The sequence below is a fragment of the Psammomys obesus genome, unplaced genomic scaffold (genome assembly GCF_907164565.1).
Source record: "Psammomys obesus unplaced genomic scaffold, mPsaObe1.curated_primary_1811, whole genome shotgun sequence".
Lineage (NCBI taxonomy): Eukaryota > Metazoa > Chordata > Mammalia > Rodentia > Muridae > Psammomys > Psammomys obesus.
Genome location: NW_026596040.1, coordinates 23,473,360 through 23,584,759, shown reverse-complemented (window position 1 = coordinate 23,584,759; position 111,400 = coordinate 23,473,360). Strand labels below are relative to the sequence as shown.

Below are 111,400 nucleotides of genomic sequence, written 5' to 3'. Positions count from 1 at the left end.
TTTCTTTCTTTCTTTCTTTCTTTCTTTCTTTCTTTCTTTCTTTCTTTTTCCTATGGCTTGCAACACCATTTTGGAATTCTCATTTATAACTGGAAAGTAAAGTTGTAAGATTTTAAAGATACACAAATAAAATAACATAAAGTGAACCCAAACATAGTCCCATTCCGTTTTTCAGGACTGAAGTTGACTCAAATTCTAACACATCTCACCCTGCTTAATTTTTACTAAATTGTCCATATTTTTCGTAAAGCAGACATTACTTCACCCAATAATCCAGTCTTTCTGAAGCAAGTATGTTCTGTCTCTGCCAGAGAGCATGTTGCTGAAGTAATAACTTTGCGATGCTCTTTAACAATAAGCATTCAGATCGAGGCTATAGAAGCTAGCATGATAATGTCCTTAAATTAAACACACAGTCAAGTATGCATCCTAAAAACTCATGCACCCAAAGTCATGAGCCAACACAGAATTAAGCTTTTGAAGAACTCTCTACATAAACAAAATAAAAACTCTGTAAAAGTGCTCCCGGAGGCTCAGATCACTTACAGTCATTGACCCGTCTCCAGAACACGAGGCATTTGATACTCATAAGCATGCTCAGGGCCAAAATAAACAAAGCTATCTGGACACACTCTGGGAGTTCCTCAAAGAACAAGCGTGGTTTTGGGACATGGTTCCATTCTTACAACCACGCTGCTCCTCATTCACAGTTTTGTTTGCCTGTGTGTGAGTACTCTGCCCTGAGGGATGGCCACACCTCACCTGAGCCCCATCCTTTGTGACTTTCAGCACCCTAATCTTTGTTCTGAGCCTCTGGACTGTGTTCGCTTTCTCTGCCACCTTACTCCTTCTAGAAATGAAGCCTAATGTCGCGCACTCAAAACCACCAAGGATTAGAGTCCATTGTGCTCTCTGCCTCTGTTTTACCTGTCAATTTGGGCTCCACTTCCTTATTTACCTTAAGTCCCACAGATTACCTCAACCTTTTTTTTTTTTTCATGACACCCAATAGGTAGAAACATGTCCTCCCTATCATATGAATTATTTGTAATGTTTCTATGATGCAATGGTTAACCTCCGGGAGACTGCAAAGGTAGAAAGCCCTCAGGTCAAGTGAGGTCAGCCATTTCTGAGTAACATCGGGTAAATGCTTTGTCTTTTGACTTTCAGTGCCCAGTTTTCCAAACAAGTATATACATTTTTTACAGATTGGCTTCAACTAATACATATAGAATATATACTTCTGTGCCTGATATATAGTTAGCCAACAAATGGTGGGTTTAAGAAACAACAATAAAAACCTGTGATTGTCATAGATTTTCTGCTAACTGCATAGGTGATTTTGAACATATATGTTTTTTTCCCACCTCTATCCTAACTACCATCTATCTCCGCTTGCTCTAACTTGAGCTACCACAGTCAACCACCTGTCATAGCAGAAGTCAGCCAAGTGGCTTGACTGTAACCAAATAGAAATATACACCCACCCATCAGAGACTTGGAAGAGCTATGCCGTTTTATGATTTCAGTCAAAAACTCCAATATACCTCTTCTGGCTTTGGGATTCCTTATATCAGGGTTTTAGTTTTGATCATCTTGTGTCTACACTAGACATTTGATTATTTTTCTGCTACCAGTGCTATGGTTAATGGTCCCTCACATGAATATGTAATTTTTAACCTTTCAGAGGAAAAAACAAACAAACAAACAAACAAACATAAGGACAAATCCAAACTTGGATGTATTTAAAGCTATATACTCACTATTTAAATGTTTCAACAACCCCCCCCCCCAAATCTATATTGCCTGAAAATAACAAACAGGACAATTATTAATCAGCAAGTGCAAAGACCAGAAGAGCTACTTTGCTGCCTCCACATATGAAAAACAAACGTTCCCTAAGGGTTTTTAGTGTAAGGAAGGAAGCAGCGTGGAAGCGGGTGGCAGCTCATGGCCAGAGGAACAGTAAGGAATGGGTGTTAGGGAACAAACTTATGAAACATTTTTAAGAAATAGTTCATGTATCTGGCTGATGGATACTGGAACATTTGTGTTATTATTAAACCACATGTCTGCCATACACGTTCTTTTATTACTTGTGACTTATAATTAAATAAGAAAAACATAAGGAGGACAAGGCAATAAAAGCAGGTGATTCTAAGTATCACCTCTGAGTTTGAGGTTTGTTAAAAACATTAATACGCTTAATTTTAAGAAAAGTGTGCTTCTTTCTTAAATATTAAAGGGTTCTTTGACTACAAGAACAGTGTGTTTCAAGGGGCTCATTATTTTGCTAAAATAGTTCCAGTGTGTCCATGAAAGCAACCTAAAGGGACCAAATGTACAGAGAAAAAACAGGATGTGGCTGGTCTGTATCGTCCTGGCTGCCTTTCCTTTTTCTCTAAAAATTTCATGATGAAAAAAATTCAGGGCTCTTTCTGAATGAAATTTTTAATAAAAGGAAAATTCTGGAACTTTGCCCATATTCACTGCTCATTACCTTTTTTTGTTCTGTTTTTTTTTCTCTTTTGCTTGTTCCCTTCCTACTCCTAAATTGTCCACCTTCTGCTTTCATGTCATGAATAAATATTTTAATTATATATACATATGCCTGTATTTAAACATATAGATTCTGTCTATGAGTGGAAAAGATGTCAAAATAATCTTTCTGAGTGTGGTTTAATTTGATTATTATGGTGACCTCCAGATCTATCCATTTTCAATGAATGTCATAATTTTATTTTTCTTTATGACTGAATAAAATTCTATATATATTGCACATTTTCCTTATCCAACAGATTCAGGAAAATCACAATCTTTAAGATGACTCTTGTCATTTTAGTTTTCACATGTGTACACAATTTTTACATACTGACACTGATATCAAAAATATGATTTTATTTATATATAAACCGTAAGAATATTTGGTTTTCTCTGGCCTCTTTTCTTGCCATATCAAACAGTAACTTTCTAAGATGTTCAGGACAGACAATAGCATTAAAAATATAACTATAAGAATAACAATGTAACATTTTTATGTAAGCATATAAATAAAAGTGGCATTTTATTTTATAATTATTTCATGAAGTAAATATATTAAATATATAGCTAGACATGAAATAATAGCTAGAATTTTCATGTGATTAAATGCTTTGATTTTTTTTTTCAGGAAAACATCTGCTTCAAAAACTGTCATTTAAGAATTCATGAAAACCAGTGGTCCTCAAATAGCAGTCTGAGGACACCTAGAAGACCCTGTAATCACAGTAACAGCAGAAGAAGAATAAAAAGTGGCCCAACCAACTACCCTGCTTGTCCCCTGTTGGGCTTCAGAAATGCTTCTCTTCACCACTGTCTAGCTGTGTAAATTTGAACAAGCTTTAATCTCCTTGGCTCAGCTTTGTTCCTCTTCAGTTATGTACGGATTCTCTTTGTATCTGCTCCAGAAGACCTGGATACATTTAAACAAGATCATAGTTTAGACTATCCTTGAGCATTGTGGGAACTCAGTAAGTACCGTAAGCAGTACCCACAAGTCCATTGAGGATCACATCCTCACACCCAGGGCAGCCATCACTTTCCTGCGGTTTCTGTTGTGTGCAGATGGGGCTTCTTCTTGGTTCCTGAGGCTAAGCCGGTGCTCACCATCTGAAGCATGCACAGATTACCAGAGCTCTTATTTTTGTCAAGGTCAATCAACATCATTTGCTTTTGAGATCACAGAGGAAAACTAAGTGACACATTCCTTGCTGTTTCGGAGATATTTGTTGTGTACCTCCTGAGTTTACAAACACTAGTTGCAGAAAATCTAGGAACAGCGCTTGCTATCATGATGTCATTGAATTAAAAATGAAAACGTTTACACACACACACACACACACACACAAGCCTATGAATACAGGCTTTTTATTATGTTTAGATGACAAAGTCCCTCACAGCAATATCTATACCATCCACCATAGTATATCTAAAACCTAATTTTGTTATAAAGCATAATGTATAAAACTTGAAAACAAAAGCCAAATAATTACAGGCATTTCCTTTTCCTCACTTGAGAAGAGTGAGATATAAGGACAGATATGTTCATCAAGATAAATAGGAAATGGTGGAAATTTGATTGACAACAGTGTTTTTTGACTTTGGAATTAAGCTCTTAAACACATCTTATGTTTTGCTTCCTAGTAGCATCCTAATCCCAATTCTCATAACAACACATTGAGACAAATTTCTAGTTGTCATTTTTATTGACAAAATAATAATAATTATTATAATAATAATAATGATGATGTGAGCTCTGACACCTCAGGTCATAGTCACTATGCCACATTTAATGTTACTGACCATGACTTTTGGCCTGTAAACCATAAAGGTGAGAGAAAGGGCCAGCAGATTCTCATAGAACTATGGATGTGTTTTTAAAATAGAATTTATTTTTTAATGTTTTAATTGATATAGATTTACATCACTCTATGTACATACGTACATATATACATACATACTTCTATGCATTATGTATAATTTTAGGTAAATATAAAGTAAGTAAAAATAATGTGATATTTTTGACACTGTCTTAAACAACTTGGTGCTATTGTTCCCTCATCCCTCATTTTCCTTCTGAGAGAGAGAGAGAGAGAGAGAGAGAGAGAACTCCCTTTCTCCTTGCCAGCTGGAGCTCCCTTCCTGTTGTTTCCTATGCTTTTCTAGTTTCTGTGGTTCTATTGCATATTCATGGCTGAGGATCGGAGCTACGAATCTCAGTTGAGAGAGGTTTTTCTGGCTCTGGGTTACCTCACTCAATAAAAACTTTCTAGGTCATCCATTACCTGTACCAAATAGACATGTAGAACAATAGAACAAAACAGAAGACCCAAGCATGAATACTCATAACTACAATAATCTGATATTTGACAAAGAAGCAAATCTTTCTCCCCTTTTCCCCACCCTCTCCATGTACAGTGTCTTGAATAGCTCATTCTGTATATTATGTCAATAATATTTTGTAATAGTTTGCATCAGGGTTAAGTTGTTTCCTCTTGGGCAGAGTGAGAAGCGCAAATGCTCTTCTGTTTTCTAAAAGCAGCATTGATAATTACTAAGTATGACCTTTGGGACTGTACATAGACATTTCTATGTCTGTAGAAAAGGAAATTTTATTTATTTTTATTTTATGTATAAGTATTTTGCCTATGTGTCTGTCTGTCCAGCATGTACTTGCAGTGCTCTAGTGTCCAGGGGAGGGTGTTGAATTCCCAGAAGCTGGATTTAAAGACAGTTCTGAGCCACTACATGTGAGCTGGGAATCAGATCTGGTCCTCAACCACCAAGTGATATCTGCAGCCAAAATTTCTAGTTCTGATCCAGACACACACACTAGAACTTTTAGTAAGGTTTGGAAATAAGACAATCGTCATTGAACAGCCGGGAACCACACAGTTTGCACACCAGTGGATCTTTAACATATCCATGCAGGTCATAATCCGAATTCCTCAAGAATGCCACACGGTTTCCTACAGGAAACAGGGAGATTCATGGGTGTTAGGTACCACCGTATTTACACAGTTCATTTCCTATTGAAGAGTGTGTGTCACGGCTCAAACCATGGCAACTAGGATCAATGAATGCACTTAGAAGCTTAGGGTCCATGCTGTATCCTGGCCTAAAAGAGAACATGTAAATAAAGGAACCCAATAGCTGGGGATAACAACCATATTTATCACTGCACCAAACCCACATGAAAACGAAACTATTGCGTGAAAGTGAAAACCAAACCCAAGGACCTGTTCCTAAAGCTTTGCCCTGTAGTTCTTTGGCAGGTTAACCTCTCTAAAGCCCAGTCTCTGTCTCTATAAAATGAGCAAATGGCAGTACCTACCTCAAGCTTAAACATTAGTCAACTGACTCAGAAGATGTGAACACACTAAGTAATGTTACTATGCCAGCCACGTGTAAACTAGCATTAATTTAGGTCATGTTTCGTAATCATCTTTCACAAAGAATTCTTTCTCTCAATGACTCACTAAGTCTTTTTCAATTTGTTTAGGGTTCTCTCCGTGGAAATAGACATTTCTTAAGAGAGATGACACATCTGTCCAGGATGTAACACAGAACTTAAATGGTCTCAAGTGACTCATAGCAGCTCATTTCTTTCGCTTCAATATTACTACTGCCTTTAACCACTTTCAGTGCTTCAAGAATAATAAATCCCATTACTTTCATTCATCTTCTTAACTGAAGTCCAGAAAATTGTGGACTTTTCTCATGACAAATATAAATTAGTCTGATTTACAGTTTCATTTGTTTTTCTTTCTGACAAGTAAGTCTCTGATTGTATAATCTCAGGATTGAAGTCAACCATCCACCCTAATTCCTTTCTTTCTAAGGAAGTTTCCTAAGAGGTGCCTGGAAGTTGACTGACCTTCAACTAATCCTCGCTGTAGACAGAAGCTCTCTTGTCAGAAATAATCAGTCAGGCATGCTCATGACAAGTTTGTGTCAGTTGGGTATTCTTACTTTATTGAGTAGAAATCAACATCAGTTAAAGACTATTTTGAAATGCTCCCACAGACCCACTTAGAGGCATGTCACCTAGAGTCATTCTTCATCCAGCAAAGTTGACAATCAAGATTAATCATCACAGGTTTATTTTCCCAGCTTTAACAAAAGTTCTCCTTTATACTCTGTACTGTGTATAAGATATGATTTAGAATATAATTTAGATGTAAATTATTTGTTTCTATCAAAGCTGGTTTTATGGGAGTTATTTTGGATTCAGATGATTATTAAGTGATGCCAATAGAGGTCAAATGGACTGAAGTTAAAGACATGATTCTTTTGGCCCCCAGTCTTGTCATAATATGTAACTGGACAAATGACTTTGACTTTTAGTGCCTCGCATTCTACATTTTTACAAAGGGAAACAATGCATGTCCAGTGCTTTATGGTAAATGCAAATATTCTCATGATGAGTTCAATGCAGCCATTTGCTTTTGGTTATAGAACGGCTGGCTGTTATTACTATAGAATAATTATGTAAGGACTTACTCTTCGAGAGTATGATTTAAACATTTTATTCTGATTCAGTAACGTATTTCATATTAATATATTCCTGAAGAACTTTCGACGCAGTAATAAATCTTTCAAGTAATGTGCAAGCAACTTAAGCCGCAGCATGGCTCTCTTTGAATCTGTACCTCATAAAGGAACAATAAATTAACATGAAAGTTGGGAATATGAACTTTGAAATTCATGGCCTTGGGTTACAGTAATAATATATTGTCAATTACTAGCTATGATCGTGGACTATATATTTAGGGAGGGGAGTGAAACAGTCTCACTCTATAGTCCAGGTTTTGTGGGGTAGGGGTTGACTAGGAAGCAAGATACCCAAACTGCTATGAGCCAGGAAGTAGCTTTATTGGGCAGGGCTGTCACACACAGGCTCAGCAGACGTCCATCCAGAAGCCAAACCCCAAGCTCATCCAATCATCATTTTCTACATCCTCTCTGTCCCCTTGCATTCACACACAAGAAGAGTAGTACATAGTAATTTATGATTTTCTTGGTTCTTCTAAACCTGAAAGATGGCTCTGTACTGATCGAGGCCAAATGAACAGAAACAGATAGCTGCAACACATCCTGTGTAAGAGAGCTCAAAGAGTTTGTGAAATGTCAGCTGAAATTTCCCAGCAGCTGCAAATTTTACTGTAAGTTCAGAAGTGAAAAAGAGTCAGCCAGACAGGGAGAGGAGGATTGTGAGGGTCAGAGCTATGCTGAGGCTTATAGAAAGTCCTAGCAATGAGCTAGACTGGGTCCAAGCTGGCAAGCAGTCCTAAAGCTCAAGAGAACTCACTAGAGACTAATGCATCCCACTTGGGCAGCGCCATGCCTCATCCCTCCCTTTATGCTCATATTTCTTTTAGAGGTAGAGAGCATCAGCTTGGCCCCCAGATTTGTATTTCTAGAGCCACATGAAATGAGCTGCAGTTTTTCTCCCAACTATGTTTTTGTTTTGTTTTGTTTTGTTTTTGTTTTTGTTTTTGTTTTTGAGAGTGAAAATGAAGCCTCTAAGGAAGCAGGCAAGGCACGATCAGACAGCCTCCCAGGCTGGAATTCCCAAGGGCTGGAAACCATGCTCCATTCAAGTCATCGGTGTCCCTGCCCTCCCTTGACAGCTACAGGAGATGCAGTTAATTAGGACCCAGGAGACTCTTTGACCTGTTCATGTCTTTCATGGGGAAGAATTAATTGCAAGATGGATCTGTGCCCATAAGGGCCAGGTGAACAGAAACAGATAAATATCATGTGTAAGAAAGCCAAACAAGCACTAAAAAAAAAATCTTTTTGCCAGTTTGCTGGGGCCATGGCAGTCAGACCTATTCCAAGGACCTGAGCAACTATTGTAACAATAAAATCAAATAGGGTCAGTGCATAAGGAACGAAAGCAGGAACAATTTACTTATTTCTTTAGGTAGTCTAATCCTCAAACTCCCACCATGAGTAGGCTGGTTATCTACTGGAGTGACCAGGGCAGGGCTATAGTTCTCAGGAGTCAGAGCTTGTCCTCTCCAGGCAGGCAGTTTACATGACAGCGGTAAACTGTCAGAAAGACAATTCCTGGTTGTGAGGAGCTGCCTTCCTTCTGTGGTGGCAGATCCAAGACATGCCCACTGCCACGTGTTACAGTGGGAGTGGATAAAGTAAGATGAGCAAGCATGTCCACCACGGTTCCAACTGTGTGTTTGTTTTTCTTTAAGATTTTGCAAAGGGATTCTGTGCCTAACTCCTAGTCCTTAGAGCTTGACCTTGTATTTTTGTATGGTTAGCTATTACTTTTATTTTTGAAATTAAAATATAATTATTCCATCTCTTCACCCCTTCCTTTTCCTTCCTTCAACCCTTCTCATGTAGCTCCCCTTGTTCTCTCTCAAAGTCATGGCCTCTATTTCATTAATTGTTGATATGTATGTATATATATATATATATAGAGAGAGAGAGAGAGAGAGACAGAGACAGAGAGAGAGAGACAAAGAGAGAGAGAGACAGAGACAGAGAGAGAGACAGAGAGACAGAGAGAGCACATATACCTTTCTCAGGCCACATCATTTAATGTGTGAAAACAGTGCAGCTCAAGTGTAAAGTGCAGCTTTAGAGGGCAGGATGCATTCTTATTTCACTAGTGCTGACGCCTGTGGAATTTGCATTTCTGCCAAGGGTTTTTTTTTTTTATCTCTCTTATTTTTTAAAAAAATGAAGTTTGTCTTATTTAACCCTTTAGCCCATGAAGAACCTTGAATTTGTCCTCTCTGGCACAATAGTATGGGGAATAAAGTGTATCTTTCACCAAGCACATAAATATCTCCTTTTTGTTGTTGTAAACATCTTTTCAAGTGGGTTTCTGTTTTGTTTTGTTTTGTTTTTTTTCTAGCTGTTTAGCTAGTGGCATCTAGCTGGCTAGATACTCCTTTAAAGGCATCCCAGATATAATTCACCATTTTTTTATTATTTAATGGTTGTATTAATTATTGACCAATAGAATATAGCTATTTGACTCTTGTAACTATTTGGCTTTTAGCCTGCTAATAAGCTTCCCTTGCTCTTGTAAATTACCTTCCAGAATGGGGAAAGAAGTTTATATTAAAGTAGTTCATCACCTCCAAAAAGAAAAAGGCAAGAGGGAGGGGGACTTGTGGGCTCCAGCAGAAAAGGGAGGTGGGTGGATGTATGAAAATATCAAAGAATAATAAATATAAAAAATTTTAAACAGCTAAATCCTTGATTATTAAATCCTAATAATCAAGGTAACTGATAACAGTTGATAAATCTTGTAAGATATAAAATATTTACTCATAATAAGATGCCACTAGAAGAATGGCTATTTTTTAATGATTCTGAGTCTACCAGAAAAATGTAGCCCCAAAATTCACATTTTTCCAAGTTAAAAGTATGGACATCTTTTTTATGTGTAAGTTGATTTTTTTTTTCTTTTTAGAATTTAATGTGTTGTGTATTTGCTCTCAGGAGCAAGTATCACCTGCTGATACACAGAATTTTCAGATGAGCAATGTTTCTCTTCTCAAACCATAAGCTGGTTGCAATGCTCCATCTTTCAACTAGTCGTCTATTTTATTTTAATTTTTGACTCATGAAACCCATCAAGCTGTGTGCTGTGCCACAGTGAGTAGCTGTAGTCTCGGGGACCCACTTCCTTCAGTTTGCATAGCATCCTCCAAAACCTGGCAGCTGGAAACAGGTATGATTTTGTTTGTTTGTTTGTTCTGTATGTTTAAAATCTACAGATGACTCAAGTGCTGGACCTAACAGTTTGCTGTGCTAGAGGTCCCACAGACTGAGACAGCATGTTCTGAAGAAGCCATCTTACAGGACATGACAACGCCATACCAAGAAACAGCACAATTAAACCAAATCTTCAGAAACACATAACTATTAGTTCTTTTATTTTAAAACTTATTATATTTGAAGGGCAACTTGTATGTAGTATCCTTGACATTTCATTCGGCTTCTTCCACCCTGTATTATCTCCAAAATTATAATCATCTAGAATAAAAAATAAGCTTTAATTGATTTAATTGATTCTGTTGAAAATAAAGCAGAATTGAAACTTCAAGGGATATGAGTTGAATATGGTAGATTAAAAGGTATTTTCTTTTTCTTGCATGTTACATCAGCCAGTATGACAGTTACTCCCTTTGGACACACTGACAGCTAGAGATAAATTTCCTGGATTATAATGGTGAAGCATGAGGCTGAGAAAATGCCTATGGATTTAGTAATTGTCATTTGCCTTTACTTTCTTTTCATGAATCAAATGTTAGCTAATTTAAATGTTTACCCTTGGGGAAGTGAAATGTTTCTGAATATATGAAAGGCAATTGTGTCTCAGGAAAAGAATGCCTCTTATATATTTAATTACCACTTAAATAAAATGGACCTGAAGGAAAGTATTTCTGTTATTTCAGTATGAAATTTGGGTGCATAGTTTAATGACCAATAAACCATTAGACATTACTTTTGTTAGAAAATTCTCTGTTGGCTGAAAGTAAAAATTAGTAGCTCAAGTAGCCTAAACCATGGTTTTTGTTCTAGACCACGTCAGGGAGGTAAACTCTGGCTTGTAGAGTCAGAGATTCATTGCTAAAATGTGGGAAAAAAATAAGAAAAGTTTTCACATAGAAGACAGAAACTTATGTTGATATCCTTGGCCCATGTTGCCACCAAAGGCCATGGGGGATGGCTCATGGTTGGTGGTTTATGTTCTGGCCTGTGGTTGGTGTTTCACGGTATGTTACCCATGGTTGGTGGTTCATGTTAGGTGGCCCATGGTGCATGCTCTAGCCAGAAACCATGTGGAACTCCGTAAGCTGTGCTGCTGCTGACTCTAAAGGCCTAGGAGGCTTCTTTTGCAGTGGTGTCTAATGACTGCAGACTCACATGGAAGGTTCCTGTGACAAATTTTCTACCCACTCCACCACCACCACCCACTCCCTCCCCCCAAAAAAACCCAATCTAGACAGGAAGCCGTTGAACAGAACTCTTTAAAATTCTGACAGGGATGCTGAAGTGTAGCTCTTCACAAATGATGGCTTCTTCTGGGGTGGGGGCAGGGCAGGGGGTAAGGATGGGAGTGGGGAAGAACTCAGTTTTCTTCAAGGGGCTGGGCACTGGGAGTTTGACCATGCTCCAGTGAGTATCTGTATTGGTATTTTATTTTCTCCTTTTTACTTTCTCTTCTTTTATTTTGGGAGCAGTCACGGGGTGGGGTGGGAGTGGGGGGTCGACCTACGAGGATTGTGAAGTAAATGTGATGGGGTGCACTATGTAAAATTTCCAAATAATCAATTAAAATATTATGGTTTTTTTACCTTTAGTTCTGGTACTAAAAAATTCATTTTTCACCAGAATCTTCTGACATCCCTGAAGTATTGCATTCAGTGTTCTGGATTAAGACTCCCTATTTCTACCCTCCATCAAGTGGATTAGTTTGAAGTACCTAGGAAGAGAAGCAAAATATTGGTGTACAAATTCCAACAGATCAAATTCTATCTTTTTGTTGTTTTCAAAAAGTTGATCCCTAATACCAGGACTGTCTTGTTTCATGCTCCTGCTTGAGCACATAGTTTTTTATATACTCTGATCAGTCTTGAAACTCTTGAACATATCATCCATCCAATAAAAACATAGTCTCTGTCAGCTACTTATGATGCAGGGAAAGGCTTCCCTGCCATGGACTCTACATTTTGTGAACTTTATAACTCCTCAAAAGTGGCCAAACCTCTGCTGGAGAAAGCTCCAGCAGCCCAGCTCCTCCCCCAGACCTCTGTAATTGTCCAACCCTCAGTAGAACTCATCCCAGATTATGCTAAACTGAGGTGAAAAGTCTGGACAAAACCCCACCAATCCCTGAGCTTTCCAATAAAACCCACCAATCCCTGAACAGGAAGGCCCATCAGTCCCTGAGTGTTCCCAAGTTCAGGACTTGAAATCCCACCAGTTCTCACTCTGGAAATACCTGCCCTAGAAAGCTCTAAGAAATCCTATATAAAGGCAAGGTTTGCCCAGTTCCCTGCTGCCTTCTCCAGGAAGCAGAGGCAGCCACTCCTGGATTTGTCCCTTCTCTCCTGGATTTGTCCTTCAATCTCTTTTAAGAAAATTACTAAATTTAGTCATTAAGAAATTACTCTATAATGGGAAGAAGCAAAGGAAAAGAAGAAGAGAAAGAAGAAGCAAAATAGGAGTGGGGCTCAGAGCTGGGATACTTTCCCAGCCCTCAGAGTTGTGAGTTTTGTGGACACCCTTCCATCTGAGTACCAGGAAGGCAGATCACGGCCAACAACAACAACATTGAATATTCAAAGAAACAATTTTTTCAGATAATCTATTCAGCAACACTAACTGATTTACAAAGTACCAGGCACAGGGCTGTAAGTATAAGATGCAATAAAGAATAAGATGTTCTCTGACCTCTCTGTACTTTTGAATGTTAATTCAACAGAATATTATATTAGTGGATTCTTCAAGTAGCTCTAGATTTAAATACAGCTGCTATTAACCACTGAGGCAGGAACCTGGAGGGAATTCCTTGCTCGTTTTTTTTTTTTGTACTAGTTTTATCAGTTGTAGGATGGAGATACTTGCAGTTATTGTGAAAAATAATGTGCATGTCAGCTACCATTCCCTATGTCTGTAACTACCAAACTAGAAAATGAACATGACATTCTACTTGAAAGCCCAAAGCATTCAAAGATCTTCTAACATCTTTCTGAATCTTTCTCATAGCAAATAGCCCCAGTCCTTCCACTATTCATAAGATACTTAGTATATTATGGATACTTAGCATACAGATATTCGCCATATAGGCAGCCCACAGTCTCACTCTAAGTGGAGAATCCAGAACTTACCATGGTACCCCAAATATGGTCTGAAGGGAATATATGACCTATATATGTCATGTAATGTATGTACATTATGCCTTACAATCTAGAAATTACTTGCAAAGTCCATGAGACTGGTGGCTTATTTCACAGGTAGAAAACTGAGGTCTGAAAAAAGGTGGAATTTACCCTGTTAAAACTGTTAGGCATGGAATGAACAGCTAAGCTGCTTGGCTTTGGTTTTCTTCTTACTCTATTGCTCTGTAGAAAGAACCATCTGTTCCAAGATAGTTCCCTTTGGCCAAACAGGCCATAGTACTTGTAACTTCATGTTCCCAGGAAATCTGAGAACAGATCTTAGGTTTTTAAAAACTTACTTTCGTAAAAGGTAGGCTTAATTTTCTCATGACATCATTTTGGTGAAAGGCTGAGCTAAGCCTTGTTGAATCTGTCAGGTTAGACCCTTCACATGGAAATAGAACACTTGCAGAGTGACTTCGTAATAGGTCTGAGCTTCTCATAATGGGGGCCATCACCATTAGTTCCATAGCAGAATTCAGCGTTGAGGACCATGATAAGAAACTCTGGGCTGAAGAAATCCAGGTAGAGGAATCACATTGCTTCACATGGAAAAGCCAAAAGCATTCCTCCTGGCTTTTTTGGTTACTAGCTATTTCTCACGTAAGAATCTTGTCAAAGATCCCCAGGGAAGGAATGAGCATTTAATATTCCAGGGTGGGAGAACAAATGAATAATTACTACTATTTAGACATAAGAATGTTTGGAAATCCCCAGAGATGAAGAACTTAATATCTTAGCCAGATTGAATTTGAGTGGTTGACTCAGCTTTTTTAATATTCCAAGAAATCTATCATTAGATTTGGTTTACCATTTAGGTTTGGGTTTTTAGGTAGTCTGTGAGGACTACAATCAGTATATGAAAAATAATTTGGACCTCTGTGTTGTCTAACAGTGTTTGTTTTACTTCTTATTCTGAATTTTTCCCCTCAACTCTTAAACACACTAGATGTGTGTGGGTGTGTGGGTGTGTGTGCGTGCACATGTGTGTGTGTGTGTGTGTGTGTGTGCGTGCACATGTGTGTGTACCTGGTGTGCATACACAAAGCATTGTAAACAAAGAAGGAGCTTTGGAAAAGCTTGCTATTAAAGGAACATTCCATGTCAAATCTCAGGATGTCTCAGCATGAACCTGCTGCAATAGAAGCAGATGGTGTCATTGCCATGTCTATGGTAGTGTATAGAAACAAGTGAAGCCAGGGCAGTGCTTAAAAGAAACCAAGGCTTCAAAGCTAAATACAAAACTATGAGAAGCTGTTAATAATTTGAGTAACTATTGACCTAGAACTTCCACAAAAAGAAGCTTCCTTCTCAGCTCATAGAAATATAGGTAGAGAAAGGTTTTATTAGAGACAGAAATAATCATCAGTGAAGGTGTGTATCTACAGTGTCTGTCAACAAATAGCTAGGATAACTATGAAGAATTAGGTATTTCCCTGAAACTAACCTACTCAATACCTATGGATCCTAAGAGTTTATGACATTGCTGAATCCTTGACAAAGAAGCTTGGGATTATGGCCATCCTGCTTAAGGCCAGCATTAAATCTAGGAATAGGTCAAGGTTGAGTTTCCAGACAAGATATTAATGGTCTTTTAAAAGACCTATTATTTTATATGTCTGGGTGTTTGGCCTGCAGGTATGTCTGTGTGTACTGCCTAGGAAGGCCAGATGAGGGCATCAGGTCCCCTGGAACTGGAGTGACAGGCAGTTATGAGTCTCTATAGAAACTGGAAACTGAATCCAAGTGTTCTGTAAAAACAGCAAATGCTCTTAACTGTTGAACCATCCCTCTGGCTCGAGAGGGTCTTGAACAAGAAGAAAGAGAACAAATTTTGGGATCAGACATGTTTCAGAAGAACTGTGTATAAAGGAGGCAATTTTCTGTGACTTGCAAGGTCAATGTTTATGTGACTGACTTAATGAGCTCCACATTTCAACACCTTGTTGTTTTATTGGATACTTTAATATTTTCATTGCAGATATTATTGGTGACACTTCATTTAAGGTAAGTCTGATTCTGCATAAAAAGTTTTCCACACTCTAGAGAGTCTACTGTTTTAAGCCATATGAAACAGCATCTGGCCATTTTCCATATTCTTGATATCAGTTTCATATGGTTCAGACTCAGTACCACTGTCAAAATCAATCCTACAGAGTGATCACACCCTCTCATACTTGGTTTACCACTGGCAAAACCAGTTCCCAATTGTTTCCTCTTTAACGTTGTGTTTACCCTCTCATCTCTACCGACTCCCTTACAGTTAACCTGCTCCAAGCACTGGTCCAGCAGGGGAGCCTCTTTGGGAAGATAGATAGAACTTTCTTGGAACCAAAGTGTGCTCCTTCCTACTGCTCATTCTGTTGCTGTGGCTGGTTTCAGGTCACTACATAGCTGGGCAGTTACCCCCGAAGCCAAATGTCTGACAAATCATGAAATATTTACCACCTGGCTCTGAAGAGAAGATGTTTGCCAGCCTCTGCTTTAATCTTGAGAATGGAATCTACACAACACAAACCTAAGTGAAACATCTTTTTACTTAAAACAGTGACACCTAGTGCTGTCAAGATGAAGCCCTTCATGCTTCCAGTGTCTTTTCTTTTCCCTGAAGGCCTCCTCCTCTTTTTCTAGATTCTAGTTAATAGAAAGTGTTTGGGGACACATGCTATTTTAATTTGTGTTATTGAGAATATATTTTATCTAACTTTTAAATTTTGGAAGAATTGCATACATGAGTAATGTATTTATATCATTCTCCCCCTCTTTGAAGCCATGGGGAAACATAGATTTATAAGCTTATTTTAAAATACATATACTTTTCTCTAATTAAATATTCTTGTGGAATCTGGAGAGATGGCTCCGGAGTTAAGAGCACTGGCTGCTCCTCCAGAGGACCAGGTTCAGTTCATAGAGCCCATATGGTGACTAACAACCATTCTTTACTCTAGTCCTTGGGGATCCAGCACACTTTTCTGGCCTCCAAGGTTATCAAACATACACACAGTACACATATATACATGCAGGCAAAACACTCATATGCATAGAATAAAAATACATCCTTTAAAATATTTTATGCCCGTATTCAACTTTAGAAGGTACTTTTGCATATTTGAATGTCCTACTAAAGCATCAATTCTTGGTAGAATCTACTAGACATACCATGCTGACCTAGTTACTAAGAAAGGCGATAGCAGCAGTATTTTCCTCAGAGAACTTGAATAGTGTCATTATTTTGCGTAACATGACAATAAACCTCTTATTTCAAATATTACTGTATTTAATGTTTTGGAAATTTTTCATTGTAACTTCAAATTTATTGTTGACAATTATACTTAAGATAAATATTATCGTTGCTAGCAAAGTTCAAAAATTGCCAATTTAAGGAAAAAGAGCATGTGAGCTTGGGAGGAATCATAAATGAAGTGACTGGAGTTTTGGAAAGAGCTCTGTCATGGGAGTTACTGGAGGCTCCCTGAGCACAGAAAGCCCAGTGCGCTGTGGACTGCACGTGCATGTCTGTGATTTGCTGGTGTTAAGACACTGTGGCAGCCCCTGCTGCATGAGAGAGCTATTCATGGTCCAACTTTCCAGCCTCCCTTCCTTCTGTAGATATCGTGTTCTAATATTCACAATGCTCTGAGGAAAGCTTATTCCATTTCTATGCTGCTGAGAAAAACAAAATAATTTAGCCATCGCAACTCCTTCCCTTTCTTTCAAGAAACCTAGTTCTCAGAGGCCCAAATTATGGCCAGTTTTGGGACGGGAACACATACTGCATTCTGTTCCAGACATCACAGTTAGAATGTGGATTTAAGAAATAAAATCATTGCCACAACTCTAAAGGGCTCAGTCCTTCTTATCACTTGTTCCAAATGGTTCTCTTCCCTTCTAACAAAGTCCCAGTGCAGCCAAGGGTCTGAGCTACCTAGCCTTGGTTACCTTACAAAATGCTAATCCCAAAGGCCTGATTGGTGTAATTATCAAAATACAGTTTTTATATTTGAGGTTTAAAAGGGAGACATTTTACATTGTTTTCCTTTGCATCGAAAAAAATACCCAAACACTTGATGTTAGAAGCTGTTAACTGATCACCGGAAGCAAGTTTAACCTGTGAGCTTTGTTTTAGGTCATCTCGTGTAGTCATTATCAAAAGAGGCTTGTACAGAGGAGACACATATGCACCATAAGAGTCAGCCCACTGTGTGCTTCTAATAACGTCACATATCCTAATTCCTGCGTGTACTGTTTCGCCAACATGTAAGTTAACTGCACACCCAAATCAGACACCCCTCGGAGAGCCTAATATGAACCTGACCATAAGAGCAGATTGGTATTTGCTGCTTTGAAAAGTGTATATGAGTTACTCAAGATATAATACTGTAAATTAAGAATTGGTAAGTCCCTTGGTTATAGTGATAACTTGGTTAATGCATGAACATGTAAAGATTCATTGTGGTTTATAAGATATAGAACAGTCATACATCAACAATGTTCCAAAACACTTTTCCTCAGCTCTACAACTTTTCTTCTGATATCGAGTTCATTGTAAGTGAATGTTCTGAAGTCAAAATAGGCATGAGAGGGTCTTGAGCAAATGGAAAGTGGTAAGGGTGGAAGAGACAAAAGGGCAAAAAGGAAACAGTGTAATTATATTTTATTTAAATATATATATTTAAAAATTCTCAAAAAATATGATAAGCCACTTGGCTGCATTTGAGCTCTGTGAGGCGATGGAGAGAAGTGGGGTACTGATCCCCCACCACTGTGTTCATAAAAGAAGTCTTTTTGCATATGCTTTGAACACTCGTTTTACTAAGAGAGTAGATGTGAAAAAAAAAAATTATCTTCTGAAAAGGTTTGAAAAGTTACCCTTGACAAGATCAGACCAAAGCAAGAAGTCTCAGTATTCAAGGTCAGAAGGCTTTGAACTGAGTTCTGCCCCTGTGATAATAGAGATTGAGAAGTCTCATAACCCCTCAATGCTCATGTTCTACCTCCAAATCTAACGTTCTATTTTTAGTTCACTCACTCCTTATGCCCCAAGCACACTAACTCTTCTTTCTGGTTATTTTTTGAATGTATAAAACCTGTTTCTGATTCTAAAGCTTTGGAAGAAGCTTCCTCCTCTCCAACAGTATTTTCCTGGGCTTTTTCAAGGGCTACTGCTTCTTCAGTGTTTGCACTTCATTCTAAATAGATGTCTTTTTTTTTTTAACGGTAAATCTAGCTTCTCAGAGAAAAACACAGAGGTACAATTTACTCCCAATGTTTTCCACATTAAATTTTACCTTTCTTTTATAATGCATGTAGTCCCCAAATATTGCGATTTTCTGTTTTTCATTTCTAATCTTTTGCCATACAGAAGCTGAATTAATGAAGGGTTGAAAGGGTATCTATTGTTCGATTTTATACAATGCTTACATCAATTATGCCACTAACAGGTGCTTATCTAACAAATTAAGAAACTAGATCCTTCTCAAGACTGACTAATGGTGGGCATAAAGTTCACTTCAAAATTTAAAGCACCCTTTCAGCATTAAAAAAAAAAAAAAGGAGTTGTCACTTGATATTTTGGTTCAATGTTTCAAGACACATCATTAAAAGTAAAGACTCTAATATGATAGACATGGGTTGTGATCTCAGTTTATGTTTAAACAATGTGGTTTAGGACATCTTAATCTCATTATTTGGGTATGAGATTGGCTATGCTAAATGAAAAAAAGATAATATCTAAAGTAGGCTCAGCATCATGGATGTTAGTAAATAATAGCCTACATGACTTGCTAGTTGCTACCAACTGGAGAAACAGGCACCCCAATTTTCCTGAGACTGGGGATTTTTTTTGGGAGGGAGGGAATATAATGCTTTGACAAGGAGCAATGATGAAAGCCCAGAATGGCTGATCACTTGCTGTCAGTTTGTCTTCACTATCATTGCGCCTATTGCTGTTTCCATATTTACTGGCTCTTTCATTCAGACCAGTTAATCTGTTACATAATTTCCCCCAACAGTACAATACCATCTTCTGGATGATTGCAAGGCATCATCTCCTAGGTTTTCAGATTGTGACCATGATAATCCCATGACTTGTCTAGGAATTCCTCTGAATAAACTAAACACATTACTATTCTCTTTCTAAGCTTATTATCTACCCTCCACTTTCCATCCTTTGTTCAGACTTACTGTCTAACCCTTTCTCCTGAAGCTCAAGATCTGGGGCAAATAAAAACCTCTCAGGCATAAGAACTTATCATTATGTTTTAAATTTTAACACACTGGTAAATAATAAGTTCCATTTCTTAAAGGCTGCTACTACTTGATTCCAGGATTGTTTGTTTGTTTGTTTTCCTTTTATTGAAAAATAAATTAATTCTTTTCTAATACAACATATCATGATTATAGTTTTCCCTCTCACTACTACTTCTGGTTCCTCCCAACCTTCCCTCCTTCCCTTCCACTCTGGATCTACTCCCTTTCTGTCTCTCATTAGAAAAGAACAGGCTTCTGTGAGATAACAATAAAATGTAACAAAATAAAATATAAGATGAAGCAACAGTAATCATATTGAAGTTGGACACAGGAACCCAACAAGAGGAAAAGAGCCCCAAGAGCAGGCACAAGTGTCAGAGAACCACTCATTTTCACAGTCAGGAGTCTGATAAAAATGCTAAGCTAAACACTGTAATACAGACACAGACGACCTGGTGCAGACCTGTGTGGGCCCTGTTTGTGCTGTGTCAGTCTCTGTGAGCTCATATCCACCTTAGTTGATTCAGTGGGCCATGTTCTCCTGGTGTCCCCCATGTCCTCTGGCTCTTACAATCTCCAGAGAATTCCTTGAGCTCTGAGGGGAGGGACTTGATTGAGACCTCCCATTGATAGTCTTTCTCTTTATAGTGTTTGACCTTGGGCCTCTGCATCTGCTCCCATCTGCTGCTGGAGGAAGCCTCTTTGGTGATGAATGAATAAGGCCCTGATCTATGAGTCTAGCAGAATAACATTAGGAATCATTTTATTGATTTTTTTGACAAGTCATGTCTTCTTTTACCCTAGGTCTCCAGGCTTTCTGGCCTCACATTTTTGTTACCTAGCAATGTTAGGTATGGGTTTCTTCTTGTGCACTGGTCTTTACATTAAATCTTATGACTCCTGCACCATGCCAGAAGGAGTTCACTCATAACAACCCTCTGACCCACAACTTTCATAGTTAGCTTCTTTTTTAAGCCTTCAGTTTTTCTCTTCTCAGATTTTCAATAAGTTAAAAATGTGAACCCAGGTCAGGTCATGTCTGTGATAAAGTGAAAGGGCAAAAACACCTTTCCTCTAACTGTGTGCGTGCCTCCCTCCTTGCTCAAGCCCCAGAAATGCTTCTGCATAACACTGTACCAAAGTCTTTGACTTGATGTTTTGCTTAAAGATTCATTACTTGTTTGTATTTACTTAACATGTTTATTGTAGTCTTTTATGTGAAGAAGCAAGTAAAGCCGACTGACAATTAGTGTGAAATATAGTAGCTAGGTTTCTCTTGTTTTCCATGCCTCTTTTTTTTTTTTTGACCATTCATTTATGTTAATTTTCTCATGACATGTGATTTTCTTGTTTATAGCTTATTCTGAGTATTCACACTGAGCACTTCAAAATATGTATCTTAGTAGGTTACAAAGCTGCCATAATTTTATAGATATGATCACTATAATTCAGATAAATTTGTGAAAATTTCCCCAGGATACTAAAACTTATTGATTCCTCATCCTTCTATCTATTAGGGTACAGGTTTCTATCTCTGTTAAAAACTCATAATTATTTACTATGTTTACAAAACAAAGGGATCTCCAGTGCAGAAGGGCATGGTAGAAATATTTAGTGAGATGAGGAGCAAATCTCTGTAGCTAAGGTCTATGTGTAACTCAGTAGTTCACAAATCAAGGCCTCTGTCCTTTATAATTATTATACAATTGTAATAGGAAGAAGAAAAATTCATACAAATTGTTTATAAATATTTATATCACTTTTTCTTAGTGCTTTGCATTTCACTCTTCGAGTCCAATACAATGGAAAATGCCTGAAGTCTACTTCTTGATTATTCCTTGCTCAGCATAAGTGAGACATTTAAAGCAAACATCACTGTTTCTTCATAAGGCAAAATTTACTATTATTACCTTGTTTAGAAATTAATAAATGTTGTCTTTTGGAAAGCTTCTCTTTGGCTTGAGATATAATTAATGAGACACATGGGAACTGTGTTTGATTCCAGAAATAAAAAAAATTACATTGAAAATTGTCCTTGACTAAAATAATACAGTTTAAAGAACTAACTGAGCAACTGGTCACTTGCCGAGAAATATTATTTTTCATGAGAATCAGAAATTTGGCCAGACTCTTTGTTGTCAGCTGTAACCAAAAACTGCATATACTTTTGCAGTGTACTCTCCGGGGAAAAAAAAATTAGAAAGCACATAATTATCTAACAATATGATACAATGTGAGAAAGAGGAAACACATTGTGTCTGAGCTTTGCTATAAGATGAACAATTTCACAGAACATTCACATCTGACTAAGTCATTTTGTGCCTATGATGAATCACAACAAAAGCTGCATAACTAGCTCATCATGTCTGAACACTGGCAAAATGTCTATGTTCTCTAAGCCACAATATCACATAGGCCCTTTTATTAAGTCTAATAAAATGACTGATGTTTCACCAATTGCGACTTTCTCCTTCATTCTGATTAAAGTTTCTGAAGACACTCAATTGAAATATTGTATCTGATTTATTAGAGTATCCAATCCAAAGCAAAGCCTCCCTTCTTTAAAACTTCCTTAGAATGAACTCAACAATACAACATCATACAGTAGGTATTATGATGCCTTCTAATAGGCATGCTCTGTGGATGCCTGATTCAAGGGCATGATGCACAATAACAAACCAAATTTGTTCAACTGTTGGTCTTTGGATGAAGCAGTAACAACTGTAACACCTGATCTTTGATGTTCCAATAGTTTCTTTTCTTCTTCCCCCCCCCCTCCTCCTCCTCTTCTTAGTTCACTTCTGCAAGGACATTTACAGAGTAACAAAAGACTGTGAAAAAAGATCATCAACTCACACACCACCTTGTCCTCCAAATAACCTAAGTGTTCCATGTCATTAATGCAGTCAGGCACACCAGAGAAAGCTGCTTAGAACTGCTAACAAAGACAGCAACCTGGCCAAAGAGTATGTGTGGCCCTCGGGTACTAAGGTGGAGTAAGAAAGCCTAATATCACCAATATTTAAGTGATATTCCTTTCCACACAGTGAGTCTCCACTTCCCGTTTGTTAACTGGAGGTGGCATATCAACCACCTGCTGTCAGATTCTACCTCTCTTTCACCATGAGCATCTACTCTGCTGGTCACCCACTCTCATCTCCACTCTCAGTATCTGTCTTCTGACTACTAAGCTCAGCCTAGTCCTAAAATCTAGACATTACTCATTTACTTCCTTAGTCTTGAAGACTTTGAGACTCTAGTTGTATCCTCACACAAATCCATATTGAATCATTGTTTGTATAGCACAATAATGTTTGAGTGAAGTGATAGACTGATAAGCATTTAAAGCATATGGGGTTCCTTTCTATTGAAAAAAAGTGATACAATATATTCTAATCATGCTTTTATCCTCCTTCAACCATCCCCCAACTCATCTGAGATCCTCACCACCTCTCCACTCACCCAACTCCATGTCCTTTTCTCTTTCTCATGCTCTCCCTTGATTTTTATTTATGTCAAGAGTGAGACTAGTAGGACTTAGTGGCTAAAGCCCTATGATGTCCTGTCCTGAATGGAAAAAAGAGAGAGAGAGAGAGCGCCAAAATGCCAACACTGTTCCTCTGAGAAACACATACCTTCCCACTCTCCAGATAACAAATGTCTATTATATCCATCCCTTCTGCTTCTCATGCCCACATAAGATGCCAGTAGTCAATAACGCCACACTCCCCTGACCTGGGTGTCAGCTCAAAATCTCTCTCAATAGAGTAACTATGCATGCTTTGCCATCAGAGCCCAAGGAAGAGAAACATTTGCCATCTGTTTTTACCACTTTCTTTTTTAAAACTAAGTGACTGCCACGAATCTTTAAAACCCTACTCTACTATTCCCTTCCTAGACTTTTAGCCATCTGAATCCTTCGAAGGCAAAGGCTCTTAGGAAAAGCTCTGCAGTTATGAGTTATATAGTAGTCCTTCACAGCTGGTGTTCTTTTTATTAACATTCAAAGTTAGTGTAGAAAGTAACGCATTTTATTACGCAGCCAGCAGTTGCTTTTATTAGTAAATGTGTAAGAGCATTTACTGCCATTGCTTGCCTCAAGTTCAATAAGTGAACTACACCATCTAGTGGAGAACCCAGAGGTCATCTCTTAAACTTATTTGACAATAAAACATCCTCCGTCTATCATCTTCTGTCCTGGCTGGCTCCCTAGTTAAAAAAAAAAAAAAAAAAGACAAAAAGAATGAAGACAAAAAATATGGGTGAGGTGCATGGAGTTGGAGTTGCAGGAATGCATGGAAACAGGATTCTATAATAACCTATACACTTTTTTAAAAAATTGAAATCCTAAGAATAATAGGAATAGAGGAAAAAGAAGAGTCCCTGCACCAAGGCCCAGAAAATATATTTAACAAAATCATTGAAGAAAATATCCCCAACTTAAAGGAGAGGCCAATAAGAATACAAGAGGCCTATAGAACACCCAATAAATTAGACCAGAAAAGAAAATCCTCCTGCCACATAATAATCAAAACCGTAAGTATACAGAACAAAGAAAAAATACTAAAAGCTGCAAGAGAAAAAGGCCAAGTAACATATAATGGCAAACCCATTAGAATCACACCTGACTTTTCAACAGAGACTATGAAAGCCAGAAGGGCCTGGACGGATATCATGAAAGCCAGAAGGGCCTGGACGGATATCATGCAGACCCTAAGAGAACACAGATGTCAGCCCAGGCTACTATACCCAGCAAAACTCTCAGTCCTCATAGACGGAGAAAACAAGATATTCAATGACAAAAACAAATTTCAAAAATACCTACACACAAATCCAGCATTACAGAAGACACTAGAAGGGAAAATACAACCTAAGAGAACTAGCTACATTCAAGAAAACACAGGAAATAAATAACCCCACTACAGTAAAACAAAAAGCAACCAAGCACACAACCATATGACCACAGCCAACATCAAATTCAAAGGATCTAACAGCCACTGGTCATTAATCTCTCTCAATATTAATGGACTTAATTCTCCAATAAAAAGACACAGACTAACAGAATGGATGCGTAACAAAACCCAGCAATCTGTTGTATACAAGAAACACACCTAAGTCACAAAGATAGACATTACCTGAGGGTAAAGGGATGGAAGACGGCTTTCCAAGCAAGTGGATCCAAGAAGCAAGCAGGAGTAGCCATTCTAATATCTGATAAAATAGACTTTCAACCAAAATTAATAAAAAGAGATGGGGAAGGACACTTCATACTCATCAAGGGAAAATTCCACCAAGAAGGCATCACAATCCAGAACATCTATGCCCCAAATACAAGGGCACCCACATTTGTGAAAGAAACAGTGATAAAACTTAAACCACACATAGATCCCCACACACTAATAGTGGGAGACTTCAACACCCCACTCTCAACAAAGGACAGGTCAACTAAACAGAAATTTAAACAAAGAAACAATATCTCTAACAGAGGTCATGAATCAAATGGATCTAACAGACATTTACAGAACTTTAAAACCAAACAAAAAAGAATTTACCACCTTCTCAGCACCTCATGGAACCTTCTCCAAAATAGACCACATAGTTGGTCACAAAGCAAGCCTCAACAGATACAAGAAGATTGAAATAATCCCTTGTATCCTGTCTGATCACTATGGAATAAAGCTGGACCTCAATAACAACAGAAATAGCAAAAATCCTACACGTACACGGAAACTGAAGAACTTGCTACTAAAAGACAGCTGGGTCAGGGAAGAAATAAAGAAAGAAAATAAGTCTTCCTAGAACTCAATGAAAACGAAGACACAGCATACCCAAACTTGTGGGACACAATGAAGGCAGTGCTAAGAGGAAAGTTCATAGCACTAAGTGCCTTCAAGAAGAAATTCGAGACAGCACATTCAAGCAACTTAATGGCTCACTTAAAAACCCTAGAAAAAGAAGAAGCAGACACACCAAAAAGGAGTAGACAGCTGGAAATAATCAAACTCAGGGCTGAAATCAATCAATTAGAAACAAAATAAACAATTCAAAGAATCAATGAAACCAAGAGCTGGTTCTTTGAGAAAATCAAAAAGATCGACAAACTCTTAGCCAAACTAACTAAAAGGCAGAGAGACACCACCCAAATCAACAAAATCAGAAATGAAAAGGGGAACATAACTACAGACACTGAGGAAATCTAAGCAATCATTAGGACTTACTTCAAAAGTCTATATGCCACTAAATTTGAAAACCTAAATGAAATGGACAATTTTCTTGATTGATTTGACTTACCAAAGCTGAATCAGGACCAGGTAAATCAATTACATAGTCCTATATCCCCCAAAGAAATAGAAGCGGTCATCAAAAGTCTCCCAACCAAAAAGAGCCCAGGACCAGATGGCTTCAGTGCAGAATTCTACCAAACCTCCAAAGAAGAGCTAACATCAATTCTCTTCAAACTATTCCACAAAATAGAAACAGAAGGAACATTACCAAACTCATTCTATGAAGCCACAGTCACCTTGGTACCTAAACCTCACAAAGACTCAACAAAGAAAGAGAATTTCAGGCCAATCTCCCTTATGAACATTGATGCAAAAATATTCAACAAAATACTCGCAAACCGAATACAAGAACACATCAAAGATATCATCCACCATGACCAAGTAGGCTTCATCCAGGTATGCAGGGGTAGTTCAATATACAGAAATCCATCAATGTGATCCACCATATTAACAAACTGAAAGAAAAAAAAACACATGATAATCTCCCTAGATGCTGAAAAAGCATTTGACAAAAATCTAACATCCATTCATGTTTAAAGTATTGGAGAGATCAGGGATACAGGGCACATATCTAAACATAGTAAAGGCGATATACAGCAAGCCTATAGCCAACATCAAACTGAACGGAGAGAATCTTAAAGCAATCCCACTGAAATCAGGGACAAGACAAGGCTGCCCACTCTCTCCATATCTCTTCAACATAATGCTGGAAGTCCTTGCTAGAGCAATAAGACAGTTGATGGAGATCAAGGGGATACAAATTGGAAAGGAAGAAGTCAAATTATCACTATTTGCAGATGATATGATAGTATATGTGAGTGACCCCAAAAACTCTACCAGGGAACTCCTACAGCTGATAAACACCTTCAGCAAATTGGCTGGATACAAAATTAACTCAAAAAAAAAAAATCAGTAGCCCTCCTGTATACAAAAGACAAAAGGGCTGAGAAAGAAATTAGGGAAACAACACCCTTCACAATAGCCACAAATGACATAAGGTACCTCCGAGTAACCCTAACCAAGCAAGTCAAAGACTTGTATGAAAAAAATTTCAAGTCTCTGAAGAAAGAATTAGAAGAAGATATCAGAAGATGGAAAGATCTCCCGTGCTCACGGATTGATAGGATTAACATTGTGAAAATGGCCATCCTGCCAAAAGCAATCTACAGATTCAATGCAATACCCATCAAAATACCAACTCAATTCTTTACAGACCTTGAAAAAAAGATTCTCAGCTTCATATGGAGAAACAAAAAACCCAGAATCTCCAAAACGATCCTGTACAACAACAGATCATCTGGAGGTATCTCCATCCCTGATCTCAAGCTGTACTACAGGGCAACAGTAATAAAAACTGCATGGTATTGGCATAGAAACAGAAAGGAGGATCAATGGAACCGCATAGAAGACCCAGAAATAAACCCACACACCTATGAATACTCGGTATTTGACAAAGAAGCCAAATCCATTCAATGGAAAAAAGACAGTATATTCAACAAATGGTGCTGGTCCAACTGGATGTCTACATGCAGAAAAATGAAAATAGATCCATATTTATCACCCTGCACAAAACTAAAGTCCAAGTGGATCAAGGACCTCAACATAAAACCAGATACTCTAAATCAGTTGGAAAAAAAAGTGGGGAACAGCCTAGAACTCATTGGCACAGGAGACAACTTCCTGAACAGAACACCAACAGCACAGGCTCTAAGAGCAACAATCAATAAATGGGACCTCATGAAACTGAAAAGCTTCTGCAAAGCAAAGGACACCGTCATCAAAACAAAGCGACTGCCTACAGATGGGGAAAGAATCTTCACCAACCCTTTATCTGACAGAGGACTCACATCCAGTATATATAAAGAACTAAAGAAGCTGAAAAGCAGCAAACCAAGTAATCCACTTAAAAAATGGGGAACAGAGCTAGAGAATTCTCTGTAGAGGAATATCGAATGGCAGAGAAACACTTAAAGAAATGCTCAACCTCATTAGCCATTAGGGAAATGCAAATCAAAACAACCCTGAGATTTCACCTTACACCCATGAGAATGGCCAAGATCAAAAACTCAAGTGACAACACATGCTGGAGAGGTTGTGGAGAAAGGGGAACCCTTCTCCACTGCTGGTGGGAATGTAAACTTGTACAACCACTCTGGAAATCAATCTGGCGCTTTCTCAGACAGCTAGGAATATTGCTTCCCCCAGATCCAGCCATACCACTCCTAGGCATATATCCAAAAGAGGCTCAAGTACACAAAAAGGACATTTGCTCAACCATGTTTGTAGCTGCTTTATTTGTAATAGCCAGAAGCTGGAAACAGCCCAGATGCCCCTCAACTGAAGAATGGATGCAGAAATTGTGGTACATCTATACAATGGAATATTACTCAGCAATGAAAAATAAGGATATAATGAAATTTGCAGGTAAATGGTGGGACCTGGAAAGGATCATCCTCAGTGAGTTGTCCCAGAAGCAAAAAGACACACACGGTATATACTCATTCATATAAACATACAGCATAGGATAAACCCACTAAAATCTGTACATCTGAACAAACTAAGCAAAAGAGAGGACCCTAACTAAAATGCTCAATCCCCATCCTGAAAGGCAAAGAGGATGGACATCAGAAGAAGAAGAAAACAGGAAACAACCTAGGAACCTGCTACAGAGAGCCTCTGAAAGCCAGAAGAAGAAAACAGGAAACAACCTAGGAACCTGCCACAGAGGGCCTCTGAAAGCCTCTGCCCTGCAGACTATCAAAGCAGAGGCTGAGTCTGATGGCCAACTGTTGGGCAGAGTGAATGGAATTTTATATAAGAAGTGGGAAATAGTAAGAGCTGGAGAGGACAGGGTCTCCACAAGGAGAGCAACAGAACAAGAAAATTTGAACAGAGGGAACTTCCCAGAGACTCACACTCTAACCAAGGACTATTCATGGAGATAACCTAGAACCCCTGCACAGATGTAGCCCATGGCAGGTCAGTGTCCAAGTGGGTTACCTAGTAATGGGAAGAGGGACTGCCTCTGACATAATCTGATTGGCCTGCTCTTTGATCACCTCCTCCTGAGGGGGGAACAGCCTTACCAGGCCACAGTAGAGGACAATGCAGCCACTTTTGATGAGAACTGATAGACTAAGACCAGAAAGGAGAGGAGAACCTCCCCTATCAGTGGACTTGGGGAGTGGCATGCATGCAGAAAGCGGAGGTAGGATGGGATCGGGAGGGGAGGAGGGAGGGGCTTATGGGGGGATACAAAATGAATAAAGTGTAATTAATAAAAAATTAAAAAAAGAAAGCGGAAAAAATTGAAATTCAGACATGATTGTTCGAAAAATCTCCACCTATTGTGCCATAAATCTCTCTCCACCAGTTGGTTATATCCATGCTTTCATTTATTTTATAATTTTTTTGAAAATTTTCTATATGAATTCTGAGTCTATGCTATTCTCCCATCCTTCCAACTCCTCCCTTGCACTCTTAAATCCATGCTCTCTTTTCATTATTATATAATGTGTATATAGACACACATATATACATGCCACCTGCTGCATCCATTTGGTGTTATATATGTATTTGGGTCTGACCACTTGATGTTAGATAGCTAATTAGGGGTTTCTTTTCTAGACAATATTGATTTTCCCTTTCCCAGCAGTAGTAACTTGTCTGAAGCTCTTCATTGAGAAATAGGAGCTTTGTAAGATTTCTCCCATCCGCATTGGCATTATGGTTGTGTCATTGTTCAGGTCTTTTATAAGCAACGAAAATTTTTGATATTTCATAAGTATAGCTTCCCTGTCATATATTGATGATACAATCTTGCAGCAGATATTCTAGTCCTCTAGCTCTTAAAGTTGTTCTGCCCCATTTTCCAATTATTTTCTCGGAGCCTTAGGCATAGGAGTTATGTTGCAAATGTATCAGGTGCGGCTGGGCACCTCATGGTCAGTTGTTCTCTGAAATTTTACCAGTTGTAGATTTTTGTGATGGCCCCTGTCTGCTTCTTTGATGTTGCGAGAGAGCTATACTTTTATGGGTAGAAGGGTAAATATTTAGAATGAAGTCAGAAATTATGCTGGCTTGGGAAAGTGGTAGTAGTAGGCTTTCTCCTAGGTTTTATGACTCCATCAGCAATGAGTAATTTGCTATGTTTTCAGTAACAGGCATGAATTCCCTCCTGTTCAGCAAGCCTTAAATCCAATTAGACAACTGTTGGTTACCACAAAGCGCTAAGTGCCGCTAATGCATGGTTGGGGACCTCTCACTGTGCTGGTTGTTGTCACAGTTTATAGGTGTGACATCTAGGTAACACTATTGATTGCTTCTCTTTCTTTGGCAGTTTACGTAGCACCTTCTGTGCTGTGAAAAGTAGTTCTCAGGGAGGAGGTTTTCAGGTAGGATCCAACTTGATTCCTCCAAGTCCTGCATCCAAAGTGTAAAAAAAAATATGTCCAAAAATGTCCCTAGTAATTACAGAAATGTAAATCCAAATGAATTTTGATATTTTAAATTTACCAACTCAAAATGGCAAAGATCAATAAAAAAAACAAAAAACAAGCAAACAAACAAACAAACAAACAAACAAAAAAACACCTGAAAACAAGTGCCAGAGTGGGCATGTGGGCATGAGGAAAAAATCATTCACTGGTCCAGCCCCTCTGGGAAATGGTTAACTCACCCCATGTGGTGGTTTGAAGAAAAATGGCCCTCCAAGGTCCATAGGGGTACTTCAGTTAGGAGGTGTGGCTTTGTTGGAGGAAGTGTGTTTCAGCTCTCTTCCTGCTGCCTGCAGATCCAGATGTAGAACTCTTAGCTTCCCCTCCAGCATGCCACCCTATTTCCCAGAATGAAGACAATGGACTAAACTTTCCTCTGAACTGTAATCTAGCCTCATTTAAATGTTTTCCTCTAAAAGAGTTGCTGTGGTCACGCTGTGTCTTCACAACAATAAAACCTTAACAAAGACATCCCAGATAGAGGACCAACAATAGACTGAAGAAATGATTCCACCTGACTCTAGCTTGATGGGCTAACACATTTAGTGTTACTTAAAAGAACATGGGCAGGTTATAAACAGATGGACCATTGAGGAAAATCTCTTCCTACTGCATGATCGAATGTTCTTGGAGAGACACAAAACACACATATTCTAAGCCCAGAAAAGGAGCCTGCAACAACCCAAAGTAACAACTGTACCAATGTCCAATTTGGTAAACGAATGAGATTTTTATTAGGTTGCTAATAAGAGGATGGGTGAGAGGTTACTTACAAGGAGCAGGGAGGAGTCAAAAGCAGCTGCATCAACAGAAAGCCCACCCCAATATAGGTAAGGACTCATGAAAACTGCATCCCTCGAGCTCTCTACCAAGAGTTTGCAGGCTGCTCAACAATCAGAAAGATTTTCTCTTTGGGGGTGGGTGGGTGGGAGGAAGGTGGGTAGGGGGTTCTAGACAGGGTTTCTCTGTGTAGCCCTGGTTGTCCTAGAATTCACTCAGTAGACCAGACTGTCCTCGAACTCACAGAGATCTGCATGCCTTCTGGGATTAAAGGTATGTACCAACACCACCACCAGGGTCAAATTATTTTTCATTCTGCAGTTTATCTGGTTAGAGGTTCCATCCTGAGCAATTGTTTACTTCTTTTCATACTACTGAGTACAGTTCCTTAAGAACTGTCCAAGTTTCTATTGTTCTGGATACGGGACCTTTTGTTTCTAAGGGTTATAAGCCTCCCTTTCCTTCCTGGAGCAGATGTTTCAATTTGGAGGAAAGGGGGAATATACAATATCACCTTCTCAACACCCTTTGACTTGTTTATAAGCCCTTAGGGAAGGGCAAGGTCTTTCCAGCCCCTGCACTCTAGCAACCTTCACTTGCTGATATTTTCTTTGGAAGAGGTGGGGCCTCATCATGTCCTCTTATCTTCACCACAAAACAAAGCCCAATATCTTATGGTTAACTACTAAGTTCAGGAGGTAGCAGCCTTTGTCATGCCTGAAGACTGTTTCATGGCACTTATGCTTACTAGTTTTAGGTTAGTTTGACACAAGGTATCATAAAAAAAGGAAGGGACCTCAATTGAGAAAATGGCTCAAGATCCAGCTGTGGTCCATTGTCTTAATTAGTGATTGATGCCCAGTTTATTGTGGGTAGTGCCATCCCTGGGCTGGTAATCCTGGGTTCTATAACAAAGCAGGCTAAGCAGGCCATGGGGAGCAAGCTAGTAATCAGCACCCCTCCATGGCCTCTTTATTAGCTTCTGTCCTGTTTTCAGTTCCTGTCCTGGCTTCCTTCAGTGGTTGATGGAACAAGCCTTAAGTAATTTGGGACATGATGGAGAGAGTGGGGACTGAGAAATTACAGATTAAAAGAAAGAGACAGAAAACTTGGGATAGTTTTGGGAGAACTATCAGTCAATACTGAAGGCGCCAAGTTTATTCTACAGCTCCTTTTTAAAGCCAGAAAAACAGTTCACATCAGTACAAGGATGGAGTTCATGGAAAAGTTAAACTTGTTTTCAAAGACAACATTCCTGTATGGCAGACAAGGTCTGAGGTCTCACAGACAAGTTAAAGAACCTTGGCAAAACCTCCTGCTTATCTCTGTTTCAAGGTAAAGACTAGGGCAAAAACATGCCCCTTGCTGAACACCCAAAGCAACCAGCCAGGCAAGCAGCTCTCCACACACACAGCTTGAGAATGAACTTTGGCTTCCTCTTTTCTTTTTTCTTTTCTTTTCTTTTCCTTTTCTTTTCTTTTCTTTTTCCTCGCCTTTTCTTTCTTTATTTTTTTAAAGACCATAGCTTAAAAGCTATGGAGGAGAAGCTATGGTGCCTGTCTTAGGTTGTTTTTCTTGAAAGACATATTCTTACTGGTCTTCAGTACATGAATTCTATCATTTATGCCCTGTCTTAGGTTGAATATTCCTCAGAGATATCTTACCCATCCTTGGCTATCCAATCCTGCTTTAAGGGGAATGAACGGAAAGCTGAAGCCATAACTTATGGACTTCTGTCTTCACAAACCAAAGGTTGCATATGAAAAACTTCAAAGCACAGGGAAAAAGCAATGTCATGAGTAAAAGTCTAACTCCAAAGCAAAACATTCCTCCTATCATAGAAATAAAAGGATGCCAAGATAACAAAATTGCTCCAGAAGAAAAATTAGCTGCTTTAGCAACACCAAAATTCAAAGGTTTAGCCCCTTGCATGGATGCTACTTCCAGACCAAGTCTAGAGACAAGTTGGTGTGGTGCCATACTTTCAACAAGTGTTTCTTAACTTTATACCAAGTGAAATCACTTTCATTATAGCATAAAGGTATAATAACAATCCATTGATAATTAGCATGACCATTTAAACTTGATTTAATATTTAATTCTTACAATTCATCTCCTAAAACTTGCAGCGTTTCATATAGAGCATCTATTCTCAGTTCTAATCTTTCATAGGATATTTTGCAGTGCTAAAATTACAGTAACATTATGAGATAAATCATTAACTTGCTGTTTGTATTTCTTGTGTCAAAGCAATAGCAGCTGTCATAGCTGTAGTTATCAAAGCAATCAAAACAAAAAATTCCTGCTATAATCAAGCCTGCTATGCATTTAGTTCTACTCAGAGCTCTCTGATTCTTCCAACACCTTCAAACATTTATCTGAATACCAAGTGGCTGATATATTTACAGGAACCATAATGAATGGTGATTGGTATAAAATCAGAAATGAAGTTCCTTCAGCAACGATAAGCAATTGGAAAGGTAACAATTCAAGCAAGAAACTTTAAAGTGTACAGACATATTTTCAATTTTAGTATTACCTGACAAAAATACATAAGGGTAGGTCAAGCAAAAAAAAGGTATTTTATTGAAACCATGCCCATAACTAGTGTTATTAACCTTTGTATCAATATAAGCATGAGGATACATTACTGCATCCACTTTCCATAAATGCCTTTGAATATAATTCTTAGGAATAATCCAAATTCCTGAAGCAAGCTCTTTATTGCCTAAATTCATTTGATTCCCTGATCAGCTAATTATCTTGGTGACATTACTAACAGAGAATTGAACAAGTATGTTGTGATAACATTTCCAATTAATAGACTTATTATATGTAGAATCTAATAAACCACCTGATTTTAATGAACATGGTCTGACAGTTTGTGGATATAAAACTTGAGAAATATTCGTCACTTCAAACTGGAGCATACCCATCATGACATTTTGTTGAGTATTCTTTGTGACATTGGCAGTCCATGTTTGTGATGTAAGGATGACACATCCCTCTTGAGTAGCATTCTTTGCAAAACATCTAGGAACAGCCTTTCTGATGACAGCTGTGAAGTCACTTGTTGCTCAATCCAAGAAAAGCCTAGTAATGAGTGTCATGAGTGGATATAAGTACTTCTGAACCATCCCAAGGAACAGGATTGCAGCAGAGGACGATCAGGAACATATGAACCCAGTATGGCTCTCCTGTTGCACTCATCAACAGAATCAGTATGATCAGAAGCAGTGGCAGCCTCTGCAAACCACACCAGTCACTCAGGTAATCAACAAGCATTTTCAGCACCCTGTGGAAAAACACAAACATGGGCCTGTCCCCTTATCAAAACCAGGTCAGCACCATTCCATTGGGATCTTGCCATTTCACCACAGTAAATTTAGTTTTTGGATGCCAAAAATGTTCTGCAGCTGACAGTTTGTCCAACTTTTAAAAAATTAAACAAAACATGATTTAAAGATTTTGTTGGAGTCTGTAGATATAGCTCCTCCTTTTTATTTATTTATTTTTTTGTAATTGTTGCTTTAATGCATCATGTACTCTTGGAATAATACCTTGTCCTCGTGGGTTATAAGGAATTCCAGTTTCCTGGGTGATATTAAATTGCACACAGAATTTTGAAATGCCTTACCAATATATCCAGACCTGTTGTCTGTTTTAATGACTTTTGGTATACCGATAATAGTGAAGCATAATAAACAAGGAGCCATAATGTATTTAGCAGCTTCTTCAGTTTGTGCAGAAGCAGAATTAAAGCCAGAAAAAGTGTTCACTACTATATGAACAAGTTTCTTTTGTCCAAACTCTGATGTGAGTAATATCCATCTGCCAAAGTTGATTAGAAACAAGCCCCCATGGATTAACACCTACATGTGGAACAGTTGTAAATTGTGGACACTGGGCATTGTTTTAGAATTTGATGAGCAGCTTCACGGGTGATATTTTCTTAGGCTATTGCTATCTTGATGATGCAAAGCATGAGATTGTTGTGTTAATTCAATTTGAGAGAGGGCAATAAACTTGGACTGAGTTAGTTCATCAACTTTAGCATTACCTTCTGATAATGGACTGGGAAGACCAGTTTGAGCTCTTATACAACCAACATAATAAGCATGCTTCATGGTTCTCATGCAAAGTTGTATCTGCTGAAATAACTAATATTTGCTTATTGCTCGTTTCTAAATAAGGAACATTTTCTAAAAGAATTAAGGCTCTAGCAATATGTTGACTATCTGTAAAAAGGTTAAAAGGTAAATTGGTAAGAGTTTAAAAAATAGCAGTGACAGTTTTTAGTTCAATAACTTGAGCATAAGCAGGTTTAAAATTAAGTACTGTCTTTTTTTTCTTGAACAATAAATGCTGCATTATCATTAGAAAAACCATTAGTGAACCCTAGTACAGCTTGAGGTAAAGGTGATCTTAAATTAATAGGAAATATAAATTCATGCATACTTAACAAATTACAACTTATGTTCTTTATGATTATCAATGTGTCCCATAAAATGTGAAAAATCAATAGGCCGTAAATCAGTATTTTGAAATAACCAATCAATTTGTATTTTAGTATAAGACACTATACCAGTGTCAGAATCTTTACCAAAGTATTTACTGGACTCCATTCTAGAGTTCTGAGCTAACTTTGCCACTGCTTCATAATTAGGAGTACTTGCACGGACAGATGATACAGGTAAATGTATCCAAGTAGAGCAGTGGGTTTTGAGATGTAGGTAGTATGTATGGCCCTAAAGGCAGGTCATAATCAATATATGACATTGTTTGATTACTAATTGTCATTTCCACCTTTTCTCATGCTAGTCTGCCTTCCTCCGTGATTGTCCTGACAAAGAATTCGAATCTCTCTTTAAAATGTCAAACAAAGGTTTCAATTCTCTAGTGGATAACTTTAATAGGGCTGTTTCCAATTAATAACACCCAATAATTTTATTTAAGGTCTTCAAATCACACTTTCTTAATTGTATCTTTTGTGACAAAATACTCTTGGGATATAATTGCTGTCCTAGGTATTTATTTTTTTAATTTATTTATTTTTTATATTAATCACAGGTTATTTACTTTGTATCCCAGCCGTAGCCCCCGCCCTCTTTCCCTACCAATCTGACCCTCCCTCCCTCATCTTCTCCCTGCCCCTTTCCAAGTCCACTAATAGGGGTGGACCTCCTCCCCTTCTATCTGACCCTAAGCTTATCAAGTCTCTTCAGGCCTGGCTGCAATGTCTTCTTCTGTGGCCTAGCAAGGCTGCTCCTCCCTTGGAAGAGGGGGGATCGAAATGCTCGCCGTTGAGTTCATGTCAAGAATAGTCCCTGTTCCCCTTATTAGAGAACACTTTTGGACACTGAGCTACCGTGGGCTATATGGAGGCTCTCATTGCACACTTTTCAGGAGCAATTATCAATCCATACCTTTGCAATGCTTCTTGCAAAGCAGTAAAAACATGTAATATTTTTCTTTCTTCTTTATTGGCTAACAGTATATCATCTATATAATGTTCAATATATATTTGAGAATACCTTATTCTTACTGATTTTATAGCATGAGCTAGAAATTTTTGACATAAGGTGGGACTGTTAGCCTTACCTTAGGACAAGACTTTCCAATGGAAACATTGCATAGGTTCTCTAAAGTTTATAGAAGGAACACTAAAAGCAAATCTTTTACAATCTTTAGGATATAAAGGTATAGTATGAAAACAATCCTTTAAATCAATAATAATCTTAAATGTATTTGCAGTTATGGCTGAGGGGTAAGGGAGACCTGGTTGTAATGCTCCCATCAACTCCATAGTCTCATTCTCTTTCCTGAGATCTTATAACAATCTTATTTCTCTTCTTTTTAATTACAAAAAACGGGGAGTTAGAAGGCTTATGACCACTGTCAAGATGCTCCTGTACTAGCTACTGTGCAGCAGATATGTTTTCAGCTGTCAGAGGGAACTGATCAACCCATACATGTGAATCACTTTTCCAAGTGATTGCATCCGCATGAAGTACAGAAGCGTCAATGACCTCAACCAAAAATATCCTAACCCTTTTCTAAATTGACAAGGTTTAGGAGCAATAGGTTCTATTTCACCTTGTTGTCCATTGATTCCTAATCCTTGAGTTGGAATACATCCTGGATCTAGTATAAGATTTGTAACTTTTTCATTGGGACTATAGAGAAGTACTCCCATTTCTGACCTAATATCCCTTCCCCATAAATTTACAGGTAAACCTGCCACTTGATATGGTTGTAATTTTCTACTATAACATTCTTCATCTTCCCAAGTCAGAAGAGCACTACTTTGTTCAGGACTCTGACACTGACCTATGCCCTGTAATTGGATCATGGTCACTGTTATATCAGCTCGTTATCTAAAAGTCTCCCAAAATATTTTCCATTATTTTTTTTAAATTTTAATTCCGGTCTATGAGATTTAATAGCTTGTACTCAATAAGCATCTGATGATCCAAATCCAGTTTGACCTCGAGATTCTCTTTTACATCTATGATTAGTCTTTACATGTGACAATAAAATTAATTGTGCTATTCTTTGTCCAGGTTGTCCAGTTATGCCTGTTGGAGATGAGGTCATAATTTTTTTTTCTCCAGTATAATCACAATCAGTTACACCTGGAGCCACAGATATTCCTTTCATTGCTGCACTGCTCCTAACCAGAATCAATCCCAGTGTACCTTTTGGAATTGGTCCATAAACATTAGTAGGAAGAACTTGAATTCCCATCTCAGGGGTTAATACTGTGTAGGTGGAAGGACTGAGAGTCAATCCTGAGGTGACTCTGCAGAGGTCCTGAATGGATTTCCTTGCTGGGAAATAAACTGCATTGCTCCATAACATTGTTTCAGGGCCAGGGGCTGTCCCCTCATCCCATTTCCCTGGGGTAAAACATTCCCCTGATTATCAGTTTTAGATTTGTATTCATTCACCCAATGTTTTTCTCTTTTGCATCTGGGACATAACCCGGAATTCCTCACAGCAGAACTAGGATAGGACTTCATCTGATGTCCCATTTGTCCACATCCAAAGCAGCAACCTCGAGGACCAGCCACAATTTTTTTTTTTTTTTTTGGCCTCCTTTGCTTTTGGAACATTAACTGCTTTATTGTTTTGCCCTGTAAAACAGCAGCCATAGTCAGACCTTGAGTATATGAGGGACCAATGTCTGCACAATCAATGTATAAATTCAGCAATATCTCCTCTTTTTCTATAAGGCCTATTTGCCATTTGATGGGCAGGATTAGCATGTTTTACCAAAAGAAGTCCTGCTGTAGAATCACCAAAATCTCATGCAGCTGCTTTCAAAACTCTATCCACAAATTTTTGAAAAGGCTTATCATATCCTTGTTTGATCTTAGATATTTCCTCATATAATAAGCCTTTTGCTGGCAAATAACTCCATGCTTGCAGAGCAATGGCACTTACTTGAGCATGTACTCCAGGATTATATTGTAATTGATTTGAATTCCAAAATAAGGGCCTTCGCCTGCTAACATTTGATAATTTATGCCAGGATTTCCTGCTCTTAAGTTTGTTTCTGCAGTTCTATGACACTGTTCTGCATATTCAGATTTCCATAACAAATTGTCTCCCCATGAAAGACAAGCACGAGCTGTTTCCAATCCTCAGGAGGTAGAGCTTCAGTGGTCATTGACTCTAAAACAGACATCGTAAAAGGTGCAGTTGGTCCATATTGAGCACAGGCAGTTTTTAGTTCTTTGAGAGTCTTAAACGGAATGGGATGCCAGTTTCTTACTATTGTCTGTGTGCATCTCTTTCCTCAAGCACTGGACACTGCAAATAGAAGCCAGTAATATCTTCCTCAGCCTCTATGGCTTTGCTTTATACCTGCTTGCAAAGGGGAGCTAGATTAAGAATACTGTGTTAACTTTAACTCTAAAGGATTCCCCTATTTTTGCTCATCATAGCAACCAAAGGATCTTTCACCCTGACAGGAGATGTGCTGTGAGAACTGCAGCAGGAGCTGCCTTTACTCCTAGACTTTTTATTTTCATCCCTCACTTTCCCAAAAGTGGCTTTCAAAGTCTCTTCTAATTTAAAAAATAAAAAAATCTTTTTTCAACTGTTCACAATCCTTAGTAATATCCTGATTTTTAGTTACAGCAAATACTTGTGGAGGTCAACAATCATTTTGATACTTAGCTGCCTCTTCCTCTAAATTGGCCTCTTCTTCAGGAGTTATATTCAGGATTATCATCCTTAAAGTACCTTTTTTTAAACTTTCATATCATCTTTATTCTTTTTTAGTTTTATTATTTATTACAATTTATTCACTTTGTATCCCGGCAATGACCCCCTCCCTCTTCTCCTCCCATGCCCCTCTCCTAGTCCACTGATACGGAACGTCCTCCTCCCTTTCTCTGATTCTAGTTTACCAGGTCTCACCAAGGCTTTTTTTTTAATTATTTTTAAATTTATTACAATTTGTTCACTTTCCTTTTTAAATGCCTCAGCATCCTCATAAAGCAGTGGAGCAGCAGGCTCCTTTACTTTCACTTTTAACTCCTCTTCAACTGTGCTGTTACCTTCTCCTGCTCATGCGGAAGGTCTAAGCCGTCATGAATTAGTCCATAAACTGAAAGCATCTGTGGGGATCTTCTCAGGACCACGAGCAGTGTAGTCATCTTTCACATGTTCACCCACCTTATTCCATGTACTTATATTTACAATGCCTTCCTCTGAAAAACACAGATTTCCTCAACAAATGATAAAAACTAACACCTTGGCTCTTCTAGCTCTAAGTATAACTTTCAAGCATATGTGCAAAAAGCAACAGCTATTGCTCTGACCCATGTCTCCTGAAGATTACTCACCCCCCTACCTTTTTTTCTTGTACCGAGTGCTCTCTCTTCAGCAGTGTCCTTCACTTTGATCTCTCATAGTCATGCGCCACGTTGGGTGCCACCCAATGGAACCAGCTATAGGTAATTTGGGACACAATGGAAAGAGTAGGGATTGAGAAATTACAGGTTAAAAGAAAGACAGAAAACTTAGGATAGTTTCTGGGGGCCTATCAGTCAATACTGAAAGCACCAAGTTTATTCTACAGCTCCTTTTTAAAGACAAAGCAAAACAGTTCACATCAGTACAAGGATGGAGTTCATGGAAAAGTTAAACTTGTTTTCAAAGATTACATTCCTGTATGGCAGACATGGTCTGAGGTCTCACAGACATGTTAAAGAAACTTGGCAAAACCTCTGGCTTATTTCTGTTTCAAGGTAAAGGCTAGGGCAAAAACGTGCACCTTGCTGAACACTTAAAGCAGCCTGCCAAGCAAGCAGCTCTCCACGCACACAGCTTGAGAATGAACTTTGGCTTCCCACAGTGGATAAACAGCATTTTGGAAGCAGAAGCCAAATAGACCCTTTCCTCCCCAGCTGGCTTTTGTTCCTGGTGTTTTTATCACAGCAATAGTAACCATTACTAAGATCTATTTTTTTTCTTCTGACTCATACACTCATTTCAACCTCTCTTCTGGGATGTTCCCTGAACCTTGGAGGAGGTGATACGGATGTTCCATTTATGGATGAACATTCAATAGTTATTTATTCTCACTACTTTGAGTGGTTATAAGTCCTTCAGTGACTACTGCCCACTTTAAAAATTAGTTTCTCTAATCAAAGATGACAGAAGCAATTTTCTATAGGCATAAACATACAATTAGGAGACAATTTAGCAGGTATGTTACATCATTTCACACTCAACAGCCGTAACTTCACCACAATAAGAACCCCTACCCACTGGCTTTTGACTGAGTTTAAAGTAACAAATATAAACTCTGTCCAGTGGAACAGGCCTTAGTCCAGGCAGAAACCAGTTGTTTATACCCCAAGAGTACTGGCACTATTACACCAGTGGGAAATATTGCCTGGCATATTAGTAGATAGTGGAAAATATTGCCGGCATATTAGTATTGTAGTCCAAAGGGTTAACAGATGACTAAGACTTTTTATCACAATTCTCTCCCAGCACAGTGACTTTCATCACTGGCCAACAGGAAAAAAAGCTTCCAACTCAGTCCCAGATTTATTTTTCCATGTCCTATCTATTACTACAATGAAACACCATGACCAAAAGCAAAGGGGAGGAATGGGTTTCTTTGGCTTACACTTCTAGATCATAATCCATCATTAGAGGAAGTCAGGGCGGGAACTCAAACAGGGCTGGAACCTGGAGGCAGGAGCTGATGCAGAGGCCGTGGAGAGGTGCTGCTTATTGGCTTGCTTCTCATGGCTTTCTCAGCCTGCTTTCTTATAGAACCCAGGACCACCAGCCCAGGGAGGGCCCCACCTACAATGGGCTGGGCCATCCCACACTGATCACTAATTGAGAAAATGCCTTACAGCTGGATCTCATGGAGATATTTTCTCAACTGAGGCTCCTTCCTCTCTGATGACTCTAATTTGTGACAAGTTGATACACAAAAACAGGCAGTATATAGCTGACCCCTTGTCAACTTGACACAAACATATCACTCTTAAGCTACAACCTTTCCTTTCTCATTCATCTCCAAAAAATCTCACATTCAAAACATAACTTTAAAAATCATTACAAATTCAAACACATTAAAATTTCAGTCTCTTTAAAATATCCATTCTGTCTACAAATCCAAAATCTCTTTTAAACATTCAAGGTCTTTCAGCTGTGGGCACCTGTAAAAATCAAAATTAAATTCAATACCTTCTTCAAGAGGAAAGAACCAGGGCACAGTCAAAATATGAACAGAGCAAATCTAAACTCCGTATAGTTTAGATTTATAGTATAAAATAACAATGTCTTCTGTCTGGGATTCACACATGGTCTTCTGGGCTCCTCTGAAGGGCTTGGGTCCCTTCTCCAGCTCTGCCCTCTGCAGCATACACAACTTATCCTCTAGCCTCCAGCGGCCCCACTTCATTGCTGCTGCTGTTCTTGGTGACCATATGTTTCATGATACTGGCATCTCCCAAACTGCTAGGGTCCCTTGCTGCACCTGTGATGCACTTTCACCAATAGCCTAGCAGGGGCTCTCTTCCTTGTGCCAACTCTCAACTTCTTTGCATGGCCCCTTCCGTCCTGGGCCTTCAACTGCCACTGAGGCTGCACCTTCACCAATGGCCTTTCCTGGCCTCTCACTGTGCCAGGTGTCGGCTGTCCTCTACAACCCCTTAGTGCCTTCAAGACCAGTACCGCCTGGGTGACTCTTACACATCACCAAGTCTAGCTGCCAGCACAAAGTGCAACCTTGGTTGCCTCTGGAACACAGCTTCTCTGTGCTCTCAGAAAACGCTTCCCAGAAGATGCTGGTTTCCTTGTAACACTGCTAATTTCTTACCTGCAGCAAACCAGTATCAACTGTCACAGTAAAGCAAAGGTTTTGCTTTAAGTAGTTCTGGTATCTTGTTAATCACAGCTGATTCTTCAGCTCTAACTAACCAGAACCACAGAATCTTAAATCACAATAGCAAACGGCTCTCTGTATTGTCTCAAGCCAGGCCTCCATCCTCTGCACTGCTTATCTTCCAGACTCCTATAGAACATCTCCCTGAACTATTAACACCCAATAGCTCTCTTAGCCCAAAGTTCCAAAGTCCTTCCACAATCTTCCTCCAAAACATGGCCAGGCCTATCACGGCAACACCCCACTCTTGGTAGCATCTTATTTTAGTAAGGGTTTCTATTACTACAACGAAACACCATGACCAAATAGCAAGTTTGGGAGAAAAGAGTTTCTTTGGCTTACACTTCTAGCTCATAATCCATTATTAGAGGAAGTCAGGACAGTAACTTAAGCAGGGCTGGAACTTGGAGGCAGGAGCTGATGCAGAGGCCATGGAGAGAAATACTACTTACTGGCTTGTTTGCCATGGCTTATTTCAGTCTGCTTTCTTATAGAACCCAGGACTACCAGCCCAGGGACCACACCACCACCAACCATAGGCTGGACCTCCCCCATTGATCACTAATTGAGAAAATGATCTACAGCTGGATCTCATGGAGGCCTTTCCTCAACTGAGGCTCCTTCCTCTACAGTGACTCTAACTCGGGCTATTTAACTATTATTTTAACATCCACAGGCACAAGATGTTAAGAGTTTTCTCAGTCACCTTATTTGGTGTCAAATATACTTCCCTGAAAGGTCCTAAGAGTTTCATAGCTGTGTTTGGCCCTTTTACCCTGTGTGAATTGATTTCTCACCCTCACTCCTTTAGCTGTCCTTGTGTGTCTTTCAAAGGCTTTGCTAAATCTGCAAAACACTTGAGACTAGCATTACATTATCCATAAAACGAAACATTTTTTTTTTCAAAGAGGGGCAGAATCACTGAATGCCTACCACATATTTTCAAGCAAATGTCAGTTGATCTAACATTTGTGACTAAACAGATACTAAGAAAAAAAAATATTAGCAAGGCCCAACACAGCTTGAAACATTTCCATTGTTTGTGTCAATTATTTTCTTAAAAGACCAATGTAGAAACCAGTCGTGGTGGTGGAGGCCTCCACCTCCCAGAACTATGAGAGGCAAAGGCAGGCGATCTCTGTGAATTCGAGGCCAGCCTGGTCTACAAAGCGAATCCAGGACAGCCAAGGATACATAGAAAAACCCTGTCTTGAAAAACAAACACAAAACAAAAAACAAAATCAATGTTGAATACAGTAGTGCAGTGTGAGGCATCATCTTAGGCCTCCCAATTGCCACTCAGCCTCCTTGAGGCTACCACACATCTCCCACGTCAGTTGATGGGCCCAGGGTTGGCTCTCATTGATCTGAGAAAGAACGTGTGTGGCTGTGCTCTCTTCTCTAGGTCTTCATCTTCAGGATTGCCTGAGACTGTGTTTTCTTTATTGCTACTAATTCCGTTTTTTGGTCTTGAAAAGTTTTATTCATTTTCTTCTCCTGCTTGATTGTATTTTCCCATGTTTCCATAAAAGTTTTACTCAATTCTTTCACCTGTTTGATTGTATTTTCCTGTTTTTCTTTGAGAGCTTTATTTTCCTCCTTTAAGGCCTTTATCATCTTTATAACCTCAGATTTAAAATCTTTTTATTGCACTTTGGGTGTGATAGTATCTTCAGGGCTTGCTGTGGTCGGACCACAGTGGTGTCATACGCCCTGAGTTTTGTTGCTTGTGTTCTTACACTGGCCTGTAGGCATATGGTTGTCTCTGGTGGTAGGCCTGGTGGTCCCTCTGCTGGGTTGATTGTCTGTGTCCTAGGTAGGGTAGGCAGCTGTAGAGCAGGCGGGAAGATCTCCCAGCTGCACAATGTTCTGGTGCCCCACAGGCCTCCTCAGGATGGAGGACAATAGGTTCTGAGAACTGAAGCTGGGTCATCTCCACTGGGTTCACTGTGTCTGTGGTTGTGCTGTCATCTGGTATGTCCACACAGGCTTCCTGAATATGACAGTCTCTGAGCTAAAGCAGCCTTTGACAACATCTGGCTGCCAAGTGGACTCTGCACTATCTACTTCAGCTAATTTCCTGCAGGAGAGAAATGTACACAGATTGATCTTAGTAACTTAGCATCTTTGGGAAAGTTTCTCGAATACATTATTAGGAGTGTGGAGACCCACCAATTGTATGTGGCTCTAATCCCTGGCCAAGATCCTGGACAGTGTGAGTAGAGAAATGGGGGTTGAGCAGACAGCGTCTCCTCCTGTCTGAGTATGGATGTGATGGAATCAGTTTCTTACACCCAAGCTGCCCTCATCATGATGGTCTATACACCAAAACAAACCATTTTTCCCTTGTTGGTTTTGTTGTAGGTTTTTACATTATTTATTTGTGTGTGTGTGTGTGTGTGTGTGTGTGTGTGTGTGTGTGTCATAGGCATGCATGCCACCGCCTGCATGTGAAGCTCGAAATGAAGCTCCTTCACCTTGAAGGAGTCAGATCTTTCCTTCCATCATGCGGGTCCTGGAGACTGAACCTGGGTCATCAGGCTTGGAAGCAAGTGCTTTCACCCACCGAGCAATCTTGCCAGCCCTTGTCACAATAATTTGTCATGGCAATATGAAAAGGAACCATGACAAAATTTGCATTTCTATTTTTTCCTTAGAAATTCCAGCTTGATATAGGTCTTGCCACATTTGCTTTCAAGTAATCCAGACATATCCCAATGACCCGTTGTCTGTTTGCCTCTCATCTTTGGTGGTTGCTTTAGCACTTTATGGACATGATTTACACGCCAGTCTAAATCATTCAGATCTTCTAGGGCTTCTGTAAACATGTCCCAACCACTAAAGCCCCACACCAGCTCTAAGATCCCCTCCTCCACTGAATCAGTCCTTTAACTCTCCTGTGAAAATAGTCTTATCTGGCCTAGAGAACTGGACCTCATGGCTGAGGTCCAAACAAGTATCAGGAACTTGTGGAGGACAGTGAAGGAAGGACAGTTGTTGGGACATCAGCCAATGATAACCAAGTGTAGCTAATGACTTACTTAAATCAGCCCATCAGGGAATAATTCTTGTGTTTACTCAGATTATGCAACTTTGGTCTCCAGGGATCTGGCCATTTAGTTTCTCTGCTTCCACAGTACGCAGACTGACCTCGTGTGCCTCAGCCTCATAAATCAAGTTGTGTCATTTCTTGTTTAAAGGTAGAATACTCTATCAGTTTCCTGTATCAGACCATTACTAAGATCCCCATCTGCATTCTGTACTAGGGATTTTCCCTTCTTTTTTATTAAACTTCAGAACTGATGGTTGTTTTCTATCATTTGTACCTCATGATCTTTCCTTTACAGCCTAAATCTCCCCATGTGTTCCACATTTCAGATCCCAGGAAGGGCTATTTAGCAGATAACAATTCATATGTTCTTTCTCTTATCCTGACCCTCTGCCTTCATCATAAGAAAGGGAAAACTAGAGTTTGAGTGCAGCACTGTTCACGCTGTGGAGCCACTGAGGTTATTAGGCTTACTTACACACTGTGGGTAAAGGATTATGGGCAGCAATATGAGTGACCTATGGCAATGAAAGTCAACATCCAACATGGATGATCACTCCTCCACGGATGCCGAGATAAAGCCCTCTTTCGACCCCTAAGGCCAGGTGGAAGAATGGCATGCAATAGGGTCTGGATACCCAGGTGAGGGTTCAATGTCCTTTCCCACACCTGTCTTTGAGACGGAATATCAGCAGTAAACAAGGCTGCCTGTGATGAATATTTTCAAGCAGAAACAGCTGGTCGTAGGAGGGCGGCATCTATTTTGCTAAGGGGATAATACAGTGCAATTCAGAAACTAGTGCAGAGAATAGCATCTACATGTTTTTCGTGTAACTTCTGTGAATAAGAGTTCCTGGAAATAAGCTATGTCTGCAAAGGCGGGTTGACTGATTTAAAACTTCAGTGATGTGGAGAAGCTGGAATGTTGCAATTCTTACACCATAGTTACAGCTTATCTTCGGCTATTTTTTAATGCTACATTTTTTTTTCTTGCTCCTTTCTGTGTCAGACACAACATTTTAACAGACAAAACCTTCTGAAATATATTAACAAAACCCTAGTTTTTCACCAATCAAAGGGTTAACAGTGTTGCCAGATAGCATAGAAGACCTATAGCGTACCAATGTATTTGAAAGGTGCCTTGATTTATGATTTATCTTTTTCTTTTTTTGTTACTGCAAAAAGTTCATAAAGTTTCTACCTATTAGAACATAGAATTTGGGGCAACCAAAATCTGTCTTCTCTGGGGCAGCCATCACTACTCATATTTGGCTACAGAATAAATTCCTGCTTCTCTTTATCCTCTTTGAGGCGAGGACTGTTTTGTATTGATAGTTATAAGTCCCACTGTGGGGCTCCAAGAAGGATACAGTTCAGAGGAGTCACCTGAAGTAACGTACTTGCATAGACCCACTGCATCCAAGCCATTAGCCTTCCTTTCCTCAGGCAGTGGGTGCTCTCGGAGGGAACTTCTCGGCTCTCTTGGTTTGGTCTTAATAGTTCATTCTGGTGTTTGGCCTGCACTGAGCTCTCTAATGCTTAGGGGAACTCCTAGGCTGCTAATGGTGGCTACATCTTAGGCATTTATGCTGAGTTCTATCTTCAAGCATCGTTGGTGAGTTTGTCAATTGCCTGACTAATCTACCCTGCTAAGCATGGCTTGCATGTTAGCTTGTGAATCTTTGCTTCTGTTTTTCTGACTAACCATGAAATAAAAACCAACATCTGAATAAAAATAAAATTCTGATTTCTAACATGTCTGATGTAATTTCTATCAGTGTTATCAATAGTTGGTACATTAAAAAAAAACACTCATTAAAATAAAGTTTTTAACAATACTGCATTGTTATCTATTTTCTTCTATAATTATGTGGCTTTCCATTTGCCATTTTCAAGCTAAATCAGGTGTAATACCAATATAATGAAACATATGAAGACAGTGTCCACAATGAGAAATATTAAAGATCTTTTCTAGCGATAGAACTAGCCATTCTACAGGAGTTAACAGCTATAGCATCAAATCACTTTGGAATGTACAGACCACTGTCTTCCATAGGATATCTGTGAGGAGTCCCAGTGAGGTTCCAATGTTGATAAAGTAGCAGAAGCCAGAAGCCTCATACCACACCGAGTCACTGCAATAAACATTTGCAAGCAAGGAAGAGTGGACAAAAGAGTGTGCTATGGAAACACTGTGACACACAACAGCTTCCACGATGAAAACTATATTGACAGAAATAATTAACATGAGTACACATATTTCTTCACTTGCAAGAAGCACATAGTATGAACCTTACCATGAACATATGTGTGTGTGTGTGTGTGTGTGTGTGTGTTCGTGTGTATAAAGTTTTGTTTTTTTTTTTCACCAGAGCTCCAAACTGGGATACGTGGAACCCCTGAGTGTGAAAGAGAAGCTCCTGCCCAGGGTGCTAATTCTTTAGTACGGGAATGGGTAGAGCTACTAAGTTTGGTATAAATTCTGACTACATTACGATATGGTGCATGGTGATCCTAGTTAGTTGTATCAGCAGTTACTCCATCACCCACCCAGCTCTGTATCTTGTCAAACTGAGTTTTAAATGTCCCTGTATACATCAACTCTATTCCCTTGGAGTGCCTACAGAGCGCTAGGTACCAATTCATGTTAGCTGCAGGCCTGCAAGCGCATCTGTACGTTAAAAATCTGGATTTCGGTCCAGTTTTGTGACATAGTCACAGTTATCCTCACTGAAGACAATTTAGCCATAAAAACAACAAAACAAACAACAAACAAAACTGATCAAGCTAACTTTTAAGTAAAAAAGCTGTGTCTCATTTATTATTGAAACATTAATGTGAAACCTTGACGTTCAAGAGACTACAAACCATCTAGATGTAAAGACAAAGCTCGCAAATCACATAAGGAATGATTTAATAGTACCTTGGAGGCCTTCCACTTACCCACACCCCCTCGAAAACAAGAGTCCTATTTTTAGTTGAATAAATTCTGGCGGAAAGTATCTTTTTTGCACCTAGGGAAGCACAGCATATCCTAGCAAGGCTCAAGCACGGAACGAGATCTGGTACCTAAGTACACCGGCGTTTCCGGCCGGACACTTCCATGGTCCCCGGAAGAAGGGATGGTTGATAAGCGACAAGCAATGCCACATTTAACATGGCCGCCTCGCCTGGACGTAGCCACACCCAATATGACGCAGTCAGGCCCGCCCAGGCCCAGCCCCCGATGACACTCTTTCGGGAGGCTCTAGAGGCGGCGGAAGCGGAAGCGCTGCGGAGGTGGGGGCCGCAGGAAGAGTCTGTCGAGGTTCTCGGTCCCTCTCAACCACAAAAACAGGCGGAGGGCCGGTGTAAGTGAGCCGCGGCCTGGGAGGCTGTCGTGAAGGTGGAGGTGCGCGGTTTTGGGCAGATGAACGGGTTCGGGGCTCCCACCCCCCCAAACCCTCGCTCTTGGGCTCTGGAACTCCTACGCGTAGAGAAAGGAGTGTCTGACTATTTAGTTCTGGCCTTGTAGGCCTTGCTTGTTAGGCACCCAGCCCTCTATTCCGCCATGCAGAGTCTTCTCTGGGTCTCGGTTTTCATCAAGGAAATGGGAGGTTTGGCTGGACTTTGCGCCCCTCCCCCAGCTCACAGTTTGGGCGTCAGCAATGCAACGATGTTAACGTTGAGTCGTTTAGGCCAGTAAAATTGAGGAACTCCTGATTAGCTCTAGTATGATGCGGTCAACTCAACTTGTGAAAAAAAAAATTGGGAGACCTTGGTTTCCGTCCCAGGGTTACTGTTCACTTAGTGGTTATTTTTGAGCAGATCCTTTCATTGTTTTGAACATGGAATTTCCCATGTTTCAGAGCAAAGTGTTGGAGTAAAACACTGGCTGTATCTCCTTTCCCACTCCCACCCCATCACAAATGGAAGATACACTGGGTTCCTGTAAAGTTGTTATTTTTAGCTGGGAGAAATTGAAACATGGAAAGCACATACCATGTAGTTATAGACTGAGAATATCTATTTTGTAGTTTTAACTTTTGTTTGAGAATCACCATTTTTAGGTGACTGGAAACACTCCATCCCTCTTGTCATTAGTTTGTGATGTTGCAGTAGTACTGTATTTGGGAGAAGGGTGTTGAGTGTATGTGCGTGTTGTAGAACACCTTCCTTCAAGCTTAACAGCCATCAGTCTTTGTCAGAGCATGCAATGACTTCCCACAAAAGTCCCTACTGTTTGTTGACATCCCTTCATAGAAGGGCGGAGGAGCTGTTCATTTGCCCCTCACCTCCCATAACTCTTGGCCAGTTGTATATAATTCTGCCCTAATTGTAGATGGCCTCTTGGTAGGGAGGTACCAAAGTATATGTAGTCTGGGAAGGTTAACTGTAGGGGGAAGAACTGTTTGGGTGCAGCCGTGGGGATGCCCTCATCCATACCAGGCGAAGCCTTGGCAGTCTGGCTGCTTCCCAGTATACCAGACTCCTGTAAGGAGGCCCTCAGCCATGCTGTGTAAGTAGTACACACATTAGTTCCCCAGGGTAAACTTTGATGGAATTGTACTTTAGTTTGTCATTTGGGGCCTCATAAGGGAGATTTATTTCTCCCTAGGGAAGTAATTGAGACAAGTGTGTGTGTGTGTGTGTGTGTGTGTGTGTTGCTGTATGCTAGAGGTACACATTTTATTTTTAGTCAAAATGACATAACAGAAGAGAAAGGGAAAATAGCATTTCACTAAAGTTAGGTGGTGTAAAAATTGGTCTTGAACTGGAATTGAAGGGCCAGATCCTTATTTCAGAAATGGTACGTCCTGCCTCAGTGACAGATGTGTATCATTTTGGTACTCGTTTTCATTATTTGTAAAATAGTTGAACTAGATTCCTTGTCCTTTTCATCAGTAAAGGTTTGGCCCCCACTCCCCTTTTCAGTCAAAGTAATATGGATGATTGACACTTTTGGAGCAAGAGGATACATCTTTGATAGTAGGTACATAAAAAGTTCTCTGAATATTAAGTGATTTGCAAGATTACTTTGGTATAACAAACTGAAGCCAACAGAAAATACAGAGGCATTAGAAACCTTGGTGGTATAAGACCATTGGGGTGATTTGAGGAGATTTTGTTTTGCATTTATGTTTGTTTTTTTAGGGTAATGAGATGTCATTTGATTATACTAAGTTGAAATGATTGAAGAGAAATGTGGTAGAATCTTTCTAAGAGGAGAAGCCATGTGAGAAGGCTTTGCTGCCACCTTGTACTTACCAAACAATAAATGAATGAGTGAGGGGATGGAGGAATGATTAGATATAGTAATCAAAACTGGAAGGGATCTTTTGAAGAGAATTGCCGTTGATTAGATACAGATTGAGACATTTATTCAGAATTGTGAAAAAAAAAAAAATCTTAACAGATCCCTGCAGATGCCCAGATGAGGAGAGGGGTAGTTACTCCTTTCTAATTAGTAGCCAGTGATAAAGGTACTAACGAGATATGTCAGGTAGAAGAAGATTGTCACTTGAAAGGGGTTTAAGGAGTCCAGGAGGTAACGTTTGTAGGCACAGGTGATTTCAAATTTATGCATGGTGTTAAGTAAATACATCTATGATAGAAGTACACAATTAAAAGAACTTAATTGCAAGCAAGGGCATGTTGAAGCATTAAAGCTTAAGACAGGCACAATTTGAGGAGCAACCCAAATGATTTTGTTGGGTTATATTGTCCTTTTAGCTCTGGGATATGGAATGATAAGGGACTATCCAGGTGGCTGTGGGCTGCTGTGTGAAGCCTGACTTTGTGAAGGAGAGTATGGTCAGAATTCTAATTGGAGCGTCCTGAAGTCCATCCCTAGGCTCTGGGGTGCAGCTCTGGAATGTGGAGAGACAGCTGTGGTGGCTGAGGACTGACAGTCTTAGGGGACATTCCATAGGCTAGGAAGTCTGAGTCTTTACACTATTTGACCCAAGGCAAGTGACTTTATGATTTACACCCTCTGGTTCTTTGTTCATGTAAAAGAGTCTCTGAATTTTTATTTGTAATTCTGTTTGCAAGAGAGTAGGAGAGAGAAGCGACACTGTCATAGTCTCAGATGAGTTTGTAGCCCACAGAAAGTCAGCCGTGTAACTAGGTAGTCTCAGAGGGTGCCTTCAGTATTTGATATTCAGGGACTGTCATTTCTGTCAGAGTATCATTTATTGGAGGTTCAGAGCCTCCAAACATTGTTAACTTTAGGAATGATGCTTGGTATTTTAAAATACCATCTTTCTACATTTACATTTATGTGTTGTTTATAGTTGCCTGTCCCTTATCCTCCAGGCTTATCTTTCATCTGCTGCGCGTAACTAGAATTGTCTTCAGCCTGTCTTTTAATCTTCAACTCTCTTACACCTTTGCATTTCTCCAGGGAAGCAGAATGGTTTACTGGTGTGGGGATGTAAGAGGTGGGAAGAAAGGAACATGAAGGCTCGTCATGGCAGTGGCCTTCATCTTTACTTGCTTTTTAATCCCCCTTATCAGGAAGGATAGTCTCTTTCCCGGAGAGATGCTATCCTACTTTGTCATGAATTGGTGTCTTCTTCACATGCAGGAGCACAGGGCCCTGTTCCTCAGTGCTTGAACTAACATAGCTTAGCTCAACATAGCTTAGCTTGGTATGTGATGTAAATGAGATGATGCCCACTTGAGTTGAACAGTTCTGTTGTCTTTTGTCAGTATGCACTGGGGCTAAGGAAAAATAAAAGAGGCCTCATGAGGAAGATTTTTTTCTCCTGTATGTTTCCAGAGGATCTGCTTGTGCTTGAGAGGGCTTCGCCTTGGCTTTATGCCATTCCCTATCAACCTCCTGCTGTAAAGGGCTGTCTCTTACCCAGTGTCATCTCAAGTCCTCCCTTCCCCAAAGACTTACAGCCTCTTTTACCAGACAGGTATGTACTTAAAAGAACACACGTTTAATTATAGGCTTAATGTCGGAGCTACGAGTACACTGTGAACCCTGATAATTTAGTTATTTTTTTTTGTCTCTAGTTTTTTATTTTAGATGCAGAATGTAGGCTAAGTAGACTTCCATGAGCTTGTTAGATACATAGCTTCTATATGATTTATTTCTGTAGTTTTTGAGTCCTAAACAAGTGAATTTTGTAAACTTAATTATATTAAGGCTAGTTAATATGGAATTTTAAGTGTATGAGGGACACTGGGGGTTACTAAATACAGCTTAGAAAGCACTGCAAAATAATAACACATAATCAGAGATACAGTTGTCAGAGCAAGGTGCTTTACATGGGTTGGATTTGGTAGGGTGAAAAGGAACAAGGGCTAAGGGAAAGCAGTAGCCTGTCATTTGAAGGGCTGTCAAAATTCTTCAACCTGAAGCATGTGTTCAGTACCTGGAGGACTGTTCTAAACATCGGGGCAGTTCCCAGGTAGGTTGAGCTCTGGGAGTTAATTATGCTTTAGAGCTCTTGTATGTTGTAAGTAGCTGTTATGTGTGTGTTTATTGGACTAAACTCCTGATAGTATTTATTGCTAAGATTATTGAATGCCGTGGCAGCAAACTGCTAGCAAGAGTGTGAAATGATAAGTGGGCACATACAGAATAATAGATTTATTATAAGTAAAGACTTGTTAGCTCCTGGAGGTGAGATTGAGATCCTTTCCTGGCAAAAGCATGGCAGACAGACGTTAACAGAAATTGCTGTAGAAACATATGATCCAGAGAGTACTCAATCCACAATTTAAATTGAAGTTTGAAAGCTAATTAATGGTTTCCTAGACTAGAGAGGAGGGTCTAGAGAGAAGGGGAAATAGGGAGGGGAAATAGAAATATTGAGTATTCTGGCCAGAGTTAATAACGTATAAAGGAAGATTTGTTTAGAAAGCTGAATGGATGCTGGTCCTACTGTAGTGTACCAGGGAGTCACAGGTAAGGGTTGGAAGGTGAGATTAGAAAAGTAGCTTGAGGCTGGATTGGAAAGATCCTTACCCTTTAGAAGCCAGGGTTCCTTGAAGACTGATTTCCTTCCCTTTTTTTTTCCTTCCGTTCTCCTTCCCCTTCTTCCCCTTCCCCTTTTTCCCTTCCCCTTGAAGACTGATTTTCTTTCCTTTTTCCTTTCCTTCCCTTCCCCTTCTTCCCCTTCCCTTTTTTCTTTGCTTTGCTTTGCTTGTCTTTGATTTTCTTTCTTTTTTTTTTTTTCATTCTCTTTACTTTTAAAGAAATTTCATAATCACAGTCAATCTAAAAATCTCAAATGATTGAGGTGAATTTGAAGCAAAAATGTATTTTTCTTATTCATCTGCTCTTATTTTTCAGTAGCAACCACTGTTAATATTTTGTAAGAAATATTGGCATATTTGTCATTTACTCTTATCTAGATAAAATTGTACTTTAGACACGACCTGTATCTTGATTTTTACTTTTTTAAAACTTAGTAAGAAATCAGAAGAATGTGTTGAAAGGGTTGCTGTACCTACTGTTTAAAATGTGGTATGATATACATATATTCAATGAATTACCTACTGAAAGCCGAACTATGGTTGGCTTTGCTCTCGGCCTTGAGGGCACACTGCTGGGTGCTACATAGAAAGCCATCAACCACAGTATCCTAGGTGAGGATTGATGGAGTCCTGGAATGCGTGTAAGAAGAGTATTGTGGAAAAGTGGTTGATAGCTCTTTGGGTAGTCATGGAAAGTGGGAGATCTGGGTGTGTTTAGGATAGGCAAGGTTTATAAGTTAGGAGTCTAGTGAACCACAATAGAGGACAGTGTGCTTTATGTGTTGTGTTTGCATTGGGAGTAGCTGAGACCTTAGCAATGGTTGTTGGTCAATGAGAAGCAGGCGTGCAGGGGAACTGGCAAAGACAAAAGAGTGGTGAGAGAGGAGACAATCACTTGGGGAAATTAGAGGAGTGGCCACAGAGAAGAGTATCACATCAGAGCCCAAGGATGAGAGGCTGGTTCAGGAGCTACATTACATAAGATGTTTCAACACATCTGGGGAGTAAAGGAAATCCTGAGTGTGTTGTGCGGACCTGAACAATTGTGTGTTGTTAACATAGGTGCAGCCTCATGAAGACCGTAGCCTAAGACCCAAAGGGGAATGGCAAAACTTTCCCCTCTTGTTGACATTGATAATGTAGACAAAAACATGTCCACCATGGCTTTCCCCCAATGTCTACACCCTGAAGACTGCTCCCTAAAGAGACTGTGTGCCTATTGAGATTGGCTAAATCTGTTCTCCTTGATCCATCCAGCTGTACATCATAAGCATTGTCTCGCTGTTTTCTGTGTGCTTCAGTTTCTCCATCGGAGATCCCAGCCGGCCAACTCTCACTCAGTGTTCTGTCTGCCCAGTAAGGTCCAACTCTGGTCCACCCAAGGACATGCAGGCACATGCTGCTGGGACCTCCTAGAATGTTTTTTAAACTCCCTTACTCCCTTTTTGCCCTATTTTCTGACCTTCCCTTAGGTATCATTTCAATTGTTGTTTTCCTTAAAGAAAAAAAAAAAAAAAGTAGTGGATGAGCCTGGTGTGCCATGTGCTCCTTTAAAACTGTTTTGCTTTCAGCTGGAGAGATGGCTCAGAGAAATTGTTTGCTTTCTGTATACCACTTATCTCAGCTTGAAATTTTATGCTCATTTGCATGTTCCTTACCTCCTTACTGGCTTCCAAGGTCTTTTGTTCATGATTCTAGGCTTACTACAGGCTTTGGAAGTATGTGAAGGCGTGTGAATAAAAGAATACTTGAATAAATCTTATTTCACTTGCCAACTCTGTCTACAGTACTCCATTAATACCAAAGAGATCCATATTTTATAGCTATACTATATCTGGACCACCATAATACTTACAATCCCAGACAATCTGACAATCTGGGTATTACTCCCACATACTAATAAACAGAAAACAACAAAATATATTGTTGCTCACCTCATTTTCCTTCCCTTACTAAGACTTTATTTTAAAAGCAAAATGTATATGATATATAAAAGTGAAATTTTCCTCAAAAATTGTAAGTTTTGTATTTTCTTTAAGGAGAGTGTTTATAGATTGATATTATTACATTCACAGAATGTCTCATTTCCTCACTTTTCAAGTGGGAGAATGAAGAATTTAGGAGGTTGGTTTCTCTCTTAGAAATAATAATTTGTGGCAGGTCAAAAATGAAATCCTGGAGTCTCTGCCGTGTTAGGGCTAGCTTACATGAAATGCCAGATTCCTTGATATTAATGGCACACAGGTGAGGTGCAGCTGAAGCTGATAGCTGAAAGGTTCACTCCGGTGAGTTCAGACAGGCCTTTACACATTAATTTTGAACGGGTGTTTCAAACCATAAGCTCTTAGCCAGAAGCAGTTTTGTTACCTAGTTATCTTGTATTACATACTGAAGAAATTGATGCCTGGAGAAAGAGTGACCAGCTGGGTAGGAAGCCCCAAAATACAAAGTAGAAAGTAGGACTTTATTGGTGAGTTTTGTTCATTCTAAATAGCTCACGTTTATGATCTCAACTGTTCTTCGGGAAAAGACATTTTGTGTCTTTAGAACAATTTAATACTTTTGAAAATTTGAATATGGTGTCTTTCGTAATAACATCAGTATTTCTGAATGAATATTGTTTTATCTTGCTTGTAATAGGAACACTGTGGAGTTTGAGTTTGGTGTGCTTCGCTAGGCTACTCTCCTCTGTTTGCCTTTCAGGTGTGAACTAAAACTAGAGAAGGGAATTGTTCTTTGACACTGAGGGCAGCACAGCAATGGGACCACGAAAGAAAAGTGTTAAAATGTGTCTAATGGACAGTGAGATTCCAGAGGAAGTGATAGCAGATGAAACGAAGGACTATATGAATCAGCTGTCACATGAAGTGCTTTGTCATATTTTTAGGTGAGATTTTACTTGGTTCACTTTCATGTACCTAAGATGTAAAAGTAAGAACAAATTGTTTTATAAGTTTTTTTTTTCCTTTAGATTTATTTTACTTGTATATTGCTAGTGGTTTTGCTGTCTTGTCTGTGTACCATATGTGTGCCTAGTGCCTACGAAATCAGAAGAGGGTGTTGGATCCCCTGAATCTGGAGTTGCGGGTAGTATAACCTGGTTGCAGGGAATCAAACCTCAGTCCTGCAAGAACAGCAGCTGCTCTTTACTCTTGAGTCATTTCCCAGCCTCCAAACAGTTTTACGGTCACAGTTTTTACTTAAACTGCATTATAAGAACCGTTAATTAAACCGGAAAACAAAATGTTTTATTCCAGTTTTCATTTCTCCCTTTTATTCATCATCTTTATCCATACCGTTCAAAGACTAGAATACTTCTCTGGAGTTAGAGACCCAAGTTAACATTCTTGATCCACCATTCTCTACCTATCTACTAATGACGGGGAGAGAGGTGTTTTAGGATTCAGTGGTGAAACAGATAGCACTCGTACAATTGAAAGGCATAGGTACGTGATTTAATGATCATGTATTCTCCCATTTTTATGTTGCAATATGTTTTTCACAGTTATAGAAGTCTTTGTTTTCTATTCTGCTAAGGGTACATATGACACAATACTCAATTGTCTTTGTCTTACATATGCTTTATTTCTGCTTTTTTCTGTACTTATAATTAAGATTTCTAAGCTTCTAGATTTTTTTATTAGATAATTAACATTATATTAAATTATTTACCCAGAAAAACTTGCTAACTATGAAGTTCTCAGAAAAATGTTGAAGTTTACACATTATTAATATTTTCAGATTATGAAGTTTTTAAGTAGTGATAAGTTATTTAAGGAGTCATGAACACTTCATTTTTATAATATAAATTTCATATTTTTTATCTTCTGTATTTTTTTTGCTTTTGTGACACATATAGTTTTTGTTAGTTAATTTCTGGGAATAAAAGGCCTAATTTAAAACAATAAATTTTTTCCTACCATCACAAAATGATATTGAAATTCATGTGCTAGAAAAACCTATGTAGAAATTGCTAAAAGTTTCAGTCAAGGCAGCTAACTACCTGATGTTCAAATACATTTTAAAATATACTGTAGTTAGGACAAGGGCTGGAGAAAATAACAAGAGTTGTGTAAAACAGACAGACTAGGCTGTACAGATGTATTCAAATCCATGAAGAGATCTAGTTTAAAAAGTTGGTTTTCATTGGGCATGGTGGTGCACACCTGTAATTCCAGCATGCAGGGAGGCAGAGGCAGACAGCTCTCTCTGGGTCTACAAAGCAAGCCCAGGACAGCCAAGACTGAGAAACCCTGTCTCCAAAAACAAAACAAAACTAAAACAAAGAAAGAAGTTGGTTTTCACATCATTGTGGAAAACATGGATAAGTGATGATGTCATAGGCTGTAAACATTTGGAGAAAAAACTTAAAAGCATGTCTGTTTTACATCTTATTGCTTAATTATAAATGACAAGAGCTAAAATATTAAAACCACTTAAATTCTGCAAAGAAGCATAGTTATAATTGTTAGATGCTAATTGGTGGTCACTACACAGTATATGTTATCTTCATTGATCCCTCAGTGCCCATACAAATGTGCAGAAATTATGTCTCAAAAAGGATTTAAAGTGCTGTGTATTGTGGACAGATTGGACCATATTTTACATTAAAAGTAGATGCCATTTTATAGTTGGGTGGATTAGTCACATGTAAAGGTGAGAGTCAGGCTAAATGTCTTGTACTGTTTCTAATAAACTGAGCACATTAGCTGAACACAGGAGCTCTGAGCTGCTCTGAGTCTGTGGCCTGGGTGTTTCTAGAATAAATAGGTTAGGTTTTATTGTAAAATTTTTACTTGAAACCTCCTACAGTGATTGTGTGGTGATTACTTGGCATATCCCTGAGACAAAAAGTTGGTCTCCCTTAAAAGAGAACTAAGCTTTACTGACTCTTCTAAAATACACACATGTGCTTTTCTAATGGTTTTATTAGCTTACGAAAATTAGGCTTCATTGTGCTATTTTTGATGTAAAATTTGCTTTTGTTCTGCATCTCTCCCTTGTTTCCACCCACCCCACTTTCCGTGTGCCTTTTCAACTCGAGATTTTTAACCACAGCCATCATAGAAGAACATTCATTTCTTCTTTCTAGGGAAAATTTGATGAAAAATAATCGTGATTTCTTTTTAAAAAGTTACTCAGGGCTTATAAAATTAACTAACTAGTTTTTATAAAAAAAAACTAACTCAGGCAAATATTTTGGATTACAAAATATTTGGAATGGTATAAAACTTGAGTTAGAATGTAAAAATTCAATGCTTTTCATTGCTTATATAATGTGTAGTCATATTTTCTGAAAATTGTTTAACTCCCAGAGTGGTAATTAAGTTATGGCTAGCAGTAATGGTTTTGGTAGAAATTTAATTTAGTTATCTTTATTTAAATAGCTTTGAAGGGCCAGTGGTAAGAACACAGTGCAATAGAAAGTATTCAACATGCATGCATACGCTTTGCTGTTGGAGTTAACGTGGCTGTGAGGAATTAGAATCAGCCTACAATATGTTGGCATTGCTGCTCTTCCCACTTACCTAGCTGTAGGGATTTTTGTAGGTTTACCTTCTCTAGGCAGTTTCCCTACTTTTCAACTGCACAGTAGTAGCCCTTACATGCTGAGTGAGGACTCCAGCAGATAAGGAAGACACAGTCAGCAGGACTTTGAAGATAATTTCTAAGGAGCTTGTTAATAGTTGTAGGTAGTACTGAAGGAACCAGTGAAGTACGTTGCAGATTCAACCAGGAGACTTGGCAGCGGAGAGCAAGCCTACAGTTGGTGCCACCTCCTTGCCACAGTGTAGCTGCTAGCTAGAGGACCGGAGGGAGGGTGGCAGAGGAGAAAAAAGGACCCGGGCAAGGAAGGGTTGTGTGGCAAAAAGCCAAGCAGCTGCTCTCCTTGTGGAGTTCTGACACAGCACCCACTGGGTAAAGGTAGCTTTCACTTGACACTCTAGGTATGTGTGGAGATATACTCTAGGTATCTTAAGAGATAAAGATGAGGTTTTCTGCTATTTAAAAATATATGTAGGTATTATTAGAAACTAAGTAGAAACATGGAAAGAGCTCAATATTTTATTTGGGTACTTGAGTATTTGTAGATTTAGCTGCATTTACTCAAAAGCCAAATTGGGGCTGGAGAGTAGGTTCTGTGGTTCAGAGCGTTTGTTGCTCTTGCAGAGGACACAGGTTTGGTTCCTAGCACCCACATGGTGTCTAACCATGTTGCCATCTGTAACCCCCCAATCCCAAGGGATCCAACACCCTCTTCTGACCTCCAAGGTCACCAGGGGTACATGTTGAATACATAAATACATGTAGTCAGATTTTCATAAAATAAGAAAAAAATTATAAGCTGAATGATCTTATGCACTTAAAAGTGCTGTGAATGTTCTTAAGGCCTCACATCATTTAAACGGTGGGAGCATGGTAGAGGGGAAAGGCCTGTATGCATACTTGATTCCCATTTCTTTCCATTACAAAGGTACCTCCCGCTGCAGGATATCATGTGCATGGAGTGTCTTTCTCGGAAGCTAAAGGAAGCAGTTACTCTCTACCTGAGAGTTGTGAGAGTTGTGGACCTCTGTGCAGGGCGGTGGTGGGAGTATATGCCAAGTGGTAAGTAGACAGAGGTTTGAGGGTGCGTCTGAGCCCAGGTGGAGAGAGATAAAAATGGCTCCATAGAATGTGACTTTTTTTTTAAAGGTAATTAATTTATGACATGAAAGCAGAGGGCTCCTGTTTGGAGGGGAGGAATAAGGTAAGTCTAGCAGGAGGAATGAGAACAAAAGGAATGGGAAATTCATGATATACATGTTTGAATATGTCATAAAGAAGCCCTTAGTGTCCTTATTAAAATAATAGTAAAAAGGGCTGGTTTTCTTTTAACAGTCTTCTGTTAGTATGCTTTCCTATTGCTTATTAACTAGAATCTTTTAAAATCATGCTTTAAAAAAAAATAATGTTCAGACCATGAGATTAGAAAATGGATTGAGGCCGAGACAGACAAACTCAACAAAAGAGATAGAACATCAGAGAAGTCCTTACCAGAAATGGACGGCTGAAGAGATAGCTTGTTTCCAAAGTTCTCCTAGACAGGCAGAACAGACTCCCTCTAGAGTTCTGTAAAGTGCAGCTTGGGGTGCCCTGTCCTTTCAAGAGATGCTACATAAATGTTCTGGAAAACAATGTTGCAATGTCAGGCTGGAAATTGGCTTATAGGAAACAAAACACAGTTGTCATTAGTTACTTAAGCTGTGAAGGGCAAGTATTCATTTAACTCTAGAGAGTGATGGTTTGTGGTAGGCAAGATTGTCAGGGTAGCATCTTCTGTTAGATTTTCTTTAGCAGGTGTTGCAGACAGGATGTTGGAGGAGAGCAGAGCTCTTCTGTGCTCCAGCTTAGCATTAACATCATGGCATTTACCAGATTAGGTAGGATCTGTGGGCACATAGCCAATTTTCAGACTGTAAGAAATACCTGTGAGCCCAAAGCTTTTCTTCTCAGCAGTGCATATAAAAAAAAAAAATGGATGTAAGCAGTCTGTAGGGGAAGATTATATTAGCTGGCCTATTCTGTGGCATTTAAGCTAAGCCATGGATCACTTTTTTTTTAACTTTTATTAGTTATACTTTATTCACTTTGTATCACCCCATACACCTCTCCCTCCTCCCCTCCTAATCCTACCTTCCTTCCCCCTTCTTCACACATGCCCCTTCCCGAGTCCACTGATAGGGGAGGTCCCCCTCTCCTTCTTTCTGATCTTAGTCTATCAGATCTCATCAGGAGTGGCTGCATTGTCATCTTCTGTGGCCTGGTAAGGCTGTTCCCCCCTCAGGGGGAGGTGATCAAAGAGCAGGCTAATCAGATATGTCAGAGGCAGTCCCTCTTCCCATTACTATGGAACCCACTTGGACACTGCACTGCCATGGGCTACATTTGTGCAGGGGTTCTAGGTTATCTCCATGCCTGGTACTTGGTTGGAGTATAAGTCTCTGGAAAGACCCCTTTGTTCAAATTTTCTGGTTCTGTTGCTCTCCTTGTGGAGTTCCTGTCCTTTCCAGATCTAACTATTTCCTACTTCTTTCATTAGATTCCATGCACTCTGCCCAACAGTTGGCCATAAGTCTCAGCATCTGCTTTGATAGTCTGCAGGGCAGAGGCTTTCAGAGGCCCTCTGTGGCAGGTTCCTAGCTTGTCTCCTGTTTTCTTCTTCTTCTGATGTCCATCCTCTTTGCCTTTTGGGATGAGCCTGGATCATTTTTTAAGACTGGCTCTCACTGTGTAGCTAGGGCTTGTTGGAATGCACTACATACACCAGAATGGCCTTAATTTCACAGAGATTCACCTATCTCTGCCTCCTAAGTACTGAGATTAAATATATGTGCCTCCATGTCCAGCTGAAGCCCTAAATCTTGATAGAAGTACCTGATGGCTCATATATGTGATCTCTTTGGAGTTATATCCCATCTTAATTACCGTTCCCCATTTGTGGTGGTTATAGTGTATGTAAAAAGAGAGAGGCTAATGTCTATAGGGCTCACGTTAGGCTTTGGATTCTTGCATTGCTAGTTAATTCTTCAATAATAGCATTCAGTAAACACTACAAGAAAATGATAGGACATGTTTTAATTGTAGAGCATAAGTAATTTCTATGGTCACTTTTTACTATTTGTTTTGTTTTTGAAATAGACTTGCTTGTAGGCCAGGCTGGCTTTAAACTTACCAGGTAGGTGAGCTGAGGCTGGCCTTGAACTCCTGACCCTTCTGTCTCTACCTCTCAAGTGCTGAGATTGTGGGCTGCACTGCCATGCCTGGCTCTTACTATTTACCTTTGTGATTCTGTAGCTAGCAACTCTGTATTAGCCCTATTCAAATAGAACATTTTTTTTAAAAGCTTCAGTCCTTTGGTTTCGTTGGAAAGTTAATATTTTTTTTATCAGTGAGCAGACAGTTGGCTTTCAGATATCTTCTGAGGCTCCAGTAATAGAAAATGTATCTGTGACTTGTCTCCATACATATTTAACCTATAGCTGCTGCTGTGAAGGTTTTGCCTGTCTCTGTTTGCATCTTGCTAATTCCTGCTGCAGAGCACAGCTGGCCTCCCAGATACACACTTTTTATTTATTTTTTTACCATCTCAGTACCTGTTCACATTCTATCATTCTTGTTTTCTTAGCCAACTTTCTTCTATTTTTTTTTTTTTAATTTAATGAAATAGTGGGGAGTAACAGTTAAACATATAAAAGAGCAGTTGCAAGGAAATGGTTAGAAAAGGGTGAACCTAGTTTGGGATAGTAATTAGGGGACTAATTTATTTTTTATTTTTTTTTTACAATTTATTCATTATATATTCTGATTGAAGCCCCCTCTCTCAACTCCTCCCAGTCCCACCCTCACTCCCTCTTCCCTCCCATCCCTTTTCTCTAGTCAACTGAAAGGGGGAGTTCTCCACTATTGCCATCTGCCCATAGCTTATCAAGTCTACCCAGAACTGCCTGGATCCTCTTCTTTTGTGGCCTGGCAAGGCTGCATCACCAGGGGCAAGTGATCAAAGATCATGACAGAGGCGGCCTCTGTTCCCCTTTCTCCAGAACCCACATAGAGACTGAGGTGCCAGTCAGCTACATCTGAGCAGGGTTTCTAGGTCCTCTCCCTGCATAGTCCTTGGTTGGTGCATCAATCTCTACAGGATCCCCTAGGCTCAGGTTTTTTAGCTTTGTTGTTCTTAAAGATGAGGTCTGTATCCTATTTTTACTTTTAGTGTTTTGTGGAACCCTTAGGTTTTCTAGAGTAGCATCTATGGAGGAAAAGGAAGAAGAGACTGGGTGGTAATGTGATGCATTATCCCTTACCATCTATCAGTCCAAAGTTCACATTAAATAATGTGAGGTTAAATATGTGCTGTTTGTTAATTGAAGATTTAAATGCCTTGACAGTAGCCAGAACAAAAAAAAAAGGACATAGTAGATGAAAACCTTAGCTATAAAGTACCCTAAACATGCAATGGAATACTGAGCAGGTAGTATATATGATGTAATTTCCATGTAATGAGCCTAGGGTATGTTCTCTTTAACAGTTTATTCAGCTGTGACATTGCTTCATAGGACTGTTAAAGGAACCCATTGCTGTTTCACTTTTCGTTGAAACTTACATGTACTTAGTAAATACTTGTGAATGGACGATGAACCTTTTCTAAGTGCTTCTGACCTCCTCAGGCTTCACAGATTCCAGTTTCCTAACGCTTTTGAAGAAGATGCCAGATGTTGAACAGCTATATGGCCTTCACCCTAGATACCTCGAGAGGCGAAGAGTAAGGGGCCACGAGGCTTTCAGCATTCCAGGAGTCCTAGAAGCTTTGCAGGCATGCCCAAACTTGGTGGTAAGTAACCTGTTGGACATGTTACCATCCGCTGGTTTATAGACTAGTGGCTCAGGAGGACTGTGGAGCTTACTCACTCACATGCAGACTGCACGCATAACCAGCGTGTCTTCAGTCCCGTTGCATATTTAGCATCTTGTACAGAAAGAGACGCTTTGCATACAAAATGAAAGCCTTCCTTATGCTTGCCGTGGTGCTATTTTCTAGGGTGTAGAAACATCTCATTTGGAGTTGGTAGAATCCATTTGGACATATATGCCGCATGTTCATATTTTGGGGAAATTTCGTAATCGTAACGGAGCATTTCCAATTCCTCCTGAAAATAAACTGAAAATCCCCATAGGAGCCAAAATCCAAACTTTGCATTTAGTTGGTGAGTACCTGCTTTCTGGTTCGCTTGTCATGCCTTGAAACACTGTAAGTGAATACTCACTGAAACAGTTATGAAAATTTAAGATGATCTTATTGATGGGGTGTAGGAAAAGAAATGCTTGTGAGACGTGTATAAAAGCTGAGTTTTCCATTAGTTAAAGCGCACTCAGGGGAATGTTGCTTTTCAGGCAGTCAACTGCCATGCTGAAGACAGTTTGATGGTTTTATCTTTTTGGGTTTTTCCATCAAGCTTTAACCCTGCCTTTACTCTGATCTTGCCCTTTAGAGAGGGATCTTCAATACAACTTTTGAGAGGAGGAATTTATTTCATGCTGGTTCTGTTTGTGTGTTTGATGTGTGGTCATGTGTGTGCCACGGTGCATTTGTGGAGGTTAAAGGACAAGTGCATACAGTCCTTTCTCTCCTTCCATCTTTATGTGGGTTCCGTGGAGGTAACTAGGCCTTTCCTGCATGACACATGCTTTATCCACCAAGCCGTGGGCCATGTTTTACTGCGATGTCTGGCTTATTCTAGCTACTGATACTGATACTAAGGAACTAAACTTTTAAATTTTATTTAAATTTCTTCTTACTAAAAAAAAGAGATGAGTCAGGATCTTCCATGTAACTCAGGTTGGCCAGGAGCGCTCTATTCATCTTAGCCTTTGCAGCTTCTGAGTGTTGGCATTACAGGTGGGCATCACTGTGCTCAGTTAATTTACTTAAATTTAAACAGGCAGCTGTAGCCTGGGCCTACTAAACCTCAGTCTAGAACATTATAAAACCCTCGCTATTTAGTTTTTTTCTTGAAGTAAAAAAATTACCATGCTCCTCAATCTAGAGTCATTGGAATGAACATTCTGCCTTACTTTTTTCCTCTAAAAAATGGTGATGGAGTGATCTTTTCCAGAACTTTCTTTACTTGCATGGTTATGTTGTGCTTTCTCCATATGCATGCTTTTTGAAATTACATCATTATAATTTCAACAAGGACAAATGTTTTATTTGTTTTGTTTTGTTTTTTTTTTAATTTATCAACTTCTAACTTTTCATCTTTGGCTTAATCTGCTAAGAGACTTTTGAAGGCTTATTAATATTAAAGTCTGACACTATTTTTTATTTATTTTGAGAGAAAATGTTATGTAGCTTAGGCTGGCCTCAAATTCACTAAATAGCTCAGGGTGACCCTCAATTTCTGATCCTCTTGCCTGTTCCTCACTACTTGGATTGCAGGCATGAACTACCATGCCCAGTTTCATGTGGTGTCAGGCAAAGATGAAATCCAGGTAGGTCTTTGTGGCTGCTAGGCAAGTACTCTTATCAACTGAGCCATATCCTCAGCCCAAATATTTTCATATTTTAAGCTATATTTTTAAGTTTATATTTTATTACTGTTAATGTTCATATTGAATTTATGCTATATTCCACAGATTACTCCAGATATTGGGGATAGTCTAACCCTATATTCTAAAATAGGGTTAGATAGTAATAGGAGGACCTGAGGGATAATACGGGAAAGGGTCCACGTCTCTATGTGTGACTAGAGAAGGCTAGTAAAGACCCCTCTTACTTGTCAGCCTCTGGAGTGAGTCTGAGCAAGGATATGAATATTTGGATTTTTAAGTGATAAGGGGTTTTATTTCTGTAATATCTTAAGTTTATAACGTAGCCTCAAGGTAGAAGGTAGTGTGACTTCTATCAAGGTAGAAGATTTTTATATCTTCACATTTTCCATAGTGCCTATACCAGTTAATTGCAAACATTGGTAAGTTTCACTGAAATGCATTAATTATGTGATTGACTAAGTTAGTACAGCTTTGTACTAACTGTGTGCTGGTTAATGTGAAGAGATACACATTTATCCATTGTTTATAGGCTAAATTTGGCAGAAAGTAGGACTGAGCATCAGACAACTATCTTTGGATCTTTCTCGCCTTGCCCTGTGACTCAGACAAGCAGCAGTGCCACCTTTGTGGTAGACATGAAGCTTGATTTGTGAATTCTTTCCTTCTCTTGGTCTGATTTTCTTCCTTTGCTCTTATCCCCATTTTTATTTCCCATCTGTTGCCACATGGTGTGTTTACGTATTAAGAACCTAATCAGTAAACTGCAGTTTTGAGAAGACAGGCCGAGGAGTAGTCCATGTAAGCGATAGTAGGGGCATTACCCAGAGGTTCGCTTTTAAAGAACCTGCTGCTTTTAAGTTCTGTGATTTTGCTTTCTTCAGCTGTTCTTGAAAGCAGTCTCAGAATAAAAGTGGCATTGTGTTAATTGTATCAGTTACTCTTAGGTGCCATCACCCTGAACTCTTAGATTTTCTCATAGGCTTTTGTCTAACATGGTGTTTTGACTATTGCAGCATGTTGCTGAAGCTACCTCCTTCCATTAGGATTTACAAATTATCAGTCTTTTTCTTCTTTCAGATCTGCTGATAGCTCCCCCATTACACACCCTTCCCCTTTTCCAGATTGAGTTCTCCATAGATATGATTCATCAAAGGCATAAAACATTCTTAATAGCTTGAGACATTAAAATAAATAGCTGTCAAATTTTGTTCTCAAAGTCATGTTGGCTTCTTCTACATATTTACAAATGGCTAAAATTCCCATAATTATGGAAATGACTTCAAGGTGTGTTTTGCTACTACAAAGCAAAATATTATAATTCAGCTGGCCTCACTTTGTGCTGAGAAATTTAGCTTTCTCAGTGAGGGGAAATAGTGGTCCCTGGCAGCCACGCATATTTGTGCACTCACCTGCATCTTCTGAGAAACCTACTTTTAGTTTGTACCTATAGGATACAGCTATGAGATAGATGTGTTTTCAATACACAAACAGATTTTAAGTCCCATTCTTTATAATATGGTTTGCATAAAACTTCTTTAATAGCCTGTTTTAAATAAACCAAATTTAGTGGGCTTTAATTATGTCATTGGTTCAGATAAACATCTTCTTAAAGAATAGACTGTCAACTGAAAATTGGACTCTTGAGCAAACTGTATGCAGAGTACACAGTATTTTTGTCACTGTCTTGTTCTTTTGTGTGTGTGCTCTAGGGGTCAATGTTCCTGAAATCCCTTGTATCCCTATGCTAAGGCACCTGTACATGAAGTGGGTGAGACTCACAAAACCACAGCCGTTTAAAGACTTCCTTTGCATCAGCTTGCGAACTTTTGTCATGAGGAACTGTGCAGGTAATACTGTATGCAGTTACAGTTGAATGAAGCGTGTACTTGGAAAAATGTCCTTGCACAGTCTGCATTTGTATTGTAAATTATGTTATTACTATCTATGTTTTTTGACTTGTGAATGCAGTATTTGTTTTGTTTTGTGGACAGTAGAAATGTAATCAACCTTAGCAAACAAGACAAAACCAAAAACAAAAATCAACAGACTAGCTGAGTGTTTTATATAAGCTCAGATTTTAGTTCACTGGCTTATTTTAATAGATTTCAGTCTTTTTAGTCTCTGATTTTCTAAACATTAACAACAGTTATTCTACCTTATACTTTGGTTTCGTGATGTTCCTCAGCTGAACAAAGCCCCTGGTGCCGCTGTCTGTTGTCTGTACTGTCAGGGGTAACATTCTCTTCAGGGTTCAGTCTGACTAGAGGCATTTTCCCTTATTTCTTACTCCTCTGTCTGGTCACATCTGCCTGTTTGGTGCTACGAGGATGAATATAGCTCCACTTGTTGTCACCCTGTGACACTGTCGTCTTACCCTGAGATGCTTAGGTCATCTTCTAAGCGTAGCGTGGCTTCCAGGGTCCACTTCCTGGCATCTTGTTTTTTCTTTTTATGGAGTACAGCATGTCTTAACTTGTTACTTCGTATATTCAGTCTTTTTTATCATTTCAGAATTATTTATATGCTGTTTCTCCATTGGAAGTCTTAATGGGCAGGACCGTTGCTTCTTTGGTCTTTCCTAGGATCTAGCATACTGCTGGACATAAAGAGATGCTGAAAGGGTAAAGCAGCTTATTTGAGTGAAGGTTCAAATTGTCGTCTTGAGATTTTTTTTTCTCATTTGTTATTTTGAAGTGAAAATTATTGACACTTACATATATTTGCAAAACATACTTCATATTTTTCCATTGCTTTTGAAAGGTTCTCGTGCTGAGCAAGTGTTTTGTCAGCAAACTAGCATTTGATTTAGTGACGCATAGAGCACAGACTACCACCAAGAGTTTTGTCTATCATTTTAAGACAAAGGGTTTATAAGTTACTCTTTTCAATTGCTGTTTCAAAATTTTATCTATTAAATAGTTTATTATATATTTTTTTTGTTTTGTTTACTTTTTCCAGGACCAACAAATTCTTTGAAATACGTGCCCTTGGTAACAGGTCTGGCATCTGCCCGGAACTTAGAACACTTGGAAATGGTTCGAGTCCCTTTCCTGGGAGGTCTCATCCAGCATGTGGTTGAAGACAGCTGGAGATCAGGTATTCTTTTCTTTTAGTTACAAAACAGCTTTTAAAATTAGCTTTTGATTTTTTTTTAAGGCTTTGTTTAGTCACCTCTTATTTTTAAAATAATGCTTATAATTGTCTTTGCTTTTTTATGGTGTGTTTGATGATGAAGGTAAGTATTGTTGAGCTCAGGCTAATATTCTTTGTCTTTTTATTCATGTTAGACCTTTTCAAGAGAAGTGAAAGAGTAATAAGGCCAGTTTTCTAGTTTTTTACATATTAGTTGGTAAATAAGTAATACCTTCTCTTATATTGAGCTCTTTCTTAGAACTGCTGACTCGGTGACAAAACTTCTACAGCATGTTTAGCAGTATTAACCACATCTATGTTATCAGTGTTACTGGAGGGTTTCCATTTTATTATTTTTTTCATTTTACTTTCTTTTCCATCTTTATTAATAATTCATTAACTACGTTTCTAGTTTTAATTACTATTATCTAGATCAATTTTTTTTTTTTTAGCAATGAAATGATTAGCAAACTGTTAGTTCCCTCTCTCCTGCAGTGAAGGGGGTATTAAGAGTGAGTGTCTTTTCTTTCAAGAGCCATCACCTGACAGATGAACCTGATGTCCAGGTACCAGGCATGGAAACTTCCATACACTATAACAAATACCAGACACAACAGCATTACTAAAGCCTGAGCTCTTCTGGAGACCTGAGATGTCCAAGTCAGGGATTATCTCTTCTCAAAGGAAAATGGAGTTGGGTCCTAACACTGCAGTGATTTGTTCACACAGGCGGCATGTGTCTGTAACCCTATACCAGGAGGAGGAGACAATGCCCAGCCACCACAGCCAAAATGGCAAGTTCTCGCTTCAGTGAGAGAACCTGTCCTCAAACATAATGTGAAGAGAAGTAAAGGAACCTCTGGCTACCACGTGGGTGTGTGCACTGGTACACACACACACACACCCACACCCACACACAAAATTAATTAATTACAACAAAATTTGAAAAATCAAACTTGAAAATGAATTCAAATAGTGTTATCTTGTTCCATGATATCCTGGAGGTTCAGGATTTGGCCAGGAAGGGTCAGTCTTTCTGTACTTCCCTCATGGGTTTTCAGCATTTTCTTTGTTTTAAGTCTTGAGTGTTCAGACGCTCAAAGTGTGTTTTCACAAGAGAATCTGTTTTGGGGAAATAACTGCTAGAACTAGTTCACCTTAAGGCAATGTGGTTGCAGAAACACAGCATTTACCTTTAAACAAGTAATTATTTTCTAAGGCATGTATAACTTCTTTACCAAAAGTTCTCTGGTCAGAGAAATGCTTATTTTTGTTCCTTTTTCTCTTTAACCAGGCGGCTTTAGAAATTTGCACACCATTGTTTTAGGCGCTTGCAAGAATGCCCTTGAAGTAGATCTTGGTTACCTCATCATCACCGCTGCCCGTAGGTATGTTTTGTCCTAGAATTAGATGTTTTAGAAAACTTGGGGCTAGTGTATCTATCCATATTCGGTGTAGAATTTGGTCATGTCCTATTTGGATTTAAAATACAAAAGGACTACTTAAGTAGCAGATGGCATCACTTCATGTTTGTCTGACTTTCGAGCGGGAGCGGTGGAACTGCCCTCTAGGTTCATCAGTCCTAGGGCCGTATGGTATTGTGGCATAGGAAAGTGCCGCCTGAGTGTAGCGTGAATAGCAGTTAGTGACAGTGGTACCTGAAGCCTCTCTAGAACCATTTTCCATCTGTACTTGGTCTTCTGAGTTGTTTGAGCTGATGATATACTTCCTACTCAGAAATCTGTCTTAGAACGGCCTTTGCAGTGTTCTATGTGCAGAATATTTTAACATATCTTAGGTCCCTTCATCCTACATTAGCTATTTCCCAACTCTCAGCGGTTAGACTTACCACAGCCTGCATGTGTAATTCAAAACTCTGGCCAGTCACTTCTCACCTTCCACTGTGGGTTCTTTGGAATGACCTCGGGTGCTCCCTGAGTTCATCCACCAGCTCTGCTTTCTTACCTTGATTGTGCTTAAGGAAGTTCTTAGGGGGAAAAGGTTCTTGGGCAAGTTCTAGGATTCTAACTGTATGATTGATTGTTACTAATTGCAGAGCTAGAGCATACTGCCTTATGTGAGGCTATACTTGAAAAGAGAAATCTCGAAGTTTTGTTTGTTTGGTTGATTTTGTTGTTGTTTGTTTTTTAATTGAAAGAGGGGAACATTCTTGATACCTGTGGTAACTATAGTAAAATTATAAACTCGTTTTTGAGCTCTGTTTTCAGGAAGACTCTGATGCCATTGTTTTCATTTAACATGTTTTTCTATTTGTAGGTTACATGAAGTTCGCATCCAGCCTTCTTTAACCAAAGATGGTGTCTTTTCTGCCCTGAAGATGGCAGAGTTGGAGTTTCCCCAGTTTGAAACCCTTCATCTGGGATACGTAGATGAGTTCCTGCTGCAGAGTAAGAGATCATGTTTTATTGCCAGGATTTGCTGTGGGAAAAAATGCTTGATAGACTGAAATACTGAAATCTGAATATTGTGTGCCTTTCTTTTCTTTTCTAATAAATTACAGTTTATTCGCTTTGTATTCCAGCTGTAGCCCCCTCCCTCATCTCCTCCCATGCCCCTCCCCAAGTCCACTGGTAGGGGAGATCTTCCTTCCCTTCCCTCTGACCCTAGCCTGTCAGGTCTCATCAGGACTGGCTGTATTGTGTTCCTCTGTGGCCTGGTAAGGCTGTACCCTCCTCAGAGGCAGGTGATCAAAGAGCAGGACACTGAGTTCATGACAGAGACAGTCTTGTTCCTATTACTAGGGAGCCCACTTAGACACTGAGCTGCCATGGGCTACATCTCTGCAGGGGTTCTAGGTTATCTCCATACATGGTCCTTGGTTGGAGTCAGTCTCAGAAAAGACCCCTTTGCCCAGATTTTTTGGATCTGTTGCTCTCCTTGTGGAGCTCCTGTCCTCTCCAGGTCTTACAAGTATTTCCCACTTCTTTCATAAGGTTCCCTGTACTCTGCCCAAAGTTTGGCTGAGTCTCAGCATCTGCTTCGATACCTTGCTGGGTAGAGTCTTTCAGTGGCCCTCTGTGGTAGGCTCCTGTTCTGTTCCCTGTTTTCTCCCTCTTCTGATATCCATCCCATTTGCCTTTCTGAGTGAGGATTGATTATCTTATCCACGGTCCTCCTTCTTACTTAGCTTCTTTAAGTGTACAGGTTTTAGAATATTTATCCTATATTATATGTCTCATGCCCACTTATAAGTGAGTATGTGCCATGTGTGTCTTTCTGCTTCTCACTCAGGATGATTTTTTTCTAGTTCCCACCATTTGCCTGCAAAAAAAAAAATATGGAATGCTTCAGGAATTTGCGTGTCATTCTTGTGTAGGGGCCATGCTAATCTGTATTGTTCCAATTTTAGTGTATGTGTTGCTGAAGCAAGCACCTTGATTTTCTTGACCATAAAGCCGACCTAATAAGCGAAGTGCTTGCTTGTCCTGGAGAAGAACTCTTTTACTTCGATGTGCTGACTTCCTCTCCCATGTGCTGACTTCCTCTCCCATATGGTTTCTGGTGTTAGCATGCTATTAGGAATGTAGTGATTAATACTATGCCAAGAAAATCCTTATCTAGGTTTGCAGTTGTTTCCACACTACTGTCCACATTTCTTTCTAATTCTGCTTTATTTTTACAGAATGTCAATCATAGTTCCATTTGTTAAATTTGATCTGTTACATTTCTTGAACTTTTGATGGTCTCAGATGAGGTCCCATTCTTTGCTCATACTTTGCGTTTCCATAATAAGCCTGCTGGGGTTGTGGACTCTGCAGACACTGTGAGCACAAAGTGCTTTGTATCCATTGCTGCTAGCCTGTTAACATTTTGTGTATGCATTTACAAGTAAGAACTCATCCCTTGGGGTTGAAGTTAACTCAGTCAAATTAATTATTCCAACTTTTTCCACATGGCATTTATAAGATAGTTAAAATTTCTACCAACATATGTTTTCATTTTATCAAGAATTAATTTGTTTCTCAGATAATTTATAAAAAATCTTGAATGCATGTTTTTTGTGTTTTCTTTGTATCTAATTTGCATTATAGAACATACAAAGGTAAAAAATGGTTGACCACGTCAGCCTAGTCAAAGCATAGGACAGTCCTGGGCAAAGCACATGACTATGTTCCTCATTCATTTCGGCATAGGTTACAGTAGTAGCTTTTGTGCTTTTGTTTTTTTTTCTTCTTCATCATTGAGGTTCTCATTAGTATACATGTAGGATTCTTTTTAAAAAAAATCAAAGCACCCATTTCTAGACAATTTGTTGCCAGAACCACTTTGTGTAGCTTGAAAACTCTCGGGTTTTATCAGAACAGCATTAAGAAGCTAAGGTAGTATAATATAGAGTATAGTGGTTATTCAGCTTTTCTGTTTCTGAAAGAAGCTGCTAGTACCCTATGTTTCTGTAGCATCTGTGTACAGATGCCCCAAAGTCAGAATCTGTTCTTTGTAGGACTTTCTGCTCCTAAAAGCTCCTAACTTCCCTGTCTTCAAGGTAGCCACCTGTAGGCCTATGGAAGGGTTACCTAATGAGTTAAAAATCTCACTTTCAGGGGATAGGCAGATACTTCCTTCATTTGCAGTCAGTTACTGTCTTATTGTAGTTTTCTCCCCTCACCACATGTTTTCAGTAGGAAATAAACATTACTTTTTCACTGTTATTTCATACTTTGGATAGCAATGTGTTTGTTTCTTTCATATTTACTAGGCTCTTGGTGTTGGTTTTTTTAATAAGCCATTCCCTTCTTAGACCGTTCAGCTTGTTCTTATATGGATTCTCTGTTTCTCCAGAGACTTTCATGGGGTATTTCAGGATAAGTGTTAGGTTAGAGACCATCTTAAGAAGGATAAAAGCTAGGAAGCTGGCTCGGTAGGCGTAGTGCTTGCCAGGCAAGCATGAGGACCTGAGTTCAGATCCCCAGAACCCACATAAAGCTGTATGTGATAACATATCTAAGAATTTCAGCTGTAATGCCAGCTTTCCTTTGGCAAGGTGCAAGGTAGAGACAGGAGAATCCCTAGATATTCTCAGGACAGCTAGCCTGGCATTACACCACTGAACGACAAGAGATCCTGTCTTAATATAGAAGACAGGGACCTACACCAGAGACTGTCCTCTGACCTCCATGGCACACAGGTATGTGTCTTCTCACACACAAGACAGAAGAGAGAGGAGTCACTGTTCACTCTTGCTCTTTCACTTCATCTTCCTTCTTAATAATTCACATCTTGAAGCAGGAGAGTGAAGGAATGGTACTCTCTTGTGAAACTATTTTGTCTGGTAAAATAGATAAATGGAAACATCATCGTTGTCCTCTGGCTTTTATTAGGATTGGCAGTACCAGATAGGAAGTGATGAATGTGCTAAAAAGCTGATGCTGTGTGCTGGAAATAAAGATGGCTGGGATTCAGTGACCTAAAGAATACTTACAGAAGGAGTCTCTGTTTACATAGATTTGTTATCTCAGAGCTTATGAGAAGGTGGTCAGGATAGAAACTCAGTAACATAGACTTAAGTTCTAGAACTTGAGAGAGAGAGAGAGAGAGAGAATTGAGAGTTGCCTGTTGTTAGTCATAATATTGTATAAGATACTTAGGTACTTCCCTACTTTTCTCTTTAATGGCTCTAGGAGAACAAAATGATAAATACAGCCATGTTGGGTGGCACATACCTATAATCCTAGCATGTGGGAGCTGGAGGAAGGAGAATCAGGAGCTCAACATTATCCTTTGCTACATAACAAGTGGGACACAATCCTTAGCTCCATGAGACCATTTCCAAAATAAAACAACAGCAAAAAGATAAATATGTTTGTAGCAATCTCTCATACTTGAGGTATCTAGTAAATAGTGGTTTTTACCTTTAGCTGCCCTGAAGCTTAAAGAGAAAAGGAATAGAAATGAAATCCTAGTATTATCAGAATTTTAAGAATTAAAGCCAGTAGAGGTTTTAATTTTAAGAATTAAAATTAAGAATTTTAAGAATTAAAGCCAGTAGAAAAAACCTCAGGAGCAGGAATGAGTTGTACTACAGAGAGGGCCTTTGTCATTTTAGAGTGGAGCATTTATGTCAACAGCATCTGTAAAGAGGCCAGCTCAAGATTTCATTCATCGTAAGGGAAAGAGCAGTCTGCAAGTCCAAAGAGTAACAAGAAGGTTGATGTTTAGGATGGCATGAGATGACTTCTGCAAGAAATAGCAGTAAATAACTGAAGTTTACAACAATAGAGTGTGAACTATACAGAAAATAAACTTAGTAGTTCTTGGAATGAATGATTGGTTCACACATATTTCAAGCTAAAAATATATATTGCTGTATTGACAGTTTCACCAAGAGCAACTTAGTTTTCTTTATAGGATTGTTGAGTTAATTTCAAGGACTACAGTCTGTGTGTTTGTGTGTGTCTGTGTGTGTCTTAGATTCCTAGTACTACCCTACACACTAAGGATACAATTGAACTAAACACACCATCCTTCAAAGAGCTCTTATGTTTAAGTTAACTATCCTGGAGAGTGAGGACCAGCCATACAGAGGAGAGAATGATGATAAGCAAGAGATGAGGTGTGGTTCCCAGTGGCACGATTAAGGATGATTTACATCCACCCCCTAGATTGTAACCTGACCGATGGCATATGTCTGAGTTAGAATCCAATTCAGGGGACAGTAGCCTGTTGTAAAAAGTTACTAATATTTACTATGGGTTTAACTTCTGGTAACGCTGCTGTTAATCCTCAGCGGCTGTATAACCAAATCACCACACAGAGACTGGGTTTTTAGTTAACCTAGAACACAATGCTGGGTAATATTTACTCCCTCCTAAACCTCCAAGCCCTCAGTTTCCTAACATTTAGATTTCCCACATTTTACTTGCTTTTTGTGAAATCTTAGGTCTGGTTCATGCTTTAAGTCCTCCAAGCTCTCTCCTCCCGCTCTGCTCTCCTCGTGCTCTCCTCGAGCTCCTCCTCCTTCTCGCCCCTTCCTGTTCTCTAGCTCCTCCCTTCTTTCCTGTCCTCTGGCTCCTCCCATTGCACAACATTGTATCTAGTTGCTTTATTTTGTCCTGTTTACACAAGAGTTGAGACAGGATGCTTATAGTGAGTATCACAATGCAATATCCAGATTGAAACCAGAGAGCTGGGGGTGGGGAAATCAGCATTTGAATTAACAAGGGTAAGGCATATACATTTTAAAAGAACATTATACCAACAGTAGACATCTGTCTTCACCTATGTAATGGGCTCCAAAGTACGATCTGATCCTAATTTCGCATGGCGTTATATCAGAGTTCAAAAACTTGATCTCTCTGTGTGTCTGTATGTGTGTGTATGAAAGGGTTTCATTTTTATGATATTTTTTTCTTTTTAAGAGATAGTTGTATGAACCATTACATCTCTCTGTTGCAGGATATTTGATCCCATTGTGAACCCCAAAATTGTAAACTGTAAAGCCTGTTTATTTCGTTTGGTTGAGCCCTAATACACACCTTTAATCCAAGAGCTGTTTGTATATAGAATCTAATAAAGTTAGATCCAAGAACTGTCTGCATTCTAAATCTAATAAAGTTGACCATAGGTCAAGAGGCAGTGCAAGAAACCAGCTGACAAGGATTAAAGAGTAGGAAGGACTCTGTGTTGAGGGGTATTAAGACAGCTTGGAGAAGAAGGAGCTTTAACTCAAGCTCTGGCTTTAGCTTAGGCTTCAGCTCCTCAGCTTTCTGGCTTTTTGGTGCTTTGAACTAGCAAGCCTCTGGCCTTAGGGTTTTTGGGCTTTTACTCCTGGACTGTAAGTTGAGCTAGTGAGCCTTTTGGGCTTTTCCATCCAGATCTGAGCTGAAAAGGAAGGTTAGCTGGTTACTTTCTCTGCCTTTCTGAGATAGCAGGTTTTCACCCCAGTACCTGGCTCCTGAGTCTATTGGTAAAATAGTATGATTGGGATTTTCATCTCTCAGTTATGCTTTTTTCTCTTTCTAAACAGTTAAATACATTTATTAACTATTAGCTATTCTTTGACTTGTAAAAATCCTTGTTTGTATGAGAATGCTACCATACATGCAGAACACTGACTTGAAACTTCATTGAAGCCAGCCGGATGATGACCATAGATGGAACAGAACGGTTTAATTAAATGGAGCGATAAGATACGGAATTGACAACACTCCATGATACTGAGACTTTCTTTGACATTTCTTTCTTTCTAGGCAGAATGGCAAATGCAGACTTGGTGAAGTATGGTTTGGCTGATGTGGTAGAAAATCCTGGTATCATCACCGATATAGGGATGAAGGCAGTCAATGAAGTTTTTTCCTGTATCAAATATCTGGCAATTTATAACTGTCCCCATCTACACAACCCATACAATTGGATTTCAGGTACTGTAAACTTAGAAATACCACTAGGTTTTCTGACAGTGAAATAACATGTCCTTTATGATTATATTTCTAATGTAGATATTTTATATACATATATCTTATGTGGCATGTTCGTACAAGTTCTGAGAACCATCATTCAGTCATCTGGAAATACGTTCATTGCCTTTCAATTTTTAAAGCTCTTAGCATAGAATTTTGCACTGTACCTGTTAGATTTAAGTGCCCTGATCTTCACGTAAGATTAAGAGTCACTGCCCACAACCTAAGATATTATTGTTTCCTTTGAGAATTACCTTCACATCATGTGATAAGAACCTTACTTATGTGACATATTAAACTCTAACCTGAAGTGAAAGCTTTTATTGACAGAGGTCCTGTTTCATTTCAACCTCTCCTGCCTACCACTATCATGTATAGGAGTGACTTTTGTACTTGTTCGTTTTCTTTATGGCACAAGTTCATTTTCTCCTGAAAGAGTAATGCTGTTTATTTTAAAAACATTTAACTGTGTTCACAAGGCCTTAAATAGATCAGCAATTAGAGGATGAGTTTCTTGTGATGCCTATTTTAGCCAAACAAAGCCTGTTGTGAATACCCACAACCCTTGACCTCTGCTGTCACAGCAGTTGCCAAAAATCTGCACCTCCCTACAGAGCTGCTGTCAGGACTGTACAGTGCTCTTGAGCCTCCTCTGAGACTGCTTGCCCGAATGGCTATACCTCACCAATCAGTGGCCCACATGACCCAACATGTTACTGGAAATTAGGAATTTTAGTGGATAGCAGGTATAGATCACTTAAAAAAATAACATTTATTGGGTTTTTGGTTTGTTTTTCTTAAATACAGAAGAGTAAAAAGAAGAAAACAAAAAATGGCTTATAATCCCATCACTCAGAACTCCTGTTAACACTTAAATTAAAGTAACACATGCACTTGATAAATTTCAGACAGTGCAGAAAGGTACAAAATGAAAAGTCTCCTCTTCTCAAGGTAACCATCATCAACAGTTTCTTATATATTCTTCTGGACAAATTACTTTGTGCATATTACATCCTATACAGATAGAGCATTGAAAGTGATGTATAGACAGATGGATCTTCCGATGTGTCCACTGTCTTGTGCCTTCTTTTTCGTACTGAGTATGTTCGGGAGAGCGCTCCATCTCAGCAAGCATAGAGCTCTTCTCATTCTGTCAAAGCAGGTGCATCCGTTCCACTAAGTGAATGTGCCATGCTTGCTTTACCCAGTGTCCTGTTGCTGAAAGGCATGTAGGCTGAGGAAGAGATCACAGCTAAATCAGGGCCACCTTAGTATCACATCAGTGTTCCTGGGCCATGTGTTTCTCACAGTAAAATTAGCTGTGGAACCATCATATTAGGGAGGCATCAAGCTTTAAAGACCATGCAGGGAAAGGTTACTCAGAGGAAAAGGATTGGAAAGTCTTGGGATCTGTAACAAAAGTTCATCAGTTACTTGGGCACAGTGCTAAGCACATTCTCTGTCGTGTCACTTTCAACAGACCACTCCAGATGGACGCGACTGGTTGATATCAACCTGGTGCGCTGCCATGCTTTGAAGCTGGATTCTTTTGGCCAGTTTGTTGAATTATTGCCCAGCCTGGAGTTTATTTCGCTAGACCAGATGTTTCGTGAGCCACCCAAGGTAAATCACAATTGAAAATTTTTGTTTCTTGAGTTTTTTTTTTGTTGTTGTTGTTGTGTTGTTTTGTTTTGACCTGTTTTGATTCAGGGAAGAAAGCAAAACAGTGTGTGGTGTTTATTTCTCCATAATAAATGTGGCTTTATGCTGTTACTGTATTTTTTTAAGTTTCAACTTCAGTGAAGGCATAACATCTGTAACAATGGATGGCCTCTTGTTAATTATCAATGAGTGTTAAGGGTTCTTCAGAGAAGGGAAGGCAAGGATGCTGCCTCTGTTTTGTAAGTTACAGGTGAGATAGAGGTGAAGCTGTGAGTCTGAGTCAGGACAGAGGTTTCTCTAAGGTGTTACGGCTTAGGGCAGGAACTCAAGTCCATGGAGTAGGGATTTACTTGAAATGTTTTACTTTGCTGCCATGTCCTAATAAGTTATATCTTGAACAATCCAAGGTTGCCCAGTTGTACAAAATGTTATTTTACAACTGTCTCGCCAGCAGAACTCTATTCATGCTAATCTGTGCTATGTGGTTTTATTCTTAGTGTTGAAACAGTTTGTTATAATAGGAAAAGCATAGGACTTGAGGTCACAGAACCTGTTTTCAGTTCCCAGTTAAACCACCTTCTGGTCATGTGCTGCCACACTTATCTCCCAGTATGCACCTGATACCTGTAAATCAGGCTAGTCATGCTTTATCTTGCTTGAAATGTGAGTCTGAAATGAGATCTTTATACATTTCAAAGCATTTCATTTCTTAAGTTGTATTTTTAAATACTAGTCCTATGTAAAGATGAAATGAAGGTTACTAATGAGGTATTCGGTAGTAACACAAATTAATAAGCACATGGTTTTTGTTTTGGCCCAGGGCTGTGCTCGAGTTGGTCTAAGTGCAGGAACTGGAATTGGGGTTTCCTCGGCACTTGTTAGCAACCAGAATTCCAACAATGACAATGATAATGCCCAGAATAATAACGCCAACCTCCATGACAATAATCACCATCACCCAGATGATTCAGATGAGGACAATGACTTTCGTCCAGACCTACAGCCCGGAGAGCAGCAGTTTGCAGCTGATGGTAACTCAGGTCTTTCATGAACTCCAGATACAAATGAATTTTGCTTTGGTTTCTCTGATCCTATCTTTTTGCTTTTCTTTTCTTTTCTTCTTCTTCTTCTTCTCTTCCTCTTCCTCCTCCTGCTCCTCCCTCCTCCTCCCTCCTCCATCCTTCTTCTTTCTTCTCCTCCTCCTCCACCACCACCTCCTTCTCTTTTTACTTTTTGAGCTTGTCACCCTTTGTCCACACACAGCAATCTATGAGAGAATTCAGAGAGTGGGAAAGATGGATGAATACTGGGAATTAGGGTATATTGATCGCATTAGAGGCCTAATTTAAATGAGTTTCAATGCTGAGGGTTGTGGCAAAGCAGCCTCTTGAACTACTTAGGTAAAAAAGAATTGAGTACCAAGTGCATGCATGGGCATGTTTCACATACCTTTATTCTGTGAGTCCTCACAGCTGTGCAGCAGATAAAATACACACGCTAATTGCAACCTTTGATATTTCAACTCTGTAATTACCTACCCAATTCTTTAATAGTTACTGAGCAGCTGCCGTGTGCCAACCTATGTACCAGAAGATTCTCTCTACATAGCCTTCTGCTAATGAGTAAGAAGCTGAAATGATTTCTAGGAGCCTTTCTAGTTTCTCAGTTGATCCTTCAAAACTAGAAAGATTATTCCACTAGCCATCTTTGTCTTTCTTTTGTGTATTCTCTTAGACATTATAACTAATAATGAATAGAGTGTTCTGATCCTGTGGAATGACTTTTAATTGAAGGCATCCAGTGAACACAGATGTCCTAACCAGAGAATCACCTCTATACTTTTTTCTTTTCTTTTCTTTTCTTTTTTTTTTTTTTTCAGCAAGTCATTAAACTGACTCCCAAGCCAGGTGGTCAATTGATCATTCTGTGTGCTTCTACCTTCCTGAGATATTTTCTTCTCTGGGTGACTCTGTAGCCATTCACCTGATTTTAGCTTCAACCTCATTTAGCATTCCTCCTCAGTTTCTTCTCCTCCCCTCTTATCTTCTATTCATTGTCATTCAGAGTAGTATCATTAGTGCCAAATATATATTGAACCCTAAATCTTTTTCTAGCCTTGAACTTTCCACTCTTTTAAAGTAAATGAGGCCATGTATGGCTCTAAGGTTTGTTCTTTTCACATATGGACTTCTAGACATTGCAAGCTTAGAGTCAAATCATTCTCTTGACGTGAACCCCAATAGATACAACAGAGTATAGAGCCAGCGGGTTTAAAGATGAGGGAAAGAAGTCTGAACTGAGTATTGTCCATTTGATATATCCAGGACAGTCATGTTCCAACAGTCATACCATATGCAGGTCACAGACACCATAAAAAAAAAAAAAAAAAAGGCTTGAAAGACAAATCATCTCTGGGAAGTTCTTACAACTGTAATGCAAAACTGCAAATCCTGTGAACCCAATTGTGATAGATTACAATGGAAGATTATGTGCCCACAGCTCAGTACAGAGGAAAGAATACCTTTTGTTGCAGAGTCTCATCATTGTATTCAGTGCTGCTATTGTTCTGACTCAAGCAGAGATCAGTCGAAGATTTTGGGGACGTAGGATATTGCTAGAGTAAGGGTCATAAATACTGCCTTAAGAGATTTTGCACTTAATTTTGTAAACAATTGATGAAGTCAGCCATTAGTAGTAGTTGTAAATTGAAGCTTATTGGTCTTAAGGTTTCATGAGACTTATTCTTTGGAATAATGTGAGAATAAAAACACATGTTCTCTTTTGTTAATAGGAACTAGGTATAGTAAACACTGAAAAACATCAAGCATTTAAATGCCATTAAATATTAGAAACTGTGTAGAGTTTATTAATGGTCCTTGGCATACATTAGTCAATAAATGACAACCTAACCTCTAGAAAGTGCATGAGAAAGATAGAACTTGAGTTTGAACCCCTAATATGGCCTGGTTAAGACAACAGGTACCACAAGGCTCATTGTTCATGAGATGATCATCGTCTTCCAGCAAATGCTGTAGGGGAGACCTCATCCTGCCATCCTTGGTAATACCTCAGGGATAAATAAGGTCATTTCAACTGTGACCTTTTTCCCTGCTTTTATCTTACATTGGTTGATGCAATAATCCTTTCCCATCTGTGGTTTTCTTTTCTGTGGATTAGCTGGACATGTCTTCCTGAAGCAGTTACAAGCTGCTTTTCTAAAATCAGGCCTCGTAATGACTAGAAGTTGTATCCTCAGTACTGCCACAGTTTCACATGCATTGTGGGTTTTAGGTTTTCTATAGTTTTCATCTTATTTTTATTTAAGCGTTGAATGATATGGAAGACATGGTGCAGGAAGATGGAGAGGTGGTAGCCGAGAGTGGAAGTGATATGCCAGCTCATAATCAGGGAATTCTTCCTGTGGATGCTGACGAGGAACAAGCAGGTAATCATCACTCTACAGCCATCATTCTGGAAACTAGAGCCTGAGTCTAATGGAAGATGGGAAGTACTAAGAACAAGTACTGATGTGTTATCTGCTATTCACTATTGGGAATTGTTAGGAACCATTGCTTTTGCAGGGGAGTGCTTTCTTTTGTTGTTGTTGTTTTTTTTTTTTTTTTTTTTTTTTTTGGTTTGTTTATTTACTTTTTGGTGTTTCAAGACACGGTTTCTCTGTGTAACAGCCCTAGATGTCTTGGACTCACTTTGTAGACCAGACTGGCCATGAACTTACAGAGATCTGCTTGCCTCTGCCTCCTTGAGTGTTGTGTGGGCCACCGGTCCCAGCTCCTTATGCATCTATATTTTAGGAGTGTTTTTGGTTTAGTTTTTTTTTTTGTTTTTGTTTTTGTTTTCTTTTTTGGTATTTTTCCCCCTTTGTAACTTTGGCTAACAACCTTTTTTTTTTTTTTTTTTTTTTTTTTGTATGTCTCATATGTGGATGTGGTAAAAGAAAATACTCAGACTGTTGATGAAAAATAACCTGATTAAATACTCTTCTGTCTGTATGAGCAATGTTCAGTGGACACAGCAGGCTGTGTGTGTGTGTGTGTGTGTGTGTGTGTGTTGTGTGTTGTGTGTGTGTATAAGTTAAGAAATCATAAATGTGAGAGGTTGGCAGAGAGGGGTGTGAATGATGGAGTACAGAACTCATTTATGAAAGCCTCAAGAACTTTTTTTTTTAATTTAAATTTTGTAAAAAAGGTATTTTTACTCTGTCCTCATTTCATAGGGGAGGAGGAGCAAGGCAGAGGCTCATCAGGGTTAATGTTTAGACTAAAGTGTAGTCTCTGACACCAATGGCAGGCTAATGCCATAGGCATTTAAATGACCTTGAGCAGCTCTTTGCTTTATGACTGGAAACCGTTTTTCAGAGCCAAGTGATGTGCTCAGCACTGCTTGAGAATGACAGGGTACAGTTGAGATTAGAATGCGGCACTGTCCTTCCTGGCACTAGCATGATACCTTGGTAAGTGTCTCACGGATGAGTCGCTTACCAGCAGACTTACTGAGTGTCAGCCTTGCCAGGCTGTGTACAGTGTGACACAGAAAGGCAGGCAGGAGTCCTGCAGCTAGTGCTTTATCAGCTGTGCTAGTGTTAGTCAGTTGTTAGGATTGGGTGGGAAGAGTTGAGGGTCTCAAGTGCTACCAAGCAGATAGTGCATGCTGTACACTAGTCCCTATTCACCACCAAAGTGTAGCACGTTCCTCAAGAGAGGCCTGCACTCACCACTGCCTAAGTAAGCATTCTGAGGTTTATCTTCTTTGCTGTGGCTTAAATATTTGCAAAAATAAGAAATTCTGTCTCTTAGTCTTTAAAAATATTGCAACTGTTACTTTGATTATATTAGGATGATGTATTACGCTTTCTGAAATAGTGAAATTGAGACAGATTTTTTGTTGTTGTTGTTCTGTTTTCGTTTTTTGAGACATAGTTTCTCTGTGTAGCCTTGGCTGTCTTGGACTCACTTTGTGACCAGGCTGTCCTCAAACTCACAGAGATCCGCCTGCCTCTGCCCCCCGCCCCAAGTGCTGGGGTAAAGGTGTGCACCACCACACCTGGCAGACATGTTTTAATCTGCCTCTAGAAATGCGTATCAGTTGTCTTTCCAGTCAAACTTAATGTTGTCATAGTGGCTTTAGCTTGTTAAAATGCGTTCACTAAAGTAAGTGACAGAGACTGCCCTGTGGGAAGCATCTCTATGGCAACAGATCTCTGAAGTAGTACTTTCTGTGTGAGTTTTTCTTGAGCAAAAAGTATTCTTAGTCTTGTGCTTTTTGTTCTAGGACCTAGTGGTCTACAACGTGTGGTAAAACCTACCCCAGTTACTGTTCATGATTCAGAGAGCGATGATGAAGAAGACAGCCTAGAACTCCAAGAAGTCTGGATTCCTAAGAATGGTGCCCGGCGTTATTCAGAACGGGAAGAAAAAAACGGAGAGTCGGTGCAGTCCAGGGAAATGGCGGGTGAGAGGATGCCCAACTCTGGCTTGTTAGTGGGAGGCATCAAAACTGCCTCACTGGGCCTCCTAATGTGTCTCTACTGTAGCTTACAGTGCAGGTGACACATTATGACGTGTGCTAGGAAGCAAGAAACAAGCAGGAGAGTGGGCAGTAGTGCTGTGGATGAGTAGGAAGTGAGATGTGGGAGGGGCCGTCAGCTCAAGGCATCTTTCAGTGGGGCTTTCGGTAGCTGTGGTGTCAGGTTGTCAGTGGTCAGCAACAGACCTTGGTTTTTGGGAGGATTGTAGGTTAGTATTAAGGGGAGAGATAGGAAAGTCCCTCTCCACTGACGCTCTGTCCACTTGTAGTCTGACTATGATGGCTGCTGCAGTACTCGAGGGAGTCCTAAAATGCAGAAATGTATGGTTTTCCTTTGTGTATGTGGGTTTTAGGTGGTGCTAGGCCTTTAGCGTGTTAGGAAGCACTCTGCCACCGAACTATGTCTCCAGTTCCTCAAAGTCTGTTTTTGTTTTGTTTTGTTTTGTTTTAATAATTTCCTGGCTTTCCTTTAATCCCAGACAGCCGCTTAGTGTATTTGCCTTACTAAGAAACTAGTTCTTCTCTTAGGTTCCCAGCTCTTCCTTACTTTGCTTTTCCCCTCAGTTCTCAGAATCATATACTCACCACTGTTACCGAAGGATACCTCTTTTAAATTGTCTTTACTTTTTCTGAACACCTGCTCATTTTCCTCTTTACTCCTTAATGTGTTTGAACGTTCAGTACAGTTAACACTGTACCTGAATTATATATAATCTTCATTTTGAAAAACTCAGGTTTTTTTTTGGACTTGGAATAATTTACTAACCACTGACTGATTATTCAATTTTTAGTTCACTCCTTTTTAAATTCAAATAATATATTTGAAAAGAATATAGTTGAAAAGAAGCTTCATGGAAACTAAAATTTAGGGTGAAATGTGACCATCTTGACTAACTCATAATTTTTCCTAGAAAATTTGGTTTCTATATCAGGCAGCTAAAGTATATGCTGGCCAGAAACCTACCTTGTTTGCTTGCTCCATTTTGTATTCATGAAGCCTTGGTGTGCCGTAGGGGCTTTGTAGGTGCTGAGAAGGATCACAGCATGCATTAAGTCACAGTCTGTCTGTCCTTCAGAGTCTTTAGTCCAGGTGAAGTCAGGTAGAAAGCTTGGATCACACTGTTGCAGGTGTTACTATGGCAGCTTTAGGGTGTGTCACTCCCAGGGATTGCACAGAGCTCCAGGCCCTCGGGTGGTGAGGCTGTGCTGTATTGAGGGAAACGTTGGAACTGGGGGCAGAGTGCAGGTAGATGGGGCTGGATGTGCACTTAGTTTTGAATGAGATCATGGTGGGCACTAATAGGCAAGTTGGAACTATTCAGGGAAGCACTGAGATGGTTGTAAAGTTCTGTAGCAGCCAAGAATCCAGTTAGGAAAACTGCACATTGTCTCCTTTTCATATTTATGCTTGCTTTTCATCCAGAATTTGTACTGAAATCTTGTCTTTCCTCTGGCCATTCTTTTTTTTTTATAAGCAGTAAGTGGAAAAGGCAAGACTCCACTTCGAAAGAGATACAGCTCCCACCAGATGGGCCAGTTGAAGCAGTCTCCCCTGGAGGAGAGCAGCTGTGAGAAAGGCTGCCAGGTCACCAGCGAGCAGATCAAGGCCGACATGAAAGCAGCTAGGGACATTCCTGAAAAGAAAAAACACAAGGATGTGGATCCCAGCTGCAGGAGCACGGCCGCCAGCGCAGTGGGAAACTCCAGCTCCCCCAGCACTGCTCCTCAGAGCCCCGACTTTGCAAGGACGGTGACCAGCCCTGCAGAAGTGCATGTGTCCAGGCAGTGTGTCTGCTCCCCGAGTGGCTCAGAGGACTCTGAGGCCATGGATGAGGGAGATGCAGAAAGCGCTGTCTGCCCCAGATGCTGCTGCCGCAGGTCCCAGGAATCCCAAAGGAGAACTAGCAGGTGCTCTGATGAGGAACGTCCTTCAACCAGCCGAGCCTGTGTTGTGAATGGCCCGGATGGTACGAGATCCGCCTTTTCCTTTAGGACTCTGCCTCAAGGGGGGTCTTCAGGCCCAGCACATGATGAGAGGACTAATGGGAGTGGCTGTGGGGCTACAGGTGAGGACAGGAGAGGGAGCTCCCAGCCTGAGAGTTGTGACGTGCAGTCTAATGAAGACTACCCTCGGAGGCCCCTAACCAGGGCCAGGAGCAGACTGTCCCATGTACCGCTGATATCTGAGTCAGGTATGGCAATGCTCCCAGGACTAGCAACTACAGCACAGGGCTGGAGAGTGGCCCGAGCTTGTTTCATGAGCTTTCTTATAAAAAGCTAATGTATGGTAAATGGGAGTTCTGTTTATCACAGAAACTTTTAAATAATTTTTAAAAAGTGTTTTGGTGGAAGGGGGTGTAAAATACATTTGATTCAGAAAACTCAGAATCATTTCACCTTTAAGAAAAGTTAAACCATGTATATTTGCCCTGGATTCCCCATAGAAGAATGCTGCTCCACCCCTCATGTAGGACGCCTTGGGGAAGACCTAGTGCTTAGGGAAAGATAGGAGCATGAGGAAGCTGGGCTGGTGAGGTCTCCTGTGCATTCCTGGTTCTGCTTCTGTGGGGTTTAGTGATTGTTTTTTGTTTTTCTGAAATCTGTTTTGCTTCCAGCTAGGTTTGGCAGGAGATAAGCAGGTAAGTAATTAGTTTTCCTCAGATTATTTGGTTGAAGGTCCATGCACACACACACATACACAGGCACGCACACGTGCACACGCATACCAGTTCATTTCATTGATATGTTTATAGTGTATGTGCTGGGACATTGGTTTGAAATGAATGGAACACATTTCTTAATCTCAGTTACGTTTCTGTTATAAGGTGATCCCTCTTGCCTTTATTAAATTACTAATGAATATCAGGAGATAGTAATGGATTTTAATTTTGTTTTAAGCATCTCAATTTTAAAATCTTAAAACTATTCCCACAACAGAGGGAGGGCCTATTTTTTCATGTACTAAATAAGCTGAATTCATGAGGCATTAAGCCCACAAAAGTAGTACAAGACTTAACTATTTGCAGATATCTATAGTGACATCGGTTCTATAAAACATACGTTGTATTTGAAGATACATTATGATTTGTAAACTGGGGTTTTGTTATATAGCAAAATTACTTTTTCCAGTTTGAATTTTAGATGTTTTGTGATTCTTTTTAAAAAATATATGGGAAAGTACATGTGATATGAAATGGTATCATTTTGAAGTGTACAGCTACCTGAACAACACTAGGAATAGTCAGATCTGCTCCTCCCACCGGCAGGCATTCAACTTCTTTATCGTCCTGAATCTGAACTTCAGCCCTGCGCTATGAGACCTTTAGTTGCCTGGGTTTCATCTCCATGACGTCTGATGTACAAGCTTTCCTTACTCTGTGAAAGGCCTGCCCTCATATGTTCTAGAGAAACCGTCTTCTCATTTTATTAAATGCCTCTGCTTATTTCTTCTTCAGTTATGTCAAGAATTTGGAAAACTTTAAGCTGACTGAAAGCACTATCTTTCCAGCATTCAGTCCCATTTAAAAGTGTTGTATATGTCCAGTTATTTGGTATCTGTCTCAGTGAAATTTTATAGTTGATTTTAGAAGATTTTTTTTTAACATAAACCATTTATATTAACTGTTGTGCTTTAAGGTTCTCATGTTTTTGCCTTGGGTTTTTCTTATCCCTTTTATAGTTTTGTTCTTATCTGTCTCATGGCCTGACTTCTTCTTTTTTTTTCCATAGGTTAAGTAATTCCCTGGATTAAAAATAAGAAAAATCTTACTTTAGACTTTCTACTGTTTTCCTGCATAAATTAGTTCCCAATATTGTTAAAATATCATGCAAATGTCCAATTTACTTTTAATAAGTTTGTCTGGGAAGAAAAGAAATCAGTACTTTCTAAAAGTATTATTTTAGTATTATCTTGGTCTCTTGGGAAGGAAAATTATTTGAGTAATTTGCAGATTATTTTAAAGCTAACATGTCAATTAAAGCCACTCTCTTTCAACAACATTAAAGACAGAAATATACCTAATACATGAATGAATTTGGTTGTTAGGGAAATTTTTAATCAGTTCAGAAGAACATTTAAATTGTTCAGTTTTTTTTTTGTTTGTTTGTTTTTGTTATTTAACTTAGGGCCTTGTGGCGTGGAAAAGGTATATTAGAAGTTAATAGAGTTACTTTTGTGTGATTTCCGGTTTTTGAAATTAATGGTTGTAAGGTTTTTTTTAAATCCTCATTTTATTTATGAAACACATTATCAAAGCACCTAATGTAGTGAAAAAAAACCACATTGAAGTAGTTCTCATAGTTATCATGCTCTTTCCTTGGCTCTCTGAACCAAGGTGTGCCCACTGCTCTCATGTTGTTGTGTGTCAAAAATGAGGACAAGGCTGAGCACCGGGGAGCGCACACCTGCAATCCTGGCATTCTGGGAGGCAGAAGAAGGCAGATCTCTCTGAGTCTAGGGCAGCCAAGACTACACAGACAAACCCTGTCTCGCAAAACCAGAACAAACAAAAAAGTAAAGATAAGACTTTCAATATCTTAATTGATTTAATAGACTGTGTAGGTTTAAGCTTAGATAGGAATTCACTTGTTCTTATAATTAAATTATAACATTTTAGTAAAATACTAGTAAATTGAGGTAAAGCCTTACTGACAAATACTGTAGGCCTGGTAACGTAGTGACTCAAGCCAAATTGAGTGGGTGTGGCTCCTGCTACCCACTTACCACCTCGGCAAGCTATTTTACCTTCTCATGACTCAGTTTCCTCATATACTTGGTGAGGAAAATTTTAAAAATCAATTAATTTGAGTACTGTTGTAAGAAATGAGCTAATGCAGGTAAAAGCCTTAAGCAGTGCAGGACACACAGGAAGCATTTAGCACGTATTTCTTTTGTCTGTGTACCTGCAGTGTTGAATGCCAAGGTTTTCAGTCGGTGTTCATATTAATTCATATATGGCTAGCGCTGAAGAAAAGTTGCTGCCTTTAAGAAATTTTGAGTTTAAATATGGAGACAGATATATTGGAAATTATAGAACAATACATAATAGTTGAAGTTGCAAATCAATTTGTTAGATGATTGGCTAGGATGGGTCATCTTTCAAACCCTGAAGGCACAAGAGATGTTCTGAACAGAAAGAGCTGGAGTGATTAATGGTTTCAGCCATAGGTAACAGGAGATAATTGAGGATTACAGTGAGAACAGGTGTAGCTGAGGCATTTACCCCCAGTGTCAGGAACTGAAACGTATTCACTAAGCAGCAGTTTCTGTAGTGGGGCAGTCATGAGTTTAATTCAGCAAAGGTATCTAAAATGTGTTGAGTCACAGGGTAACGCCAACATAGATGAGGTTTGGGAGTTGCATGCTGAATGGGGTGCTTAAGGTAGGAGAGGTGATCATGACTCAGAGCAACCTTTTAGAGACACCTCCTACCTATTTCAACAACCACGTTGAGACTTGGGAGTCGTCATGGAGTTTTCATTGTGTGACTGAGAATGCTCTGTGGGAGGAAGCAAAGAAGGGTAAAATTTGGATTTTTTTTTTCCTTTTATAGAAGTTGCCAAAACAAAGCCATGTCATGCCATGAAACGGAAGCGCACCGCAGATAAGTCTACCAGCACCAGCGACCCTGTGATTGAGGATGACCATGTACAGGTAGAGAGGAAGGCTCATTTCTCAGGCCAGCCCTGTTCAGGCAAAGAAACCAAAGTTTCCATCTCTCTAGACTTCCCATATTCTAAAGAGAATGTTTGGTTAACAGCTTCGAGGTTGTCACAGAGAAGACTTTGACCCCTAAGGAAAAGAAAGCACTGGGAAGATACACTCACTTGTAACTTTTTAAACTCTTACCATTATAGGTTCTTGTATTAAAATCCAAAAATCTTGTTGGAGTCACAATGACCAATTGTGGAATCACAGATTTAGTGCTGAAAGACTGCCCCAAGATGATGTTCATCCATGGTATGTATTTGGGGTTGTATTATGTAAGAACATCATGAATCCTTTATAAAATTAAGGCCAAAACAGTTGATGTAGGCAGCAACCCCAGCTACCCAGAAGACTGGGGCTGGAGGATTTCAAATTTGAAGCCAACTTGTACCATGTACTAAGACCTAATCAAAAAATTAAAAGTTAAGAATTAAAATATGATTGTGTGTTGTACATTCAGAAATTTATACATTACGTACACAACACAGTACAAGGTATGAATGCTAGAAGACAAGTGATTCACACCTGTAATCTTAGCACTTAAGAGGCTGTAAGCAGGATTGCTGTGAAGCCAGTGCCTGCCTGGGCCAGAGAGCAAGACCATCTTCAAGGAAACATCCAGCTGATACCCTTTTCTGTAATATTAGTATTGCAGGAATATTGTTAAATTTTTCGTTTCCTGTAGTACTGGTGATAAGCAAAGAAATTCCATTAAAATTCATCTTCCAAACAGGTCATAAAACTAGGAGAATAGAAAAAGGACAGATAAGACCCTCTCTCCTGAAGATGTCAGACGCTTCATACTGAAAAATTTTGAAATTTTTTGTCTGTTTTATTTCACCCGATAAGGTTTTTGCCACAGAATATCTGATCAAGTCACTACCTCCTTTTAGAGTTTCTTCTTGATACAGAAAGCTCTGAAGGCAAAGGCATGCATCAGGGTTGTCCTTCCATGTTAACTGTTGCTTAGGACTCCACCCTCTGCCCCTGGGCAGCTAAAGGGACTTCTAGATGCTCCCTTAGCGATCTCATTCTCTTAGCAAGGAAGCATGTTTTTGTTTTTGTTTTTAATTACAATTTATTCACTTTGTATTCCTGGCTATAGCCCCCTCCCTTGTCCCCTTCCAATCCTTCCTTCCTTCCCTCTTCTCCCATGCCTCTCCCATAGTCCACTGTTACAGGAGGTCCTCCTCCCCTTCCATCTGACCCTAGCCTATCAGGTCTCTTCAGGACTGGCTGTATTGTCAAGGAAGCACTTCTTAAATAGAGACTGGCTTAACTGCTCTGCTGTGCTTCACCAGATGATTCTCCCTATGTTCCTAGTTCTTAGCCTGCTGTTAGATCATGTGGCCTCAGGTCCACCTTCTGCCCTTTAAACCAAGTTGATCAATTCAGTTTGTCCTGAGATACAAGATCTTAGATAAGTAGTTCAATCTACAGATAACAACTAAGGTTATGGCAGACGGAATGCCGAAATGAGTTAGATCTAACCTTAACTATGTCTGGTTTCACAGCACAGAGCCATCAGATCCATATAACCACCTGGTTTTCTCTCTTCTTTATTTCTGTCTAATTCCTCCTTTCTCCACGTGACAGAGGAAACAGTGCTCCTGAAGGCAGGAAGCTGGCAATGTTTAGACATGGAAGTTAGCTCCAGGGTCGCATTCTCCTGGACATGATGATGTTTGGGCTGAGGCTCTTATAGAAGATGCCTTTATGAAAAGTTTTTGTGACGTGTTAATTGCATCCACTTGATTCTCTCTGAAACTGAACAAGGCAGTTTAAAATAAGGAAAGAGGAGTGCTAGAGATGTAGTTGGTAATCTAGAGTAGTAAAGATCGTGTGCTGAGAAGCAGGAACTCCTCTCTCTGACCTCCTGTTTGCTGTGTTGAACAAGAACAACCATCATGTTTTTGATAACCTTTTCAGTAGATCTTTGACAGTGCTGAAATGTCTAGCCACAGACTTTAGAATCCACATATTTCTGGGCCTTTTCTCAAGATTGTTTCTATATTTGTGACAGGAGTTAAAATTAACTGTTCAATTCCTATCATTAATACCAGGTAATATTTGTAAATTTTTCCAGGTATGACCTTTAACATACATAGTCATGTCACATTCGATAAACTTGATTATTAAATGTTTCCTGGGCAGTTTCAGCTGGGAAGTTCTTGTCTTTAGCAGGCAACATTCGAAAGAAGAGGGGCCATGATATTCCTTTAGCATGAGGACAGCTGGCTCCTTCTGAGCTGATTCATGTTGTCAGAGCTCACTCAACTGCTGTGGATGACCAGCACGGTACCTGTGTTTACAAGCACAGTGCCTGTGCCTGTTTTTCAGAGATGCTTCTAGAATGTGCTGTGTACTCTTGTATACATTATTTATAGAGCTTATTATTTTATTTTATAGCTACCAGGTGCAGGGTACTGAAACATTTAAAGGTAGAAAATGCACCGATTGTAAACCGATTTGACTATGCACAATGCAAGAAACTAAATATGGATCAGGTACTAGACCAAATACTGAAGATGCCGCCAGAGAGGAACCGCATCATCTACCTGCGCCCCATGCAGCAGGTAACAAGTGCTGCTTTTTATGAAAGAATACACAGTGTGCCGATATTTGTTGACTTAATCCCTTTTGTTCAACCATCAATAATGATTCTTTAAAATCTGGAATTTCTATAGCCGAGCCAAATTGTCTTGCCAATATTGTTTGTTAATGCTTTTCTACTAGACCTTTAGGGACTCTTGGCGATTACACAGGACTCATGCAGCAGAGTGGAAGTTGCCTGTTGACAAGCATATGCTCAGACCACAGACCCCTGTTCAGATTGTGCTGTGACTTAGAACAAGTTCTTTAATTTTTGTCTCATGATTTCTTAGATGTAAAATTAGAATCCTATACTTACAGTGCTGGAACAGATGATATACTAGGACAGTTGCTGGCATACTGTAAGCAATAGTATGATAACTAATTATTTTTAAAAGTTAAGTGTGTATGTAGGATGATGTTTCTTGTCAAAAGTAAACATTAAACAACTTCTGGATTCTGAGAGTGAGGCCCCCAAATAAGTTCATCAAATTCTTAAATGTCTTAATCTTAAAACTGGCTATCATGCTTACAACTAAACAACATTATTCTTCCTTCAGGAAGGTTTTCTTTTTATACAGGAATTAAACACATGCTCCACTGAAAGCAGGGTGATACTGCAAAGCTGTCCTGCCAACACAAAATCCACAAAGAGGCCCGAAACATGTTGTCCTTAAAAGTTAGCAATTGTTCCAATGAAACCAACTTGTGCTCACCATGAGTTCTGTAATTCAGCCTGCAATGAAACCTGTTAAGAACATCCTCAGAGGATATGGAGTTGACAGAGACAAGCTACCTGAATCAGCTCTCTTTGACTTAACAGCTACTTACAGAGCAGTGGGGGAGAAATTGCTGAGCCTGCTGTGCAGAGAATTTGCTAAAGCTTAATCCAAACATGGCAAGCTGTACTCTGGGGACAGAGCTATAATTAATTTGATTTTCAAATCAACCAGGAGTTTCAAAACTATCTAATAGACACGTCTCAGACTTAATCTTAGTCCAAAGACCTTTTTCTGTTGTCTTCCCTAGGTAGATACACTAACTCTGGAGCAGAAGCTATTTAGTGGTCCCTACCCCTATCACATTTGTATTATCCACGAGTTCAGCAATCCCCCCAACGTGCGGAACAAGGTGCGCATTCGCAACTGGATGGACACCATAGCCAACATCAATCAGTAAGTGACTGTGCCCCTTCTGTGAAGTCTTTCCCCATCATTTCTTCTATTGGATGCTCCTAGGAGCAAATCCAAATTTTTTATTTTAAATGATTCTAATTGGGCTTATAAAAAAAAAAAACTGATGAAACAAAATTTCAAACTTAAAAGCATATGTACATTTATGTAGATTTTATTCGAACTTAGAGAAAAAATTATTAGGAACTGCAGGCATGTTTTATGTTGTTTCTCCAGTCCTGGAGGATAGAAACGAAGATAGTGACAGTCTCGTGCTTCACTTTTCAGAAAATTGTTGTTTTTTAATCATACAAACATTGTACTAGTTACCCTTAATGTACAACTTATTTGCTCAGTGACTTCCCTTTTTCTTTCCTTAATGTGATTTGAAAGATAATAAAGAATGTAGCGTAGACCTGGTTAGACTTGTTCTCAAGTTGGAGCGACCGGAGGCTGCCAGAGAGTCATCGTTCCCCCTGAGACAGTTGGTGGGCTGAGTAGTCAGGCAGTGACTGTCTACCAGCATTCTTCTCTCAGTCATAAATACTTGATTTTCTTCCTGTTGCCTTAAGAGAGCTCATTAAATATGAATTCTTCCTGGAAGCCACTCGAACTGAAGAAGATTTAAAGAAGTACCCTAAGTACCCCTGGGGGAGAGAAATCTACACTTTAGAGGGTAAGAACTTACCTAGATTAGAGGACTAAATTGTAAGCTTGTGCCCTGGGTGGGAGGGGCAGGCCGAGGGGAGGTAGAGTGTCTCAGAAGTCGTGAGGCCAATGAGAGGTTTGCACCCCTGCAAGAGGCAGAAGCTAGATACATAGGTGGTCTGTGTGTTTATCTTCACCATCCCTAGCATAAGCAGAATCTGTTGACATGTAAAAGGTAGATAAAAATTAAGAATTATGATGGCTAGAAATAACTTTGAAGGCCGCTGGCTCCGTCTCTGTACTAGCTATAGCTCTTAAGTCTAGTTTGCTGCTGTCAGCATTCCCATACTAACAGGGCACTCACAGCTGTCTGCTTATTTCAGGTATGGTGGATGGAGCACCATATTCCATGATTTCTGACTTCCCTTGGCTGAGGTCACTGCGGGCAGCAGAACCCAACAGCTTCGCCAGATATGATTTTGAAGATGATGAAGAGAGTAATTATGACCTGATTTGGCTTTTATTCTCTAGATTGAGTCGACCTTACTCTGTTAAATAGTTCATATTTTGTTTGCAAATTAGAGACAATGCAGAGTTTTCATTTGGTTTTCATTAATATTTTAATATGTCCTGAAAAAGTCCCAGCTCTGAGTTGGTACCACAGATGCACGGTGGATCTAATATGTCTTCATGATGAGAATTCCTGCAGATTTTCCTTTTTTTTTTTTTTTTTTCTGGTACATATGTATATATGCTAGAGATTTAATTTAGGACACTATGAAAATCATACCTGCCAGTTATAAAACCATATAAAACTTGTTTTTTTGAGACAGAGTCTCGTGTAGCCCAAGCCTGTCTCGAATTGTCTGTGTATCGACTCTGGCCTTGAATACCTAATCAAGGTTGCTGGGATTGCATTTGGTATGGTTCCCCATGCCTGACTTACAAACATGCTATTTCAGAATTGTTCAGTTGTGCTAATGAGTTGCCTGCTTTTTCTTGGGAGGTACTGTTGTGTGTCATGGCAGCTTATTGTGATATAAGTAGAGAAGTTGTGGGGAAGCTTTTAATACAATTTTTCTAAGTTTTAGCATATTTGTCTATTCACTTATAGGTAAAGCTTTGAAATAAATACAAGAAGGTGAATTTTTTAACTACTGGTATTTATGCATAATTTACTCCTTGATGCATTATTTTTACCTGGAGATTTTGATCATGTGTGCTGTCTTTGGCATCAAATCTGATATAAAACCTATCGTGAAGACAAATTTGATGAGCTATTCTTGCATCAGCTACAGGACATACTAGTATTTACTAGTATTTCATGTCCCAAGTGGTTCTAATTACAAGTATCTCTGTTCTTTTTCTCACTTACCAGGTACCATCTATGCTCCTCGGAGGAAAGGACAGTTGTCTGCAGACATTTGTATGGAAACAATAGGAGAGGAGATCTCAGAGATGCGCCAGATGAAGAGGGGTGTATTTCAGCGAGTAGTGGCAATTTTCATCCACTACTGTGATGTAAATGGAGAGCCAGTGGAAGATGACTACATTTAAATAGACCTTTCCCGGCTCTTCTGGCCCAAAGTGGCCAGGAATCTACATGGGAACCTTGGGCTTGGAATTGGGAGGCCCTGGCTCAGTTTGTTATATAGGAAATATATACAGAACATGGAAATTGTATACAGAGATTTATATATAGATAAATATACAAAGATACTTCGAAAAGTAACGTCTTTATATCCTATGTTTATACATCTTAATTTAAAGAAGTCATTTGAATGAAGGCAAATAATTTGAGCATTGATTTTGTTCACTTTTCCTAACTTAGTTCTCAGTGTCAGATGACTGAGCCCATTCACTCTGCTACTCACCATTGTCCCTTCGGTCTGTGCCTTTTTCTTCTCCGGCAGAGCTGTCTCAGTGCACCTGCTAAAGTATTGTATCTTGTGTGTTTTTGTCACCATAATGCCAACTAAACCCTTAGTCAGAGAAGACTATGTTTCTGTACGAAGATGTAGTTCTTTTTTTCTTAGTGTTTATATTTGGCATATTCGTCTAAATGAAAAGATTCACAAACTTAAAAAATGAATTTGAAGGGCAAAGAAAGTTTCCAGAGGATTTCTAGTTATTTATTTCCGCATTCAATTGTGTATATGCTTTAACTTGAACATAAAAAAATAAACATTTAGTAAAAACTTTATTCTTGCCATTGACTTGAAACATATTTTACAGTAGGAAATACTACACAGAAAAGCAGTATGTCCATTCATGTAGATAACCTAGAACCGTGCACAGTTGTAGCCTATGGCAGCTCAGTCTCCCAAGCGGGTACCCTAGTAAGGGGAACAGGGGCTCTCTCTGACATGAACTGAGTGGCCTGCTCTTTGATCCCTCCCCCACCCCCTGGGATGGGGCAGCCTTACCAGGACACAGGGGAAGACTGTGCAGACAGTCCTGATAGGCTAGGGTCAGATGGAAGGGGAGGAGGACCACCTGTATCCCTGGAGTAGGGGAGGGGCATGGGAGAAGAAGAGGGAGGGAGGGGTTGGGAGGGGATAAGGGAGAGGGCTACAGCTCAGATACAAGCTGAATATATTGTAATAATTTTTTTTTTTTAAATCTCAAGAAGAGCAGTGTGTAGTTATATCTAACAATGCTAGTATCCACTTTCTGATCCATTTTAAAAGTGGCTGTAAGATGCTCAGCACACTCAGACCTGTACAGAATGATGGGAAAATAAATCACAAAACTACTTCAGAGGAGCTGCCTTCCTCTGATGGCCAGAAGCTTGCTCCCGGAGGCAGTGATGGTGCCGGTCACTCTTAATGCATCACCAGCACCCCAGTGCTGGCTTTGCCATTTGGCAAATAAGTGACCTTAACAGGCTCCAGAAGCTAAAGGCTGAAGACAAAAGAAGTGTGTGGGTGTGTGTGCGTGCGCGTGTATGTGAACATCTGTAGAAAGTGTCACGTCTTTTGGGATTTGTATAGCTTCTGTTTCCAGGGATGAACTTGAGACCAAGAAAAAAATGACTCAGTCAGTTGTGGTCAGGACCTGGTTTTTGCTGGGTAGGACAAAAATCTGGTTTCTAATCCTTTATTTACTTGCTAATGACAGAAGAGCAAGAGTGCCTGTGAGTTCCCTAACACTGAACTCTTGAATGATCAATGCCTGTGTCCAAAGTCTTTACTTCAGGACTTTTGAAATTCTTGAAATACATGATTTTTTAAAAAATCTTAAATATAGTTATAGTTCATCTTTTCAGTGCATTGTTTTAATTAGCTCACCGTTTGGGTTATAACTGCTCAGGAAGAAGCAGAAAATAGAGGCAGAATAATAACCTGCAATCCTCAGTAAGACTCAACCTGTCCCTAGTTCGTCCCTTCCTAGAAACTCATCTAAACAATGCATCCATCAGCCACAAGAGGTCACTGCTCTTTAACTACTTTGGTTTACCACAAACTCATTAAATACAGCAGGGGCCCTAAGAGCCTTTGTAAAGATGACAAAGGTAGGCGAAAACACAAGACTGGAGGCCACCCACTCTCATAGACACTGAAAAATGTCTATGAACAAAGAGCCGCTAGTGTTTGCATTATAGCAAGGCTAGCAAGCTGTGGACTAAAGAGTAAATATTTTGTGCTCAATGGGCCACGGACATTCTCTACATGTGTGAAAGCCGCAGACAGCACACAAACATGGCTATATTACGACAAAACTTTATTTATAGACAGAACTTCGAATTTCACATAATACATCACAAAATAGTACTCTTGAATTTCTACTCAAATGTATTGAAAAGTAAAAACCATCCTGAAGGTTTACATATGTGTTGGCCCCCAGGCCAGTGTGCCCACACCTGAAGGAAAACAGTTTCCCATCCATTCAGTTATGTCACCAGCTTTGTGGTACAATGGCCTGTTTTTAAAAGGCTTTAGATGGTTCACAGATGACCTATGTCAGCTTCAGAAGGAGCCATGTATTCCATGCTGCCAGGGATATGGGTTTAGTGCTTTAAACAGCTGACAGTAGGATTCTTGAAGTGAATCCTGACACAGAGCCAAAAGTCCTGGGTTCAGATTCTGACTCCCTCAGACAACAGCTGTGAACAGGAGACAGTTACAAGCTATGCTGGAGCCTCACTTTCCTCGTTTATAAAGTGATAATAGTTACCCACCCCCACCAGATAGGGGTGGGGGTCAAATGTGAGCATCCAGTATAATCCCAGGTTCGTTATAAAAGTCAGCTTTGTTTGGTTGTCTGTGAGAGTGTATGTGTCAGTTTATTTTCACAGCTTTCCCCCTCATCTTCCCATAGTCTAGGATAGTGATCTATGAGAACTCGTCAGGCAACACTTAACACTGGCACTTTGAGGGGTTGATTACCGAATGCCTCCTAAGCTCGTCACAACTTAACACATGCTCACCCAACTTAGCAGTATAGATAACTCGGTCAAAAGCAGGTGCTTAGGGATTTGGGGAAGCAGAGTCTGATTGCAAATACATGTCTGTCCCTCAAAGGGGAAGGAAGCCAGGTGAGACTCGTTGTGGGGCTGACTCTTGCCAACAGGACAACTGCTCTGTCTGAGCTGCCACTTCGTCCAGAAACCAGGCCAGCTGAGCTCATGGAAGACACTGGGTGCAGTTAGCTGTGGAATCACCCACTTTGCAAGGCTTACAGCATGAAGCACTCAAGGGTTGATGTGAAATGATGTATGGGGTTTACTGTTGAAGGGCAAATAGCAGATTACGTACAGCATCGCCTTATTCATATAGAACAGCAAACAAAACCACAGATTACTGAATTACATAGGCCAAGTGATTAACAACGCTTTCCCAACCCCCACCTCCCCACCCCTTGCCCCCACCTTGGGAATGGAATGGGACTGAGGTGAGAGTGAGTATTTAGAGTGGGAATGGAGTGCATAAATGTGTCGATTATATAAGCCATAATTAATGTAGGAGGAAAGCACTGTACTAGGACAGGAGGACCTAATGAGTTTTCCATCCGGCTTCTGTCACGTGTCTTTGGGTAAGTCACTTGCTGTGACAAAGTCTTGTCTATAAAACTGAACCACAAGCTCCATAGCTCGAGCTGCTGTGAGGTTCGAGACCTTGTGAATGGGTGGAGAAACTGTAAAGTGCTCAGAGTGGACAATGGATACACTCACTGGGAAAATTTGGCTTACGTTCACATAGAGTTTCAACTCAGCCAAGAAATATGGATAATTCAAATTGCCTTTTGCGGGGCCACCTTGATAATGCTCTGCAGTGTTCAGGGTTCATCCATTTGCCTCTCAGTTTGCTGCTGACTATTCACTAACCTCAGGCTCTGAGTGCTGGAGAGCCTGGAAGATCACTGCACAGCACCTTCCTGCTGCTTTGCCGTGGACCAGAGTACCTCCATCATTTAATTATGGAGAGGACATCCAGAGGAGAAAACAGAAGAGCAAGTGAATGGCAGAGCTCAGACCAGAACAGGCACAGCTCTGGGTCCCAAGATGATATGGGAGGAAAAGTACTTAGGGCATGTGCTCAAAGAGCTTGCCCCCTGTTCTCTCCTAGCACAGTCCAATTCTTCACTGTAGAACAAATGCATCCTACCATTGAAGGCCATTGGCAATGTTTAAAAGATGCTGGACCTTTAGAATCAGGAGGTGTGGGCCTAAATCCCACAGCTATACTTGTCAGGGCAGTGATGTCACATGGTATCCCCGCTAAGGTCGGCTCATTTTCAAAGTGGGAGTAATGTTGGTACTTGTAGGAAAGGTTTTTATGAGAAAATCCATGGAAAACCCTTAACCAAACGCACAGCATAAAGAAATATATTAGATGTCCACTTGTCTTATTGTTCTGTTATTACTATTCATTAAGTTTATAAGGAGCTAAAATACTAGGCAGGGAAGGAAACACTCTGAATTAAATATAATACTGATAAAAATATTATGCAGTTTGTTTTCCTTCTTTGTTTGTTTTCCTTCTTTCTTTGTTTCCAAAAACATGGAATGTAACTTATATTAAATCAGTGAATTTCTATAGTTTGGAATTTATTCTCTAAATTCTCTTTCTCAATGCTTCCAACTCCCAGAGAGAAGGAAGGGAAACTTCCTCCTCTTTCTGGTACATGCAGAGGCAGGGGACACATTCCCAATATTGGCATCTGGTTCGAATTTAATAGTGTGGTTTTATTTTTATTAGTTTATATCTATGGCTGCTTTCTATTTACAGTAGATAAAACGGATTTTTCTATTTTGGGTCTGATAAAATGTTTCCTTCTAAACTAAATTTCTGTAAGTGAAATGATGATGTTACGCATTTAACAGTTCAGGCAAAGCATGTATTTAGCAAACCTTGTAACAGTGGCCCTTGGTGAGGCATGTTGGAACATTCACAGAGATCCAGCTGACTCAGAAACCATCTGCGTGCTGTAGAACACAAGAGCCTGAAGCAAGTTCTGCTCAGGGCCAGCGCAACAGTGTGCCTGAACAGAGATCTTCAAGTCTGTCCCTGCATTGTTTACATGTATATCAAATACTTAGTCTTAGTTTTCTACATTGTGTGGAAAGAGGACAACTTTTTAACCAAAAGAGGCAAGTGTACTGGCCTTTGTTTTCCTCCCAGGCCCAGCATTTGGGGGCAGCTTCTGACCCAGGCAAACTGAAGTATTAGAAAAAAAACAAAGCACCATCTGTCTCTCACCTAAGAGAGCCACAATACCAAAGAGAAATAGCTAGCTAGCACAGCACCAAGAAGACATTGTGTTCTTGCTTGAAGACAGTATTAACGGTCATTTGGTCGTCTCCACCCTCTGGCCCCTCACTGCGTCTCTCCCTCACCTACTCCCAATGTCTACCCTAACCCCATTTCTCACACAGTTATTTGCTTCAGGACAGAGCAAGTTGGCAGCAGGAAGTAGAAATGTTAATGAAAGTAAAAGGTGAAATCTCAGATATTAAAAAAAAAAGAAAACAATACATTATACGTTTTATTCCTAGTTGCTAGTGGAGAGGGTTGGTGACCCGGACCTTCTTCGGCGACAGCGTTCTAAGTGGTATGGCCAGATGAAAAGATAGGAAAGCTGGGGTTGGGAGGTATTGCACAAGCTATGTATTAAGCTGAGCAAGCTTATTAAGAAGCATAGCATTTTGTATACTATTTGCAGAACGAGAATGACCAAGGTCAGTAGAAAGCTGAATCAGAAAATGTTGGCAAGAGAACACAGGATACCTCAGACACAGCTGCCTTAGGACTGATAACCACAGTCCTTCAGAGGGGAAAACTGGGCTCCAAGAACCAAAACCTTAACTCCTTCGAAGTCCAGGCCTTAGGCTGGACCTTGCCAGGTCTGCTTCTGGGCTAGAACTAGCATACCCCTATTCATCAGGGCCTCTGAGCCTTGGATCAGTGTGGCTCCCAAAAAGTTGAGATGGGGATCTTCAGAACTGGATCTTCCCCTGGACTACAAAGTCAAATGCAGTGAATCCATTTATCCCAGGTATGGACACAGACTTCCTTAAACATCCAGTGGTTGCCAGTGTGGAATGAACTTCCTGAAAGAGGATGTTCCTAAAAAGAGGGCAAGTTTAGATCTCCTTGAACCCCATACACCTACATGTCTTCTCAGTCTTCCACACTCAAGCTGTCATCTAAATTCCTGGAAGCCATGGATTGAGCTAATGCCAGGCTACTAGCTCTCCAGAGAGAATGAATCCAGTCTTGTCTCATGAGTTTGCATTTGGATTATCGCCATGTCACGTCATTCCTAAACCCTTCAATTTTTCATGGAAAAACAGAGATTCGGCTCTAAGTAGTTTACTACTTTTCAGTGTAGGAGAGTCCCATAAGTGTGGTCACTATGTTTAATTTGCCAAGGGCTGTGGAGTGTCTTGGGATATGAGACTTTCAGTGTTAAACCTAGATAGTTGGTCACTTCATTCCTTTGTGAGGGATGACCATCCCTTCTCACTGTATCTGAAGATGGGGAATGAAAGGATGGCCCGTGAGGTTTTCCTTCATAGATTAAACAAGGACAAAGAAGGAGTTGTGACCTGTCATCACAGGAAGTAGAAAGTCAAATAGAACTTAGTGCGGTGGTTCAAGCCTGTGCCCCTAACACTTGAGAGATGGAGGTAGGAGGATCAGGAGTTCGTTTCAACTACACAGTGAGTCTGAGGCCAGTGTGAGCTATGAAAAACCCTGTCTCAAAAAAGTAAAAGAAGAATAATAAGGGATAGAGATGGAAGGGGGGAGGAGAAGATAGAGAAGGAATGAGGAGTTAAAACAGGGCAAGGAAAACTTGTGGTTGACACATCCCGATCTTGTAGTTGGCAGCATGATGATGCCGGGTCATGTTCACCTTCTCTATTTCCTCTGTTTCACCAGTACTAAAGCAAACTGGTCTTTGTCAGCAGAAAAGAAGGAAAACCTTCCTCTGAGTCTCAAGTCTTCTCTTTGTCTTGAAGAAATAACTGACCCAGAACGAAGAACGCGGTGATGGCAACTTTAAAATGAGGAAGAAAACATCTTCTTGGGGTTTGGAACAAAGGACGTTTGCAAAATGTGCTCAAAATGGAGGTGAACTAGCTTCCTGGGCAGGCAGGCAGGAGTCAATGACAGTTTCCACTACAAGAAGATGTGTTTGTTCTTTACTCAAAACAAAACAAAAAAAATGGCCTAGGGCCAGACCTCTTCCTCACAGGACCGTGGTCATCCCTAAAAGGCAGTTTTCCTCCTTAACTTTTTTTATTTTAGCTTGTTTTACTTCTGTGTGTGTGTGTGTGTGTGTGTGTGTGTGTGTGTGTGTGTGCGTGTGTGTGCATGTGTGTGTGTGCCTGAGCATATGTATGTGTACCATGTGTGTGCAGGAGCCTGTGGCAGTCAGAAGAGCTGTCTGGTGTCTGGTCCCCTGGAACTGGAGTTGCAGATGATTGTGAGCCACAATGTGGATTCTGGGAGCCAAACCTGGGTCCTCTGCCAGAGCAACAAGGGCTCTTAACTACTGAGCCATCCTCCTAACTCCCTACCACATACCTTAATTCTTCAATTATAAGACTGTTCTTTGTCAACATCCATAGCAAACAGGGTTCTAGTCCACTGTCATGGAAGGAAAATGAATAGAGATTCATTCTAAATGACCCAATAGCTCATATGCCATGGGGAAAATGGCAACTTTACACACACATGAATATGTGTGTGCATGTGTATACACACACACACACACACACACACACACACACACACACACACACACAGACAGACACACCAGCTGTATAGAAATCTCTTGGTAATAGATCCAAAGGCAAAACCTAAGCAGAGTCTTTAAAATTTATCCTCAAGTAGTGTGCTATGAATAAGAAAGAAAGAAAAAGGAGAAAGGAAGGAAGAGAGGAAGGGAGGGAGGGAGGGAAAGAGAGAGAGAAAAAAAGAAAGAAAGAAAGGAAAAAATGAAGAAAGGATGAAAGAAAAAGGAAGGAAGGAAGGAAAGAAAGAAAGAAAGAGAGAGAGAGAGAGAGAGAGAGAGAGAAAGAAAGAAAGAAAGAAAGAAAGAAAGAAAGAAAGAAAGAAAGAAAGAAAGAAAGAAAGAAAGAAAGATGTGCACGGTTGTAAACCAAAACTCCTGACATCTTCCATGTCAGTACTTCAGTGCCTCCAGACAGACACCTGGAGCCCACCAAGGCTTGTCCAGAAGGTGGATAGTGAGTAAGAAACTGGAGGTGTTCTAGTGACAGAGAAGACCAACTGCACTGCCCCAGCAGAAGCTCGAACAGCAACTGACTTGTGTGCCAATGAATGACAGAGATTCCGCACAATCGGAGCATTCCTACCACAGAAGGGCTTGCACTAGGAGGTGGTGAGCTCCTATGCTTGGAGAGGTGCAAGCAGAGATTGACCACATGTCAGTATGCAATAGGAGGGGCCAGTTGGGCTCTGGGTAGGGCACAGGGTCTGATGATGTCTGAAGTCTCCACACAGTTCTGAAATCCTTGATGTGCTGGATTCAGGTTCCACTCAACACCGTCTTCTGTGTACTTTCACTGGGCAGTGGCCCCCTGTGTTTCATGCTTCACTAGTGATGCCCAGGGTCAAGAGTGAGTCCAGGGTATCCTGTTCATGCAGACATGGATGGGAATGGATGACTAAATGGCAAGCCATGTCTTCAATCAGAAGCACGATTCCAGGGACTCTGGGTCATTGTGTATGGGCAATTTCTCCAGTTCCTGGTGATGCCTGCTGTGCAAAACTGTATACCTAAGGAGAAAAAAAAGAAGGCATGAGAACGCAAGGGCTTCCTTCAAAGGCATCAATACACCCCTCTACTCTCCACCCTGCTTGCCTGCATGAATTTGAGGGGATAGAAAGGTGAGAATGGAATGGGATGGGACTTCACAGAGAGGGAAGACCAAAGAACTCACCAAGATTGTCTAAGTTAAAGGTAGGAAAACGGAGTGCTGGGGGAAATAGGCCTAGGATGCACAGAGAGTGAGAGACAAAGCTGGGACAAGGACCCAAACTTCTTTTTCCAAAGTGGTTCCTGTGCCACTTGTCAGAATAGACCTGTGAACAACTGAGAATTGGACCTCAGTACGCCCTTTCGGAAGTCTTCTGGTGCCTGTGTTAAAATGATGTTTAGCTGTGGTTTCTAATTCCAGATGACAATACCCAGTGACTTGGATTGAAGGGGTTGGGGTGAGATGTGTAAAACTGGTGTAGTGAATGACTGTACCTCAAACCAATCAACTGCCATCTTGGGGCCTTCATCTGTGCCCCTTTTGGGAAAATCATCCAATCTGTGATTGTTGACAATTTACATACACCACACCCTTCTTGAGTGTCCTCTGTACCAACACATAGCTCTGCACTTGGCCAAGGAAGAGCCAGTGTGTGTGTGTGTGTGTGTGTGTGTGTGTGTGTGTGTGTGTGTGTAGACGCTCACATGTGTGTAGAGGCTGGGAAAGACTGGGGCTGGGGCTCCATCTGTGTGTCTATGGGAAAGGCCTCATCTTGTTGGGTCAACCTCTCTGGGTGTGACCAGTTGCTCAGCAAGTAATAAACTCATTCGCCAGAATGAACTTTGGTGGCATTGTGCCTTGGTTTGTCTTTGGGACCTTTGGAGAGGTTGCTTATGTCTCCCCCTGGGAAGGAATTTTAGGGACATTTGTCGGAGTCAGAAGAATAAGTTTGGGAAGAGCAATGACGTCCCTGATATCGTAAATGAAACAAGTAGATGGAGTGAAGTGATGTGAGGGGAAGGGGAGGGGGCAGGGATGGTGACAGAGGAGACCTTGACATGGTGGTTTATCCCTGTAAGGTTTGTGGAGATAGAGGAGGCAGATATATAATAGAGGTGAGGCCACTTTAGCAAGAGCTGTCAGGGGGAAAAACTCCAGGAAGGCAGTTTTCCTCCAGGTGGTATGGAGCGGCAAGGCTGTTTGATAGGCCCGGGTCTCCCCGGGGAGTTGGAGATGTTCTGAGAACTGTCGACGATCTGGAGCAAACAGTACAAACCCTGGGAGTAGCATATCGGGGGAGGGGGGCATGGTGCCAGTGAACAGCTGCCAAGGCGGCTTGGATAATGCAATGGATAACACAAGATCTGTTGGAGGCTGAGGGGGCATCCCAAAGGGGGAAGTCAGGGGGCCTGGAATGCAGTGAGAACGGAATATAAGGTTGGGGTTTCAGCGCTGGCCTCTCTCTGAGGCCTGCTCTCCCCACCTCTTTTTAAAAATCACTCGGGGCCAAAACGAGGCTATGACTAGTAATACAGAGGTTTTACTGAGACCCCAAAAACTGGATCCCTGGGAAGACCTGGGTAGAGATGAGAAAGAATCCGCTAAAGGTACCCTGTGAGTCTGATCTTTGATGCAGAGAAAGAAAAAAAAAAATCCATGACTCAGCAGGCAGACAGAGGTTGTAACAAGGGTCCAGTGGGAAAGAGCACGATAAATCGCTGGAACAGGAGAAAAGCTTTAAACGAGCAATGGCAGAATCCTCACAGACCTGGCACATGGGGGCAGATGGGATCAGTATAAGTGCTGGAGAGGCAGAGGTGGACATAGCCACACACCTATCCTCCAGGCACAAGCTGCATAGGCTGAGGCAGCATGAAGGGGGTTGGTTCTTGACCAACAGGCTCGTAGGAGCCACTTGAGGTACTTGATCATCCGCATGGAGGCCCCGGGAATATCAGGGGTTGGATGGAGGATCGTGGAGAAGGGACAGGCTCCTGAGGAAACTGAGTGTGAGGGAAATGTACACTGCCCAGTGCAGAGGGGACTCATCCACCAGACCTAAGGAAAAACTGGCTTCAGCAAAGACCTGAGACCCGTCAGGTCAGGGGGCTTTAGCAGTTGTACTGAGCCCTTTGGTGGGACAGGGTCTTGGTGAAGTCAGAAAGGCTTTGAAGGCTCTAAGTGACTTAGGCCAGCATGGGAAGAGTGTCCCTAAGGTGGTTGAGCAACATAGCATTGACAAGAGAAAGACAGATTAGAGGAAGAAGTCTGTCTGGGTTCCTGGAAGACAAATTCTAGGTTTTTGTCGAGCCAGAATCCTAAGGAAAAAATCATCAGAAAGCCAAGTTCTGTCCTGTTCTGCACTAATGAACTTCTGAAAGGGGTTAAAGCCCAATGAGCAGTCCACAGAAAGTCCCCTGATAAACCAGTTCAGGCCCAGAAGGTGAAGCATTTCCCAGGGATGGGCGCTTGTGCCTCTGGATGAAACAGGGTAACCTTTTCTCCTGAAAAAGAGTATGATAGTGATGGAGATGGTTTGCCCATCCAGGGCCTCTCCAGAAGCCAGGCATGGTGGATGGAGGAGCCACAATGGCAGCTACATTCACTGTGCCAAAACCCAGCCTTTCTGACCCAGGGAACTGGACTGAGAAATGGGTGCAGTGGGTGGCAGTGGGGCCTCATTCACACTTAGCCTTGGGCAGTGTGAGCCAGCCCCACCAAGATGGGAGGTGCAGGGAGGATCAACAGAAGAGCATCAGGATTGAGAGCAGAATGGTCCAGAGAAAATGGCTGACGGCTGTGGAAAGCTAATCATGTGTGTGCCTCCTGTCAGGCTGCTGTTGATACTCATGCATGCAACGTTCTCATGCTCCGTTAGACCTTCCTTAGGTTTGACCTCGGCATCTCCTTAGTTGTGACTGTCTGTGGCCACCTGTCACTTAGAAATGACTTAAAAGATCCTTCACCAAGACTTTCTCCACAGTCCCACCATTTGGCATGAGACGATGGCTCAGAAGTTGGCATCGTGGCCCTGCCCGTCCTCTTCGGAAAGGCTCCATCATGCATAGATACCGTAACACTGACCTGTGAGAGTTTTGCGTTCTTGGATACTCAGTTAAGAGCTATGAGAGTGCACCTGGAGAAGCTAGCATGAAGACTTCTTTCGCAAAGGGTGCAAAGGTCAGATGCTGCTGTGAAATGATAGGGGGATTTATGGTGTTGTGAGGCATGAGTGAAACCCACCGAAGTGACTGGGGACGGTTTCTGACAGCCTGTGCCTGTAAATGATAAAGAGTGTCCAAAAGGTGAAAACAGATGCTCCTAAATGCCACGAGGTTGGAGATCCCAGGGCTAGCACTAGGTTACCTCTGTAAAAGCTGTTAGCCACAGAGGCCCTAGAGGGTCCTAAAACGATGAGACTTTGGCCACAGTTGTTGGTACCTTCCAGAACCAGATGGTCTGACTATTGCTGAAGAGGTTGCAGGCTTTCTTTGGCTGCCAGGCTTAGAGAAACAAAGCTAGGGCTGGACCTGAAGCTGCGAGCCCCTGTAGTACCAGAAATCGCCTACTAACAGAACCTGAGGGCTGGGAGATTAAGGCCCAAAGTCCTACTCTGCCAGCTGTAAGCATTGTGATGGAAGTGCTAGGCAAGATGTGACAGAGCCCAATCGTAGCTTGACTGGTTGTGGCTAGAGCCTACTTTCTGATTGGACTTAAGGCCTGAGTTACAGGGGGAAATTCGCACCTGGTGCTGGGAACTTAGATGAAACACTGAGACCAGGGGAGTCAGAGGCTCCAGTGCAGAAGCAGCTACTACTGGGAGGTTGTAATGTGCCAGCTAACGCACTTCCCACATTGGTGTTTATAGGCTCTCACTGCAGTCCATCTCCCCTTGGATGGTCTTTCATTTCTTTCTTATCACCCATTTCCTCACTTGTGGGAGAAGCGCTCACACTCCTGCAAGTAACCCCTCACCTATGCTCTGGGAGGAAGTCCAATACATTCATTAGTTCCCCAGAATTATACCTTCATGTGTCATGGGACCTTAGGAGAAAGGGTACACACGGCTATGTCTCCCACCAGGAAGGAATTTTAGCAACTATGGGAAGAAAGGCATTTCAGGTAGAGAGGGGAGAGGGCCACACATATTGTGTAGCGGCTGACTATAGTCAGCTGAACACTCCTCCCAGAACCTAGGGACAATGCACTCAGTGTGTGCTACAGCGCCCTGCAATGTTCAGGGTATGCTACTGTTCAGGCTTATGCAAATGTTCCTAAGCTAGACTGTGGCTGCCATTTTGAGGAAGAGCAAGGGTTAGAGGAGGGTGTGGGGCAAGGGAACAGAAGGAAAAGGAGGAGGGGAAAGAATTGACATCTGCAAGATATCCAGGACCGGCATTGAGGTGAGGCAACCCTGAAGATCCTTGTGAGATCCTTGAAGTTTTTACTGCCTGGAAGGAGTTTGAGCAAAATGATGGCCCAAATGACCTTGGAATAAAGGCGTCCTTTGGCTGGCTGCTCTGTTGAGAGTACAGTCATCCTTTGCTCAATGACAGGGATGCTTCCTGGCAAACGTATCATTAGGTGATGTAATCATTGTGCCAATGTAAAACTAGATAGCGTACTCTACTGCACTCCAAGTTCTATGATGCAGTCATTGACTGGGCTGAAATCCTGTGCAGAATGCATCGAACACTAGAACACACAGGTAGAGTACAAGGTCAGCAGGAAATGAGAATTTTCCAGTGTCAGTATAATCTGTGGGAGAACTGTGCCACAGATATGACTCATCAGTAGCTGAAATGCCATTATATGCCTCATGACAGTTAATAGAAGGGTGCGGGACGGCGGGATGACTTGGTGTTTCACAGCAGCGACTTGGGTAGTGCTGTGGCCCTGGCAACAGGAAGCAATCAGATCCTGTATACGGACAGTACCCTCAGTAGTACGCCATGTTCCACGGTGCTAGATTTCCCCTTGACGTGTTTCTCATACTGCCCTGTGTTTGGGTCTCTTGACATCTAGAGTGCTGTGCTGTGCAACATGCTAAGACTTCACGTGGGTCCCGGCAGACTTAGCATCCAGTCAGGCTCGGCCAGCACAGACTATGTGACGTTTGGTGGCTTGTTCCACCTCACTGTGCATCTCCTCTCTCCTGTGCGGCTGATGGGGGATCTATTCAGCTCAGTATCAACTGTTAAAGTATTTTCCTTCCTTATTTCCTTTGTTGGGAACACCTGGAAGACCTCAAGGCCTAGAAAATTCCTCGTTTGCTTCTTCCTCCATTGTCAGAATCACACACCTGCTTTTGCAAGCACATTCGTGCTCCTAAGTGGTGCTGATTGCTCTTCAAGCCAGCAGGCTCATTTTAATAGCACTGCAGCTTGGCAGGCCAAGCCAGGTAGCCAAAAGACCAGAACTATACAAAGAAGAAACGCAAGGCCCGGGCTGAAAGATGCTGAAAGATGCTGAAAGAGAGTCCGGGGGTGTGTGGTGAGTAAGTGACAGGGCCTAGACTAGACCCAGGTCAGGCCCACACTTGCTGGCCTGGCTCCTGATCAGCATTGCTTAATGGACTAACATGGATTAGTGGCACCGAAACAAGTAGCTCTAAAAATTGGGCTGTTCTCTCCTACCTGTGGTATAAGGATCTCCCTGACATAAGTTCCTGTGCAGAAAAACAAACAAACCTACTGGCAATAATATGAAATCATCTATGGCTCAATTTGTTGATGGAAGAAGCTGCTTAGAACCATTTTTAGCCATGACATAAATGACTTCATTTACATAATTATTTTTCACAACTAAGTGTTGGCTGCTCAGATTTATTTTACAGATTAAGAAAAAAAAAAAAACCTCAGGCTCAGAACTGCTGATCTGGTTGATCCTGGGTCTCAGTGTGTGTTATGCCACCATGCCAAGTTCAGAGCACATTCCCAAACTCTGCCAAGCTCGACAATAATAGAAAACGTTCACTGGCAACCGATGGCAGTTCCCCCTACAAAGCTCATATAGAAAGCATATCCTGATGAGAAGGAAAACTGGTATTTTGATTGTCCAAGAAGTTCTGTTAGTGAGGTGGGTAGGGGTTCCTGAGACCCCACCTGAAAATGAGGAGATAAGGACAGTTGCTTATGCTTGCAGAAGGACGTGGCAGAGCTGAGTGGCTCGCACGCGTGGTGACAGGAAACAGAGACTTCTTTTTCCAGCTTCTAGGAAGGTACTCCTAGCATTCACAGCGCTTCTTTCCATTTAGTTAATCTTCTCTCAATAAACCTTCTCAGACACACCCAGAGGTGTGTTCTATTAACCTCCTGGGGTTCTCTTCCTCCAGGCCGACAATCAAGGATAACCATGATATGAGCTAAGGACTCACCTGACAGGATAACTAGAAAGGAGGTTGGAACTAGAGATGACTTTCCACAGAAATTCATCGGGAAAGAGGGAACCCAAAATTCTTCCACCATGCTGACCTGTAGGCAAGT

At 40.3% G+C, this 111,400-nt stretch overlaps 1 protein-coding gene, 1 long non-coding RNA gene and 1 other non-coding gene across 5 annotated transcripts; 1 reads left to right on the top strand and 2 right to left on the bottom strand.

The window, feature by feature from the left end:
* Positions 1 to 33,880: 33,880 nt before the first annotated feature.
* On the bottom strand, positions 33,881 to 48,880 carry LOC129688183 (uncharacterized). Its single transcript, XR_008721869.1, has 3 exons — positions 48,816 to 48,880; positions 40,139 to 40,235; positions 33,881 to 34,570 (listed from the first exon to the last, which is right to left on the bottom strand). It is a non-coding gene; the product is annotated as an uncharacterized LOC129688183 (long non-coding RNA).
* Positions 48,881 to 49,015: 135 nt separating this feature from the next.
* Positions 49,016 to 96,887, top strand: Fbxo38 (F-box protein 38). Of its 3 annotated transcripts, none has more exons than XM_055622647.1 (22): positions 49,016 to 49,096; positions 56,424 to 56,607; positions 60,196 to 60,329; positions 63,929 to 64,092; positions 64,300 to 64,465; positions 67,520 to 67,657; positions 68,769 to 68,906; positions 70,237 to 70,330; positions 71,220 to 71,350; positions 77,150 to 77,320; positions 78,840 to 78,982; positions 79,842 to 80,052; positions 82,347 to 82,466; positions 84,311 to 84,490; positions 86,044 to 86,757; positions 90,118 to 90,218; positions 90,422 to 90,524; positions 92,682 to 92,848; positions 93,894 to 94,039; positions 94,609 to 94,712; positions 95,068 to 95,181; positions 96,063 to 96,887. In XM_055622647.1, the coding sequence occupies exons 2-22, from the start codon at positions 56,480 to 56,482 to the stop codon at positions 96,239 to 96,241; spliced, it is 3,546 nt and encodes a 1,181-aa protein (XP_055478622.1). In that variant the 5' UTR covers positions 49,016 to 49,096; positions 56,424 to 56,479; the 3' UTR covers positions 96,242 to 96,887. The 3 variants fall into 3 exon arrangements, with proteins under 3 accessions (XP_055478622.1, XP_055478623.1, XP_055478621.1); XM_055622648.1 differs by having other exon boundaries at positions 49,016 to 49,137; positions 86,044 to 86,532; XM_055622646.1 differs by having other exon boundaries at positions 49,016 to 49,137.
* LOC129688225 (U6 spliceosomal RNA) lies at positions 72,235 to 72,336 on the bottom strand. Its single transcript, XR_008721882.1, has one exon. It is a non-coding gene; the product is annotated as a U6 spliceosomal RNA (small nuclear RNA).
* Positions 96,888 to 111,400: the final 14,513 nt, after the last annotated feature.

Excerpts from the sequence above, each read along its gene's own strand:
- Fbxo38 (XM_055622647.1), top strand. The coding sequence starts at position 56,480 with ATGGGACCACGAAAGAAAAGTGTTAAAATGTGTCTAATGGACAGTGAG. Across the intron at positions 71,351-77,149 it reads AGATGAGTTCCTGCTGCAGA|GCAGAATGGCAAATGCAGAC; the intron begins GTAAGAGATCAT and ends CTTTCTTTCTAG. Across the intron at positions 80,053-82,346 it reads GCAGCAGTTTGCAGCTGATG|CGTTGAATGATATGGAAGAC; the intron begins GTAACTCAGGTC and ends TTTTTATTTAAG.